At 41.5% G+C, this 107766-nt stretch overlaps 11 protein-coding genes across 17 annotated transcripts; 4 read left to right on the top strand and 7 right to left on the bottom strand.

The window, feature by feature from the left end:
* Positions 1-379: 379 nt before the first annotated feature.
* LOC139632882 (TOG array regulator of axonemal microtubules protein 1) lies at positions 380-14880 on the top strand. Of its 2 annotated transcripts, XM_071498148.1 has the most exons (24): positions 380-702; positions 1387-2444; positions 4288-4354; positions 5780-5908; positions 6078-6341; positions 6459-6733; positions 6944-7167; positions 7567-7667; positions 7751-7915; positions 8010-8075; positions 8399-8565; positions 8675-8858; positions 9202-9438; positions 9866-9989; positions 10251-10356; positions 10771-11006; positions 11155-11313; positions 11480-11606; positions 11699-11814; positions 11983-12166; positions 13149-13368; positions 13461-13547; positions 13650-13905; positions 14664-14880. In XM_071498148.1, the coding sequence occupies exons 1-23, from the start codon at positions 696-698 to the stop codon at positions 13901-13903; spliced, it is 4557 nt and encodes a 1518-aa protein (XP_071354249.1). In that variant the 5' UTR covers positions 380-695; the 3' UTR covers positions 13904-13905; positions 14664-14880. The 2 variants fall into 2 exon arrangements, with proteins under 2 accessions (XP_071354249.1, XP_071354250.1); XM_071498149.1 differs by having other exon boundaries at positions 1272-2444; positions 13650-14879.
* A 151-nt stretch (positions 14881-15031) lies between these two features.
* Positions 15032-21132, bottom strand: ccdc28b (coiled-coil domain containing 28B). Of its 2 annotated transcripts, none has more exons than XM_071498150.1 (6): positions 20905-21132; positions 19268-19580; positions 18920-19089; positions 18519-18673; positions 16791-16813; positions 15032-16658 (listed from the first exon to the last, which is right to left on the bottom strand). In XM_071498150.1, the coding sequence occupies exons 2-6, from the start codon at positions 19501-19503 to the stop codon at positions 16604-16606; spliced, it is 639 nt and encodes a 212-aa protein (XP_071354251.1). In that variant the 5' UTR covers positions 19504-19580; positions 20905-21132; the 3' UTR covers positions 15032-16603. The 2 variants fall into 2 exon arrangements, with proteins under 2 accessions (XP_071354251.1, XP_071354252.1); XM_071498151.1 differs by having other exon boundaries at positions 20921-21132.
* A 1238-nt stretch (positions 21133-22370) lies between these two features.
* tmem39b (transmembrane protein 39B) lies at positions 22371-26475 on the bottom strand. 2 transcript variants are annotated; one of them, XM_071498313.1, is made up of 9 exons: positions 26297-26475; positions 25430-25628; positions 25091-25310; positions 24807-24890; positions 24269-24423; positions 23404-23737; positions 23104-23291; positions 22887-23007; positions 22371-22744 (listed from the first exon to the last, which is right to left on the bottom strand). In XM_071498313.1, exons 2-9 carry the CDS (start codon positions 25558-25560, stop codon positions 22511-22513), a joined length of 1467 nt encoding a protein of 488 aa, XP_071354414.1. In that variant the 5' UTR covers positions 25561-25628; positions 26297-26475; the 3' UTR covers positions 22371-22510. The 2 variants fall into 2 exon arrangements, with proteins under 2 accessions (XP_071354414.1, XP_071354415.1); XM_071498314.1 differs by lacking the exon at positions 26297-26475 and adding an exon at positions 25966-26168.
* A 2827-nt stretch (positions 26476-29302) lies between these two features.
* On the bottom strand, positions 29303-35316 carry khdrbs1a (KH domain containing, RNA binding, signal transduction associated 1a). Of its 2 annotated transcripts, XR_011693663.1 has the most exons (11): positions 34940-35316; positions 34241-34368; positions 33555-33671; positions 33303-33449; positions 33027-33154; positions 32541-32808; positions 32316-32392; positions 32161-32222; positions 31582-31756; positions 29717-29778; positions 29303-29636 (listed from the first exon to the last, which is right to left on the bottom strand). XR_011693663.1 is itself a non-coding variant. In XM_071498316.1 (9 exons), the coding sequence occupies exons 1-9, from the start codon at positions 35103-35105 to the stop codon at positions 31647-31649; spliced, it is 1203 nt and encodes a 400-aa protein (XP_071354417.1). In that variant the 5' UTR covers positions 35106-35315; the 3' UTR covers positions 30489-31646. The 2 variants fall into 2 exon arrangements, 1 of the variants encoding a protein (XP_071354417.1); XM_071498316.1 differs by lacking the exons at positions 29303-29636; positions 29717-29778 and having other exon boundaries at positions 30489-31756; positions 34940-35315.
* Positions 35317-37068: 1752 nt separating this feature from the next.
* zbtb8os (zinc finger and BTB domain containing 8 opposite strand) lies at positions 37069-39404 on the bottom strand. Of its 2 annotated transcripts, XM_071498318.1 has the most exons (7): positions 39222-39404; positions 38960-38984; positions 38741-38862; positions 38557-38639; positions 38144-38196; positions 37704-37740; positions 37069-37583 (listed from the first exon to the last, which is right to left on the bottom strand). In XM_071498318.1, the coding sequence occupies exons 1-7, from the start codon at positions 39301-39303 to the stop codon at positions 37497-37499; spliced, it is 489 nt and encodes a 162-aa protein (XP_071354419.1). In that variant the 5' UTR covers positions 39304-39404; the 3' UTR covers positions 37069-37496. The 2 variants fall into 2 exon arrangements, with proteins under 2 accessions (XP_071354419.1, XP_071354420.1); XM_071498319.1 differs by lacking the exon at positions 38960-38984 and having other exon boundaries at positions 39222-39360.
* A 41-nt stretch (positions 39405-39445) lies between these two features.
* On the top strand, positions 39446-44363 carry LOC139632996 (histone-binding protein RBBP4). Its single transcript, XM_071498315.1, has 11 exons — positions 39446-39602; positions 40071-40218; positions 40299-40444; positions 40756-40929; positions 41019-41134; positions 41503-41663; positions 41762-41888; positions 42009-42086; positions 42891-43025; positions 43509-43619; positions 43753-44363. The coding sequence occupies exons 1-11, from the start codon at positions 39587-39589 to the stop codon at positions 43813-43815; spliced, it is 1275 nt and encodes a 424-aa protein (XP_071354416.1). The 5' UTR covers positions 39446-39586; the 3' UTR covers positions 43816-44363.
* LOC139632998 (syncoilin-like) lies at positions 44264-47336 on the bottom strand. Its single transcript, XM_071498317.1, has 5 exons — positions 46524-47336; positions 45729-46235; positions 44933-45343; positions 44717-44841; positions 44264-44631 (listed from the first exon to the last, which is right to left on the bottom strand). Exons 2-5 carry the CDS (start codon positions 46215-46217, stop codon positions 44586-44588), a joined length of 1071 nt encoding a protein of 356 aa, XP_071354418.1. The 5' UTR covers positions 46218-46235; positions 46524-47336; the 3' UTR covers positions 44264-44585.
* Positions 47337-47859: 523 nt separating this feature from the next.
* Positions 47860-76048, top strand: LOC139632992 (NHS-like protein 3). 2 transcript variants are annotated; one of them, XM_071498308.1, is made up of 8 exons: positions 47860-48179; positions 56782-57100; positions 69152-69295; positions 69473-69516; positions 69614-69749; positions 69936-70043; positions 70229-74122; positions 75080-76048. In XM_071498308.1, the coding sequence occupies exons 2-8, from the start codon at positions 56806-56808 to the stop codon at positions 75142-75144; spliced, it is 4686 nt and encodes a 1561-aa protein (XP_071354409.1). In that variant the 5' UTR covers positions 47860-48179; positions 56782-56805; the 3' UTR covers positions 75145-76048. The 2 variants fall into 2 exon arrangements, with proteins under 2 accessions (XP_071354409.1, XP_071354410.1); XM_071498309.1 differs by lacking the exon at positions 47860-48179 and adding an exon at positions 49162-49301.
* Positions 76049-76216: 168 nt separating this feature from the next.
* On the bottom strand, positions 76217-79210 carry LOC139632993 (zona pellucida sperm-binding protein 3-like). The gene is made up of 8 exons (XM_071498311.1): positions 78553-79210; positions 78351-78463; positions 78165-78271; positions 77904-78078; positions 77700-77814; positions 77546-77625; positions 77162-77250; positions 76217-77006 (listed from the first exon to the last, which is right to left on the bottom strand). The coding sequence occupies exons 1-8, from the start codon at positions 79039-79041 to the stop codon at positions 76300-76302; spliced, it is 1875 nt and encodes a 624-aa protein (XP_071354412.1). The 5' UTR covers positions 79042-79210; the 3' UTR covers positions 76217-76299.
* A 246-nt stretch (positions 79211-79456) lies between these two features.
* On the bottom strand, positions 79457-92330 carry LOC139632994 (sodium-dependent lysophosphatidylcholine symporter 1-B-like). Its single transcript, XM_071498312.1, has 14 exons — positions 92051-92330; positions 90220-90348; positions 89452-89576; positions 86095-86218; positions 85931-86009; positions 85693-85844; positions 85490-85580; positions 84590-84708; positions 84209-84292; positions 82746-82829; positions 82544-82656; positions 82282-82425; positions 81866-82042; positions 79457-81568 (listed from the first exon to the last, which is right to left on the bottom strand). The coding sequence occupies exons 1-14, from the start codon at positions 92282-92284 to the stop codon at positions 81514-81516; spliced, it is 1710 nt and encodes a 569-aa protein (XP_071354413.1). The 5' UTR covers positions 92285-92330; the 3' UTR covers positions 79457-81513.
* A 10940-nt stretch (positions 92331-103270) lies between these two features.
* LOC139633116 (protein L-Myc-1b-like) lies at positions 103271-106837 on the top strand. The gene is made up of 3 exons (XM_071498545.1): positions 103271-103580; positions 104093-104721; positions 105460-106837. Exons 2-3 carry the CDS (start codon positions 104178-104180, stop codon positions 106065-106067), a joined length of 1152 nt encoding a protein of 383 aa, XP_071354646.1. The 5' UTR covers positions 103271-103580; positions 104093-104177; the 3' UTR covers positions 106068-106837.
* Positions 106838-107766: the final 929 nt, after the last annotated feature.

The raw sequence follows: 107766 nt of genomic DNA, 5'->3' as shown, positions 1-107766 counted from the left end.
TCATATAATAAGTGTTATAATAGGTGTTACAAATGCCATATTATTTTATAAAACAAATCATAATGATATTTATAGTAAATGTGAAATCAGTTTGCATCCCACACAGATCCCACATCATGGATTCAGGATTGCATTATTCTAAGGCACTATATTGTTGTTTTGTTTGTTTGTTTGTTTTCTCTTAATAAAACTGTAGATGTGTGAATGGCTACTATATATATATATATATATATATATATATATATATATATATATATATATATTTGAAATCTAATGACTGAAGTATACAATGATTTTGTGTTGGTGATATGTGTGTAATATTCTCTCCTGTGAAGTGAGTCTCAGTCACTTTCCATCCCAGTCTACACTGCAGCTCTGTGATGATGATGCCGCCTGGAACTCGCGTCACCATGGAAGCGCTCAGTTTGCGACATGTATTCGCCATTTTGCTGCCTCGGTGTGTGTCTCTCCGTGTGTGTGTGTGTGTGTGTGTATGTGTGTGTGTGTGTGTGTGGGCTCCTCTCGATGTGAATACCTCTGAAGCTCCCAAACACTCAACACTCCATGTACCAGCTAAAACAACCAGTGGAAATGTCTGCATTAAGAGAACCGTAGCTCCCGCAGCATGACATGGACATTTGGACAGCGTAACATTAGATAGCCTCGTCGAGCGTCACCGAAGAGGACCAGGAGAAATGCGAGGTTTGTTTTCCTGCTGTTTTTCTAACTTTACTAGCCCAGTTCAGCCACTAACCATTAACACAAATAGCGGAGTAGCGGGTTAGCTTAGCATCGTTTAAGCAGCGTTGCAGTTAGCAAAGGTTCTACATAGCTAGCTAACTAATTAGGCTTCTTAACGGTAACGTGTAGTCACGGACTGATTGTAAGACCACTGAAGACATTACTTAATACCTAAGTAACTGACGAAGACTCCAGTCGACACACTTTATAGTATCGTGCGTTACAATGGCAGTGAATAACGTAACGTACTGCAGTAGAGGTTATCTCTTCAGTTCAGCTGATAACTACCGCGCCTCACAGCCACAAGTGGTTGTGTCTAAGCCCCCTTCAATCTACGTTGTTCACCGTGATCGATCATGATGTTGAGGAGCAATAACACACTACCATGTTATAACATGTTTATATACATTTTTACGGAGGCTGTCATCATGCATTTTGCTCCCCACTGCGTTCATGCCATTCTAAACAAATGGGGATTTAGTCACTCTTGGCCTCTCCTCTTGTTAATTTTCTCTGTTTTGCATTCACAGCTTGACAAATGGCAGAGTGGTTTTCCATCACCAACCACTCATGATGAAAGCACTAACTAAAGAGGAGGAATATTATTGTCCTCACAGGATTGTGTTTGCTTCTTTGGATTCTCAGATTTGACCGCCTCCATAAGACGATCAATAATGATACCAGGATTGATCTCCCAGGAGTTACATGAGCAACTTCTGGACCCAAAGAATTACCAGAATCGCACAAATGGCGTGGAAGAGCTCAAACACATCCTCTCAGAAATGGACATTAAGTCAGTCCCATCTGAGAGTATTGAGGACTTCATCAATTTTCTTCCCCAACTTCTGGATGACAGTAATTTTAAAGTGTTGTACAGCACCTTACAAGTTTTAAACTTACTCATTCAGAAGCTAGATACGAATACAGACAAATATTTAAAACAATTAGTCCTTGTGGCCCTCAAGGCCCTTGGGGACACTCGTACCATCACCAGAAATGAATACATGAATGTTTTTCGACAGCTGATGAAATCTGTTGCACCGCAACAAGTATTAGATCTTGTAATCTGCAACTTGAAACACAAAAATTCAAGGGTTCGGGAAGATGTCCTTAACATCATTATGGCAGCTATGCTCACTCATCCTCGGAAAGATTTCAACATCCCTAGGCTTTGCTTTGAGGTTGCACCATATCTGGCAGATAGCAAAAGGAAAGTACGCCATGCCGCCCTTGAGCTGTTTGCTGTTTTTGACCATTGCCTTGACACGGGGAAAAAGCAGCCTCTGATGAAAGCTGTGGACATGGTTGAACTCAATGAGGATGCAGAGGGTCTTATGGCAGCTGTACAGGCAAGACGAGCAAGACATGTCCTTCCAAAACTGTCCTCAGAGGGGATAGTGGAGTATGGTTTAGTGGTGCCTAAACCAGGACACCGCTCGTTGCAGTATGGTTCTGGAGCTGATCTGGACTGGGTGATGAATGGAGGGCGAATAAGCAGTGCCAGAAGCCATAGAACTGAGCCGGACTGTGACCGATTGTATGGCTATGGCAGCTTAGGCTCCCTCACCGATGACCTTCCACTTCAAAGGAGGATTGTCAGCGCGGGTAAAGGGAAAAACAAACTACCCTGGGAGATGTCGAGCTTCTCATCCACTGAGAATGACCAGCAATACTGTATGCCTAATGGAAAGTGCTCTGAACAGGTAGTGTTCTGTAAACTTGCCATAGTCTTACTTATCTCTTGTGATAATTAATCCAAGAGTTTTGCCTAATTTAGCTTTTACTAACTTTGATCATGATGGTTCTCTGTCAGGGTAAAACATGTAGCACAGAGGTATATTCAGGTATCCAGATAACAGAAGGACATTTTTGTCCTTTCAGTTGTCAGTGTTTGACACTAGTGAAGCAGCTATTGACTCAACAAGCAGTGTTCACCTTTTTTATTGAAGAGACTTCTAAAAATACTCTTTGAGATCCAAAGCAATTAGGGCTTAATCAGTCATTTGTTCACTGGCTGTACAAAGGTTTTAGGAGCACCAGAAGGTTTTTCATATTGACTCTGTAATTACTGAGCATCTCAGTGGCCAGGCAGTTACGTTGATTTGCCCCAATCAGTTAGGAAGTGCAGATGTTGCAAAGAGCATAAAAGGAGTATTTATGGGTGGTGAATTATCTGTTTCCTTCTTAGAAATTATTCATCTTAAAAAAATAGGGGGACTTCGCAATTTCTTCACTATCAGAATTTTGCCCTGTTGTTTGAAGAAGCTGAGTCACACCCAAAGGCACCAGTCCAGGGAGACTAAATATATCTTTGAGATGGCACTTTCCTCAGAGACAGTTTGGGGAAGAATAACTAAATATAGTTATATCTTCCATGATGCTTTATGGATAGAGTGCAGCAGAGAGAAGGACAGTATATCTTCCACATCTTATTATACAGTGCTGTGGTGTTCTCTTCAACCACATCTCACTGTACACACACACACATACACACACACACACACATTTCCTTATATGCTTGGTAAGAGCTTTTAGAAATTAATGAGTATCTGTTGACAGGGTAACAATAGGCTAAATTGTATCCCTGAATATGTGGCTCTACATACATACATACATACATACATACAGACATACCGAGAGGGATACGGTGAGAGGAATTGACAGGTAAACTCCAGGATCACTGATGCTATTTCTGAAATACAGTAGGTGACTCATTTCCCTGCACAATAACATTGTCGCTGCAAAGATTAGCGTCTGCTGTCTTGAAAATAAGCCTTGTGACCATCAGGGCCATCCTTGTGGGGCCACTTGTGGAACAGGTACTGCATCACATTATATCAGCATACAAACTAGAATGATTTGTTTAACATAAGCTACTATCAGCTCTGTTCTAAAAATACCCATTGGTTGTGATGAGTGGCTGTGTTTCATGAGGTATTAATTGACCATATTTGTTCTGGAAACTATCATCCAGCTTAGAGCTTCAATTTGAAAAACCTTCTGTTTACAGCAGTGTCTGTTTCCCAGCAACCTCATTACCACACAGCACACTTACTGAAGGGGGCGTCAAACATAATTGGAAATATCACAGGGTTATGCTTGTAAAACATGGCTTATTTACTGCTCTAGTGTTGATTGCAATCACACCAAGTGCTCTCTGCACTGAGTGTTGATGAGATCAGATTGTAAGCAGTGAGGCTAACCTCAGCAACACACTCTCTCAGAGGCTGGGATACATGCACCGGTGCGAAAATCTGTCCTAACCCTCTCTCTGTTTCATCTGTTTATCCTTGACCAATGTGTCACAGTTGCATGGTGACAGTAAAACTTTAATGAGAACAGCATCATATACATGGAGTTCAGATCCACCCAAAGGCCAGTGTCTCTTTTCTGAGCTGGCCATATATCTGCTACATTCCTTTGTTCAGGCCCAGTGGATGGAATTACACTGGTTCTTGTTATGTTTAAGGGCTGTTGTAGGTTAGTTATTTGAACTTCATCCTCTCTTGTTGCTATTAACAGAAATACTTTTCTGCGAATTCATAGGTGGCCAGTGAGGATTTCTTTCCCCTGTCCAGGAAGCTGAGTCCAGAGACCTACATACCCAGTTTTAGTAAGTGCAAATATTTCCTTATCACAGCATGACATTGGCATTATTTCCATATGAAATGACAAGTACTGTTGAATGGTTGTCATGGTCAACGTTGCTGAACTCAAATTAGAGCAGCTTTAAATTGGATTAGCATGCTGAGTCAGTGGAGTCACCAAGCCACATGTCACCAAAAGCCCTAAGATGAGCACAGTTGCAAGGCAGATAAGTGTCATACCTGTCTCACAACATGCCAGAAGAGACCATTATGCTAACAGTTAAGTTATCTAATTATTGTTTTATATCTGTTAATGAGATTAAGAACATGGCTGAATAGTTTGCCTTTTTCTCAAGTATTTGTTTAGAGGCCTTAATTATTGTTCTGCAAAGCTATGTTGTAAAAATCTAATGTTGAAAAAAATCTGTAATTTTACTAGTGAACAAGATAAAATTGTCAAAAACATTTACCCGAATAAACAGATTCAGACCCTGAAACATGATGAAGATTGTGAGAGAGTTGTTCAGCCCAGAGAAAGAGAATGTAATAAATATTAGAGGACCATGAGTTCTTTTAGTATGCCAACTTCTACAGAGAATCTGGTCTCGCAAATGTGTGGCATTACTGCTGTTGTAGGCTTTTGCAGGTTTATAGCAGTTCTTCAGTGTGACCAAGTTAAAGATGACCTGCCAGCAGCTATCCCATTCTCACCTCACCTCAGTTTCAGCACAAGCAGTACAAAGAAGGAAAGGCATTTTTGACTACGTAATTATCCTTGAGAAAATGTCATGCTTTAGAAACGTTTCACAAAATATGTGTCACATCAGATTTAATATTGGCTAATATCTTCGTCACCCACTGGCTATTTGATTACACTGACTACATGAGCACAAAGGGATTACCTCAACTCCAGTGCTCCTACTTTATAATTTATGTAATCTGGACACATGCTAGTGCTAATCCTAAAATGAAGATTACAGTGTATGTGTGCCTAGAATATTTGAATGCAGTGTTGTTTTCCACACCCTATAAAAGTCAGTTGTGCGCCTTGCTAAATTTTTCCACTCTTGTGTAACATTACTACGTAAATGTCCAGTTTTTGTAGCTGCAGCTGTGTTTGATCCCCTCTTCATAGCCTCTGTGTGTCTGTGCTCACAGGCACGACCAGACTTTTTTAGCTTCAGGCTGCAAAGTTCGCCAGAAGCACTTAATACTCCAGTTTAATAAGCAATGTAATCGTCAATGTTATCTTCAGTCTTCAGTTGAGGTCTGTTTTTAATTTTTTATTATTTTGTAATTGTCATCTGAACTTAAGGATGGCTCGAGAAGAAAGAACTCAAGAGGAAGAACAGAATATTAAATAATTTATTAGATAAAGTTTAGAGAGTACAGAGAACTGACCACCAGAAGTGTTTTCAATGATTCTAAATGTCTTCCCCATGATACCACAGGTTCTGCAGAGCCACAGAAGCCACAATCTTGCAGAAGGAGGGATTCCCCTGCTCGTCTCAGGAGAAGTGGAAGCCTCAACCTAGACCCTGACATCTTTAAAAACACCAACCTTGCTGACCCTGATGTTGGTAAGAAGTCATTACCTTAAATTCATTTGCTGAAGTTACATGAAGAACCCCAGTGACAATAAAAAAGTGATTTAACCTTCAGCAAAACATGAACCATATCTCCACCTGGCTACCATTCATCACACCCAGTTTTTCATGATTCCTGACATGTGAATACCCTGTCTCACAGTGGCACCCAAGGGACGCATGTTACCAAGGAACCCCAGTGTTGAACGCACATTTTCCCTCCCCTCTAACCCCTCCACATCCGGCTCCTTCCTACTGCCCTCCTACCCACTGGCTACACTCCCAGGAGGCATGCTTACTCCAACACTGTCCCGTCGCCACAGAGACCCCTCCCTGTCTATGTCCAACACCTGGCCCAACAAGAGGGAGAACAGCCCTCACCAGTGTGACACCAGCCCCTGGAGAGACACAGCAGACACAGCAAAAGGTAATCTAGTAAAAAGTCATTTGTTGATGTGTATTTGATTTGCCTGCTGAATGTTAAAATGTTGTGGCCTCTATTTTGTATCATCATTTGTTCTTTCTGCTGTCCTACCCCCTCTAGGGGACCATCTCTCTAGCAGATGCTCTCCCAGGCCTCTTCGTGCCTCACTCGTGAGTTCTTCTTCCACTTCATCATTCCGCCGGGCTCTGAGCAGCACCAGGGCAACCCTCTCTATCTCGCCAGTAGTCCCTCCAGTAGAGCACACCCAGTCTCATAATGGCCTGAGGTCCAATGCTCCAGGCAGCCCTCAGAACCAACAGCTAGAAAAGAGCCTTCATCTGGACCCTGATAGCTTCAGTGAGGGGCAAGAAGAAGATCCTCTGGACGTGCAGGAGGTCAGCAAACTGTTTTTTTCTTAGAAAGATTTAGCTAGAAATTGTGGGACACTGCAAGTTCCAACATGCACCCTCCCCATGTGGGAGTTCTTAAATAACACTCCACTATTTTGGGTACAATACCGCATGATTAAAAGCATGAGAGCTCACAAAGTTTGGCTGCATTAAAAATATTCCTTTTTCTGGTCACATTTTGTGTACTGCTCACAGATGCTGAACTCTCTGCGCTCATTGCGCAACAGCGCTGCCAAGAAGAGGGCCAAAGCGAGCATTAGCAGTCCAGATCCAGACAGCCCAGACTCTGCTGTGAGGTTAGACCTGGGTCTGGACTCACCATCACACACCTCTCCGAAGCTTACCAGCTCAGCCAGTGAAAGTGGTCTGTCCAGTCTTGGGTCAGTCGCCAACTCCAGCTCCAGTGGCATCAAAACCAGGTAAAAAAACTCACAGTTTTCTGGGTTTTATCTTTCAACTAGTTTGCGTGGTCTGATGGATATTATGTCATCATTGTGTTTGTCTTTGTGTATGTCTTTGAGTAGATGCATACTTTAAATAGAATAACTTGAGATCAGGATATAAGCCTCATACTTCTACCATAGGTTTCTCCAGTTGACTAAATGATCTGATTTGATGTTGGTTCACCTTTTTGCAGTATGATACGACTTTACTTAGCTCAAGTTCTGCCTATTGTTTCATTTTTGGCACACTTGAACTTCTCACAGACCTGGTGACAAGTGGTAAACTGGTATTTCATCTGGTGTTGCATGACAATGTGATGAGCACTGCTGAGCAGTTTCACAGCACAATTTCTCACTTGTCACATCTGTCAACAGTCCTGGAAGCTCTGCCTCTTCAGGAATGAAACCTCGCATCGCAAGAATGCCGTCTGAAAAACGGAGGTCTTCTGTGTCCATGGACTTCAGCAGCCTTCAAGGTACAGAACGGATGAAGCAGTTTTGTCTACTTTGTTACAATGAGTTGTATCTTATTGACATCTTTGGATTTTGCTTTATCAAGGATTGTCTCAGAGAAGTGATCTGTCATCTGAGGTGGGGGTTGTTGGGCAGAGAGTCACTTACTCCAACGCAACAAGCAAAACTGAGGAGGAGACAACAGGACCCTCCCCTCCGTTGGTCAAACCCGCCATTCGCGAATCAGTCAGAGGTCTCAAGCCTGCCAAAGGTCAGCCAGTAGTGCCAGTGGATTCACCCAGTAATAATACTTTGAGTGCTTAGATAATTAAGTCAATTATTAAAACATCTGCTTTAATCTTTAGGATCACAGAGCCTCAGCAGCAGGAACTCACCAGGCACAGACATGCCTGACGGAGTCTTTGGAAGAGGTCAGTCTGTAAAAGGGATAAATCATCGTTCAGTTGTTGTTCAGTTTTGGTTTTGCATTCAGCTAGTGTTTTACAACAGACTCAAGGAAAAGATGTATTTTTTTTATCAAAGTCATTTTCAAAGAAACACTACAAAATATGGTTTTTATGATCCCCCTTTTTTTTAGTAAAGCTCTTGAATAAAAACATACTATTTCCATTATGTTCACAGTTAAATTGTTTTTTAAAATTAAGTATGTGTTATTACTGACTTATTAAGAAGTTCAGACTGTTGTGTCCAAGTTTCCGGTCATTCATTAAATCACCCCCCTCATGCATCTCAGGCATGTTTGGTACTGCAGTGTCCAGCCGTCCAGGAGTCGCCTTGTCACTTGAGCAGGATGATTTAGTGGCCAAACCCTCTGCTGATCCCTCAGCTGGCATCTACAGCCATGCTGTGCTTGGCAGTCACATAGACAGTGATGACAGCCCGCGTCCAGATGAGCTTAAGGTTAGTCACGCTTAGTCCAGTGGCAAATCATAGTACACCATAGAAAGTTTCCAGTTATCAAAATACAACCTAATGTTTTTTTGTTTTTTTTTACTGATATGATGTGCAGGAGAGGGTGGAGAATGCAAGGTTCAGCAGAGATAGGACGCGACCACAACGTCTGGATCAGCAAGAGGGGCAATCTGGTCAAGGGGACGTCACACGAGACAAGATTCGCCACCGTGTCAGACAGATGCTGTCTGATTCACCTACAGAGGACAAAGCAGACAGAGACAGAGCATTAATCATCAAAGGCAAGAGAAACCTCTGGAAAACCAACAATATGTATTTCTTCATTCTTCTGAGTTTATATAGCTCATTTAGCTTTTTCTGATTTTTACTGTTGGTTACAAATAAGCCTTTTCAAGACTTTCTTAGCTTCTCACCTAAATTACCATTCTGTCGATGTTTAAAAACACCTTACATTTATTGTATTGACTTTTTAAAATATTATATCAAGCTGTCTGTCCTTATATTACATAAGTTCAGTGTAAAAAGCCAGTTTGGAGAAGTGTTTTTCATGAAATAATGCAGCACAGAATATGATTTTAGTTGTTTGCAGCCAGAGACGTGAAGTGTTGATCTTCTGTGTTGTAGATCTGCAGCTAAATGGCAGCACAGTGACTTCAACCAAAGCAGACCATCTCTCTGACGAGTCCCCTCTCAGCCCCACCAGCCCTGTCAGCCCACCAGGACCACAAAGCCCCATCAAGTGCTTAACTCCACCCCACCAGCCAAGCCCCCCCACAGTGCCCCCTAACCCTAAAAACCTCTCACGGCTTAGGAGGGCTCCTAGCCTCAGCAGAACTCGACCTTCGCTGTCAAATAGCTCAGGTTGGTGGATCCAAAAACCCAACATTTCAGCTACATGCTGCACCAAGTGTCAGCCTCGGTCATCTGCTTTATAAACCAAGGAATGTCCCTGTGTATCTTTAATTTGTTGCTCTGTGTAATCTCTCAGTTGGTCTGACACTGGCTTGCAATTTAGCACTGTTCCACTGCATTATAAATAGATGAACCAGCACTTTAACAGGTCTTTGTTTATGGAAAATGCTGGTACATTAATTAGAAAGTCAGAGCCATTAGAGCATGGGTGAATAAGATGTTTGCTTTGGTTAATGTGCCACATTGCTGTGTTTTGACAATCTACTGTTAATGCACCGTCGCCCACACACACTGCTTGTTTTCAGGGGGATAGAGATGTAACATGAAACCAAATCTGTGTGTGTGTGTGTTGTGTGGTGTCTGATGGGCCATTTAGATGAGCTGTCCCCTGGCACTATGGGCCACAAGAAAAATCTCTCAGAGCCTCCGGAGCTGTGTCCATTTTCCAAACCCGACCTGGCACTGACACAGAGCTTCAACCTGCTGAGCTCTGAGGACTGGTGAGAAACACTTGATACATCATACAGACAACTCAAAACTCAAATCTAATTTAAAACTATCCTACTTTAAATTACTATCATCCTAAATATTCTGATATTTCTGTAACAAAATCTTAAAGCTTATAGGTTTATAGCTTTTTATATTGTCCAGCCACTTTCAACACACATCATATTTGACAGCAACCAATATCTTTAAATTTGGTGAAGAAAGTCACATCTAGACGAAATATGGCTGCCAACTGTGTCTTTTCTTTAATCCAGGGAAAAGAAGATTGAGGGTCTTATGTTCCTGCGCTCTCTGGCCCACTACCACTCAGACACACTCCAGGGCAAGCTTCATGATGTCTGTCTGTCTCTCATTCAAGAGGTAGCATAAGTTGTTGGATAACACTCCCGCATCATTTTAACTTGTTTTCAACATGCTGCTTTACACCATCTGAACTAGAACTGCCTCTGTATTAGATATTAAATGTTAATATCTTATTTTGCAGATCAATTTAATTTGTCAGTGTGTCAGTAATTATATAGTGTATGTATATATGTATATATGCAATGTCTCTTCCAGTGTCACTGTATAGGACAAAAATAGCCTTATCTTGAGTTGTGGTCAAGAGAATGCAAAAAAAAAAAAAAAAAAAAGGTCACACTTTTACCCTATATATATGTATGTGTATATATATATATATATACATACATACACTCTCCCAGGACTGCCTGGTGCTTTCATAAAACTCTTTTTGTCAGATATCTTTAATATCTCTCTCTCTCTCATCTTCCTCAGGTGAAGAACCTGCGGTCAGGTGTGTCCAGGGTTGCAGTGTGCACTCTGGGTGACCTGTACACCCACATGCAGAAAGCAATGGACCAGGAGCTGGAGAGAACAGTTAAAGCTTTACTGCAGAAAGCTGGGGAGAGTAATGCCTTCATTAGGCAGGATGTTGATGCAGCACTAGATTGCATGGTGCAGCACTGCACCCCCACTCGTAGCATCAGTGCTCTACTCACTGGAGGACTCAGGTTAGTATACATGCATACACACACGCTGAGTGAATTCTGCCAAACCTAAAAATTGGAATTCTTGTGGGTGCATTTGCTCTGTTTTAAACACCGAATGATAAAAAAAAAAAAAATTTGATTGCTGAATTGATTTCCCCTCTGCTTATAGTCACCTCAATGCAGTGGTGAGAAAATGCACTGCTCAGCATCTGGCCAATCTGGTAGAGAAGGTTGGTGCTGCCCGTCTTCTCTCTGGGGGTAAAGATCTCACTGACAGAATCTTACCTGCTGTCTCCAAGCTCGCACAAGACTCCTCACAGGAAGCCAGGTACGAGAGACTTCTTGTTTTGCTAAACACGTTTCACTTCAGTTTTTACAATTCACAAAAAAATGAGAAACATCTTTTGGTATAATGCAATACAGTATAACTGAAATAAGTACTAAAGAAAGAAAAATCAGTAGTGTCTGAGTTATTACAATGGTTCAACCCACAGGTTCTTTGGGCGTCGAATGCTGCTGTTCCTTTCATCCCATCCTGACTTTGACAAGATCCTGGAGAAATGTATCCCAACCAAAGACCTGCCAACTGTCAGAGACACTGTCTTCACTCTCAAGACAAAGGTGCAGTGTTCATTCCTCTATGTGTTTATAACATCAGTGTTTTTGCTAGAGGCCACACTGCCATCTTACCTGGAGACTGTGGGTTATTTTAGGGTCTTGGTGAGATGCCCCAAGACACCCAGTCAGCCCGGGGCAGACGCTCCCTCCCAGGCAGTGGCACAGTCAGGGCCTCATCTCTCACCAGGGAGCCTCTCAACCAGACCAACAGGTGGGTGTGAATATCACCACAGCGGAGGTGCCTGTAAACACTAAAGTCAGCCTTTCAGGCAGCTGCTTTCAGAAACTGCATAATACATAAGGAAAGTAAGTTATTCATACTAATTAACTCACAGGTTTACAAAGGTAAACCATTTGATGTATTTTGTGTCATCTGCAGGGAGTCCAACAGCCATTACAGCTGTAGATCTCAGACACAAAGTATTGCAGACAAGACTGAATACATCAAGCAGATCTCAGGTCTGCTGGGTTCAAAGGACTTCAGAGAGAGGATCAAAGGAATCGACCAGCTAGTGGCTGACTGCCAGCACAACCCCAACATGGTCATCAATAGTATATTCCCGGTTAGTACAAGCATTTTTGGCTGTCTGTGTATGTCCATGACTGAGTGAGTGATGGAGTTGAGTGGTCGGACTTCTGCCATTGGCCGCAAAGTTTCTATTATGTCATCAGGGGACATTGATGCACACCCGTTTTTCAACCACTATAATTCCTCAAATAGTGACCAGGGTTTATTTACCTCAACTGCAGAAGGTAACAGAACTTTACTTAAGGCAGGCCTTTATTTCTAATTCCCTCTGTATGATATGAGTTATTACTCATACCAGTATTTTAATGTGATGCCTCCTTCTGATCTGCCCTGTTTGCCCTGTTAAAGTTACTGCATTATGTGTTAATACAAACTCAACACTTCCTGTAGCCATTTCAAATAAAAAGCCCCCTCGCGTTTCAGTGGACAGAAATGTTTTGTATTAACAGAGCTTTTATTGCTGTGCTGATGAGCTGTAGTAAGCATATTGTCTCATTTCCAGTTGCTGGCATTTATGATTTTTTTGACCAGTGCACCAATGTGGCAGCCCTCTGGGATTTCTTCTGGTGCTCCTGATGGCCAGTGCGACTATGGAACAGTCTATTGTGCAAACAACAGTAAATTCAGAAATGGACTTTGACTGTCAGTGCTCCAGTGACAATAGGCTCTTAATTTTTATGTTGACATTTTTTGGCATGCGTGGCTAAATGATGCTATCCGTGGTACTAAAAGGGGATTTAATTCTGTCATGTTAACCATTTAACCTTTTGTTGTGTATGATTGCATCCCCCATGTCTCCACATGAAGGAAGGACAAGGCACATGGTCAGATTGGGAAAAAAATTTAGATTGTTTCTCACTTTGTCTTGTTTTCAATTTTATTTAATCATTTCTCTATAAAGTACTTTGTCATAGTTTTCAGCTACCACCATTCAATTCTGTTTCATCATGAAATCATCACCAAACTCTCTCTCTTTTACGTTTTTGTTCTCCTCTCTCCGGTTCCCCTTCTGTCAGGTGTTTGATGCCTTCAAGGCCAGACTGCAGGAGTCCAACAGCAAGGTCAACCTGTATGCCCTTGAGTCACTACAGAAAATCATCCACTTGATGAAGGACAACCTGTCCCAAGTGGTCAACATCCTGGTCCCAGCAATTGTGGACAATCACCTCAACTCCAAGAACAATGCCATCTACTCTGCTGCTATTGGAGCCATTAATGCACTTATCTTAAATCTTGGTACTCACTTCAAGCATTTTTGTAGTATAAGTAAAATTTGATGTCTGATTTGAAGAATTCTATTTAATATTATACTCTTCTTGCCATGATAGATAACATACTCCTTCTCCAGCCTTTCTGCACCAAGGCTCAGTTTTTAAGTGGCAAAGCAAAGGTGGATCTTATCGAAAAGGTTGCAGGTATGTCTGTCGTGGTTACTCTGAATGCTGTAATAAGTTTTGATCTCTGTTCTCTGATTTGTTTCTGACCAATTCATGTTTCTTCTCACTTTCTATTTCCAGATCTTGTGACAGAGCTGTACCCTCGCAAACCCCAGGTGGTGGAGCAGAAAGTGCTGCCCTTGCTGTGGCACCTCCTGGGCACCTCTACACATAGCGGCACCATTCATGGCCGGGGCGGAAGCGTTAGGGGTGCTACCGCCAACCTGTGCCAAGCCCTTTACGCCCAGATGGGGTCCAGCCTGAGCGAGTGTGCTGCCTCCCAGCCTGCCAATGTCCATAAAGGTTTAAATGAGTTCCTGAGGGCCTTATCCTAAAGGTAAAGCCGAATCCAAACACAACCAAATGTTGGAAGAGAAGAACATAAACACTGACCTTACTTGAAGACAGAGATGTTCTACATTTCTTACAGTGCCTGCACTTTTATATCAATAAAGAGAAAGTCCTTAAAAATTAGGAGCTCTTAATTCTTATCTCAGTGAGATGTCCTCTGGTACAGAAGCATGGACAATGTAACATACTGACATCAGGTTCTTACACATACTCAACCTGCTCTCTTTGCACTTTGAAAAGGTAGCTCATTATCATGATAGACGTCATGAGTTTTACATTATACTTATATATCCTATGATTGTCATTGCTTTTTTTCATAATCTAAACATGTACTGTAGACAAATCAGAGACACTATTGCAGAATGTAAGATTGAAATGCACAAAAAGAAGAGGAAGAAGACAGGGACCTGAAAGGTGTATATTTTTGCTGTTTCATCAAATGTAATGTGATATTTTTATGCTGGTCTTATGTAGTTGTTTTGAAAATTTGTGAATTGAGATTAACAAGAATAATACAAAATACTTTTGTACAGCTCAAATGTGTATTTGCACAGTATTAATCGTATGCTGTATGGTACAGTTTATAATTTATCTATTGTGTAATGGTTTAAAAGTCCTGTTAATGATGTGCTGAGTTGATACCGTCTGTTTTTTTTTTTTTTTTTTGCATGACCAAATTTTACTGGCAGGATCAAAAATGTTTCTATTTTTGTTAAGGAGATATATATGTACGCTAATGCCTAGATCACAGCTGGGTTCTAACTAATGCTCCTGGATGAGGACAGCGTGAAAGGAAAAGGAGTTCAGCTTTACTCCTGTGGTTGCCTGAGAAACAGTGAAGGCCCAGATCTGATTCTGTCTCAGTAATAGTGCCAGTCTTCGAGTAGCCTTTTAATTCAACTATTGTTAAATTATATCAAACTTGTTTGTGAACAAGATCAAAGACAGATTGATATATAAATAAAGTGTTTTATTTCTGTAAAACTAACTTTCATTTGTCTCATTTGATTTTAAAGGGAGAAGGGGTAGTGGGGAATTGACCACAGTTCGATTTTCCTGTTTCTCAAGAGGAAAGAAACTTAAATTCTGACCAAGACACACAATATCACACCTTCCTTAAATTACCTTTATTCATGGGTACAGTGGCTGAATACACATGAGATTCTCTGTTGTTTTCTGTTGTTTTGACTGTGCCTGATTCATGTTGCATGTTGTGCAAAGCCAGGTTTCTGGTGAATTACCTCTCTTAATGTGTAAAATAAGAGAAGACAACTGACCGTAAAGACTCTTTGATGAACTAACCAGAATAAGAAATGTATCACATGTTCCAAGGCCTTGGAAAAGAGGTAGGCTTAGCAAGCAGTACAAAAGACTTGTTTTACATTTTTAATCACCGAATGCACCAATGCTTTGACATGCTTTGATGTTTTAGATTGAACACTAACATCACTTTAATTGGCTTGTCGTAGATTAAATATTATGGCCAAGTTACAGTGCTGCCAAGTTTGGCGTTAAACGCAATGCAAATCATAATTTCAGCCCCTAAAGCTTTAACTATGAAAGTAGCTGCCATTTTGAAATAGTACTGCAGAGATTTATGCCAGCTGCATTACTCTGTGGATGTGCGATACAACACAGTGTCACCAGAGACAAGTGAATGTCTTCCTGTGGCAGACTGGACAGACTCTGTGTAACCTACACGCTAAAAGTAGGGACATTTCAGTAGCAGGGTGGAGTAGTTTGTGCTTGGAGCAATACTGCTACTGGGCAGTATTTCATAAAAATAAAATCTAAAAGAAATCCTTAAGAAGCACTGACAAAATAGAGAGATCATCCTGCTTAAAGTAAATTATTTTAAACCATCAGTCTCAGCAAATACAGTAGACTGCACATTGGCAAAACATCATTAACTATTTTACATACAGCATAAGTTAATGAAACATACAGTTTTGAGCATTAGGTGTCCTCACATAGTCCCTTTAAAATAAGAAAGGGTCATCCAGATACTATTAAATCCAGTCTGTTTTCCAGTATTAAATGTTTTGCAAAGATATAAAAATGAGAGTGTGCATTCGGAATCATAGCAAAAGTGAAAACTCCCTTTAAACTTCAGAGCTAACCACAGTGGTGTTGTCAAGGGCCAAATACATTTGCTACTTGCTATTAAAGTATGGCTCATGTTTCTTACCTTTGTTGACAGAGACATATACCATCCAAAATATACAAAAATTAAACAGACATAACATGGAATATAACACAATATAAAGTCTTAAACCCTCACGAAATGTGCTTTTTGTAATGGAAAACAAAGAACCAACAACTACACTCACTTGGATTCAGTTATTTTTAACCAAATGATGTAACTACTAACTGAGTCCAAGCTAGTTGATGCCACAAAAATAAAAATGTTTTCTTCTCCTACAACTGGTAAGTGATCCCTCTCATCATTTCTTGTGCCATGAATGAGGGGTTTATGATTTTGGTTGAGTGTTCATTAAATGCTCGGCCGCTTTGAGTCACTGTATCGTTCCCTTGGCTTCACTGACCAAATGGAAAAAAATAGCCCCTCCTCCTGTGGATCTTTCCATTCTGTTACTAAGGCAGCTGGATCAACGCCATGGCAACCTGGACTGGTTAGATGTTGGGAGAAGATGAGTGGTCGCCATCCTCCACACCTCACTTTGTCAAGGACCAGATGTCTTGGGCATGTCCTGGTTCTCAGCCAAGTGGAGCTTTTGTCTGAATGCGAACACATTAAGGATTCACACAGAAGGACTTTGTACTGAAAACAGATTATTTAAATCCAGTGTCTGCGCCTGGAGAGCACGGTGACTGCCATAAATAAACAGATGTTTAATTAGGAAAGGATACATCGAGGTGCTGAGTTCCTCCAGCTGTGGAAACAAGTGAACAAATGGATGAGAGATTGTATTGAAAATAGAACCAGACAAAAATAGAAACTGCAGTGCACTAACCGCTAAAATTGATCACATTACATAACAGCCTGTGTGTCACATCAATATTTGAATTAAATTCCCATTGTTCAATTACAATGTTTACAAAAACAAATGGTCATCTTCCCTTAACTACACAAAGGAAAGTCACTTCACGGCCCATCTGGCACAGTTATCGACTGCTGCTACGGCGAGCAAGTATTCCTGGCAGCAGTGTCTGTAATGAGCTGAAGGCTTTTTCTCACCTCCCTCACACACAACACTGCAACTTCCCCACAGCGAGCATACCAGCCCCAGGCGTGGGTAACTAGGAGCCACACAACACACTAACAATAGAAACTCTTTCAAGGCATTCTTTGACTGCACATCACTGTTTGGGCTGGATAATATTTAATATTCGGACAAACTAGCAGCTCAGCAAAGCATTGAACAATTTAAATATGATTAAGAACAACATTCACACGCTTCGGTATACAGAATTGTATTTAGAAAAATATCAAAATTGAATGCAATCAGTGAGTAGAAAAAAGTTGGGGAAATGGGTTGTGATATGCTGATGTAAAGTGTCTGACAAACACTTCATATAGTCCATCAAACTAGTCACAATCTGGATTTCTATGCCTGCCTGAGGGTCGTTTCTAAAGATGGTTTGCTTTATTATTGACATTTAAAGGGGTACTCCAGTGATTTATTATTGCACCTTCACAAAGTTAGGGATCTCACAAGAGACAGATTTCTTTCAAGAAAAATGCTCAGGATTGAGCCAGCAGAGACCAAGATATCTTCATTTTTAGTCCCTAATCAACTTCCAAAAAAGTAGGATTCTATATTTCCTATAATGCAACTTAAAGCCTCAGCAGGTAACTTTTCTCTATATGTTTGGATGCTTTTAATTTCCAGAACTTTTATATAATAGCTTTAACCCCATTTTTCACTAGATCCTCCTTGCTTCCTAAATGGCTACTTATTTTAAATCCCACATCTCTAGATTTGTAAGTAAAATATAAAATAAAAAGTCCTATACCCAGTCTAAGATAACCCCGATAACATCATCACTGCTGTTTTTCCAAACTTTTTTGAAAACTCCTCCAGAGCAACAAGACATCAACCAACTGTAGGCTGTGTAATATTCTGCGTAAACTTTATGTACGGAGTTCCCCATTAACAGCGTTTTACTTTACAATCAAGCCAAGAGCTTCAGCCATCGTTACGTTGACAATACAAGAGGTTACAATAAGCCTTCAGAGCAGCCCGGACAATACAGTGACTCATTATGGGAAACTTCAGTAGAAGAAAAGAGTCTCCACTGGAGACAGCTCTTGACAAGTAAATGAATGAAGTTTGATGCTGAACTCAACATTTTTTCTAGACTGGTGAGTAAACAGTCGTTAATGCTAATGTTGGCTACGCATCAAAAGCAAAACTTAAAAATAGCTCTAGTCAGTCAGCACTTGACAATCTGTGAAATCTGCAGTGAAATCCGCTTCACTCTGTTTCGAGGAACTGATAACCCACCTAAACTAGAGCAGGCTTTTTCAGCAGAGAGCTATGACATTTATGTCACATGATGTTGTTTCGGTGGCTTGACAGAGACGGCACACGTACTGATCTCTTGACTCTTTGCTGGTCTGTGGTTTGTGCTTACATTACTGAGCAGGTGCTCCAGGTTGTGGTCCGAGGCACACTTCCTCTGGTCCTCTGAGAGCTCCTCCACATGGCTGTCGAGGCTGAAGTGCAATCGCGCCAGCTTCTCCTGCATCTCACGCACATGCTCCAGCTGCTCAAAGGAGCAAACCTTACCTAGAAAACGGAGGGGTTGAACCAGACAGATGTGACTTCACTACAGCACAAAGTGTGATCTCTTCTTTTTGAAGGGGGATTACAGCAAAGTCAGAGGCATTTCCATAGCAGCAGATGTTTAAAAATAGCTCCACTGCTATTTGATTTCAGTCTGATTCATGTAACAAAGGCACTTTTCAACTGGCTTTATTTTCAGGCCGTAACAGAATATTCCCTCAGTGGCCCATCTAATCAAGGTTATCTTACCGAAAGCCTGTAGTTTGCCTGAGTGGAAGTCATTGAGGAGGTTGAGAAGCCCTCCCTCCATCTCTCTCACATCAGAGACATCCGTGAGAAAGGAGTGCTGCAAGGGTGAAGACTGGACTACTTTACTGGGCCCTGCTGGCTGGGGGGCCCTGGGCTTCTCCTTGTGGGGCCTTAGAAAAAACAAAACAAAACATCACGATCACTAGCAACCTGCCTCCTCTATTTCTGCTCTTTCCCAGAGGGTCTTTAATTGTTTTGGAAAACAAATGATAGGACAAAAAAAAAAAAAAAAGCAAAATGCATTGCAGCAGGTTCTGGAGGATCTTCCTGTTACTCCTAGATACAAACCTGGTGGTCTTTGGTGGAGCTACGACGGCTGTGAACACCTCTTTGGGCTGTCCCGGTGCACCTATGGACCTCTTGTACTTGCCTCTGTTCTTGGGGGAGGGAGGCTGCGGCAGGCCGAGGGAGAAGGTGGCACTTTTGCTGGCAGGCAGGACGGAGAGTTTGCGGGGGTTGATGGGGGGAGGAGGGGGCTGCGGGAGAGACACCTTTGGGCTGCGCTTCTTGCGCTTGTCTTCCATTATTTTTTGTTTTTTAGGTGAAGCCCTCTGGGGCAAGATGAGGTGGCACTCACTGCCTGGCTGGTGCACGGGATGTCCTGCAACAACAAAGGTAGGAAGTTCAAAAGCAGCAGCCTTCCCTTCTCTAAGAAAAGGGCTCTATGGAGGACACGGACTGTGCCAAAATTAGTGCTGCCGCTCAGGATTTTCTACACTGCAGAAAAAAAGCATTTAGTGATGGCTTCATTAGCTTAACAGCATCCCTGTTTAATCTCAGGGGGATTACAGTATATCTGATAAAAAAAAAAATTTAAATCCAAATCAACAGTGGGAGTTACTACAATCTAACAAGAAGTAACAGTAAGGAAGAGTATACCACTAACCTACCTGCCTAAATGGGATTGCATTACAGTGTCATTTTCAATGAAAGCAATTTCCTGCTTTTGCTTCCCTGGTGCAAATAGTGGGAGTGAAACAGTAGCCTAGAAAAATATTTTTAGAGCAGCCTCAAAGTGGAAAGACCTTGGAGAGTGTGTGTGAAGTGAGGGAGGGCGCATGAGTGTTTTGAGTGCATTTTCAAACCCAACAAAACAAAATCAAAGAAAGCTGCTGCTGCTGCTGTCTTTGTTTTAATGCTTTACAACATGAGTGAAGTGCACAGATAGACAACTGCTCGGGCTGCTGCACAAAGATGCAGTGCAGGACTCCTTACAGCACCCTGTGGCATGTTACACAGATGCACCTAATGTACATCACTTCCAAACAAATGGCTGAATGAGAAAATCAATATGCTGCATTCTTACTGAGCCTTATCTATGGTGGATCAGTGCAGTTTAAAGCCTTTACCCCTATCTATTTACACTAAGCAACTAGAAAAATAGGAACATCTTTACAATGCAGGGTAACCCAACAAAACATCCAGTACAAAAATATTACATAAATTAAGTTCCACAAAGATGTAATAGTATTACAAGTCTTGGATTGCACTGATTTCCACCTTATTCTTATGTGTTTTGGTAGTTTTGCTGTGGGTTTTAGTGCCATATAACCCGCAGCAGCAGAGCTATTGTTTATGGCATGTCATTATGAGGCCAGGTGGCTATGTCAACGCTGTTATAACCTCTGTACAGAGCCGAAATAACGCTTCATCGCGTTACAACAAATGAAATGATGTTAAAACAACTGAACACTGCGCCAGCCTCCGCTCAAAGTAGAATCCAAAGATGGCCACTACATCCATACACAAAGCCAACTTTATACGCCTGAACCCCCCCTTTCACTTGGATCATATCAGTGCTGCAGAATATGTCATTTGGGGACAATTAGCAGTCAGTGGTCTGTTACACCACACGGTTAAATTCAGTGCGGGAGAAGACGCGCAGACCACATTCATCGGCTACGACCGACACAAATAAGACTTACCGAATCAATTACGCACCAGAGAGCAAACCGGCCGGGCGCAGCGTCGCATTTCTCCCTCCGAGGTTCAAAACGTCCAAGTACAGCCGATGTGAGGTAACCTTTATAAACCACGATGAGGTCAAATTGCCCGTTGCTGCAGTCGTGTGAATCACTGATGAAATGTAAAGCGCGGCATCGATGCGCTCGGCTCTTGCGGAGCCGTCGTCTTTATCCCTCTTAAAGGGCCAGTCCGCGCCTCGCCGGGGGGGGGGGGGGGGTCAACAGGGTGCCGTGTCCTGCTCAGCACCCATCAGCTGCTCACGGATCTCTGCTAATAACCTGCTCGTATCTCTGTTATTATAGGCGGGAGGGTTTTGTCTGTATACAGTTACTTTGTGCCTGCAGATGTTACAACCAGGCCACACGGTGACGCCAGTGTCCTGCAGCTGTCTGTCCGCATCTGTCTCACCGACATCCTGACAGATGAGTGTTGTTGATAAATAAGGGAAATCCTTTACTCCTGGTGAGTGGCTTTCCTGGTAACTTAAAGGGCCATGCCAGTGATTTTACACATAGACAGGTGTACCATTTATGGACACAGGCTGCCTGTGAAAACAGTTGTTTAAGGCCTTCTGTCAAGTTAATTTTATTTTTCTTTACTGTTATTGTACACAGTTGTATTATAATTATGTATAAGAACACCCTCCAAAGAGTCTCACAACCTAAAGGGAAGTGGAGTTTGATAAACAGAGACATTACCCAGGCAGTGGGGTTCTAATATAATATTTCCTTTTGTATAAGTCTGGTTTGCATTATGGGATTGTAAGAATCTGGATTTTTTTTGTAGACACACATTCTGTAGTGACTTTAACTCCAGGATATCTCGGTCCTCTGTTGCATGGTTTTGCACATTTACACATTGCAAAATCTGTCTCAAGCACAACCACCAGATTTATCAAAAGTGCAACACTATGGATGGAGAGAGGCCATGGGGATTGGACTTTCAGTTTGAGATAAGGGCCTGGTTTCCAGTCACTCAACTTAATTTCTTTCTTTGGATCATATGACTGACAGAGTGTAGCCTGATGGGACAGCTGTCTAATTGAGTGTTCAAGTAATAAGTTTGGTGTCTGGATGTCACCAATCCAAGCTTGAGCATTTTTTTATTCAGCTAGATGGTTTTAAAATGATAATGTGTAAATGCTATGACTTCAGTTGAATTTCAACATCTAATACTCAGTGTTAATACGATTCAGATCCTTACAGTCTGTCTTTGCCTCCATATCAATACTAAATTGTAGCAAAAACCCAACAAATATTGTTGGTCAGAGACTGTACATTTAAGATGACCAAGTTTCCAGCAGTGAAGGGTAAGTTAGTGCTACATGTCATCTGAAATTTGCACCTATTTGCTATTACAAGTTTCATTTTTGAGAAACAGAGGCCTCTTGTGGTGAGAATGGAAACATCTTTAAGAACAACAAACCTTTAAAGTAATACAAAAATATTTCTTTTTATTATGGCAGAACAGAACACAAACGTGACACAAAATGCAGTTTATAAAATACAGAGCTCTTAGGCATGTTCGTCTTGTTCCAAAGTGAATGTGACCGATAATAACTTAAGTCTAACTGACTTTCTGGTCTGATGAGCTGTTTGAGTATGAGTAGGCCTTTCCTAGGACTATTCTGTCTCTGAGAAGTTTGAAGAAGGCATAGTAGTTGCTGAAAAGAATCAGAGCCAGCGATATTGTCTGATGCCACTTTTCTGAGCATATCAGTGAGTACAGCTGGTAGAATATCATCGCACCTTCCAGGATGATGAGTATGTTGAGTATTCGTAGAGGCCTGTTGAAGAAGAACTAGAGGATAGAAAAAGACAAGATGCTGTAAGTCTGTCCAAATAGCTGCCTTTTTAAAATGCTACACATATTTTACAAAATTGACTATGTCAACACAGGCTCTCTGAAATTCCACAGGACCTTATCATTTAGGAATACTCACATAGAAGCGATAATGGGACACATCTGATGGAACTGCAACATTATAGTGGCCCATGGCCTTGTAGACATTTTTATTATGTTTGACCAGGACTCCCTGTGGCCACATGTATTCTTCTGTCCATCTGTGCAAAATGAGGTACAGGAGTGAGATGAGAACTTGACTCAACTTAAATCCAACTGGGCCTAAAGCCCAGGAATAAACTAAGTGCAATACATACATGTGCTGAAGGACGTTGGAGCAGAGCGAGGGGTCTACTTTCTGCCAGCAGCCCAGGTGAGCCGCAGCTTTGTGAAGCAGGTCACAGTATCGAGGTGGCAACAAGTGCCTCATGAGGATGACTGACGTACTGACTGACACCAGGATGAATAGTTCACAAGACCAGCGCTTGTCCACATACTGTGTACTCTGAAGGAAAATACACAGTTGGAAAGATGTTAAGACTTTGAGAAGCGTTATCAAAACATAATGAATGGTTAAATTACCCTTTGAAAAGACTCCAAGTCCAACACTTTCTCACCTTGACAAACCATACAGGTACAAAGGCCACATAGTAAGCACTGAGCATCGAGCTGACCAGCACCTCCTTCATCCTCCAGTTGAAATCCATTTTCAGGTACTCCACCTCCTTGCGGATGAGGTCTGGGGAGAGGCAGCAGGCATGTGTTGGCATGGCCTGGACACCATACAGCTGGCTGGTGTGCTGCTTCCACGTCTCCTTCAGCACAGTCAGGTAGTCCCTGCCCCGGCCCATGCTGCCCACCTCCTTGGAGCCGATGCTGGCGATGGGTGAGAGCGGACCTGCTCTCCGGAAGTCACAGTTCAGCCGAAAGAACGGAATATACATCCCAAATCTGTAGGATACAATGACTAAAATTAACTTCTGCTGGACCTGAGGCCCTCCTTGTAGATGGAATGACACCACTACAGCCAGAGTAGTATTGCCAAATCTAGATAAGGAATGAGCAATTTATATTTGTCTTATTAATTAAGAACTTAATTATTGTGTCATAATGACACAAAAATTATCTATATCCATAGCATATAATGAAAAACCTCATTTAGATTAACTTCAAATGTGGCCACCTTCACAGTCTGTCGACTGCTTGCTAAGTGATTTACTACAGCCACCCACGCTGAGCAGCATCCAAACTGCATAAGCTCTCAAGCCTGCCAGGAAATGATGGGTACATTATTCTAGCGCGATTTCAAGGTTATAAATATTTCATAAACCAAATGTTATTTGCAGTGTTTCAACTAAAGGCTTCACAACAATACTCAAAAGATAAATGCCTAGCATAAAGCACAAACAAGATTTAAATGATCACTTTCATCATGTAGCTGGTATGAATATGAGCCTCTTTGTTCTTCCTTAAGATACTTACGGGTAGCAGAGGAAGAGAAGGCTGAGTACAGAATAAGTTCTGAAGAGATAAATAAGGGAGCGGCACAAGCTCCAGCCTGTCAGCGTTAGCACAGCAAACCGAGCCATCACCAAAAAGATTGAATGAGGGAAGGAGAGTTTCCCGCTCTGTGATGCCTGGAGGAGATAAGAAGTGGGAGACAGACATACAAGCATATTGCATTATTGTATTAAACCTTTATTTGCCATAGAAAAACAATCAAAGACATACACAAGAAAGAGACAAACAGAAAATAAGCAAAAATTCATGAGCATAACTCTTCAAAAGCAAAGGGTGCAGTGTTTTCTGAGAATTTCTGAAGGTGATTAAGATTTGTAAACACAGTGCAAGACCAGTTTCACATGTTTTAGTATTTGTAGCAGCTTTGCTTTTATTGTCATATGCAGAATAACAGAAGTTGAGCTAATGTTTGTTTTCAAACTTTATAAAAAGCCACAGATCCACGTGTGGAAAAATATTTCAATCTAGAAAAGGTTGAAGTCAAAAATAGATGTCTTACCTCTTTAACAATTGCTGCAATTAACCTCCTTGCCAGTATGATGATTGTGAACACCAGCATGTTATAATCAATAAGGTGAAAATTCTGTAAATAAACATTGATTCAGGATTACTGCTCCAACTCTTCACATACATGTCACTTTAGTTTGTCAACATGAATAAGTACCCAAACACACCAGTTACAGCAAAACAAACTTCAAAAACAATAGAGAGGCCATAAACAACTAATAAAAAATGCTCCCATAATTAACATGAACGGTAAACACCTGACCACTGAGGACTCACCAGTGATGTGTGTGAGGGAGGGTGTGATGGGGGGTACCACCATACAGTCTTGTAGATGTTGACATAGTGAACAAACAGGGCAATGAGGTGGCAGAAGAAAAGATGGAGCTCAAACAGCACGTTACAATCCACAGACAACTCTGGGATCTTGCAGTGCTTCAGAGGAACCACCGTCTGAGCAGCCAGCGGGGGGCTGGACATGCATGTTCCTGACCCATTCCTGCAGACAAAACAGAAGGCTCAGAAAATCCTGAAGAAACCTTTATAAAGCATTTTTTATCATGCATGCTGCAGCCCAGACGAGTGTGTTCAGGAGCAGTGCATCCGAGCCTGACTTACCTCGTACGAGATCGCACCCCTGTGACGGGGGAACTGGTCGAGTGGTTGCCATTGCTGACCGAGCCTGGTTCATTGCTGAGTGGAGGTCTGCAGTACGTGGTACGATTTGCCCCTCTCCTTCCACCAGCCATTGCAGACACACCTACGGCTCACTTCTCTCTGCTACACGTTTAAATTTTGTGATCTCTCTCCTTTGTACCTGTTCAGAAGAAGGAGCAAAGTCAGACAGACAGAGGCAGGGAGGAACATGAAACATATTTGTTATAATACTTACAAAGTAATGGGTATAAATGATTTGTATCAATTTCTTGTATGTATGAAGTAGGATGGAATTTCCTAGCACAGCATCAGTGGTGAAATGTTATCAGTGATTGGATTTGACACAGAGCTGATAATGAAGGGAGTGGTGCAAAGACCCAAAACAAACACAACAGAAATACTTCCTTTAAATCTTTACATCTGACCACCAACGAAAACAAACAGTTCAAATGACCTGCTTCAATTCTCCGTCATAAATACACAACACAAACTTTTACCGTTAAACAACTTTGCACCAGCTGCATAGCAACCCCTAATATGGTGCAAGTTTCACGGAAGCTGGTATGACAAGCTAGCTTCTTAGCTGCACTTCCCGGGTCAAATATCGCTTAAGAGCCGCTTATATTTAAGACATGTGGCTGCAGCCGAAAACAGCGTGGGCCTATACAATGAGGGACGGACTCCAGTGTGTCCGCCGAGACCATGCTTCAATAAATACAAAGATTGAGGCCTAGGCTAGCAGTATCTCTGGCTAGCTAGCTAGCTAGCTAGCTAGCTTCCAACCAGCCTACCAACCAAACAGGCAGGACGAGAAAAATGTAAGCTTACCAGCGACAGCGTCTGTTAGATGCTGCTCTGTCGCATAGATAATGGTTCAAACGCAATAAATCTTCAGGATATTCGTTGAAATTTCACTGAAATCTGCGAAGACACTCATTGTTGATGTGAAAGTAGCCGCTGATACGTGGGGGCGCGGATATGCCTGAGACCTGTGGGAGGAGAGTCGTTTAAAGGGACATTCCGTCCCAACGCGGAAGGTAAAGGAGGGAAAGCAATGCGCTTCGATGATAAATAATACACTTACACATCTTTGTGTTTCTTTGTAATACAGCTACAGTATCATGAAGTGACTGTTTTTCCCCACACCAGAGCTGCTAAAACTGAATATACTGAGCATATTATTCTAGTTGCAGTGTACTGAAGAGTGGCTTTGGTGCAACCTGTGCACCAACTGTAGATTGTATACTTTTGAAGTTTTGTAACTCATAAAGACATTTACTGCAGGAAGGTAGTACTTCTTGCTTTGATGTTGCACAAGGTTTATTATTTTGTCAGCTGCGTCCGAGTGTCCAACTCTAACACCATCCTGCTGAGTGCTACAGGATCTTTGGACTGTAATGGGCACTGGCACCAGGCCAGTGAAAGTTTCAACCCATAAACTTAATTTTATACACATGTGTGTCTGCATGGCCTTTGCATATTGAAGAAACATTTATAAACCCTGGCAAATCCTAACCTAATCAGTGCCATAAATTCATACTGGAAAAGGTATGTGTAATCTAATATTGTTATATCTGTTTTGGGCCACGTTCAAATATTGAAATGTATCTCAAAAGTTTACCAGATAAAGGTCACCACCGATGGCCACCACTTGCAGTGCCTCCTCTTGTCCTGATCACTGGTGCTATAGTGCCCTGCCTAGGAGCCTTCAGGCCTCTTTCACTGACCCACTCCCCAAAATTCAAGCCCAGACTCAGGCACAGAATTAAATGGGGGCTAAAACTTTGAACTTGGTATCAAGACCCGCTGTCTATCTGTAATCTCCTGATAAGGATGTACAGTATATAGTGTAAAACTTGACATGGTCCGTAAACCTGTTTTTCCTGAGTGTACAAGTAGCATGTAATTGAAAACAGCATGACTGCAGGAGTTTTTCTTGGGTGGATCTCACTCTAATGCTTATTGTTGTATGTGGAAAGTGGCAGAAAAATAAGTCCAAACAAGACAAAATACAGAAATAGGAAATAGGATTTTTATGCACATATACATTATACGACAAGACTGAAGAGCAAGACTGCATAAGGCAAAGCAAGTTTATTTATATGGCACAAATACACAATACTTGCGTACTTTACAAATGAGCAAATACAAGAACATAAAAGAAAAAAAATTAAACTAAATAAAAAAAAGAGATTAAAAGGAAAAAGAGTACATTCATTTAGAGAAAGTACAGTAAATTTGATCAGTTAACAAAGGAGATCACAGAACAACTGGGTTTTAAGTGTAGACTTGAAACTAAGTATAGTTGGAGCGTCCTTGAGGTCTTTGGAGTTGAACAGCATAGCAGCTAAAAGCTGCTTCACTTTAGTTCTGACTTTAGGTATTACTAACAGATTTCTCTCCTGTGATTTGTGTGGTTCAGCAGGTTCTGGTTCTGTCCCATGTTGTGATTTACCAAATGTACTGAAATCCAGTGGAAGGACTTGAGTATCAAAGTAAATGGTCAAATCTAGCAGCTGCATTTTGTGCAAGCAAAAGCCGTTTTGCTGGTTCTCCTAGGAAGGCCTTTGAAAAGACCATGACATTTCCCTGCTGGAAATAAAAGCATGAAGTTTTTTCTAAATCATGTTTTGAAATAAGTTAAGTTTGACTATGTTTTTGACATGGCAAAAAGCTTTTTTAGTTATTGCTTTCATTTGGTTTTTAATACTGAGACTTACTTAATCTTTATCCCTGTTCAGCTGAAGAAAATTTTGAGACACCCAGCGGTTAATCTGGTCAATGCATTGACAAAGAAATGCTAAGGGTCGTTCCCAACCTATTGAAAATCTCAAAAATGTTGGTGGCCACATCTGACCCCGTAACAATATAGAGATCAGATAATGCCTCGGAGCACTTTTTATTTAAATGATAACGATCGAACATTCAGGACTGAACTGAAAGCAGGGGAAGATCTTTTTTCTTTGAAGGTGGAGAGATCACTTGTCAGTTATTTCGTCCTGTTGCTAATGAAGTATACAATGTGGTCCTGTGGCAGACCGGCAACAACATAAAAGTTAACATAAACAACAAAATAATTTTCAGTGTTTTCAAAGATAATTTCGTTTAAAACATTATTTAAATTTTCAGTAATTTATCCAAGTGAAAGCATATAAAGGCTGAATAGTGAAGACCCCAAGATTGATCCCTGGGGGCCACCACAAATCAAAGATGTACGCATTATGGTATCATTTCCGAGGGAAACAAAACAGCTTCGGCTGTTTCATTTATGATGAATTTTGCCAACAAATGGTAGATTGTATATGGACCAATAGTTGCTCAGTGTGGAAGCATCTGGATTATTCTCTTTGAGAAGGGGCTTTCTGTTTTCAGGGACTTTGGGACATTGACAATTTTAAGAACATCTGTTTCTCTGTACAGAAGCATTATGCAGTCACCTGAGGAAAACAATTATTTTGCTGTCTTAATTATATAGAAAAATAGCATGTTTTAAATGAAAACATTTTCTCCAAATTCAAGGATATTAAATCAGAAAATCAAGATATTTTTTCACTTTTAGAATTCTTAGCTAATGATCTAATTCCAAAAAATAATTTAACACAAACCTTTTTCAGAATTGTGAGATGATGTCATTTCAAAAAACCTTTTTTTTCATGAAAATCAGATTTGAGATCATTTGAATGCATTACACCTCTGTAGCTTTATCCTCAGTGTAACCTTTGCACGTTAGGTAAAAAAAACAAACAAATCATCCTGCTAATCCTAAAAGTTCACTTTCAATGTTCTGATCACATGTAAAGACATGTAAAGACTTCTTGCAAAAAAACCAAACAATTTAGATTGGAAAAAGACCTTTATTTTCAGGTTGTTGTTTTTTTTTTAAAATAAAAAATAAGACAGCTTATGTCTTCAGTATAAAAATATTGTAAATCTTGACACATTCATAAAGTTAAGTTCCACATGACCAATGATCATACAAAACATCTTCAACAAAAAAGTACTTTCTTTCGATGCTTCAGAGCAGAGCATCCTCTCTGAAGAAGAAAGCTCCCTCTTCACTTTCTTTTAAAAGCACACAAATCCCTCAAGGGATCAGTATTGATTATGAGGCGATCAGTCTCAGAGACACTGCAAGGCCTCTGCTCTTTTCCAGGGAATTTCAATGAACCTGTTGAAGACAAAACATTTGAGTCAGCTCAACAGCAAAATTCAAGGCTGACGATTATCTGCAGTTTCTTTTCAACTCACCTTAAAGGCCTGGTTAGCTGGAGTTTAATGTGTCAACTGCATCTACACAGTTCTCTGACAACCTACAAAGAGAAACAGAAATGAGACCTTGGACACACAAGTTCCTACATACATACATACAATGGACAACATACATGCAAGACTAATTTTATACTACAAGTATCATGCAACTCAAGCTGAAGGGGTTTTGTCCACCAATGGGATATTTTTACGCTTTGAGTGCAACTACTAATTTTCATTAATCTACATTCTACAGAAATAATCAAGATGGAATTGGTAAGTATTGAGTGAAATGAATGGACCATTATTGGTTTTATTTGAGCAAGAGTTGCATCACAACCATTTCTGATTGTTTTTTTACGGCTTATTTTGCTCGGAATAACTACTGATAGCATAATTTTGTACTTCAATGTTTTTGATATGTTTTGGATGACTTGAATTACTTGGATGTTTTGCACAGAAAACAAAACAAAAATCTAACAAATGAGTGTTGGGGTTAGTTTTACCTTCTTGTGGCGATCTTTAGGCTTTTAGAATCCTCTCCACTGCGATTTTTTTCTTTTATAAAAACCAGCCAGCATGACTTTGCATCAAAGTCAAGTAAGATCCCTGCAAGCTTGATTTGAAATACTGTTGAAATTCAGTTATTTCAAGTGGCTGAAGATACACTGCTCTCTTGAGAGCTTGAAGAGACTAACTAAAGGTTAATGACAATACATATTCAAGCACTATATCATTCTCAAGTCAAACATGTATTTGGCAGCACATTACCTCAAGGCATGATGAGCTTTATTTTTTTGACATCACAAGTGTCATTTAGATAAGTTTTGAAAAAACAGGAAGAGGATAAGGTCATTGGCAAAACACTGCTTTTTTGTTTTGTTTTTTTTGTTTCTTTTTTCTTTTTTCTTTTTTTTTTTTTTTTAAATCAGGCTGACGTGTATACATACAGCTTATTCGGCGTTGTTGAGAAACCACTGAGGACCACTTTCACAAACTGAAGGCATTCCTTTGGTACAACAAAGGCAAAATACCATGTTTAGATTGATTAAAAAGAAACTAGAAACTTTATTGAAACACGCACTGCAGAAAAACATTTTGGGATATATTTAGGATCCTATTTAGCCAAAGGTACACAGGCATTATGCATTTTGGAGACGGCACGACTTAAAGCATACACACTTGTCCTAAGGTTATGTACAAAATATTGAGTTGGCTGCAACTTTCCTTACACAAAGTAAGGATTGTTAACCCTTTAAGCTTAACAAGAATTTGTCTAACATCAGCGATGATTTTGCAAGACATAGCATAATATACCAATTGTCGAGAGTGGCAAAAATAGAGGCATTTCTTTGTCAAATTAATTCAATAGTGTAATACTTTTAGGAGATCCTATAACTTCATACAGCACGAGATTTGTGTTGTAGTATAAACAAATATATGATAAGACTTGTTTTTAAATCAAAGAGCTCAGGGCTGTATTTGAGTTTGCAACTTAATCTATTCTAGTTATGTGAAGTTACATTGAGGCATTATGAACCATTTTTGTCCAGTCAAGAAGGACTTTTTAAATGCAGCCTATGTAAGAGGAGTTTATCGCCACAATCACTGAAACTGAAATAACCATAAAATATCACTAAACTGTGACTCGTTCCTGGTTTATGTCACTAGGACCTTAACTGCCAACTAAGCAACTGACACAATCATTAAATAGAAACAGATAAACAATGAAAAAAAAAAACTTTCGCTCATGTTTTTCCCCTGGCACTCTATGATACATCCAACAAAAGGTCTCTACTGAGGTTAAAAAACAAAAATAATAAAATAAAGCATTAAAAAAACGCAACAAACGAGAGGGAAATTACTTTTGAAAAGTTAAGTGAGTTACAATCGGAGACAGTTGCCATAGCAACTCTCTACCAGTAGCCGTTCAGTATCTTCCATATGGATGCTCTCTATACGATCCCTTCATCTGTCTGGCTTGGGGGGCTTTGCCTCCGGCCCCTGAGTTGGACCATGAGTTGTCCCAGTCATCTTGAGCTGCAAGGATAGGAAGAAGAGAAAAAAAAAAAAATTGTTTGAGTGTGGAAGAAAGAAGGCACAATCAGGCACAGCTGTTGTATATTTGTGTGTGTGTGTGTGTACGTGTGTGTGTACATGTGTGTATATATGTATATATATATATATATATATATATATATATATATATATATATATAGTATATAATTTTTATATTCTTATCTGTTATTGACCTTTTTCTTAAGTATTTGTTACTGACAATTGCAGTTTTCTCTCTTGCACTGTCCACTTTGCAGCTTTGGGCTGCTGCAATACTGCAAATTTCCCCACTGTGGGACTAATAAAGGCTATCTTAATCTTGAAAAATGCTTAGTGTGTGTTTCATTGATTGGGCCAAAAAAAAAAAAAAAAAAAGGATGTCTTACCATAAGGCTCATATGATGAATCCTGGGCCTCACCATGTCCGTAATCATAGTATTCAGTATCCCTGAGGACAGATTTCAAACTAGTGTTAGTACATCACACCTCCAATTCAAATATAGTCAGACTGAATGGAGACCCAAAATTTATTTTGACTTACGCGGGTGCAGACTGCTGACTATAATAACTATCATATCCTTCATAGGCAGGCTCTGCATAGGATTCTTCATATGGGGGCTAGAATGAAAACAAAAATAGTTATTCAAGCGATTTCAAGTGAATCACAACAATTTTGACAAATGGAACCCACACTGCAAGAGATCACTACCATTTATTAAGCAACAATTCATGTGACATTACAAAATAAAGGATTCAAGAAACTTACATAGTCCTCATAAGCATCAGCTTTGGGCTGTGATGCTGAAGGAGGAACTTGGTGTTGCTGGTGGGACATGGCTGCGGAGGGGAGCATTCTTGGTGCTCCAGCTGCAGGGGGTCTAGAACGGGGAGCTGAGCCTCCTCTAGTAGGTGCAGATGGTAGACCACCCCTACCAGATGGTGCACCTCTAGGAGCGCTGCCCCGTCCTAATCCTCCCCGTGGAGCTCCACCACGCATTGCGCCTCGGGGGCCCCCACGTGGCATTCCTCGCCCCCTGTGGAAAGTTAGCCAGGTTGGAAAATGCGATCAAACAGAAAACGGACATAGCAAGAACAGACTAATAATGCAGTACAACTACATCCAAAAAAGTTGTATCACGTTTGAGCATTTGACTTCATGTTGCTGCATGACATTCAATGTGTTGCCACATGGTGGTACAATGGGCTGTGGCAGAAATCAGGCATTATTTTACTGTGTGACTCAAGCTCCTACCTTGGTCCTCCAGCACCAATAGGTCCACCTCTACCCCTTCCTAGGTGACCACCTCGCCCCCTGCCTGAACCATCCTGGGATCCATTCAGGAAGTGAGGATCCATGTACGGGTCATGCTCACCAGGTTCCTATGGACGAGGCAAAAACAATCAATTATGCATCATACTCCCCTGGGATAAGTAGAAAAGAAATTGCCTGCACACCTGTAAAACAAATGTTAAGAGTGCACATAATGTTTCTGTAATTGGGATGTGAGGGGTTCTTATGGACACATACTGGGATAAGGAACTTCTTGACCTCCTCCATGGCATGAGCCATGCGCAAATAGGCTTCTGGGATGGGTGCTGTCACTTCAATGAACACATGCAGCTCCATGGCCAGGTGAGCATATTTAGCTTCACCACCCTTCCTCAGCTCTTCCTCCTGACAAACACATTAAAGGCAAATGATAATTAACATACAAAACATCACTCACAGGAATAATACTGGATAACATCCTTTGACTAGGGAAGTGAGGAAACCACATACCTTATTCTTGTCCCTCATGGAACCTTTACCCAGAACCGAAATCTTTGCACCGGTGTCTTCCTGGAGTCTCTTGATTGTGCTACCCTGAGGTCCCAAAAGCTTACCAACAAAGTTGACCTGTGGGAAATATTACAGGAGAAATTGTAGCCTTACATGACTCCATTTTTATTGCTATTTCAGAGAAGAGACTACAACTAAATACTATGGAAGGCTTAAATACAGTTTGTTCCAACAAGACATCGGGTCATGACTGCAACATTCAGCACAAAAAGAAAAATCCTTTCGACTTCACCACAGTTGCAACAGCCCCCTCTTCACTCCTTGAACTGTATTTTTAGACTACTGCAAAATAATTCATGCAGAAATAAGACTTAGTAGGGCACTGCGTGCGTGACTTGACAAATCAGTGGGACAACAAAGCTAGTGGAAGAGAGTGCTTCAACATAGAGACACTGGATTTGTTGTACATGGACAACACTCCTGGGCAAATTGTGTTCACTCTTTAGGCTCCAGTACTGATGAGGAGACATGACCAAACCTCAGTTTTACATTGATGTCTAAAGTAAGAGAACCACAATGTTTCTTTCCTGTAATTTCGTTTTAAATCCCACTGGGTCCATTAAGAGACAATAAACATCAAGACAGTGGTCAAGGTCTGTATGATAAAAGACTGGGTAACTTCTTACCCTAGGGTACTGCTTGGTGGGAATGAGTACTCGCTCTTTGAGTTTCAGATTCTTGGTAGCAAACAGGTCCAGGTATGTTTCCTTCTCTGGCTCTTTCTTGGTTTCACCTTTTTGGATCCTCTCAATCTCTGCAGAAGAAAGATGTCTTTCATAATATGGCACTTTCAGCTGTACACATAGAAACGTATTGGCGGTGTAACAAAGATAAGCCACATCTGCAGTGATCCTGCAACAGCCTCTAAACAAGGCAAAACAAAGCTTAGTTATGTTGTGTCTGCACTGAAAAATCAAACCCTTGGATCACACACTCGGTATTTCTTTAGCCTTTTGAGCGGTAGACAAAATATTATTAGTTGCATTGTGCAATAAATGAGCTATAGCAATTAAGTTGCCTTGCAAACATGAGTCTGGGTCAGTGAAGTGAAATGGAGCTATCCAATGCACCCTTGTATTAACGTTAGCTATGATTAAGGACACCGATTCTTGCACACAAGATAGCCCGTCGAGTTAATTAAACAAATTTGACATCATTTTTTTTTTGGGGGGGGGGTGTTGACCCACATCGCTAACATCCACGTGTTCAGTGCGCCATTGTTCAGGCCGCTGTGCCGGCTACAACAAAAAGAAGCTAGGCCATACGCCCTGCTAACGCTAGCTAGTCCATGTTAGCCTCAACAAGTTAGCAACCGATCGCACTACCTGCAGAAATAAGTTTCATGGCGTGCGTGAACGATGAATCCAAGCTGTCTTTTTCAGCCAGGAGCTCCGGGAGGTACTTGGTGTCTTCCATTTTGATTTTCTTCTGTGCTGGGCTCGACTCTATGGCAGACTCAGGATCGCTCTTGTTAGCATTCGCTTGGCTCATAATGCACTAGCACGGCCGGGTTTAACGAACGAAGCCTTGCTAGGTTCGTTAGCTTCGCCTTGAACGAAACCGCGGTATGTAGTATATAGCGGCAAAAACGGTCACGTCACACAGCCTCCGGTTTCTTTCCGTGGAAAACCGCTCGACTCTCATCAATGGACAAAGGAGAAATGGCGCAGCTGCATTTGAGTGAGATGGGAGGAAGGAATACGGGAGGAGACTGTGACGTCACCGCCACAGAGCACCACGGTACAGGCGAAACGATGAGAAGCAACTTGGGTCTTTGCTGTTTTTAGTGTGGCGGGATTCAGTGGCAGTGAGTTGCAATCGTTCAATCCCGTTTTATCATTTAATATTATCAAGTATAAATGCAGTCATACGGTGAGACAGACAGGTCTAGACATAACCTCCTGAAAAAAAAAGACTTAAATGATCAATGAATCCAGTGAATAATTATCTTTTATTTGATCCAATCAATAGAGTCATTTAATTTATTGAGACACTGTTATAGCATCTGTAGTTTAACAATGGGCAATAAAATTACTGCATCCTGTTTGTAATTTGGCTCAGAGATATATTTGTACTTCAGTTGAAACTTATTTTCAGTGGAACAGCATTTTGTATTGGAATGCATGTTTCTTTTTTTTTCCCACCATTTGGCTAGAATTAATTACTGTCTATATTTTGCTGTGTAACCTGGAGACCAGGGTATCTAGCTGGTGTCAGCATGTGTTTATTGCATGTATTTGTTAGGTGGCAATAAATATTAGTTAAATTGTTATCCTCTACTTTTTTCTCATCATCTACGCACCCTGTCTTTAGATTACTTTCAGATGAGGTATTTATTCAGGACAGCTGTGATAAACTCAAAAATAATAATAAAAAAAAAAATCTAATCACAAGCGCAGACATGAACCTTCTCTATTATCTAGTACACAAAAGTGTTTGCTAGAATAGGCTCATCTTACATTTGATGTTTCGCTGCACAGTATTTGCTGTGATCATGCTTGTCAGGCACCATTTTTCTCCTCTGGCTTAGCCTCTGAGGTGAGAGCTCCAGCTGGCCTTGTTGATGTGGTTTGATGGGAGCCTTGACGTGAGAGCTGCGAGTTTACCTAGACCCACAGTCCATGATGACCACATGGACTGTGGTTGCAATCTGACATAACAAAACCCTGAGTTGTACACAGGATATCAGTAATGTACTCATACATAAAGGTACCAACAGAACACACATCCAGTAGAAACACGCTGACATATTAGTGGGCAGTAGGTTATTGTGAATTAATCTCTAAATGCCATTTAGATAAAACTAGATAATACGGACAGACATGGCTTGCCCTTCACAGAACCCAAATGTTCTTGTTGGACTTAATTGTCATTACAAGATAAACCAGCATCCAGACTTAAAATATAACATATTTCTAAAACAGTATGTTGCACTTTGGCCCGTGTACTCCATAAAAAAAAACCTTGCTATTCTTGTGTGTTGAATTAATGGAACTATTCTTCCTTTTAAAGTTACATATTCTCAAATTTCAATCCTTTGAGCAGGTATAGACACACACCACAAAGTCAACAATGTGTCTTTAGCTTGTGCACATCTCTGCATATTGGCTGTCCTGACTGTACAACTTATTTCAACCATAGTGTTATGAACAAGAGAACAGAGCATACTCACAGTTGTACATGCTTGTGCTTATGTGTGCAGGTTTAAATAATTTAGATAGAATGTGTGACTGTTTCTAATATGTTGCTGTGTTGGAACTCAAAGTATGTGATATGTGGGCATTATCTGTCTATGATATTTGCTAAATTATTCTTTTCTCAAAAGTCATATATTAAACTTCCTGTTTATGGCTCTGTCGCAAAGAAGGACTTAATATCCAAAAAATATTCAGAAGTGAGCTTTAGAATGTAATCTAAAGTGTCAGTGACCATTTAATCAATTGCACAAGACAAATAAACATTTGTTGATTTATTTACAATGATCAGTAAGGCATCAACACAATTTCAAATTTGAAAAAGAATTTGCAAAAGCATTTCAAGTAAAACTCGTTTGACAAAAACCATTAGATTTTTAAATAAGAGTTTTACTTTTCAATAAAGACTTTAAGGAGTTATATTATTTCCATACCATTATCCCTCATTTATATTGAAAGTTATGTGATATATGATTTCTGGAATAATGTCTCTTATTGAGATATCAGTGTCATATAATGAATCAGTAATCTGTCAGAGAGCTAGTTAGTAAACAGTCCAATGTAGAAGTAGAAAACCAGATTTTACAAGTCAGTAATCAGTGCCTTACATAAAAAGGCCACTTAAACTGGCCATGTAGATATTCCAGTTCCATCGAACCAGGAGTGTGATCCCCCTCTGGAGGTGTCGTCAGATATCAACGATGGCAAAAATCTCTGGTTTTTCTTTATCATGGACCTGCATCGCAGAATATGTGATTGCTTTCACCTCTGTTCCCTGGAATGACGACACAGGACATAATACTTAGACTAATTGCATTACAATTATGTACCTTTTATTTCCTAATTTCACATAATTCTTCTATTAATTATTAATTAACTTCCTTCACTGGCATACCTGTGGATGCTTCTCCAGGGAGAATTCTTCACCCCACCTTTAATAAACAAAAGAAAAACTAGGTTGTGAGAGCAGCTTAAGGTAACAAAAAATAAAAGTAGATGGGCCATGCAACTACAAAACTCAAACCATTCATAATTCAGTATATGCCACATTACTATACATGCTATTTATTTTATTTTTTTAAAATAAAAGCCAGAAAGCACAAGCATTTCATCTGAACCTTTTGCACATACATCCTTTCTTGATGATCTATGACATTTTGGACTCAGAGTATGAGCATGTGTTCAACAGTCACAATAAAATCCTCTACGGGTCACCCATAAAGAACTAAAATACAGATGATAAACAAAATAGCGTAAACATCTAATGTTAATGGCCTTAACAGCTGAGGAAATTTAGTCACACTTACAAACACTGCCAACTGTACCCTGACTTACCCAATGGAGCGGATCTTGAAGCGCATTCTGTCTATGTGGAGCACTTTGACCTCCTGTCAATAGAATACAAACAATACAAACAGGGAAACAAATGATTACGACATAAGGTGTTTTCATAGTCTGTGCATGAAAAACAACTAATTACATGCTTTAAAAAATGATCCACTGCAAATGCACATTTCTGGAGTCTATCCCAGCATACAGTAAATACAGGGCAGGGAAACACTAGAATAGGTTGCTAGTAGGGAAAGCACATGAACACACACAACATACCAATTAAGAATGAACAGTCTGTTATCTGTTTGACATCATGTCTTTGTACCATGGGGCATCCATGTACAAATAACAATATTGTTTGTTCTAGTGGCAGTATGTCCACCATCACACAACTAACAACTAACCAACACACTCACCCTGGGAATAAAGAAGAGATCTGCACAAAACTTGTATAACCAGTCATCGAGGAAATGGAAGAGTAGAGACTCCATGTCGTCACCTTTTGAGACGGGAAAAAAAGTAAATGTAAGAGTTTAATGACAGTACAACAGATAGAGTAGTCATGACTGAGGCTTGTGTTGAGCAGCCAGTGACTCTCACCCTCCGATTCCACTTCAACGGTATCAAGTGGTTCCACTGTCTCTGTGTCCGTCATGTAGCCAAACATGCCCATGGCACACTGCTCAAAGGCTTCTTCCAGAGAATCTCCCCAGGAGTGAATTCTGGGAGGAGTGTGTTATGTCAATGATAACCATTGAAGAACAACAAAGAAACATGAGATCTGACAAACACTTTGCCAAAATATCATAACACACTCACTGTACATCTGCTGTATGATCCAAATCTGCGAAAATCACACACATGGCGACATGATCACACAGAGCAAGTTGATTTATTGTTATTAAAGCAACAATATAGAAACAATGACACTATGTATGGCGTATGTCACTTACTTTATATAAACCGTTTCGTTTAATTAAGCATGAAGCAAGCTATGACTCGAGTTTCTATCGCTGTTTTCACAAATGAAGTACTAGTAAAGCTGAGCTGGCTGCAATATTCATAATAACTTGAGACTTACATTCATATTTCTTGTTGATTGGCGGATATTTTGACTTGACAGCTTCCTGTGCCTCAGTCAGGTCTAGCTCGCGGTCGTCCATTGTCGCTATAGGTTTGTTTAACGTCTTAAAAGATGATCAAAACTACTCTTCACCATGTCGGTGTTACGACCGGTTTACAACATGGAAATCAGGAGGAGGTTCCGGATGTAGTAATAGCAGTAATGTGATGCAGTGACGACTTCCGGTCCGCTTTGGTGAGCGCTGATTGGCCCGTCACCTTCTATGGAGTTGGCGCCATTGCAAGCCTTCGTGCTGTCTTCGGAGCGCTCTCCCCTCAAAAAATACCACTCTTTGCCAGAATTAGCGGTTTAACTGCGACGCAATGGCCGATAAAGACGGTAAGGTTGTGAATTAGACGACCGACTATGTGTGTGTGCTGTCCAGAGTGACAGAAAGTACGAGTCCGGACGGACCGGTGGCTGTTGGCGCGCCGGCCAGCATCTCCTTTCATTGTTAGAAACCAACCAGACAGCTAGCTGCTAGCTAACGTTAGCTGCAGGCAGGCTGGTCACACTGGGTTTTTAGTTTATGAGTGCAGCTTAACTCACTTTTCCACATGGATTGAGATGTCGCTTAGGATCCACTTCACAGACTGATTTAGGATTTTGTTTTTATGGAGCTAACTCTAGCTACGCGTGCTAATGTTAGCTTATCAGCAAAATAAACCCGAGTGCCTGCTAACGTTAATTTAACAGGGGGAAGACTTGGATTAACTTTAAATGCATCGCAATATCCTCTGTGTAGTCCAGGGATATTAGACGCTTAGTTTTGACCGCTTTGTGTTGCTGACAAATAATACTTTGCAGCTGCATTTGACGATGCTGTGGAGGAAAGGGTGATCAATGAGGAGTACAAGATCTGGAAGAAGAACACCCCTTTCCTCTATGACCTGGTTATGACTCACGCCCTGGAGTGGCCCAGCCTCACCGCCCAGTGGCTGCCAGATGTCACCAGGTAAGTGGTGGACTGTCTATTGCACCCTGACACATGTCAAGAGAAAGGTCTGGGTGATATATTCATGTTCCTCCCCGCAGGCCAGAGGGTAAAGACTACAGTGTGCACAGGCTGGTCCTGGGGACACACACTTCTGATGAGCAGAATCACCTTGTGATTGCCAGCGTTCAGCTCCCAAATGATGATGCCCAGTTTGATGCCTCACACTATGACAGTGAGAAAGGAGGTGAGGGATTATATGTCATATTTAATGCAAACTTTACTGTATTTCAGTGTAATAAAACTGTCATAAAGTTCTTATATCAGGATGTTGTGGCTCACAGTTCTTCTCAATGAAAGTTAAATTTTGCTGAAATCTTTAATGCTTCAGAAAATATAGGTATGTATTTTTGTTTTTGATAATATTTTAGTTAATAAAATGCACTTTACCATACTTGCATACAATACCCCATTTAACATGCTTAGTAGAACAGAATTGGTTATCATACATGTACATTTGCGACAACCATCTTCAGTATATGCTATTTCCTAATTCAGAGTTTGGAGGCTTTGGATCTGTAAGTGGAAAGATAGAGATTGAGATCAAGATCAACCATGAAGGAGAAGTGAACAGAGCCCGCTACATGCCTCAGAATCCTTGCATTATTGCCACCAAGACCCCTACCAGTGATGTGCTGGTCTTTGATTACACAAAGCACCCCTCTAAGCCTGGTAAGATTACAGCCGAAACACATTCGCTGAAGAGTTTTCAAAAATGATTCTGTACAATTGTTGTTACATTGATTTCATTGTTATTGAAGACCCCTCAGGAGAGTGCACCCCAGATCTGCGTTTGAGAGGCCACCAGAAGGAGGGCTATGGCCTCTCCTGGAACCCAAACCTCAGTGGCTGTCTTCTCAGTGCTTCTGATGACCATGTAAGCAACCTGTCATTCTCTTCTTATCTGTTCTCTTTACTACTTTGGTTAGTCGTCTTAGGACAATATTTGTATATAATATAATGTACTAATAAAATGTTAGTGGCAAATCAAACTTGAACTGCTGTTTAGTGGCAGCATTGCTCATACATGAAACATAGAATACAATAATATAATTATGCATTATTAAAGAAAAACAACAGAAACATTAAATACAACAATATTATTATATTATTATCCCCCTTACTCCAGGATAATATTGGATATCGTGACTTTTGGGCAGAACAGCATCGAGATATTACATTTTGGATATCAACCAAGTCTGTTGTTTAGTACATTTCTTTATCCACCACTGCTCTCTATTACAGACCATTTGCCTGTGGGACATCAGCACAGTGCCCAAGGAGGGTAAGATTGTGGATGCCAAGACCATCTTCACAGGCCACACTGCCGTGGTGGAGGATGTCTCTTGGCATTTGCTCCATGAGTCACTCTTTGGATCTGTGGCTGATGACCAGAAACTCATGATGTGAGCAGGTCTTATTTCGATCCCAGAATTCACTAACCGCCGTGGAGAGTGGCTGTTCAACTGTTTTAACAATGGTGCTTTTGTCTGTTTTGGCATAGCTGGGATACGCGTTCCAACAACACCTCCAAGCCCAGCCATGCAGTGGATGCCCACACCGCTGAGGTCAACTGCCTGTCCTTCAATCCCTACAGCGAGTTCATCCTAGCCACTGGCTCTGCAGATAAGGTGGGTCCACGCCCTGTGCAGCTGTTAAACATCAAGTGGCTGCACCATGATACATAATCTATTCTTATTCTCTCTGTGTAATGAGGTGAATCAGTGAAAGTGGACCACTTTTATTTTTAGACTGTAGCTCTTTGGGACCTGAGGAACCTGAAGCTAAAACTGCACTCGTTTGAGTCTCACAAAGACGAGATCTTCCAGGTAAGAAATGAATCTCTGATCAGTTACCTTCATTTAACAGAAACTTCATAGCACAGTTAATGTTTGGCTGATCTGTACGGGCTCAAATCAAATCTGTAGGGGATAAAAAAAAAAAAGATCTTGTAAACTAATGCTCACAAATAATTTCAATGTTTGTAGTTGTAAATCAACCTTTGTAAACCTGTAAAATGAATCTGCATGAGACATTGAAGTTTGTTCAGCTGTAGAAAAGATTTGTATTTGTGTGTGTGGGGGGGAGGAAGAGAGTGACAAAAGGCCCTTTGTGAACATCTGTGTACGGATACAGAGCAGAAAACTGTGTTTTAAACTCACTCAAAGCTCAGTGTTCCCAATGTGACGCTGAAGTTAAAAGTACAGATTTTGACCCTGTGTTTACATCTGAATCTGACTGGACAATGGCGGTCCAATAAGCAGCAACAAACTCAAAATCTTTTTGACCCTAATTTAAGCCCATAGATCTCGAGTTGCATTGTAAACACTGGCCAATCAATTAAAATTGAGGCTTAAATGAATGCTGCAGGCCACCAACCATATTGTGGAATGGGGCCTATTTACCGTTAAGCACACATACCTGTCTTGCCTGATCAAGCCTGATTTAATTGTTATCTGTATAATATGATTAAAATGGGGTCATTGTAAATAGACAACTGTCAAATGGCAACAGTCAGCCCACCTTTACCAGAATCATTTAGTGTTGTTGATGATGCTACTTGTGTGTAATTTAATGTTCATGAAATACTTTGTGGCAGAAATGAAACATCTGGCCCAATTTCGTCCCAACAGGTCCAGTGGTCTCCTCATAACGAAACCATCCTGGCCTCTAGCGGCACAGACAGAAGGCTCAACGTCTGGGACCTCAGTAAGATCGGAGAGGAGCAGTCTCCAGAGGATGCTGAGGACGGCCCTCCTGAGCTGCTGGTCAGTTTTATGATTGATCTGTGTGTGCGTGTGCATGTGTGTGCGTGCGTGCAAGCATTTATTTTAAAGTCCCTTACTATAGATTCCCATGTCCATTTTGATAATAAAGTAGGTCTAGGTGCGATATAAATATGTACGTAAATAAATAACGCCAAATCCTCAGAGAAACACAATCATTCAGAAACTGTGCCATAGAATGAGTCATCAGGACTTCAGTAATTAGGTGATGTCCCAACTATATAGTCACTGCCCTCAGCCATTACCCACTGACTCACTGTCCAACCCTTTTTCTTTTGTTTTAACTTTATTAACAACACAAAATGCCCTGTTCTTGCTAGAGCTCCAGAGAGAAGCAAGAGAGGAGGTGTAAAACTATACTGAGGTGTTTTTTAGTACTTAAGACCACAATATGTTCTTAGGGATATCAAAACTTCAAAAACACTAGAAAGGTGATGTAATCTGTCATGCTCTGTTTGTCTTTAGTTCATCCACGGAGGACACACAGCTAAGATCTCAGATTTCTCTTGGAACCCCAACGAGCCATGGGTCATCTGTTCTGTATCAGAGGACAACATCATGCAAGTCTGGCAGATGGTAAGAGCTTTGTTACATGACAGGGGCATCAGAGCACGTCTAAATACAAGACATAATATGAAGAGAACTTTGATATTAAAGTGCATTTATTGCAACAATCAGAACGGGTAACAGTAAATATTTTCTTCAACAGGCTGAAAACATCTACAATGACGAGGACCCAGAAGGTGCTGCAGATTCAGAGGTTCAGGCATGAGTCCACTCTCCACATCTCTTCATTTGAACTGCTTCATAAAAATGGATCACATTTCCAGTGTTGGGTGCATACGCAGTAATGTCTTTTTAAGAAAAAAAAAACATTTTTGGCAGCAGTGGTTTTGTAGAAAATTAAAGAATAAAATGCTGCGTTGTCATCATGTTGTGTGATATTTAAAATACAGTCTGTATCGGTCAGATTTTTAGATCTTTAGTTTTTCTGACTCCCAGTACTCCACTCTGGTTTGTGACGAAACCATCACAGATGAGTCCTTCATCATTCAGGTTTGCATACTGATGGTTTCATTTCTTTCTTCTTGGTTAGTTGTGCTGAAAACCATTTCTACAGAGATCCATTTTTAATAAAATTGTACATACTGTAGGGTTTCCTTTTATTTGCTTGATATTTGTAGTAGGAAATTTTCCAGATTGTGTGTCACTTGTATGTGTTTTTGTTTTTTTTTCTCTCTGCATTTTTTTTGTTTTTCTGTGCTACATCTGATCTCTTGTGTACTTAAGTATATTCATAATAAAAATATTTACATAAAATCTGTTTGCTTTGCTTTTGTAACCAGCCTGCCTGCAGCTGTCAGGTGTTAATCTGCATGTTAGATTATTTTTAGTAAATGATTTTGTAGAAGCAAATAAATGCCAAGGTTGAATTATACTGGATATGATCAGTTTTTAGCTGTTTGACAAAATGAAAATACAATGCCATGGTTCGGTCTGGTGTCAATATCCTGGTTAAGAATATCAACTTGAAATAGAAAATTAGGGCTGCTCCTCTGCAGTGGTTTCACTGGTTTCATCACAGCCTCTATAAAATAAGGAATTTGTTAGTCATCTTTTTATCCTGATGTTCAAAATCTATAATAAGTTTAACTAGATCAGAATAAACCTACCTCAGAAACGTCAGCTCCTTTAACAGGCCGTCTTTAAGATCCTCCAAATTTTTCTTAGATTTTCTTTGAACATCAAACTCCACTTCTAGTTCTCTCAGAGTCTGTTTTAACTTCTCCACAGTCTCCTGTGGTAAAGAGGAGAAAAGTCTAAGTTGGTCTAGTTTTACCACACATTCTTTATATTTATCACGTCCTGCTTGACCTGGGTCACTATACCTTGTGTTGTGTGGTGCTCTCCTCCCGCTCCCTCTCCATCAGAGAGATCCTTTGCTCCAAAGAGGACCTCTGCACCTCCAGTCTCTGTATATCCTCTCTCAGGGGCCCCAGGTGGGCCCTCAAGTCCATTGCCTGCTCCCTACTCTTTCTCAAGGCATCCTCCCCAACCTGCCGCCTCCTTAGCAGGGCCATGAGCCGAGGCTCGTACCAGCCCTCCAGCGCCCTCACGCTGTCGCTGAGCCGCCTCTGCAGCCTGACAGATGCCTGGCGGCACTGGCTGACGTCGCTCATGGCTCTGGGCCTGCAGAGCTTAGTGGCCTGGTCCCTCATGGAGTTGAGCTGGGTTTTTTGGGCTTCTTGGAGCTGGGACAACTCCTGAGTGAGATTTTGGATGTGGGCCTTGAGCTCCTCCTATGCACAGATGTAAAATAAACAAAGACAGACATCTCATACATATAGAAGATAACTAATCATCATGATTTTATTGACATTTATTTGGGATCTGTGGGAATTAAACAGTACAGTAGAAAACAATAAAACATAGCTCAATGATAATGATCATACATTTATACATTTTTCTAATTAGCCTAAATGATTGCTTAAAATGTTTACACACCGCCATTATACACAAGGTCTATGCTTATTCTTGATGTAAATTGTGAACTTTGGTATTTTATACAAGGTTCCCAGCAGGTATTATCTATTACCACCCCCAAAAACGTGATCCCAGATCCCTTCACAATGACCCACCACAGTAAACCAATGCTCCAGATGTGATGAATCCAGTGGTTCCTACCTGTGTAACAGCAGACTGAGCCACCTCGTACTCCTGTGCAGCCAGCGTCACCTGGCTCTGGATGCATTCTCTGGCTGCGGCAAACAGTTTCCTCTTCACCTGCTGCACTTCCCCATAAACAGCCATATAATCCAGCTGTGCCAGCGTGAGCAGCCTCTGTGTCTGCACCACCTTCGCTCTCAGGTGCTTCACAACTCGCAGCATGGGTTCCTGCAGAGACAGGAGCTCCCGTATCAGCTCGTCCCTCTGCTTCTCTTGACGGGATACTTGCTGGATGCATTGCTCGAAAAGCTGCCCCAGGTTGTCCATGACCGCCTGGTCTATTTGTGTTGTAGGGTGTTGTGTGCACTCATCTAGGGGAATGATTGTCTCTGTTTCAGAGTCAGTGTGGCCGCTTTCTGTGATCTCTCCAACAAACCTAAGTTCCATGGGTGAGTCCTGTGTGGATTCCATGTTTTTTTCAGCCTCTATTGATCCTTGATTGTCCATGAGCTGCCAAGAAGTAACCTAAAAGGTGAAGGTCATTAAACAAATCACCAACATCAATAGCTGATGAGATTGTGGTTTTTAAAGTCCCTCTGATCTGGTCATTCATTTCAGGCTAATTTGCATAACAGAAAAAATGTACTGTTAATGTGATCAAGTTAGCAACAGTGAAAGCTGCAAACCTTAGAATGAGTCAGCCAATAGTCACAGACGGGAAGACCTTAAAAACCAGCTCACTGCCAAAAATATCTTATACTGATCTAAGTTAACAAATAGCAACAATTCATATGAACTTATATTTCTACTCACTTTATTCAGAGGCGACAGTCCAGATAGACGGCGCAGGCAGCTGTGGGCACGGTTTGCTTTTAGCTTTAAGGACAGCTCAGCTGTGTGTCTGTCTCCAGGAAAACACAGGCACACTTTGTGCTTATTAATAACACTGGAGGCACGGGGGAAACTCTATCTAAGACTCTCATACCCCCACATGGGATCACAAACTGTGTCAGTGCTGAGGGCTGACTGGTCTACATGCTCTGGATGCATCAGCAAACACATGTCCGGACCAGCCTGGGAAAGCTATATTTACACACCTTTACTGCCTGTTTTTAGGTGCATCTGAGGGAACTATCTGAGCAATAACTTTCCTCAACTTCCTACCTGAAGACATGCTGCCTGCCGGACTACAACGCAGGCAGAGGTGGAAACATTAGCAGGCCCGTGCAGATAATATCTCCCAGTGTTGCGCTCAGCCATAAAGTTTGCATGGTTCATATACAGCGTTTGTTTATGGTGTTTTGCATGACGCCTATCAAACTCCCCACAGACAAATGGAAACAAACATAGACCAGCTGACACAAGGAAATGCAAAGAGGGATTTCATGACGGAGACAATTTGACAGATGTGAACATCTTTGAAGACAGTATGTAAAGTATGGAAACATGCCAGTTATGTATGTTACTCCAGAGGGCATCACCTGTGCCATTGTCACCCATTTAGCTAAATCTCATAGTTTATCCAAAGCCCTATGTTGTCCAAACAAAACCATGTATCTCCACGTTTCTAATTGTGAATTTCTCAGACAAATTGAAGGAGAACACATGTTCTTTCATGAGCTGGGGAGAAGTAAATACTTCTTGAGCTAAATAAACAGGATTGTTTTCATTAAGTCATGAAAAGATGATATTTTGGAGATGCGTGGTTTTCATAGGGAAAGACATGGATGCATATTGTGGATTCATTGTTGTGCGCCTTATGTTCATTGCATGGTTTTGCACTGTTTTGTTGTTTTGCAAGAATCAAACAAACAATAAAAGCACATGTATCTAAAAAATAAGGGCTCACCGATAATACAACTTGTTTTAAAATCACATTGTGATCTAGATGAATGCATTCATTATCACTCACACTGTATGTTGTGTATGTAAAACATTCACATCCACAGGTTGAGATTGTTGATTTGCAACATTTATCTTGCTGATATTACCTGTTGTGACAAAAAAAAAAAAAAAAAAAAAAATCATACCCCTCCTCTCTTGCTTAACTGTGACTTGCTGTCCCTCTTTCCCGCCACTAGATGTCCTCACAACACTGACCGCAGCCTCCTGCTCTCACCTGAGCGCCCAGCTTCCTCCTCCTCCTCCTCCTCCTCCAGGTGGGAGCTGCAGGTCGACGTTGGCGCAGCTTCTCCTCATTACCAGCCCTCGGTCCGGTGGAGCGTCCGCGGACTGAACAGCACTGCCGGCGTCGGTGTAGCTGGCATCCGCACAAACTGAGCCCCTCCGGCGGGAACAAACAAATCAAGACTCCAGTTGTTTCCTGAAGAGCTTTTCACGGAAATGCTTCACCTGAGGTTTTCCCTCGGACGGTGAAAGTTTGGAGCTGGAAAGGAAGGACGCAGCGGGGAGGCTTTTCAAATGGAGAGAGGGTGAATCAGCACATCTGGATCATTAAAGTTTCACAAGGTATGATAAAAACTTCTTTTCGTTTGCCGTTGTAGAAATACTTAAATTGCTGTTATAAGTTCCCAGTGTGGATTTTGTCAGTTCCCCCTGATAAAACTTCCCAAACTATGCATTGGAATTTGAAATAGTAGAAAATAAAGTTTAGTCTTCTTGTTGAAAGTCAAAATTAATTGGAATTAACACCAGGGTCAACAGAATCAACTTCAGAGTTGTGCAGAAAATACATTTTTAAGTGAAATTGTTGCATCGTGTTGTCTAATTAATCAACTACTCTTACTCTGATATATAAAAAGAAATATATATATATATATATATATATATATATATATATATATATATATATATATGTGGAGTCAGTTCTCATATTGAAGAAAATAGTCCCCGCATGTCTAAACGAGTGCTCTGAAGTGTAGTGTGGTGAAAATGGTTGGCAGGAGGCTGAGTATAGGCATGCATGAAAAACTAGGTGTGGGACATTTGCTTAGGCTGGCCTTGAGGGATCCTAAGCAGAGGTAATTTAAGACCTGTACTGCTCCTCTCAGCTATGGAGCTTATGACAATGAAGACTATTGTTATTTCCCGTCACTGACCCAGCAGCAAATGACTGCTTGACAGCATGGTGCACTGACACTTGGTTTAATCTATGTCAGTCAATGACAGTCTGTGTGCAGTTCATTATAGACCCTCTGCTTGTTGATTAACCTGATCCAGATAACATGAGCACCTCAGGTCTTCTCAGGGGGTCTCCCCCTCTCTGTTTGTTTTCTGCCTCTCCTGGACTTTGGACTGGAGGCAAATCCAAAACTTTTCTAGGTATGCACTGAGTGGTTGATGGGGGTTGTTTTTTTTTTTTTGTTTTTTTTTGTTTTTTTTTTTAATCTCCATGGTTTCACATTTACCTCTTGTACCCACTGGTAGGTGAGGCTGAGACAGCCATTTGTTTAGTAAGGGTGTGTCGCATACTGGTGCTCCTTCCTTAGCCAGCCTACCGTGCCAGGGCTTGTACTCATGGAGATTACAGGTGTGTTACGTGAGCACTGGAGATACAACAGAGCCTGGTACCTGTGATTCAGAGGAAGATTACGGTGGACATCAAGGAAGAGACGGGATGATAACACAGAGGTATAGTAAGAGATGAGGGACAGGACGGGAATTCACTGAAAAGACAGATCAGGTTTGTTCAACTTTGCGCTGCAGAGTTTGTTTACTGTGCTCGCTCGTGACCCAACAGTGATGAAGTGCCAACTCCCCGCAGGAAAGGGAAAAGCTGTAGGTCAAGAAAGGGCAACAGGAGGAACAATTGGTGTTGTAATGGAGTGTGTGTGTGTGTGTGCGGCATGCAGGCCTGCAGTGAGAGGAAAACTCCTGGCTGATGAGTGGGTCACACTGTTGTTGTTAATCAAAGGGATTAGCTGATGAGTAACTCATCAGTGGGTCTTCATCAACACCGTTGTAAAATTGAATCAGTGGCTGTTGTGGCAGTGGGGCGTGAAAAAGAAAAAGCATGGCCCCGTTTCATTCCTTCTAAGAGTTCACATAAGTTTTGCTCCAAACTGTGGGACGTTTTATTCCCACACTGCAATTTTCTCTGACGGCTGTCCACTCAGGCGACTGTCAGGCCGAGTGAGTTTCAGACTGAGAGCGATTTGAAGCAGCTATAGAGTTTTTGTTTTGACTGGGACAGAGAGGAGACATCGAAATGCCAGGATGTATTTTTAAACCCCAGTGTCCAGCTGTGTTTGCCTTCACTGCGAGCTGGTCACTGCTGCTGCACAACCGTTTCGTTTTTTTTTTTACCCCCGTCTGACCTGTAGGTTCAAGGGTCTTAAACTCCACAGAGGCTGCAGTCCAGACTTAGACCCCTGGCAACCCCTGGAAGTAAAGCAAACAAGACACTTTACAGAGGTCTGCCACTGTCTCTGCTGACTGCTGTCTCTGAATACTGCCAGAAAAAATTCAAATTTCCACCATTTTTTTTGTCCTATTTTTGCAAAGAAACCAAAAGTAAACAATGGAAATTAAGATAAAATGGTTTTAAATGCTAACATTCATGGATTTGACCACATTTTTCTGCAGTTGACTTCAAAATGTAGTTTAAGATACTTAGATAAGATACTTATGAAAACAAATCCCATTGTGGATTTTGTCAGTTTGCACAACTGGGAAAGTGCACATATTGGGGATTGTTCAACACTACAGTATACCAGCCCCATGTAATATTAGCTGAAGTGATCAGTACATTAATTGATCGGGTGTTCGACATAGAATTAATCAGCGACTATTTTGAGTTCCAAGTCATTTTCAAGCAAAAATACCAAACACAACCTAGTTCTATTTTCTTGGTTCTCTTTGTCTTATCAGATACTGGACTGAATATTTGGGGGTTTTTGACTGATGGTCACATAAAAAATGGGACTTGAAGACGCTCCCTTGGATTCTGGGGAATTATAATGGACATTTTTACCCCTGTTCTCTCTCATGTTTTTGACAAAATGATTCATCAATCAAGAAGATAATCTGCAGATTAATAAGTAATGAAAATGGTTGTTAGTTGCAACCCTAAACAAAAACATAGGTGGAACTGAGGCTTGTAACACACGCACACACAAACACAATATTATCAACAGAATATATTAAAAGGGTGGTTTTTTTTTTGGAAAAATTTCATAGTTTGACACATATTTATCCACACTTTCTGTACATGAAAAATCTGCCCTGTTTCCATAGAGGTACAATATTTGTAACTCCTCTCTGAAAAGCATGCTCATTAAACAATAATCTCAGCCGGTGCACACAACCACATATTATAATGTTATCTCTAAATGACTCTCATGCGCCAGCCATTATCCTTTTTTCTTTCATGGCTCGGTCTCCTAGGCCACTGTATGAGGGATGTGTGGCAGGGAGCGGGGGGCAGTGAGGGAGGGGGTGACGGGCAGAAGAGGAGGAGGAGGAGGAGGAGGAGGAGGAGGAGGAGGAGGTACATGTCGGGGGGTGAAAACAGATTTGGAGCGAAGAGTCCCTCAGTCGGTAATTATCAATCTCTTAGGAATGTTGCTGCTGCTCTTACCAGACAAGCTGCTGCATGGCTATAGCGGCCTCGCAGCACGCCAACTTGCATTACCCCGTCCACAGATCTCTGCACGGTACCACCACGTGCGCACACACACACACACACACACACACACACACACACACTTAGCGTCTCTAACCTCAGTGAGTTCAGTTACATAGCATTTTGATTTATTTGTGCCATTATTGTCCTACAGCCTTGTTGTGTGTATTTTTATCACTGTCATTACCTACATGGTATTTTTCTGAAACTTTATCCTTTCTGCACCAAACAAAGGGACCACATAATGTCAGTAAGGAATTGTCTTTGGGTCCAAGTCCCTCACCGCTGTGTGTTTATGCTGATATGTTGGTATGAAACCAAATTGTAGGAAACTTGTGGCCACCCTTCTTGAAATTAAGTTTGCATGAGCTGTTTGGTGCCATTATTTACGTGTCTTGTAATCCTCTCTGTCAATTTAAAAAGCAGTCTACTGTGAGAGAGGAGACCACTTCCTTTTAAGATGGGAAATCTTTCACTGAGGACTCAGGACTCCCACAGAGCTCTCCTAGAAAGAAGAATCTCACTCCACCGACTGTCACTGGTTTCAAACCTCATCAAGCTGTGGAATTAAGTATTTCCAGTTTATCTCAAAGTAGCCTCATCATCCATCATAGGACATTTCTTGTTCATCGAGTGTTTGCCCATGAGTGTTCAGAGTTCTAGTCCAGACAAGGCTGTTTAAGTTTGCTCTTGAGTAGCAGTGCTCTCCTTTGTTTGATAATGCCCAGAGAAGACAGCCAACGCCCTGACTGATGCCTACAGGTGCCGTGCAGTAACACCAGTTTTCACACTGCTAAACACTTGCCATTTAGTTACAGAGTCACTTTAAGTGCAGTTTAAAAAACTGTTATTGCCCAAAACTGGCTGTTACTGTAAAACCCATTCTGATGATCTCACCAAAAAACACCCCCCCCCCACCCCCCAAACGGAGATTATTAACCTTGCTAATCTGCTATTTCCTCCACATGGAGACTAACCACATTAAGCCCGACCTTAACCTCAGCTCACAGACAGCTAAGTCATGCCATGTGGAAATCCAGCAGACGTAGATATGAATGGCCTTCTGCTTAAACCGAGCCAGTCCTAATTCAAACAACGGTAGCTGCCTGTATCAGCGGCACTCCCTGTTAGGCAGTGGAGTCTGCTCCGTCAACTTCCCTATGTGACTCACTGCCTGTTCCTGGAGGACCCCCCACCCCCCCACCCCATCCCCCACGCATGTCACTGCCAGTGAAATTCACAATGTTCATATGGGCCAGAGTCGATATGGGTGTGATAATAGTTGAGATTACAATGAGTATTGTGTGAGTTCACAGGTTGAGGCTGCAAAACCCTCCAGATTCATTTTTTTTTTTTTTTTTTTTGTTTTTTAAACAAACTTTTTATGAAATGGTTGCACTTTGTCACACAATAATTCACTGGGGCGTCAGAAAAACCTTCACAAACACAGGCAACTATTTGATGTCAGTTTAGTAAATTTCACCTTAAAGGCTTTCCGTTCAAAACAAATACTGAGAATTATTTGCGATTCTGCTTTAACACACAGATCTGTTTAGGGTGTGTACACTTGAGTCATTTGGATTTAAAGTAGTTTTCAGAAACTTGCTTTCCCTCTTTCTTTTACACACCAGTTTGTCAAAGAAAGGTACAGTAGAGCCCACTGTATTTGGACCTGGCTTTGTACAGTAACCTATGCTACTGTGATTTGCTTTAGGCAAGACAGGTGTCAGTGCTGTGCGTTGCTTTAACCCTGCTGACCCGCCTGCGTAAAAGGGGGAAGGAGACCCAGATTTTCACTGGAATTTATGTCCTGAAGCTCCTCAACATCTGCTACTGTCTGCGGTACATCATCAATAAATGTTGTTCCCAGATACGCTGAGTCTAGCAGTCTATTTCATGACAGCGTGTAAACTATTATCAGCTCCAGTTGACTTTATGCTGAAGTGTACACACTGCTGTCAATGTCAGATAATCAGTCACTGCTGCAGGTATTGACACACTGCGTTGAGGTTTGCTGCATTAGAGCGGTTCCTCCTGTCCAATGCGATGGCCTGACGTCTTTTGTAAAGCATAAGTAAACAGCATGTTGGAACACATGCCTGCTCTGGCAGGACTGGGGCTGGGCCTGAAAACCGCAGTGAGTTTAGTGTGTGAGAGAGAGGCAGAGAGAAAGAGGGCGAGAGACCATACAACTTTTTTGTTTGCAAGTCGGATAAAGGCAGATGACTCCATCTTGATCTTTATGATAATAAAGTCGTTTTGTAGGCGTTGCTGGTGGAAGTTTTGGAGTCAGGTTTTGTGGCACAAATACTTACAGATTTTTCTTTTTCTGCCTGTAGTTTGTGTATCAACTTTTATGAATTGAGGGGTGTGGTTAGGGGTTAAGTAATGACTGTGACAATGAAGCAGTGTTGTAATTAAGATGTAAGTGCACTAGCTTTGAAAAGAGATCGTGGGTTCAAAGCTTATTTACAAGAGGGAGGATTGAGACAGTAACGGTTTACCTAAATAAACCAAAGAGATGAGACGTTTTCTTTATACAAATCATAAAATAAAAAGGGGAAAAAATAGTCATGGAGCGGTGAGGATCTTAAAAGACACTCCACCGCTCGCGTCACCTCATTAAATTTGTTTGCAAAACTGAAAATTGCAGGTTGTTTAGCGTATCCGTGGCAACGCTGGCATGAGTCAACTCCTTGTGCCTGGAATAGATAGACAGTGGTCCGCTGGGTGGTCCTCTGCCGCATCCCACAGTTCTTAGCATTACTCTGGCCCCTCTGTGATGGACATAATATGAGGAGCTGTTGCACTTCCAGCTTAAAGCCTGTGGTCTATAAGTGAGTGAACCAGCCCCTCCTCCAGAGAGAGGCGTCTGATTATTGGCGACTGTAGCCAATTCAGATGCATGGATCTTAGTCATGGCCAAATGACTGTAATTTGGAGCAGGAGAAACACAGGGCTGAGTGCAGGAAGAGGAGATGGATGCTCTGTCTTGTTATTGGCCTTTCACTACAACTCACACCTTATGGTCTACTCCATACACGCCATGCCACTTCAGATGTACTGCAGTGAATAGCAAGTTCAGCTTAGCTACATTACGATAACAAACTACTTCAATGTATAAAGTAAAAAAAAAAAACATTCAAGTACTTTAAGTACTCAGCTGAAGCCTCTCATATGGGGCTGCATACTTGTGACATGAGCCTCTCCTTCAGGGCAGACCAGAACCAGATTTATCAATGTGCCAGCAGCATGGCTCCAGGGATGGCCCTGTCATGGCAAATATTCATGGTGCCCAGAAAATAGATCTTAATAACTTGTTTGTGACTTTTCCTCTGGGAATCGAGTGCAACTGTTGTGTCATGACGTCTGCTTTCATGATGCCTGTAATGTTCAGTTTACGTTTAAGCACTGAGGTCATAGTGATGGTGTTGTACTGGACTGTGTTATCGAGAGGTGTTTCTAATAGAAAGAAATCGAAACACCTCTCAATATAATGCAGTCCAGTACAACAGCACCTTTAACTATGACCTCAATAATAAATATATAATGGGATTTACACATTTTGGAGAATTTAACTTGAACATGACAAGCTTCTAAAGATAGATGCTGTAGCAGGGCTGTTGTATTGGGTTGCATTCAACTGTACAGGTATATCTAATAAAGTGGCCAACAGTGAGATCCTGACTGATAAAAGGTTCATTTAGAACCAATATATATTATGTAAAGCATCTGGCTTTAAATTTTCCGCGATATACATCCAAACCGAAGTCCTTTAACTTCTCATCACGACTCCCCCTCAACATTACACATTGACAGAGTCACATTGGTAATCCTCAGAGGACATGACATAGGATTCTGTGGTTTAGTGTCACGTCTCGTCCTGGGGCAGGAAAGTACTCCAAGAGACTGTGTTACTCACAAGTTGCTTGCGCTAAAATTTGTCTGCACTTTTTTTTGTGTGTATGACCATGAAGCGATGTAGCAGCCAAAAACTTTTCATGAACCCTCTCAACAGCAAATCACACAGGTATTCATAATTCCCTCACTCTGAGTCCACTCCCACCTTCCCTCAGTCTTTGTCTGCTTATTTACAAGCCCTGACTCCTGTCATCTCAAGAGCTCGTTCCTACTTTTAGCCTGTGATTTTGAGATAAGTATCTAATAAAGTACGCAGCTGGAAGAAGCCCAGTGTAAGCCACAGATCCCCAGGAGTAAGGCTGGGAAATCTGCCTCAAAGTAGAGGAGTTTAGCGAGGTGAAGGGTTGAGGAAGGAGGGTGAGGGAAGGCGATGAGCTCATTGTGCAGAGAATGACCAAAAAAAAAAAAAAAAAAAAAAAAAAAGTTCAAGGAAGACAATGAAACAGAAACTGCACTGAGACTTGTGTTCGTTAAAAAACGTCTCAGTGCGCATTGGTGACTGTTTATTTTTCTGCTCTTTTGCTCGTCCTAGTGTGCTGTTTTGCCTGTGTGTGTGTGAGTGCATGAGCCTACGGGTGCGGCTTTGTGAATTATGACTCCATGTTATGGAATGAAGGGAGCGGTGCCAGATCTTTCTTTGCAGAACTGTGAAGTTAGGTTTAGAGGCAGGAGGGGGTCTGTGTAGGCTGAGCATGTGGGCCGAATGAGCAGTGCCCACGGAGACGCACAAACAAATACAAACAGATATATGCGCGCGCACACACACACACACACACACCAGCTGGGCTGCTCCAAAGAATAATGCTGTATTGATTAGTAGTACAACTGTATTCATCAGCTTTTAATGAATCATATTGTAAGTTTTATACACTTTACATCACTGCCAAGCATTCTCCAAAACACAGAGTATGTTTTGGTTTGGTTTAAACTTTTATTACCACTTTTATTACCAGTTACCAGTGAAAAAGACCTTGCTGAGACATGAAACATGTTTGGCACAGGTAATCTCTCATCACGAAGGTTTTGTGGTAAATGGAAGAACCGACATCTACTACGTCATCTGTGCAAAAGCATGAGAATAATGACCTCTGTTGATGGGAAATCAAAGCTTGAAGGCAGACAGTAATCAGAGAGAGTCATTGTTGTAAGCTTTTTTTTTTTTTTTAATTTTCAATTTTGGTTTCTTAGCAGCAGCCAACTCTCAAATATTGGATGTTATGATTTCCATGAACAAAACAGCAAGGTTGGTTTTCATAACTGCTCCTGCTTACAGTTTCACAATGACAGGGTAACTTTGGCATGTAATGAAAATAGAGTTGTCAATTTTATCTAATATTTAAAGTTCTCTGTGATGGTCTACCTAAAGGAAGTATCCAGTCTCTGTAAGTTGCTCTACTGGCATTAATAAAATCCAGAGGGAGCAAGAAGTCAATGAAAAATCTCGTATGGTCCTTTAATTCTTACCTCTCCTTGAGTGCCAGCACATGTGGTGCTTGGATGATGATGACTAAAATTTGATTTCTGCCTGAACCTCTGTTCTCTTTTCCTTCTCTGCTTTTTGTTCAGGACGTAGCTCCAGTGTGAGGTGGTATGTCAAACCGTGACTCCCTGGGGTTCGGGGACCTGCTTCCCCAGGATGTGGTTCAGGTTTTTGCCCAGGACAAGCACAGCAAAAGGGGCCGCAAGAAGCGCAGGCATTCCCTTGGCCGGGCTCTGGGCTGGCTGAAGGGCAGGAAGAGGAAGAATCTTGGCGCTAATGGGCAAAATCTGAGTCTAGGTCCTGCCTTTGACTTGGCCTTGGATGTGCACCCTGCTGGGCATCAAGGGAGCAACAAGGGAGGGCAGAAGTCAGGAAGACAGACGCATCCACACGGAAACAGTCACGGTAAGAGTCCACAGGATGCCGCACTGCAGTTTCAACCTATCTTTTATAAGTGAGTTTGCATTTTGTCAGTTGTGCTGTGGTGTAGTTGACAGTACACTAGACATGACATCTTCTCTACTGTAAAAGAATGATCTGGAAAGTGAACTGATTTCCTAAAAGTTAATGTTTATGAACTTTATACGTTCCTATCAACAGGTGTGAATGTTTTAGCCCATTGATTATGTGTGAATGCTGAGGCATTCACATATATTGTTATTCAAATCTTTTCAGTTCAACATTTTTTTCAACTACTTCATGCCATTCTGCCTTCACTTTAGACTATCTGCTTTTAATCTTCTGCTACTGAAATCCAAACCTTCAGGATTTTGCTTCAACAATTCAAGTTTTTTTTTTTTTTTTCAACCATTTCATGCATTCCAGCCTGCAGCTGACAATATTTGTTTCTAATCTTCAGCTATTGCTTTTTTTCTACTTCAGCATTGCTTCAAAGATTGCTTCAGCTTCTTTAGCATTGCTTCAGCTAACTCATTCAGCTCTCAGCATTCACACAGCATTTTCTGCAGGAAATGCAATTTCTAGTTACAGTTTGACAATATTTTAGTTTAAAAAAAGCATCTTTTTTTTGAAAACCATGGAGAATTTAGGTGAACCAACTCACCAGAAACAAAGACATTATAAGTTACTTTTTGTCACTCTTTATGGAATAAAACATTATTCTGCCGGGAAAAAGAGCAGAGGCACTCTTTGACACAGCAAATGACGAATATGTAATTGAATGTGGCTATTGTTTACACTTCAGTCGACTAACTAAATTGATCTCAAGTTGAGATGCTTCAAGATTTAGCTAGCTCACTGCCTCACCTAAACAATTTTCTCAGGGAGTTTTACTTAATACCACCCAGGGAGGTTTCACCATAGCATGAGAATCATCTTGCAGAGACTTGGTAGCTCGTCCATTTTAATGTTTGCCTTCAGATTTTTGCCAGATTTACATTGCTCTTGTGTGGGAATGCAATTGCAAGCACCATTGTTGCGTGTTCAAACTGGGTTGACAAAATTTACATTATCCTCTTCATGGCATCTGTATTTACTCCTATAAAGTAACTTAATGATGGAGGGCTGAGAGAACATTAAATCACAAATCATTTTGATATGCGATCAAAACATTGGCTTGTTTCAGCCCATTGGAAGTGTTTTAAAATCACAGTTAATTAAATACATTTTGGTCTTTGTTGGATAAAACAACAAATGTATAGGAAAAAAAACTATGTTTTTATGAACCAAATAAATAATTTACACCTTAATCTATAGTGAAAATTATCATGAATTGTCACTCACAAAATGCAACTAAGCAGCTGCTTTTTTGCTTATGCTTGCAATTGTAGTGCCATATACATTTGACAGACACACACACACAAACACACACACACACAACATACAAGCAACAAATGATATATATTGTGACGAATCCCCATGCCAGTTAATTAAGGTTTGCACTGACATGAAAGAAACCAACAGGTGCCTGTAGGGAAGGATGTTGATCTAGAAACCTGCAATATATTTGTCGATAAGATGAAGTATATTAAAGCTGAGTGAAGCCATTTATCATCGCTCAACAGTAAGCTTTTTGTGAGTGCGTTAAATATATTTCTTGAGAGAGCAGTTCAGTAACATGACATCCAAGATGAGCTGGGATAAGGTGCTGGGAACTGGTTGAATATCCTGCTCATCGCCTCCCAGGCATGCGTGTTTGTTCACTGGAGAGATGTTTGAACAGACTGACTTCCTACTCGCCTTCTGACCTTCAGCTCTCTTTTGTTTGCTGTGAAAAATCTCTGTCTGTCCTGTTCTGTGATACCGCCACTTACTTACCTGGTCATCAGGTTACACAGAGGGTGAAGTGCTGCAACTACACACGGGACACGCATGAAGTGGATGGTGTGTTTCATATTTGACATACATCCACCCAGTTAACAACTTAAGTAAAACCCACAGTCACACACAAAGTGAATGTGCACAAACATATTCACACACTCCCAAGAAAATTGCAGCAACGCACTGACTTTTCCCAGAGCTGTGCTCAGCAGATCTTGTTGGAGCTTGCACATGTACACTCATATGTCAGCATGCTGCACCATAGCAGCCTTGCCATCTCCTTGTGAACTCAGTTTTTTTTTTTTTTTTAGTGTAAACTGTACTTACTTCAGTTTTATATCCTCATTAATCACAACTTGATACAGTCAGCCCCGAAACACAAGACACACAAACTGTTTACTGTGTTTTACTGAGTTGGGCTTTGCAAAGACACAAAAGCACCAGCAGTGTTTGGGTAGGTCTGCTTGATGTACGGTTGTCTGGCAGTGCTTGTGCAGTCTTGGCTAATTGCTTTACAGACAGAGGAGGCTCCGCCTGTTTCTTGTGCTGTGTCTTCTCGTGGTGGAAGCCCAGACCTTGTAGTTCGGCGGGAATGGTGTTAGGGGATTTCCATTCAGTCTCACAGTCAAACTACAGCCACAACAGAAGATGAATATGTATAAACATGCTTTTAGTCAAATCGGTGGCTTTGGTAGACGATGAATGCATAGACAAATGCGTCAGTGTGCATATACTAGACAACATTACACAATCTTTGCACTGTATTATGCTACTTATGGTTGGCTACAGCAGCAGTATGAAGCAAAGAGTTTTGTAAGAGAAAACAAACTGTGAAGAGAGATAAGGTAATTCTCCTCTGCCAAGGTCGGCTCAGAGGCTACCCTCCACACTGAATTTCTTTTTTAAACAAAAACACAGGTCAACCTTTAAACAGCCAGAATGAATATTCTTACAAATGGCATAACAATTACCCAAAGGTAAAGGCCTTGATGAAACAGAAACATATCACCACATAGGCGGAGCTGTCGACTATGAACTGCAGTTTATCCAACAGGTATTAGCATGTGCTGCTATTGAGCCCCCAGCAGTTAATGCATTGTGTATGACATGCAGATAGTTGATGCTGGCAACGGCCACAGCAAACTCCTCGCCAGATGCTTCCTCTGATTAGAGCTCAGCAATTCCCAAAATGCATCCAGAGGAGGTTTATTGCAGGAGCAATGCAACACACTTGGCCATAAGATTGAATACCTCCAAGCTGAGCCCGTGATGATGATCTGTGTTGACGCCAGAGGGGCCTCCTGCCCGCTAAATGCCTGGTATGGCAGGCACAGTGCCAGTTAATTAAAAGCTATGCCAGGACCGTTACAGTCAGGGGGAACAAGGGGTTCTGTTTTTCCTGACCCCTCTGCTCTGTTCCTCATCGCACACTGAGACATGGGTACCCATAGAGGATCAAACAGAGTGAGAGTATGAGGCTGGTATACTGCGCTGTGGCAATTTCTAACTTTGAGACACACAGTCCATCAAAATTAAAACGCATCACTCAACTCTTCTCCAGTACACCAGGCTTTAATTTGTTCTCTGCTCTCCAAGTTTGATGTCAACAAAGAACAGTGGGCTAATGTTAAGTGCTAGCTTACAGTGCATCTCTCTCCAGTCCGTCTTGCTAACCTAGCCGGGCAGCGCGTCTGTTGGCGCATCTCCATCTTGCTTACCAACAACCTCAGGGCTGCGTTCTGTGCTACTGATGCATTATTAGGACAACGCTGTGCAGCAGGAGGTGGTGCTGTGTTTTGCTATCAGAATGGTGAAAAAAATAAAATAAAATTAACAAAGGAAGACAGACTGGTCGGTCAGGAGCTCGGACGGTGGCTTCACGTGACGGAGGACCAGCACAGTCTCCGGTCTGGAGCTGGTTTGGGATGAGGTGGGCAGAAGTGCAACACATTAGTGGGAACTTCTGCAACAGTGCTGGGAGGAACTTTCCCAAAAATGTTTCATCCCCAATGTCACAAGTGTGTTTTGGCTGCTGGATGAGTGAAAGATTTTGATTAAATTTAGGATGTCCATAATTCCTGTTTTGAAAAATCTTAAGTAATAATTGGATTCCCTGTCAGGGTGAGCATCAAAACCCTGTATTTATACCCTGTTTTATCTTATCCTTTGCTCTTGCGGGAATGTGTTTTTGTAAACAATGCCCCTGGAGTTTGACCTGAGAGGGAACAGCATAGTAGCAGGTTTTGGAGTGATAAACTTTGGCCTCCTGAACTTTTCATCGCAATGGACCCGTTAACTCTGCATTGTGTTCTGTGATAACCTGGACAGTGTTTCATCTTGAGCCAGAAGGCAGAGGTTATCTGTCTTTTCATTTTCATTCACTTCCATTTGCCTAATTCCTTACACTGTTAGCGTGAGTCCTTGCATTACCTGTCTGACAGTGATTTATGTCCCTGTCGTGCTGTCAGTTTACTCGATCCTTGTGTAAGAATACACAACAGGCCTCTCTTATGCAATTGTAGCCTCTCAGATCCTGTCTTACTTTCATGATGGGCTTTGAGAAAAATTCCCTTGATCAATTAAAATGAAAATAAGGTCTGATTAGGTCATACAGTCCTGCCACTGTATACTCAGAAGGTCACCTGTTCACTTTAAACACTCCCTGAGAGATTCCTCACATTCCTGAGCTTTATAAAGTTATTTCTTTGTGGAAGCTAGAAATAGGGAGCTCTTTGTGTGTGAGAGTGTATGTTTGGCTTGCATGCCAGGTTTAGATCACATGAGCCATTTTATTTAACCTCCTTTGTCGAATATTCAGTTGTAGACACTGCTTAAGTGAAGCAGGACTGTTAAGCCTGGGTGTATTTATCTGTTGCTTTACTGTATTTCTCTGTCAGTTTATCATGTAATATAAAGCTCTGTCAGTGAAAGGTGCTATGTGGAGCATTTTAACTCTGATAAACCGTTGCCACATCAGTTTTGATAACGGCTGTATAATAGATTTGCAGCTTTAAGGGGTTCATCATGAGGTTAGTTTTTGTATGAACTTGTCCAGATTGTATTAAAGTCACGAGGTGAGATAGCATTGTAGGATAAATCAGGAAGCAAGTGTGTTTTTTAAAAAAAAAAAAAGAAAAAAGAAAAAGAAAAAAAGACGGATGGAAAAATAACTTGCACCACATGGTTCATTTTAGGGAAGTGAAAGAAAAACAATTGGAACATCACCATGGAGGCAACAAGCATCCTTATTAGAGGCCAAAGACAATAGCAACCTTTGTCCAATTAATAGAAAAATTATATTGCCGATAAAAATCGGCTTTAATATTTTTTTCAACATTGTAGTTTTGTGTATTTGTGGGACATAGTATGTCTTATTGTGTTGCGATGATGCCACAATAACAATGAAGAGCAGAAGAACAGGTTTGAGAAAACTGACATGTGATAGAGTTTCACTTTCTTCTCCTCATGGCAGAAAGTCATCAACTGCCTTTTTATAGTGTCACCTCAGGGAGATATGTCCCTTTGATAGAAGCTGTCATTATTCAGTTGTCATGTGAAAATCACTTGTTTTTTCTTGTATGAATTAAAACAGCGGGGATGTGGAGCGAGGATGAGGTCAGTTTTCAGTGTACTTTTGAGGAAAAAGGGAACACACTGTCGCTTTAAATATAAAATATCTGAAAATTGAGGTCAGGCTGAAAACAACTCTCACAAGCATGTACACAGCAAAAACGCAAGCACACACTGTGCTCACGTGTTATATAGTGTATGGGTAAGAATCAAGCTGATGCTGACGTTGTGGGAATATCTGTAGTTAAAGACTTGAATACCTGTATACTAAACAGTTACACAAATGCTTATTTATAATTATAGGGTTTTATGGGCATTTACCAGGATTCTATTTCAAAAGGTGAATTGTCACCACACCCATATGACAGAGGGGATCATATTTAGGTCGCTCAAATGGTAAAAGAGGTTTAGTAAGTGCCAGTTTGCCCTCTAGTCCCATCTGAATATTGTGCTCCAGTTTCATTTCATCAAGTTGCTTTTATTCTTTTCAATCCTTTAATGTTTGGTGTCCGTGTCACCAAACCTAACAGCGCAGCCAAAAGCAACAGTCTTTTTTTCTAATTTATTGTTTCATTGTGAAGATATGCAGATGCATTGCTCTAACTGCACGGGGTATTGTCACGGAGAGGAAAATGTTTGTCGACACACTTGTGGCAAGTCCATAGAGAGATGGATAAATATGTGCCTGGAAAGTTTTGTGAGTCACCACCAGTCATGACTTTAAAGAACTGTAAAGATTAAAAACGCATGGTGCAGTTACTGAAGACAGCTTTGTTGGTTTTACCTCACGAGTAAGTCGAGTTTAATCAAGGTGTGCACAGTGTTGGTTAGTGCAGCTTTCACACACATGAGAACACGCTGTTCCATCAGGACCTGTTCTTGGACTGGAGCTGGGCTAAACCTGGGCTCTGCTTGTATATGATAGCGTTGCCCAGTGTACATCAGCACAACCTGGTGTTTTAGTGTCCCGAGGCGTTAGAGCGGCTTACCATTGAATTAATTCTTAGGACATATAATTATGTACTGTGAGGCTGTACTGAGGCACAGAGGTGCTCTCAGCTAAATTTCTTGACGTTAGCATGCTGATAAGCACACATTAACAGTGTCAACATGAGCTTTAGCAGGTTTATCAAGGACACTATCAATATAGTTTAGTGTGTTAACATTTGCTAATATGCAATAAACACAAAGTTCAGATGAGAATGCAAGTAATGTCATTAGTTTTCTAATATTTGCATATACCATGAGTGTCTGTATAAGATTTCATGGCAATTCATCCAGAAGTTGTCGACATGTCTCAGTCTGGATCAAAGTGGTGGACTGAAAAATCGACAGGAGATTTTGAGATCTACGCCACTAGCTAGCATAGCTAAAAATGGTGTAGCAGTTTGGCTTTAATCTGCCCAAATTATCCAGAAACAAATGGATCTGATTTTCTTTTTCTTCAATTTTGACTCACACTTATCAGCTTGCTAAGAATTACACCCGAGCTACGCCCGGTCCATTATTAGTGTGGCTGCTCACACTGCTACAAACATCAATGCTGAGCTCTTTTCTTACTTGTAACTGTTTTATTGTCTGTAATCACATTTTGTAGGAGCCTGTAACAAAGCTGTGCTTACATTAAACAGCCTGATAGTTTAAATTCTCCTGTCCTGTTTTTAAGGGGATTTGATTTGTTGTTTATATCAATCAAGATACCTCATTGCTATGAAAGTGGCACAGAGTTTGAGAGTTTGCTCATTCTTGACTTTTAAACTGTGATAGATAAAGACAGTGGGGAGGTTGAGGACGTAAACTGATGCTGTGATATCAACCATGGTGCAAAATGTGATGAGCTGCAAGATTATGATAAGGGCTATGCATCTGTGTGCACTGAGGGTCTGTTTTTGGAGGTATCTGATACATGCTGATTTGCTGGCACGCAGATTGTATTGTCTGACAGTGAATTGGAGTGTATCCCTGTGTGCCAGACGATGCAGGTATCTCTGTTACCTGGATTGTTGTCATTGTCACACCACACGGCTTCCTTCCCTCCTTTGGGCTGTTTATGTTTAATTCATTGAAAAGCAAGAGCAGGAAAACAGTGAGTGGAGCTTGGACCAGGATGAATTTGTCCAGACTGTACATACTTGCTTTTAGAGAAACAGTGAGCCCTCAGCCCTTTCCCACTGTCATCACAGTGCGTTCAGTTGGGTTTGTGCTGATTAGAGAGGCTTAAGCACCTGGCAGACAGCTCCCTCAGAGCGGGAGAGAATGTCTCTGCATGGCTGTCAGCCTGGCGGTGCAAAACAAGAGAGAGGGGCAAGTTAGGGCAGGGACGCGAGGTGTGTGTGGGGTATTTGGATCTGTTTGATTCCCATGAAGCAGGAAGAGTCACATCACATGTCAGTTTATGTGTGTGTGGGGTTCTGTCTAAAGCAGTGGTCTCGAATTGATGCTTTGTACAATAAATTTTAACTCGACTGTCTAAACTCTGAGCAACTCATCTCTCTCTCTCTCTCTCTCTCTCTCTCTCTCTCTCTCTCTCTCTCTCTCTCTCTCTCTCTCTCTCTCTCTCTCTCTCTCTCTCTCTCTCTCTCTCTCTCTCTCTCTCTCTCTCTCTCTCTCTCTCTCTCTCTCTCTCAATGCCACCAGATATTGTATTCCTGGAGAACAGCAACTTCACAAAAACAATCAGTCGTCCAGCAATTTTAAAACTGTCTGTGCTCTAAGTCTAAGTCTTTCTGCTATGTTTAGAAGAGGGCATTTTTAGTGTCAGGCAGAGCCATAGCTACTGCTCAGGACTGTGAGGTCACAGCGACCTGCAGGGAGGTTTACATTCTACAAATAAAATGAAGTAACATGTGGGTATTTTAGAGGCTGACACCAGTACTTCTAGACTGAATAGAGTAAAATCTGTTGCTCTTTTAGCCCCCCAAGAAATTAGATTTTACTACTTCCCCAGCAAAATTTTCAAACACAACATAAATAAAATTTAGATAAATTATAATTGAACAGTTAACTGAATAAATAAAATATGAAAAATCCAAACAGAACATTTTAGATACTTGGGCCACAACTTAGGTTGTGGAATTAGTCGCAGCTCAATAAATGTTAAAAAATAATAGCCAGTTTTTATACTGTGATTTTGTACCCTTGTTAGAAAAACGAGTAATTACCCCCAAAATTAAAAAAATGATAATGTCTGAGTGAATAATGTTTCTTGTTGTGTGGCTCTAGCCCCTGGGCAGGTGGTGTGAGACCCCTGCCCTACAATCTCCACAACATCATTAGTTAACAAATTCAGTGACAGCGTTCTTGCCAAGTGGTTAAAAAAGCTCAAAGGACTGCTCTCATAAATCCCCAGTACTTTTTTTTTTGTGCTCTTTTTACAATCAGAAATCACTTCACATAGCAGCGTTGCTCATCTAAAATCAGTAGGCGTAGCTACAAATGAAAAAGTATTGCATATCACGAATACTACACTGCTGTAGTTTGTTTACTGTTGTTGGTGATGCAACATACTTCCTCAGCCCCTTCAGCCTCTGTTTACTGCCAGAGAATCTACATTTTACCAAAACAAACTTGCCAACAGATGTTTGCTCATTTAAAATGTTCTACTTTAAATCCACCATTATTTACATATTATTTACATGTCATAAAATTTCATCATAATTCCCCCCTCCAGCAATTTTTTTTTTTTTACATATTGTTTTTCCTCTCTGGAGGCTGAAGACTGCAACTTATAAACTGGATAAACTGGTCATGCAGTATCACATCCATTAGATTTAGTGTGTTTATCCAAATCCGAGATGTAAACATCAGTTTGGGGTTCATACATAATCGCAAGCAGCCTGTTAATACCGTCCATACAATCCAGCAGTGACAGATGGTGTCTTTAATATGTCAGTGATTAATATGGACACAATTACAATGTGATCACAGAACCAGTGATAATATGAGGCCCTTATTAACGTGCAGGCCTCCCTAGTCAAGTGTGTACTGTCATGGTAACTAAATAAGTGTCCTAAAGTGACTTTCATATCAACTTTCTGTTTACATCAGTAGGCTGAAGCATCCGCTTTAGTAGTGAGTTGTATTCAAACAGTGATCTGTTTCTTCTTGTTACTGTGTACTGGTAACACATGTGATTCATTTATTTTCTTTGCTTTGTAAACTGCTTTTGTCTGACTCGCTCGGTAGGATCACAACCATGGGAATGTTTTCCATTTGTTCAGATGTCACACATTCCATGTCATGTCTGCTCAGCACACCAGGAAGTGAACAAACCGCTTAGCTGCAGATTAGTTTGAGGTGTCCTCAATGGAAATTAAAAAGAAAAAAAAGGATGAGGAATTTATCTCAACAGCAGAAATTTGACTCTTTTTTTTTTGTTGTTGGTTCGTTGTTGTTTGCTGCTTCTCCAGACCAGAAAATTCATCTTGATTAACTGAGGAGTTTAAGATCTACTGTCATTGTCTTTGTTCTTGCTGCACAGTAACAATGTTAATGTAGTGTTGCTGGAAACAATAGGGAACATTTTCACATGTGTGACCATGTGAATTGGAGTTGCAGGCCCCTTTTTAAAAATGTCTCAAATCTTGTTTTGGGACTAGATTATTTCAGTTCACTTACTCCCCCTTGTGGCAGAACAGTAAAGTTATATGTCTCTTAATAAAAGTCTGAGGAAGTGTATAAATTTGCTGTTTCTAGAGATCTATGTTGAATAAGTGTAAAATCTAACAAAGCAGTGTATTGTTATTTACTGACACAGCTGAAGCTGTGCGGGAGCCACTCGTGACGCCTTCATACCTCAAATCCCTGACAACAGCTTTCTCTTTCCTTCCAGTGTTTACATGCATGATCTCAGTTTGATCTGCGCCCTTACTGACCAATCCAGAGCGAGCATGCCTGCAGATGGGGAGCAACAGTGGGGATGCTGGGTGTCTTGATCAGCAGTGACGGGGGGGGGGGGTTCAGAGGGAAAGCGAGAGAGGGATGGCAGGAATTAGGCAGCTGAGGATTAGTGTCTGAGCTCTGATTGTCTATTGGCTGTAGAGATCGTCTCTGCTCTGTCCTGAACTGACAATAACAACTTCATCAAAAACAAGCAAGATCATCATCCTGTCTGCAGCTTTTGAGGATGATTTTTGAACTGACAGACTGTGGTCTACACCTTTTAGATACATTTTTTGTTCTTCTTTCTTTTATATAAATTGGACATAGTTTTGGTGTACTTTTACCTGATATAAAGGAGATCATGGTGGTGCTTCTGACTAATAGCTCCAGTACTAATATCTACTGCTTTCCAACAATCTTCAAGAAGAAAGGTGAGTGAAAGCATCACATGCCATTTGTTTTTAAGTTTGAGACAACAGACCTGATTGGTTTATGACTCAAGCCAGTTGCTCATGCTCTGTTGAAATTTCTTTTCTGCTGTTCAAGTATTACCGCGTGAGGGTGGATCGACTGGCTCGCCTAAGACAGGCAATAAAGTAATTAAAGCGTGGTCATTCCCTGAAGTTGCAGACCATAAAAACCACTGTCTGTGTATAATGTTTACTCTGCTGATACATAATGTGCTGTGATTCATAGTCCCACTTTAGTTTTTGATGCTTGCCAGGAAAACAAGTAATTCAAATTTTGCTTATTTATAGATAATTGATTATTGGGATTCTCTAAAACCAGAGCACCTGTAATGCTGTTACAGAAGAGACAGTGGTAACAATTAGTAACAGTCACTGAGCACATGGCTGTCAGGGCTAATTTCAGCATGGTCTTACAGCGACGGTGCGGACAGTAGAGTACAGTAGGTGGCTAAATGTAGAGTAGAGAGCTGTCACCATTACATAAAAGTGTCTTAGCAGGTTGTTAGCCCAGTGATCCCAGACTGCGCCCTGGAAGCATGGGGGCACCGCATGTATTACAGAGCTGCATCACATGCCAGGTGGTCAGCATATGTAAAGCTACTGTAACATTTGCTGTGCAACTTGAAATTCTTATTAGATTTTATCTGAAATGCAAAAATGTCAGTAAGCCATACAGAGTTTTGCACTTTCTAAGTAAAGTAATAGCATCAAAACCAGCAACTTAACTTGATTTTGTGTGACAGTAAGTCATTAGAGGAGGTTTTTCAGGGTTTTGGAGTTCATATGACTATAATTTGCGTCTCAAAGCAAATTGTTGCTTTTTTGGATGGTGTCCATGGTTCATGACATGGCATTTCAGGTATTTTATAACTACTTAATGAAAGATTGAACTGATGATAGCAATTTAATTAGTGTCCTTTTCACTGTCAAATTAAATGGTACTTAAGCTAGAAAAAAATGGTGTAATACCAAGCATATGTTGCTGGCAGTAGATTTTTGATTTGATAATCCTCTCTTAAAAGTCATCGTCAGAGTCACTTGAGTTTAATCCTGCATGAGTGGAACTGGAGTTCAGCCTCTTTAAATTTGCACTCACACTCTCAAACATATTTACCGTTCTAGTGCTTAAATGTCCCTGACAGACACCTGACTGCTCTCGTCCTGCCCATATGGACCCCTTCTGTTCTGCTGTTACAGTAACACGGAGCTTTGAGTTGATCCAGGCTGATCCCCTCTCCCTTCTCTGTACTTCAAGGTCTCCCAAAGCGAGATGATGATGACAAGACCCCAGCACCTCCACTGCTCCAGGAGAATGTGTTCATTGAGGCCAGCAGGCCAAAGTACCTGGAGGACCTTCACAGCGAGGCCCTGGAGGCACTGAAAATGGTGCAGCAGGAAGGTACAATGCACTCTAGTGATATGCTCTTTACACTTCAGGACTAAATTAGAGGTGTCCCATGCCAACATGTTGATAATTGTCTACATATTGCTCAAGAGGGTGTGTACCAAGAGATATATAAACACTGTTTTGAATGTCATTTTATATCTACAGAGGTAAATGTTCCTCTCCTTGCAGATACCAATAATGGAGTGGAGTACCAGGATAATGAAAGCACAATTGTAAGTGACACATCACACCAAGAATTGTTGTTTTTTTACATACACTGAAAATTCTTTCCACAGTTCTTGTTTAAGTGATTTTTTTTCCTTTTGCCAGTCGTCAATGACAATCCAAACAGACGGGGAGGGTGGAGGTTTTATGACAGACAGCACCATTCCTGACACATCCTCTGTCGTCTCTGTACAATCATCTGTGTCCACTAGATCGACCCGCTCTGGACTCACCAGGCAAGGTAACGTTACCATAATCCACAACTCCTCTTGGTCATTACTCAACATATAGTTATGCACACACACAAAGTTACATGAAATTATTTAACTTTTAATGGGTGATTTGTACAGATTGGATTCAGTTTAAATTGGATTTGTTTTAAGGATCAAAGAATCAAGTTTTTCTCTTTTCTCTTATGCTTCCCCAGGATCAACATTTAGGCCCTTGAACTCTGGAAAGAGGTCAGAAAAAGCAAAAAGGAGAAGACACAGGAAGACTGTTGCGGGTATCCCACAGCATGTTCAGAGAGAGCTCGGTACGTAACTAGTATTTGAAATGTATTACTTATTAAAGACATCTGTGTGTGAATTACTCTGTAAATTGTATGTGCTGTGTTTACCAATTTCATGGTATTGTTGATACTATGTTATGTTTAGAAAAAATAGAAAGATTTATTTGCATGCCGAACTTGTGCTTATTAGTCCTCCTGTCTTCTATCAGGGTTGGACAGAGTGGGCTGGACAGTGACTCAGAAGTTAGATGAGGAAGAATTTTATAATGGTGAGACTGACGACAGTCCCACCACTGATGGCCCACAGCAGGCAGCAGAATCACAAAAAGGAGCTAATGCCAACCTTCAGGACAAGAAGGTTATCCAGCCCCTTAACAAAGACCAAGTTGAGCAGCTCAATGCTACCCATGCTGGTCATAGGGACGACCTCGCCTTGTTGAACCGCCTGGGTTCTGACTTGTCAGGTGGACAGAGGCCCCGGTCCCTGGCTGTTCCATGGATGACCACTGCCAACAGCCTCCAGCAGGAGCCACCCAGCCCGGTTATGTCCATGTCACCCCAGGCTGCTTACATGTCCAAAATAATTCCCAATGCTGTGTTGCCACCGTCCATCGAGGTGGTAGAAATCAGCCGTGGACGGAGTCGCAGCAGCCTCCGCACTGTCAGCAAGAGCAGCCTGCTGCTCTCCAGCCCAGCCCCCTCCCGTGCTTCCTCTAGAGCCTCTTCAACCAGAACCATTTCCTCTAGAGCCTCCACCATCACCTCCGCCTACCACCGCAACCCCCCCAATCTGTCCGACAGCTCTTGTTGGAGCAACTCTGAGTCCTCAGAGACCTTAGTGTCTGACTCCTCAACCATCTCCAGCAGCAGCACCCCCAGGCAGAATAGGTCAGAGAATGGAGATATTTCTGCTAAGGAGGACAAAGTCAGCATTCACTCCTCTATCAGCAAGGCTTCCAAATGCACCTCCAACGGCAAGCTCATAGGTAAAGTAGATGCAGTTAAGAAAGAGGGACAGTTTGTGCGTAGCCTCTCTGTCATGAAGCCCAAAAGGGCTCCTCCTCCTCCAAGCCGCTCCTACTCCCTCCACAATAGGATGAAGCGACGATCACGTGATCTCGCGGAGGTTAAGGTAATTTCAGGGGAATCTTCTCTCCATAGTATCAGTGCCTCAGGTGAGGAAAATGAAAAAAACAAATTGAGATCTTCACCCGTCACCTCTAGAATCATAGACAGCCCTGGCTACAATGCTGACACCAGTTCTCTGGATGACTCTACAGGCTCTGTGTTATTCAGTCCCACAAAATCCCAGGCACATAAGGCAAAAGAAGCTGCAAAGGTTCAGCAAAAAGGTTCCAGAGATACCTCACAAGAGAAGCAGGAACTACTTCAGGAGAATAAGCTAAGCAAAGTAATCTCCCCGTCCAGTGGCTACTCTAGCCAAGATGCCACATCCCCACAATTTTCTAAACAGCATCATGGCTCATCTCCAAGTCACAAGAGAGGCATCTTAGCAAAGCTTCAAAGGTTATTTCCTGGCTCCAGTTCTGCTGGTTCAGCTCCATCCTCTCTCACACAGCCAGAGACTCCTGAAAACACTAAATCCACTGCGGATTCTAAACCTGACTCAGTCGACGCAACCAGTGTCAGCCCCACTGTAAGGACCTTGAGAGACCTCTTCAACATCCCTCCCCCACCTAAAGTCCATGCACCTCCACCCCCTCCTCCAGAGGTATGGGCTCACAGCAAACGTACCTTTGAATTGCTGCTGGGACCCCCTGCACCTGATAATGTTTATGCCATCATAAAGAAGAATCCAAAGGACAGGAGACAACAGAGGCAGCCCCCCTCTGCATCTCCAGAGGGCTCTGTGAAGAGCTTGGTGGTTGAAAGAAAACACAAGAATCCAGCTGTAACAGTGGAGTCTATAAATGGATCCCTACATGTACTGGAGAGAAAGGAAGTTCAGGATGGTTTGAATGCAGAGATGTATAAAGAGAAGAATGAAAGACTGGCTCAGAATGTAGATTTGAAAGAAAATAGTACAGTGACAGAAAAAGATGAGAAAGTAAGAGTAAGTGATATATTGAATGGGATGTTAGTGAAGGCTGTAGAGAAACGTGAAGAACGGCTGGCAGCCATGAGAGGAGAAGAAGTCAAGAAGACATTCACACAAGTTACAGAGGTAGAGACCCACACTGATACCTTACCTGCCATTTCATCAGTACGCATTCCTCCATCCCCATCTCCTCCAGTGTTGAACCAGCCTCTTGCCAAACAGACCACAGAAGCTGCTTCTGTTACATCAGTACGAGCTGTTGTATCCCCGGAGTCATCCTGGCCCCCACCACCTCCACCAATGGCACAAGCGGGTGCCAGTGGGCCTGATGAGATAGATTTTCCCCTTCCGCCTCCCCCATTGTTTGGTGAGGTGCCACCAGAGAGGTCCATTCCTGGTGGTAACTCCTCTTGTGCAACTACATCTGTCGTATCAGTGGTGACAACAGTGACCAAAGAAGCTGAACTTCAGAAGTCCAGTTCATCCCAGGGGATTGCACCTCCACCACTGAATATCCCTCCTCCCCCATCCTACACAGCTCCCCCTCCACCACTTGAAGCAGTCTCCCCTCCTACAGTTAAAAAGGTCTTTCCACCACCAAAAGAAGTCTTTTTACCACCACCTACAGAGTTCTCTCCACCACCTCCACCTAAAGAGGTTTCTCCACCACCTGTAGAGGTTTCCCTTGTGAGGCTCGAACAGTCCCCTCCTCCTCCGGTTCAAGAAGTCCCCTCTACCCTTGTTAAAGATGTCTCCCCTCCACTGGTAATTAAGGTCTCCCCTCTGCCTCCTGAAGAGATCGCCGCTCCATCTGCTGAAGAGGTTGCTCTGTCTTCATCTCAAGAAGATACCTCTCAGTCTTCTGTAGGAGCAGCACTTGTCAGCAAGCTCGATCCACCACAAAGTATTCCACCTCCACCACCCATTCCATCACAACCCCAGTTATCAGAGCAGGATATTCAGCTTCCTCAAGAGAATGTCCTGTCCGAATCAAACAGTATTCTCACTCCCCCTCAGAGTATTCCACCCCCACCTTTTATAGAGCTTCTGCACCAACCTCAGGTTGCACCCCCGAACATTGATGGTCCAACAACCCACGAGGCCTCACCTTTGCCATCATCTGAAGTTTCAATCCCACCAGCTCCTGAAACTTCTCCACCAGAAAAGGCTCAAGAACCTGCTCCCCCTCCACCTGTAAACATTCCTTTACCTCCACCTCTACCTGTGCAGGGTCTTACCAGCATTAGGCACCAGCCTAGTCAAGCAAGCACAGAAAACCAAAGCCAAGAGCCAACTCCTGCCCATGTTGTACAGGAGGAACCCATTACCATTGTCACCCCCTCGCTCCTGCAGATGGTTAAGTTGCGGTCCATCAACAGCAGTCCTGAGCCCCCTACAGCTCAAGAGCAACCACAGTCTGAGGTCACAATGAGGAAACAACAGCCCAGCGATCAGGTCCCAACCTCATCAGCCAGTGGAGAAGCCCCTCAAAAGCCCATCAGAAGGTCCCTAATAATGACATCCCCCACACCCACTTCTCCACCTGTTACCTCAGTTACCTCACAAACAGCTCTGCCCAAGTCCCAGTCTTTGGTGGCTCCATCTGCATCTTCATCCACAGTCACCTCCCCTATGAAAAAGTCTCCTCCTGCCATGACTGCTTCTCCTTCCATGAACCTACAGGAGGCTATCCGCCTGAGGACAGCAGCCAGATCAAAAGAGAGCCCTGCATCTCGCCTCAGCCTGCACTCACCTACATCGCCGATAGACCTCCATAAGTCCCCCTCTAGCACAGCAAGCTTTATCTTCTCCAAGAGCAACAAAAAGGTGGTGATTGAGACCAAGCCGGCACTGGAGGCCAAGGCAAGTGTACAGAATAACCTTGAGGTTTCCTCTGTAACAAAGGTGGTGAGTGAAGCAGAGTCAGTGAAGAAGGTGCCACCACCTGTAGCAAAGAAACCCAAATCGAAGGCTAAAGAGAGTGAGACCAGTGAAGAAACAGAGCAAACTGCAGGACAGGAAGCACAAGAAGAGAGTATCCAGGGTAAGAAATTATCCTCTATGATGTATCAGACTTAGACTTTAATGATGTAATGAGTGTGAACCAAAGTCTACAGCAATGATAGCAGCTGTGAAGTTGTAGGTATACACTTAGGCACACTAACAATGCTAACATGCTGATATTTTGGCTGCATTCATTTATTATTTTTTAGACTGTAATTAGAAGCAAACTGAGTCAGAAAAAACATTCATGTCAGCCTCCAAACTGCAATTGTGAGTCTGAATTTCTGACAGCAATTATATCTTCCACTTTGTGAAGTGTCAACTGACCATTTACAAAATTGATAAAAAAAAAAAAATCATTGGTGACAGTAACATCTAAACAAAATCAAATAGTATCTCTAATCGAAAAGATCAGGTAATTTAGAAAGAGCTATAGACCATATGGTTATATATGGTTTCAAGTAACAGACTGCTTCAAATACCGAACAGCAAAAGTTGGTAATTTAGGCTATTTAAATTATGTGTCTACAAGGGTAGTAGTGGGGTTAACCATCTTGGAAAATTGTTGGAACGCTCCCGAGTTAAATTAACGGGACGTTTTCCTGTTGTTTCCATTCTGCGAAAATTGCATGAATACAGCTTCAGCGAGCGTAAGCTTAGCTTATTAGCATGCTATCATTTGCTAATTAGACCTAAATACAAAGTACAGCCGAGGCTGATGGGAATGCAATCAGTTTTGTACATATTTGATCAGGAAACAAAGTTCTGGACATATTAAGACATGAAAACTTAGGGGATCAGTGAGGTGATTACTGTGGATCAAGGATTGAATGAATGGATGACTTTACAGTATTTCAAGGCGATCCAGCCAATAGTTGAGATAATTCAGTGTGAGCCAATGAGGTGGACTAAACAACCAACAATGCTATAGTTAGAGCTATCCCACTAGCTTTCCGCACCCAATTAAACTAATTGTGCCTTCATCCTCCAATGTCAGATGCTGCAGAGAAGACAAATGGGACAGCAGGTACTGTTGAAGGAGAAGAGACATCATCGACATGATTGTATAGACTGAAGGAGCCCAGGAAGGACTTAACCCATAACGCTGAATTCACTGCAAGTTGGTCTGTGTGTGAGAGAGACAAGAAATTGGATTTGGACAGATGACATGCTTATTTCAAAAATTACATTTTGAAACATTCAAAGGATTTTCTATGGTGTGGGTCTTAAAGTACACATTTTGCTTTTTAATAAGAATAAATATTTTTCTTTCTCTGCTAGAGGGCACTCTGAGTTTTACTATTGCAGGAGATGGGAATATACTGCCCTCTAGTGTCGAACAATGATTGTACCACTTATGTCCTGCTGATTCAGAGTTTGTAGTCAGTACTCATAACAATGGGACTTTTGGGCGCTCATCTGTAAATATAGCAATATTTTGTACATTTAACATATCCAGTAATAATGGATCTGTGCTTTAAAATTCTGTTCTGTATTTTTTTCCCCAAAGAGTTTCCTCACCAATTATATTTGTTAAAAAAATATTAATTATCTTAAGTTATTTTTCCTGTCATGGTCAGAGGAGAGTCTGTGCAGTCAGAATGTTGCGTTAAACCCTAATATCAGGATATCAATCAATCTTGCTTACTTGTATAGTTCGTAATATCATATTCAAATCTATATTTTTCTCAAAAAATCCCACTTCATTTTATTATGATTAAAAGCTATCCATGTGCATGACCACTGATTCACAAAAAGACATTAAAGGAAAAACTTGGACATGGAAAAGAATACTGGAATCAATATTTTGGAACATATTTTCTGCTGCTTTTAGTTACTGATAATGGAGTTAATATGGCTCAAACAGTGGGATATTTCTGTGTTGAACTATAATATATTACAGACATTGTAATGTAGTAAATGATCATTTATAATGGAAAGAATAAAGATTTATGGACAAATGAAATCTGACTGAGGAGGATCCTTTTTCATGGGAGATTGCTGTCCAACATTGGCATGCATTTTCTTAGTGTTTTAGTAGTATGTAGTTTGGACTCAATAACAATTACATTCATTAATTTTATAAAGAAAATGGTGTCTTAGTCTCATGCAAATTATGATTAAAGACAGTTCATCAGTTGCATTTTCATGTTTATTTTTATTGAAATGAAATGTACTAAGAAGAGTTAGAACAGTCTCAGATTCATTGATCTAATACTACCTCCATGTGAAATACCAAGTCATTTCCCTGTCATCTGCTACATCTGCCAGACCGCCATCATTCTTCCACTTCACCTCATAGGCTCTTGTCCTCTCATCCTCCTCACCTCTATCTGTATACTTCCTGTTTTCTTCCTCTCCTTTAGAGTCCAGTGGCTGCACCTCTCTCTGTAGGCTGACTCTTAGTTGCTCCAGCTGTGCCCAGTGACGGAGCACTTCATCCTCCTTCCAATTCAAATCGATCGCCTGCTGTGCGTCAGAGATCTCGTCTTCTCTCCCCTCAGATCTTTCTTCAACCTCTAAAAAATCCTCTGTTCCGTACCCTGAGCCATCTACTCCAAACTCATTCGAATCCTTTACTTCAGCCTCTTTGCTCTCCTCCACTAAAACACCGTGCCTGAAAACTAATTTCTCTACCTCTCTGTCATCTGTCATCTCTTCGAGGATAACTCTGCTTTCTGCTTCATCTTCTTCAAGCTCCTCTTCCATGTAGCCTTCTTCTTCTTCATAATCATCATCATCATACTTTACTACATCTGCACTTTGCCTCAGAGACTCCTGACTGTGCAGCTCATCAAAGCCACGACTCACTGTGGCTTTGCCTTCTCTACTAATGCTGACCAGGGAGGGACTGGCTGGTAGAAAACCATCTTCTGCTGTGTATGGCTGATCAGAGACTAGCAGTGACATGCTGCTGGCAGAGCCTTGAAAAAAAATTAGAAATGTCAAATGTCATTTTTAATGTTTGAGTTGTCTGGTAAAAGATAACACTGTATAACACTGCAAGGTAAAGCAGCTCCAAGCAACAAATCCAAGTAGAAATGGGTGCTTAAATCTTTGCTTAAAAATGGTCACAGACCTTCCATCATGGCCCTCCGGGATTTAGAGGTCACACACTGTGAATCACAGCATTCACATATGGAGTCATCACCAGTGAGGGCCCTCCACCTAGCACAGCAGAGGCACAAAATATGCTCAGTCCACTTGAAAACAGTGAAAAGTTAGTCCTGGTGAGGGAAATTCTTGTATTCTTGTAAACATGTAATTTGTAATATAATATGTAGAAATATTATATCATTTGTATATTATTCATCTTTCTTAAGTATCTGTTATTGCAGTTTCTTTGAAGCTTTCTTTTCTCTGCACTTCGTCTTTGCTGCTGTAACACTGAATTTCCCCACTGTGGGACTAATAAAGGCTACCTTATCTTAGCTTAGCTTAAAAGCATAGCATCAATGCTCACCTGTTCCCTCTGTAGCTGCAAGACTTGTGTGCAGGACTTGGTTCCTCTGATGTGACAGACAGTTTGCAGTGAATGCTGATCTGAAATGGAGACAGGGTGAAGCCTCAATTGCAACTGCGTGAATTCAGAAAAATCACAGCTTCTTCACTCTCACCTCAGAGTCAGGGTCAGCAGTAAACTGGAAGGCCTTTAGGGAGAATCGCAGGGTCTTGTCTGTCCGATGGATGAACTGAGAAGCTCCTGGGTCTCTCTTGCTGTCCAGCATGCAGCTATGGATGACACCGACAGGACACTGGTCCCAGTTAAATGCAAATCAGGACAAGGGCAAAAACCAAAACATTTGAAATACCTTACATACCCAAAATTGCTTATGATGGCGTATTTGAGAGGTGATTGAGAGCCAGCGGATGGTGTTGCATAGCAGGTACTGATGTACAGTTTTCCTCTGGAGGAGAGATGCGGAGCAGAGACCTGGAAGTTTACTGTCTGTCCAAGCTGGTACACCTGGGACTTGGCTGGTATGCTCCATGAATCTAACAATGATTTAAAGGGTATTACACTACATGACACCAATTAACTTGATATTTATCCAAGTCTGGTGACACGTCTTTACGCCTACCATCCATCAACTCGATCTGGAAGTCACTGGGACGCCCTTTCAGCCTTTTACGCACAACAGCAGTTTGCCAGGTGGGTTTCACAGCCAGTTGGTACACATGATGGTTCCTGGGCAGATTTTGCAGGATGTTAGAAAGTAGGCTCTTACACACAAGATGTTGAAAATAGCAAAGAGACCAAGTCAAACCTCTGATAGCGACATTCAATGTCTATATCCATCCGGTGCGGCCTGCTTGATAACCGTTTTGGCGAAGGCTCATAATGGAGCACGAATTTGTAGAACAGGTAACCCTGGGGCGCCTGTCATAAGGAGCCACAGCTGTGATTTCAAGATTAAAGACGCAGGTTTTCCACAGTCTGGAAGCAAATGACACTCATGAGCATCTTACCTCACGCACAGCGTCACACGCCGTCAGAGGATACGTGAAGAGGAGGTCACCGTATGGCCTGAGAGCCCCGTTGCTTTTGCAGCTGCTGCCCAATTTCAGCTCCTCTGCATCTGCGCCCAGACCGTAGAAAGCCGGTTTGACCCGCACGACAAAGTCAGACGTGGAGCAGGTTACAGAGACGTCTGGGAGGTGAGCAAAGTCCGACTGGATCTTCGCCTGGGGCTTTGCTGGACGCACGGAGCGAGGTGTTCCGGGTGTGGGAGCAGGGGAGGCGCTCTGAGAGCTGAGCCGAGACAACGGAGCAGGTGATCTCTGCGGGGATTTTCTGTCGCCTGCTGTTGCCAGTTTAATTGGATTGGATTTTGGAGTACCCAGGTTGAAAACCTTTTTCCTTCTAGCAAATTGAGTTTCATAAGTGTCCGCTGCAGAGCTGAGGAGGCCGAGCGATAAAACATTCCACAAAATATAGAGATGCCACTTTGTTTTCATCGCAGCAGACTGCTGTCCTTCTACCTCTGCCTTTCAATCTGCGCGTAAAGCCCCGCTCACTCACGGCTGGAAGTAATCAGCGCAGGATAAATTGGCTTCCTGTTGCCAAACAGCCGAAGTTATGCTTCTTTAGTTTATTTACTTGTCTCCAAAAGGAACCAGTGGCTTTCCTTGGCTAAACATGACTTTTGTTAAGCATTTTCTTGATTCAAATCAGTGTTCATTTAAAACTGTGAAAGGGTTCAACCCTAATGTTTTATATTAAAATGAATTTAAAAAAAAAAAGGCTAAATGATAAAATAATAATAAAATACCAACTTGCATAGATGTAATACTATAAAGCCTATAGCCTATACTAGAATAGCTGGCAAACAAAGTTTATCCAGCTATCCACTGAAACTAGTAAATAATATACACATAAAAAGCTGAGGTGGAACCAACACTTTTTTTCCACAAACTTTATTTAGACTTAAAATTACAAATTTACAGCACATCACGTTTTTTCTTTTCTGATTTATATATTGCTCATTAAAGTCAGACTTAGAAAAAAGTATTTACAATTTATACATACAGCAGCATATAAACACCAAGGACAGATGTAACACGCCTCCCTCAGCTCATTTAGTGCAACTTCAAAGGTCTAAAAAAAGGAAAACTATGCAGGAATATATTAAGATTTAGATTTGAAATCCTTCTGACTTAATCATTTATCCAGTGAGGGTCTGAGATCATTTGAAGTTAAATCAAGTGGTTGAAAGTGATGACACATCTCCTGGACATAACAGATCCTTGTAATAGAAACTCTGGGGTTGTGCTGCTGTTTTTGAGTCACAATACTGTGAAGGCAGATGGTTTAATCACATTATGGCAACTTGTGATGAAAAATCAAATGTTTTCCACAGGACTTTAAAATCACCCGGCCACATATCCATCAATAACAATTTGCTGTTAATAAATTATTATACACATGTGCTTTCATAAGAAAAAATCTAATCCCTTAGTTTAAATAAATAGTTAAATAAAGCATTTTTCTTCCCTTGGGAAGTGAGAACGTGCTAAATGAAATGACTTCATAGTGGAGTTGACTTCGCTGTAAGATCACATTCTAAAACATTAAACCTGATGGAGATAGGCTATAATGTTAAAGCACATAAAGTGTGATGGGAAACCCTTTTCAGTAGCAAAAAGAAAAATAAACCCAACAATCTGAATAACAGGTTCAACAGAAAATCTCATTGCAAGTAATTATACAAGATGTGCTTGTAAGGCAGTGATTCACATAATCTACATTCACTACATCATATCACGAGGTGCCTTTTCCCCTTCAAAAGATTCAAGTACAATTTTTTGCCTTGATGAAATGATATCTAGAAGCAACACCACCCACAGGAGAGTAGAAATTGGAAAAAAAAAAGTAGCTCCGTACAACTTCAATTAGTGGAATAGTGTTGGTACGCCATTTATGAATATGGGCTGATACTATATGTGTCCTTCAGAGCACTCTCTGAATGGAAAGTTAGAGCTGATCTCAGACGTGGTAAACATCAAAGGTAACATCGCACTCAAGTCTGCACGAGTGAAGGTCCAATCTTGTAAACTAGCAAATAAATACTTCGTAAACAATACCACAAATCACAAGCAGTGTCCCAATTCCAACCTTTTCTAACCTGGCTTTAAGGATGTAGTGCAGTCACACTGGAGGTGTGATAAAGAGGAATTAGAAGAGTACCACTGTTCCACAATGCAATGCACAAAAGAAATGAAGGTACTGCTTACAACTAGTCGAGATAGATAACTAAAGGACCATCTCAATAAACAATAAAGAGATACATCTTTGGAAAAATAGTTTCATTTCTCTTTGTTGAGGAAAACTCAACCAAGATGAAATGACTACAGCTCCCATGAGCCATTCGATTGGTGAATGCTGACAGAAAATGTGTCTTATCTTCGTTAAAGTGATGAGGTGATCACATTTCACTGTCCAGTTCAGTGGTAAAGACCCTTTTAGGTTAAAATGTGAACAGATGCCAGTATCGTGTTTCAGCTAAACAAGGAAAAAAACCTGCAGAAAGGTATAGGAGGAAAAGAAAAAGTATTTTGAGAAGTGAAAGCAACAAGGACAGAAGTTAATCTCGGACTTTGACTCTACACTAACTGACAAACAATACACTGGAGATTTGTATCCTGTGTATGTTTCTCAATTGTCATAAATGCTGTTTAATTGGGACACAGCTGGAGATAAAGGACAACAGAAAATACTTGGAATCACACGTAAGGTGAAACTGGTTTGCCACTAGGGGGCGACGTAAACCTGTGTGATCCACTGGAGGGAGACGTTCATTGCTGATGATGTTTGGGCAGCAGCGGTGTCTGCGGTCCCTTCTCTGTTACTACAGATAGTTGGTGGTCATGTCCCTTGGCCGCCTGTGTAAACTTGTAAACCAGCGGTGGTGGTTGGCTCGTCCTCCGCCGCTACACGTTGCTCCCAAGTGCTGAAGTTTCTGACTCGGAATCTGTTTCAGAGTCCCTGTTTAAAGAGCGGGAGAACAGCCAAGAGTCACACACAAAGGATTTGGCTTGTGCAGACATGGTGCATGATACATGCAAACGACAGGGCAAAGTTTATTTGAGTATTTCATTTGAATTTAGGTCAGCTATACAGACAGGAGCTGAATTTAGCATTTCACTGGTTTGTTTACTGGGGTCATACATGAGTCCTGCAGGACAACAATAGCACCCACCCTTGTTCAGTTACCCTGGGTAATCAATACATTTCTGTGTTAAGTGTGCGAGTGCCTGTGTGTGCAATTCACTTCACACTTACAGGATTTCCTGCAGCAGTTTCTGGTTGCCTTGCCTCCTTTCTTCATCAATAGGGTAGGTCTTCAATATCAACAGTCCCACAATAATAAGACACACAGGCACAGGAGACACCAGCACCTTCAGGGTTAAACTGACTGCCTCGGGTTGTGAGCAGCTCCCAGTCTTATAGTCGGCAAATCTGTGAAAAAATGCAGAAAGAGGGAGAGAAGTTGAGCTGATTTGAGTACAGTCTGGCAAGAAGGGTATTTAGAGGATTATGTGATTGTTGGCCACATGACCACTGGACTGATGAGCTGTAGTGTGGAGCTAATCTCATATAGTGTAAAGAGATCACAGCTGTGCAGACATTAGCTGAGCGCTGATAAAGTTTTAAGGATGAAACCGCAATCGTACAAAAGAATGGATCAATAAACTTACTTTAAACTGAGGGTAGAGATACCAAGGGATATCCCAGAGGCAAACTTGATGAAGAACACATAGAACGAGTAGAAGAGGGCTTCATGACCATGGATGTCCGGGTTCTTAACCTTGAAGTCATCCACTACATCAGGAAGCATTGACCTGAATGGACAAACACAACATTTTAGAAGGAAAGACAAGTCACAAGCAACACAAATCTACTAGTGATACATCTGTATCTGGAACTAGAGACGGATTCTGTTAACAAACTTGTGCTTACCACGGCAGGAGGAAAGCTGCTGCCACGCTCACACCTGCAGCCACTGACACCAAGTAAGAAATGATCAGGTTGCTCTTGATGCAGACGATTAGGATCATGAAGGGTATTGCCCACTGCAGAAAGAGTGTGAGCAATTCTGTAACAACTCATCCTCTTTAGATGAATTCCTTTGTCGTGCCAAAAACAAGCATCTTTCACTTACTGAGACACCGAAGTAAACTGCCTTCTTCTTCCCGAACCGGGTCAAAAACCACTGCCACCACGGGATGGTGAGAGTTCCTGATAGCTGGAAAAAACGAGACACTGAATGATCAGTATTATTGCTCCATTAAATATTATTTCATACAGACAGGCTGTATATTTAGGGCTACCAGCAGCACTAAGAAAAAGCCTTTGCCACAGGATAGAGACATTCAATTCTTAAAGCTATATCAATTTTGTTGCCTTTTGATTTAAATTTAATTGAAACAATGTGAGTGTACTCCCACATACATTTTGTATGTAGGAGAAACCTAAACCTGGAATCAAGGAAAAGATTCCAACTACCAGGCACAATAAAGGCTGAGGGCATGTATTTTGGATGATGTGGAGGTTTTTGCAAGCTGTCACCATACTACATATAACTTTAAATTCTGCTGGATTTTAAGAGTAGAAAAAGAAAGTTGATAAGACAACGACCAGGGACTAAAATCAACTTTTAGTTTCTAAATTTAGGTCTTTGCCTGAGACACGTCATATATAACCATGTTTTCATGTGGTTGCAAGAAAATGAAGAATGAAGAGGCTACATCCAATTAAGGGGCCTGATTTCTATTCTTATCTAATCTATTCTTATCCATCTAAAAAAAAAAAAGCTGAATGTAGGACTTGCATTATTATAAGACCTAAATATATCTAAAATCCTGGCTGCAGCTGTGAGCCCTAATATTAATCAGAATCAATCAAACCTCTAAGGACTGTGGGAAATGTGGGAACCAGGAAGAATAAAGTGCCCACTGGAGGAGGAGGTCAAGGGACAAGGCTACAATATGCTTTGTGGGGGTCGTGACTTAACCCGGACAACCTTTGGCCTCTTGGCCACACTTGGTCAACCAGTGTTAAATGACCACACAAGAGCAAGACTGTCACTGAAAACTCAGCAGCCTAAACATCAACTGTGGGGAAATATTTCCATTCTGCCCTTCTACTCCCACCTCTCCAAATATGATACATGGCGCTGAAAAATGTCTCCACTCCTAATCAGTGGGAAAGAACAGAGCAAAGGGAGAATGGAAAAGAGGGCGCGACCAATGGTTGCAGTTCCCATGGTGGCAATGAGGGATCGCCTGGGCAACAAAAGCTCCACTGTGTGCCCGTCTCTCCCTTCATCTCCTGCTAACCCGAGTGAATGTGTGGCTGGGAGACAGGTTCCCAGGAGCCCAAACAACACCTCCTCTCACCCTGAAAATCTGCCCTTTCAGCCCCGGTGCCATGTCTCTCCTCGTGCGAGGAACAGCTTCAGAGTAACAGCTGAAAACCTCACAAACACAGAGTTTGATCTGTACCACAAGGACAGCCAAACAGGGTTTTCTGCTGCAGACTGTTCTGATGTCCTCCAAATCTCATACTGATTAGGGCTTTTACAAGGAGGTAAAGAGTCCTTGAGTGTAAAGTGGAAACACTCACCATGATGACCAGGAGAATATTCTGGAAGTCCTTCCTGTGTCCAAGAGCATAGGTGATGAAAAGGGCAAAGTTTCCCTCCAGTAGCTATAAAAAGATTTGAAGAAGTGTCATCTTTAAGCAAATTACAGCTATAGATAAAGGGATAGTCCAACATTTTGGAATATATGCTTATTTGCTTCCTTTCTAGGCTAGCTGTTTCCAGTCCTCGAGTTCAGTTTCTTATTTACCCTAAAGACATGAGTGGTATCACCCCTTTCAGCAAGAAAAGCAAATAATGGATTCCCCAAAATATTGAATTATTCCTTTCAATGAAACTTCTTTAAATTAATTCAAAATGATCCCTACATCCAGTACATGACAGATGATGAAAGACAGCATTACCATGAAGGCCAGAGAGGTGAAGAGGAAGCCGATGACCAGTTTGACGTATGGTGTGTGACTCATCACCAACCACAGGCCCTGACGGAAGGTAAGGGGGACTGATTTTTTATGTCCGCTCTCTAAAATACATCATGGAAGAGAAGAGAACAAAGATAAGCTGGCTGAAAATCTCTGTTGTAAGAAATCTGATGCACAATATGAGATAATCTTCTTGTATTTGTCTAATTTGTATCTTGCAGACTTTTAGCACCTGCTAGAATGTGGCCACCACATTTTTTCCTCCTGATAATTTTTTTTTGAACAATGAGAATGATGAGGACGCCAAATATTTCCCAAGAACATCTGATACAGACTGATACAAACTTTAAATCATGAAAAAAAATCATGGTTTTGCACCACGCAAGTCTCAAAATTTATCTATGCATTCCTGAGTGAAGTCCATGTCCTAAACTTTGCATTTCAAGTGCTAATGTCATTGTACAGACATTGGTACATTTAATGACATGTTAGAATCTTTAATGGATTCATAGTTAATCAAAACCTTTTATTGTTCAAAAGCTAAATGATCAGACGCGTCTTGGTGTATTCATGACAATTTCCAGCATTTGTATTGTATGTATGTATGCATCAGAGCCATACATTTTGCATGTCCCTGCAGAGCTGGTCTGCACACAGCCAAACACACCTTTCTCCTGCAGCCCATGCAACCTGATTTTTTTGTCGATTCTAAGTATTTGAGGTGTCAGGAAAATGTAGACTTGATTCCTCTACACAATTTTCTCTACAATGAATTTTAATCTTTGTGCATGAGGTTGATATGAAATCGTCAAAAAGCATTAGTAAATTGTTCCACATTGGCATTGGCCTAATGACAACTTTTGTTATCTCATGGATTCATACCTTTTTGCTCCTTCACACCCAAAGACACGACTACAGCACAGAGGACATAGATGATGGAGATGACCCCAGAAGCAATCAAGTAAGCTTGTTTCTGAAGACAGAAAAGGCGATATTAGCTAACTAACACTCATGTAGATGCTGTAACAAATGGTTGTACATTTCATCATTTATCTGACATAATGCAAAGGAGTCAAAACTCTCACCGTCTCCGCCAGGGAAGTACTGGACGTGCTGTTTCTGGAGGAGTTTGTGCTGTTGGACACATCAGGCTCAGCGGCACAATCTGAGGTGCCACCCACAATCTGTCCCTGGATTGCAGTGCCCAGCACTGTGCCCAGCACCTCCACCATCATACCTGAAAGCAACGCAGGAGTGGAGCGTCAGAGCATGAACAACAACAGACATGTAAAGCCTTTGGATCACACCGGAGGGCTGACGTACGATAGGCAGTGGCAGAGTCCCTCTCCTTTTGGTCGCTGCTGATGAACATGGTGAGGGCTGAATATGGCACATGGAAGCACTGTAAACATACACAAACACACAGTTAGACAAGGGAGCAAAGATAAAGAACAAAGCACTGAGCAGTGTCAACATGAAATACTAACCGTCTGCATTGACTGGAAGAGGCAGTAAAATATCAGGTACCAGACGACCTTCCCTTGCTCAAAAGGAGGCACGTACCAGATTAGAAAATAAGTCACCACTGCAAACGGAGTAGAGAAAAGGATCCTGGGAAGAAAAGGGGTAGAAGACTGTTTAGGGAGACAAAACCAAGCAAAGATATTGCTTCTCATGTGAGTTTCATTCTGTGCTGTTTGGTTTGAAACAAAAAGCGTTGGGCCTTCTATTTCGCGCTGTTAAAGAGTGTGTTTATTGCATTCTGCCAACTGTACTTTAACCCCCACTTTTTATTCTCCTGCAGTCACTTCTTTTCTACTCTCTCCCTCTCTCTTTGTGAATAATAATCCTCCTAATCCTGCCTTGCTGGAGCTCGTGTGTGGAGAAAGGGCTCAGTCTGGGCTGCAGAGGGAAATGAGGGTGGGCTGACCCAACGACGAAGCTGCTTTGGCCCACCTCACTCTCACCCCCCAGTCAGTTTCAGTGGCGTTTTCCCCAGCTTTGTATGCCCTCCAGCTGACCTCAGTGCCAGGGCTTGTTCAAAGATGCTGGTGCCACTTGAGAAACTTGTTTTTAAACAGACCACAGTCCAGCTGAATCACCCAGTGAAGATGAGAAAATCTTTTACAAAAGATATTTTTGTGCCAACAGGAAACCCCATGTCTCTTGTTGGCAACACTAAGTCAATTATTCAGTAAGTCTATTAACAGAAATTAAATCAGCAAACCTTTTGATACATGATTCATAGTTTAAGTAATTTTCAAGTAAAAATGTCAAATATTCTCTGGTTCCAGCTTATCGGTTGTAAGGATCTACAGCTTTTCTTTATATTATATGACAGTAAACTGAAAACTTTGAATTTTAGAGTGCCAGTCAAACAAAAGATGCAATTTAAATCTGTCATCCAGGCCTCTGAGGAACATTTTGAAAGACCAAACAATTGATTAAAACGTAGCTAAAAGATTAATTGATAATGAAGAGAGTGCATTAGTTTCAGCCTTAAAGTTAAGAGCTACACTTTTTGAATTTTTTTTCCTCCATTTTTTTGGATTTGAGGTGTCATACAGAGAGATAAATGCTTACTCACCCTGAGAGCCATAACACTAAACACAGAGAGACGTGTCTTTATTCTGGGTGGCGCATCTGCACTCGCATGTGCACATGGTAATATGCAAACTCCCCCCTCCCCCATTCTGGTGTGGCACATGTGGGAAATAAGCAAGAAAACGCCTCCTGATTTTGTCTAATGTCTGAGCAAATTAGGTTAATGAGAGCTAATTTATCTGGAAATAGAGGCCAGGTTGTGACTGCTTCATGGCTGACTAAACACAGGCCACAGTGCTGAGGTCACTAAGGCACAGGAAATGACCTTGAGGTACATACAATAAATTACATTAAGTGCACAGATAACAAAAACTGCTAATATCTTAATGTAAAATGTAGCACAAATAGAAAGGACAAGTGAGGGCATAAAAAGACATCTGCGGGTTCTAATCTGACTGATGGTTGTTTTACTTTGAGCTCAGAAACCAACACGGGCCACAGAGGATCATGTACATGTTGCCTTTTTTAACAATGACCTCCAGTATTTCAACCAAGCTCTTGACCCAAGGTAACCTCTCTCCATTTCCCACACACACACACACACACACACACACACACACACACACACACACACACACACACACACACACACACACACACACACACAGAGACACACCCCTCATTCACTTGAAGCTGATGGTGTGGTGTAGCCTTGACCAATCACAGCAGTAGTCGGTAAATTTCCCCTCCCCCAAACCACAACGCGCTACACTCATGCACAGCCGGCATCTCTGACTCAAATACCCACGATGCTCAAGATATCATTGTGACATCATGTTAGAGAAAAGGCTTAGGTTATTGAACCACACATTCTCATAACACTGCCACATTTCACATTCTCCTGCCTTTCTCACAAATACATATGTAAAAATGAAGCTGCACGTATTTTACTCTAAGAGCAGAATGTCAAGGTCATCAACAAACCGACCTCTATGAAATCAACTGTCAGCATTACATAGCCACAGTATATTGGTTGTGTCAATTTGGCTGCAGAAGTCATTTTATGCTCTTAAGCAGAGGATTTGAATTTAACAGTCTGCAATTTTCCTTGTTCAGTGTTGAGCTTTATAATGCTTAAAGTAAAAATATATTAAAACATATATCTAGCCGTTCAAGAAGCTGAGGCCAATCCCAGCAGACATTTGACAAGAGGTAGGGATTCCCTTGACAAGGCTTGCACATGTACAGTAGACAAACACAATCACGCATATATGGCAACAAAAAAACATAAAATTTTTTTTATAGAAGCAGATTTTGATTTACTGCTTATACCAAGTTATGCTTGATACTTTATCTTTAATATCTATCTAATGGAGAATTTTTCATTAATGTGACTATAAACTTGGTTTATCAGGTATTTCATGCACCAGATTAGCCAAAACCTGACGTTCTCATCTGCTTATTGTGTCTATATCAGATAGAATAGCACATTTTGTGTATATTGTCAATGCCTACACATACACATAAAGGAAATTAAAGGCAGCCTGTGGAGTGAGGGCCAACATGCAAAAGCGCTTAAGTGACATGATGCACCAAAATAAATATGACAAACAGTAATGTTAACAATGCATCAACTTATCAACAATCTAAATATTTAATGTGGAAAGAAATGCTCTAGACATGTTTGTTATGCCTCAAGGATACAAACAGTACAGTTTGATGAGTAACACTGAATGTTTCCTTTGCTTACAAGAAAACGCCACAGGGCACATTTAAAGTTTGCTCTCGGCACACATGGCTGAATTTATGAGTCCCTCATGGGCCTATTTATCTATGTGCTTAACAGCTGGTCTAGCTGTTTAATCTAAGTTTTCACAGAGACAATTCTCTTAAAAAAGTAAACCACAGGTGCCCTGACTAAAAGTTAAAGCAATTGGTAGAAACTGCCACAAATCTACATCCATAAACAGGTGACAGGCAAAATCAAAGTAACGAGTGCAAATAATTTGTCTACTTTTACCGTCTTTCACCACTTTTAGCATGCGTCCTAAGGACTCTACATGCACGGTTTCATACAGACTGCATTCTTGCACTTGTTCTCCCTCAGTAGCTGCTTCAACCTTGTTGCCATGGTTACTGCTAATGGCACGTGTGCTGCTTTTTGTCAGTACATTTGCCTCATACTTTTCATGCCGCTAAATATGCTATGTACGCATTTTCAGTATTTCCTTCATAATGTCCACTTTGCTTTGTGAACCTGTCCTGAAATGCATTTGCTGCTATAAGATTCAGACACCCACCAGGGCATCATACGGCCGATGCTGGTCCATCTACTCCGGCTCACCAGGAAACCCACTGTTGGGTCTGTGACGGCGTCCCATGCCCGGCCCACAAACAGGATGATGGAGGCATTGAAGGGATCCAGCTAGAGGGAAGAAATGGAAAAAAGAGTGAAGCATGAAACCAAAACAAAGAGCCAATACTACCTCATATGGCACTGCTGAATAGATGCAGTGAACAGTTCAAAAGAGTCATGACATCAATGAGGTTATGAAGACATTTTGAGGCTGTGTAACTGCTTAGAGTACGGCAGCTTGTTAAAGAACAAAGTGGCATTCAAAGCTACTCTAATGATCTCATTCCTTGAGCTCAATGGCCTTTACTGAAGGCCCTACTGTGTACAGTGGAAAAGTCTAATTTGCTAATTGAGTAACAAAGCAAAGCAGCAGGGGTCCAGGTTAACGTGCTTGACCAACCACCGCAGGATGAAGACTGTTTAACTGATCCGAGGCTGAGAAGTGTGAACACAAGCTACGGCCTTAAAGATAATCAGTGTGAGTAGCTACTGCAAAGATATAAAAATACAAAGAAAAGGGAATGAGTTGTCCAACTTGTGTGATATGAGGGGCGTTTCATTTGCCACTTTAGGTATTCCTTCAACTTTTTCCAGTTGTACAAAATGAATTTTCACTTAATAAGTCAAAGAAAAATTGTGTTTTCATAGCAAAACAAATGAAGCAGCGTAGTGTGATTTGAGTTTTGTAAAGCTCCCCTTTTTTGTAGCTCACCTGAGCCACATCCAGCAGGTAGATCTGGAGGAAGAAGCCCAGAGCGCTGCCTGTGATCTGGTAAGGAGCCCCACCGATGGCATAGCATATTTTGCTGCACACAGACAGACGGCTTCTCTGTTCCCTTGTCTGGAAGAGAATAAGAGGGGACGACACAGGAGATGTGTTATCCAGTTAGTTTGAGTTTATAATAGTTTGTGCATCTGACTGCAAACAATGAAATGCCCATCTTCTCAGAGGAGATATGAATCAAGATGAAGTGATGTGGGCAGTGGTGTGTAACATGATCATTATCTGCATTTCTATTCTGCACTCTGGAGTTCATTTAAACCCTGTTTTCTGCTTCAACTACCCTCATCCATTCCTGTGTCCATAACTTTTGGGAAACTGATGGTGTGTTAATCAACCTGTGACTGTGAGGGACGGAGATTGGCTAATTTACCTCACCCCACTGCTCAGTACCTCAGATTAGAGACAGATTAGAGTGACGATGCAGTGTGCGCCTGTGCTCCAGTGAGAAAGTGATGTGAAACTATGAGGTTACTGTAGTTCACTCACACTCCCACTACATCACAGAGACTCCAGTGCAGCTATTGGCTCTAGCAATAGGATGTTGGAGGTAGTATGACATTTCATGCTGAGTAGCCAACACTCAGCAGCCACAGCCAATCACCTGTTATAGTTTGATGATGTCAGCAAGGGAGGGCTTATAGATCTGAATTCACATCCGCCACAGACACAAAAGCGGCATCACCTCATGATAGAAATTGCTGCCCCCTCACAAATCGGGAGTGAATAGTTCTGTCACGTTTGTCGGCATACCAAGGACACACTGGCAAATTATCATGCGGAGCTAAGAATAAAAACTGAAGCTAAAGAAAGGATTGCAGCCTGCAGGCAACATTTAATAACAGACATCATTGGTGTCTGAATGATGAATGAGAGATATTTAGGGCTGTAACTTTCATCATGAAGCATTTTGTCTATGTCTAAATGTCAATAAGCAGTGAAAAATGCCTAATATGATTTCCCAAAGCACAAGGAGGCACATATTTATCAATTCAAAACCAAATACATTCAATCAACTATCATACATGAAAAGACAGAGGAAAGCTCCAGATACTCACATTAGAGAAGCTGAAACTAGTAAATGTTTGGCATTTTTGCTTGAATCATTACTGAAATGATTAATCAGTTATCAAAACAGCTGCAGATTCATTAATAAAACACAATGCCGTCACACCTTATCATAAAAACCTCGTAATTATCCGGAGGCTATAAGACACACACAGCTGTTAATTTCAGTCGTTTTAGGCTTCTGGACTTTTAATAAAAACACGCAAGTCTGTGTTCAATCACTCTCAGAGGTTGGCTTTGAATATTTTAGCATTACAAACGTCCTTGATGAATATAGACTTAATTTTAGTCCCACAAACCAAAGGATTCCTGAATCGTGCATCAAGCAGCGGCACCGCTTCACGTTTCCGCAGCACATCTGTCGGTATTAAACACAGCTGCGGCTGTCGAGACCGTGCGGTGCGCCGGGAGTCAGAAACGATGAGCGTAATTATGAAATGGTCCCTTTAAAACCGGTTGTCTCGGTCGACCTCACGAACAGCTGCCGACGACAGGCGGACAAACCGGGTGAAATTCAAATCCCGAAGACAAAGTCTGGGGAGGGTTTGAGGGTTTGAGATGCTAAAAGGAAGTGCGACTCATCAAACGTTCAAACTAGGCGCCCTTTGGCGCTCCTGAGTGAGGAAGAGCCAAACAGACAGCCGCTTCAATTTATGTAAGACCAGAAATAAAACCCACATGTCCCAGGACTTACCTTTGCTGTCTTGGCTTCTGCGTTTAAAGGTTTCACGGAGAGTAAACTCGCAGCGTACTGCTCGGCGCCCTCTCCTCTCGCCATGGCGGTAATAGTGATTAAAAGTAATGAGTTTCTCTTTGCCGGTTTCCTGATGTGTTTCAGCGTCGGACGGAGAAAACGCTCTCCACAGAGCCGCAGTGTGGGCTCAGGGCTGGGTGTGTGTGTGCGGCTCCGGCTCCACGCTGCTGTCATTCATTCATTCACTGTGTGACGTCACAACGCGCTGCAGGAAACACCGGCCTCCCACAGCCGGCGCGTGTGAGGCCACGGGTGAAGAGCAGGGCCTGAGCAGATGCACCGCAGAGCTTCATTCTCACTTTGCCATTTAGAATTATTTCCCACAGATTTTATACAAACACGTCTGTTGTTCTTTTTTTTTTTTTTTACACCAAGTAAATGACTTTACACCACATTGTACTTTGTAAAGTAAATAACTTTACAATTAGACCTTCAACGCAACAGTAGGTTAAACAGTGAGGCAAAGTCATGTTAGCAACGGATGAAAGTATAATCTCTTGACACACCCAACTCTCTAAGATGACTCCACTTAAATGTTGGCTTTTATTGTCTAGTTCACAGAGGGCAGACATAGTCGAGGATGACCTCTAACCCCAACCAGGTGTCTCTTATGCTGCTTAACCTGACCCCAGACTTACTCTAAGCAGTTATCTACTATTCCCAAGCTTTGCGACCTGACAGTGAACCCATCAAGGGGCAACCCTCCTCAGCTGAAAAATGAAGCTACCACTGAAGTGCCAAAAGCTGCAGTTCCTCGAAGGGCCGCTTGAAGCTGGCTCCAAAAGCGAGGTAATCACAGAGGTCAATCAAATGTAAAATGTTATTTCTGCTGCCCAGCTTCACAGCAGAAATAAATATGTGCACATGGTACAATTTCTTATTTCATAACAAGTCTAGGAGGGGTGAGTTTTATATAACTCGGCCATTTAAATTTGATTAACTCATAGAATTATTATTGAAATTAAAAAAAAAGAAAAATCTCTTCTATCTGGTTCACTCATGTTATGAGAGAATAGACTCAGATTTTCACCATATGGCAGAATGAAATGTGAGCATCAAAACATCACTGCCTTAACTGGATATCAGTAGTAGTCATGAGTGAAAGTGTAAAGGCTGGGCCATGTGGTGAGTCCTCTCTTGCTTAAACCATTTCAGAATATCTCGATAAGTTGGACAGTATATTAAGACTAGTGACGTGGGGAGAGATAGCTGCTCTATTCTTGACAGTCAATATGTCCAAACTGGGAGCTTCTCTGAAACCAGATGTCACCTGTTTGCTCTCACTTTCGCCTCCTCCATGCTCAAAAAGTAATTGTATCATTGCATTTTATATCCTGACAGTATGCAGTAAAACAGCGTTGTTCCTTTTCAGTACCAGATATAAACTAGCGAATGTAAGTAGGTTAAGTAGGAATTCAGTCTTAAAGCTGCACAATGTTTTAATACCACAGCCTTGAAAAGAACTGTGTTTGACGTCTAACTTATAACTTTTTATTGACACCTTTATTTTCCTTGTCGGTAAAATGTGATGATGGAGCATTTTCACACTGTCACTATCATTTAGCTTGTACACTGAACCTTGTGTATATTTTTCTTTACCATCTTATTTGTTTATGGCCTCCTTTCCAAATATGTGTCATTGTTCTTCTCACTACAAAATCTAAATACCCACAAACATATAACCTTTTAACTGTTTCCTTGGAAATAGTTAGAACCTGCATTTCCTTACCTTAAATCTGACATCTCTTTTTCCACCTCTGTCATTTAACAGCACTGCTAATCAGAAGTTGAAATGCAATGCTGCCTCTTGGCTGAGGCGCTGTGCTGCTTCTCTTCCAAAGAAGAAGAAGACCTAACTTGAAATCATGCCACCACAGTTTTCGCAGTTTCTATTCATGACTTGTAAAACTTCACTTCAGGATGAAAGTGCTTTGAAGACGCATGATACTGTATGACAGTGAAAACGAAAAAAGTGGCTCTGACTAATTCAAACATGCTCTGTTTAAAAAAAAGATGACAGTGAGTCCAAAAGAGATGTGTGTGAAGTTCATGACATTTCATAAAACTAATGATAAAAACATCTGTTGCCCATCTGAGTCACTATTGGACTGGACTCATCCTAGAAAGACATCCTTTTCTAAAGACATGTAGAAAAGAATCGTCTCTTTTAAGTTACAGCTACTGTAGGTCTACTTATGTCACCCTCATTTACATTGACCCAGCTAGAGTGAAACAAAGCCTACATGGTTGTGGGGTTGTTGGGGTTGTTTGGGGAACTTAGCTGGTCTTATGACATACAATAACCTAAAGCATCTTAATCCTGCAGATTTATTTCCAGCGGAAGGAGCCACACATGGTTGCTGCACTTTATGTAAATGAGTACTTAGGACTGATACACTTACACTTGCATTTTGATCAAAGTTAGCTTTTGTTTTGATTGAATTAAAGTGTAATAGCCTGTAGAATAATTTTCAATCCTGTTTATATTAGAAAAAAAGAGTTAGTTAAAAGGTAATTAAAGTTTACATATGTGTTCTTAAATCATTTTAAATTTAATTTATTTTTTTTATCTAATGAGCAAAACTCCCCATTCACAGCCAGTATTAGCGATCAGGTGCTGGTTGGTTGCAAGAACAACTAAAATGATCAATCAAACTTGACCACCGCACACTGAGGTGACTTCACCGTGTTTTTTGTTGAGAGTGAACAACGTATCCCACCTGTGGCTTCCTCAGGCTCACTCAGCAGAATCACAAGAACGCTCACAGGTGCGATAAATTCACACACATAGGTTACATGACCAATCATCATCGTCTTCATCCTGTTACTTTGAAATTTCTTCAAAAGTTGAACATATTTTTTAAAAGCAAATGTTTTCCAAAACACATGACAACAACATTACACTTTATCAAAAATCACAACATTATTCACATTACTTAGATATACAAAAGTTACACTCTCTTCCACAATATTAACGACAATAAAGGAACTAACCACTGTATACACAACTGACTGCATGAGAAAAGTCAAATTTCTTAATAGAGGTAGACTATGGGTCCTACAGCTGTCCCTCTATATCTAACTCTACTTAATGTTTTCAGTAGCCCTCACATATATATTGAAACTCCTTGGTCATGTCTGACTGAGCCAAAAAGTCACTTGATCTATTTTAAACCGTTATGTGCCTTTTTTGAATTAATCACTTTGCTAGCATAGCTAGATTCATATTTATAGATAATCATGGTGTATGATTACAGTATAAACAAAAATGGTCTAAGTGACTTGGGGAAAACCCCTCCACCAGGGTAGTGGCTGCAGTGACTGAAGATGTTTTTAGATATGCAAAAATAGGACAGGATTTTAATGTGGGCTTTTTTTCCCACTTAATTTGTCAGCAAATTGTAAATGGATATTGCTGTGTAATGGACATTACTGTGCCTTCATCTGGTCTTCTCGTGGAGGTCATCCCTTGATGACCTCTATGAAAGACTTGTGCCAGGTGAGGAAAGGGTGCAGGGGAAGCTGAATCCAGAAGGTTTGTATGGGATGATGTCGCCATCCCAGAGTGGTGTCACTTTTCCTTCCATCTTACTCTCCATTCCTCACAGAGGTATTAATGTCCCTTAATGCCCCTCTTGGACACAATGAATGCTGCATGTCTGGACATACAGTATCAGAAGATGATTGCCAGGAGGGATCTCTGCTGTTTTGCAAAAGAGGACAGAAATGAACATGTGGCCAAATGCAAAAGACAGGGTTGACTAGCACTGTTGTATTTGCATGTCTGCAGCTATCCTATATGTGTGTTTATACATAATGAATATAGTGTAGTTGTGTATTGCGTTGCTGAAAGTACTTTAGTTTATATTAGTTTCATTTGTGAATTACTCTATACAGTTATGACAGAAAGCATATTGAAGCATTTCTAATTAATTTCTGTAACATACACTGTAAGGCCATAGAGAAATGTCATTCTTTTTGTTGTAATGGAATCTTGCTTTATGCCAAATGAATACAGTAAATACATGAATAATACATACTTCAAAGACAATAATGATCCACATTGTAATGTCAGCTGTTGTTAGTGTTTTTTAGGTCAGTGTGGAACGTGAGACAAAGTTGTCTTGTTGAGAAACAAATGTGAGCGGACTGCATAAGTTAACAATTATAAACACCTGTAACATGTAATCACCACTGTCATGTCGCAGGTGCTCAGTAGGAGCTAATTTTAACTTCTTTCGATAACACAATTTTCAGGCCAGTTCATACTGGGGTGAGGTATTTAGTGTAGTACTGCTTTCCAGCTGGTTTGTTTGGGGACCTGAATGTAGCATGTGTGTGTGTGTGTTCTGTGCTCTGAAACAGACCTGTGAGCAGGGTTACATGTTCATCTTTTTGCCCTAAGCATTGTTTCCTCAAACTCTAGTCATTTTGAGGAAGGTCTCTTTTTTTGCCCTAACCACAATACACAGTTTCCTCAAAATCTTTTAAAACCTTTTTGAGGAAGGTTGTGACTCACACACACACACACACACACACACACACACACACACACACACACACACATGCTAACACACACACACACACACACACACACACACACACACACACTTGCCTAACCAGGTCTAACCCAAACAGCTATTTAAAACTTTTTATGTGTGTTAGGCCACCACACTGAAGCTGCCAGAACAGCTTTGACACTCCTTGGCATTGATTCTGTAAGTCTCTGAACTCTACTGGACACTGTTCTTCCAAAAGATATTCCCTCATTTGGTGAGCACTGTCTAACACATCAGTCCAAAATCTCCCATAGGTGTTGACCCCTTGTGCCCTTTAGATGGAGACATTGTTGACCTCTTTCTCCACTAATTTTTCAGGTTTTTCCTGTATCTGCATCTGTTCTTGTTAAGTAGTTAGTTACACAGAATTATCAAGTATCAAAAAAGTTAAATGCTCAAGTAAAGTACAAGTACCACTAAACTGAACTGAAGCGCAGCACTTGAGTAAGTGTGCATTGTTGCCACCACTGGTGGCTAAAGAAAATGTGAACTATCTGAAATCTGAACCTTACAGGTAAAAACTTTTATTGTGCCGCCATCTAGTGGACATCACTGTAACATCACAACATGCTGTTCTGTAGGCATTTCACAAAACTGTAAAAATTTCTGAGACTTTTTGATTAGATTCAAAAAACATTCACCTATAAGTGTTTAGTTTTAAGCACAAGATGAGCTTGAATTGAATGTGTTTCCTCTGATACTGAGACTGTCAGAGGAAAACCTACTGTATATTACATATATTACATATATATATGTGTGTTTGTGTGTGTGTATATATATATATACACACACACACACACACACACACACACACATTTAAAAATATTTTCTTTTTTCAAAATAATGCAACACAAGCAGTAACATTTAAGATATTTGCTATTTACAATGAATAAATAAATAATTATTCTTCTAGTTTAATAACATCATTAGTTTTTATTCCAGGATGTCTTCATGCTTTCTGAGGTTAAGTTGTTCCAACTATTTTGTCTTGTGACCTTTTAAAGTGACACAATATCCATTTGTGAAGGTTGCATATGTCTATGTCTGCTGTTCTGGCAGCAGGTCAGCCAAGGGATGCTTCCTTTATAGATTATGTCATTTTAGTAATTTTTAGACCCCCGAGGAAGTAAACCTATCCAGTATTCCACAATAAAAAAGGGCAAGATTAAAGATAAGTCAGAAAAAATGAACAAAATTTGCACAACAGAATTTGTTTCTCTTTTATCTTGTTAATCTTCTTGCAAACACCTCAGACTCTCAGGGTTGGTTTACTTTATTTCAGCAGAATAAACCTCTGCATCATTTGCAGAGTTCCTCTGTATCAATGCTGCTTTCCAGGGACTGTGCATTCATCAAAAACAAACAAATCATTGTAAAACAGATTGGAGTTTACATTTGAAAACTTGTGAACTAGCTTGTGCCTTTGTACATCCGCCATCAGGCTACTTTGAAACAAAACATTTTTCCCAGATGATGTGGACCCCACCTCAAAAAAGCTTTTGCTCTTGTGTGGCCATTAGGACAATATGGTGGTGGAGCCCATTTAAACAGCCCTCTCAGATATAAAATATAAATTTTTGCGTGATCTCTGCTGCTGTGTCATGAGACTCTTTTCATTACTCATTGAATCTGATTTTACCCTGTTTTTTTTAAACAGGCCATTTCAGTGGTTCAGTGTAACTAAATACATTCACTCAAAACCTCTACCTAAGTACAATTTTATATTAATAATGATAAATATTTATTATTATTTCATTTAATTCCACTTTGTAGGGGGGATCAGAAATGTGGAGAGTTGGAACACGAGTGAGGAAAAACATAATTTTTAGGCCAGAAAGTAAATTTTTTGTGCAAGAATATATTTTGTTTAGATTTTACACTATTGCAGGTAAACTCATATGATTCAGTTTAAATTGTAGCTTCTCAGGCAAAATGTGATGCATGTGATGTGAGTCCAACCACTATTTTAATACAGCTATCTAAACAATGGCTGACAAGGATGGGGTAGGTTGTAACAAATCTTTGAAAGTGTAACAACCATCCTTCTACATACAACTAAGAACACTGTCTTCATTGTAATAATTTTCCTGAATGTCTTGGCAGTGGAAAACAAAGACTGACAGAGGTGTTCTTGCCAGTGCTCTGAAAAAAGGATCTAATGAGGTCACAAAGAAGGGCAAGTCTGTCAGATTAGCTGCTAAGGCGCATGGCATCTGCAATGAAACACTGAGCAGATACAGCAAATCACTGCATAAGCTGAGAGACCGGGTTCCAGTGATCTTCCCTGTGTAGGTTACCAGAACAGCAACAGCATTTTCTCTGAGGCACTGGAGGAAATGTTGGCTTACTATTTGCCTCCCTGGAACAATGTAGCAGCTGTTCCCTAGGATTTGTGAGAAATGGTGTTGGATGTATGGACTGTACTCAGCCGGGGACATGGTTTTAATAACTACCAAGTAGAATAGCAATGTGACATTGATTCACCTCACACACAAAATGCCAGGCAGATATAATAACACTCAGGGGCCATTTTTCTAAGAGGACTCTGACTTTTGATACTTGATGTAGATTTAGCTTTTTTACCTGTTCCCTATTTTATTTAGCCTTTAATTTGTTATATATAGAGTTGTTTGTGACATTTCGCTGCTTCAGACAGTAGCTGAGGTATTAACACTTTCTCTACCACTGGGCAATTCTGCAGTAACATGAGAGTAAAAGGATCAGTTCTCTCAATTATTTACACAGAGCAAACACCAGGTGGCAGCTCAACTCAGTTCATGTGTGCTGCATTGAGGCAGTGGTTGCCTTCAGTAGTCAGTCCAAGGATGTGTCTCTTTGTGATTGAGATGTTGTAATTAAGTTAGTGTTTGACAGAAAGGATGCACTTTTTCTAACGTGTATGAAGCACGTTCCCGACATGTTATTCTCTGTTTTCTTTGATTTGCACTGACTGCAACAATGTTATGTAAATTTCACACTTTCATCAGGAAACATTGCAGCAGTGTGAGAAACCAGTGTATTTATGGCATGAGCATATGCTTTATTAATCATGACCTCAGATGTGGAGGTGTCATTTGAATATCCACAGCAATAATTTATAATTTTAACGCTAGGGTCAGGAACTCAGGCTGTAATCACACCTAATAATCTTTTCATCAGTTCAACACTTTGCTGAGGAATAAATGAAAAACAAATGATAAGATCAACAGTAAAAGCCAAATTGAACGCATGCATTGACAGATATAGCTCTTTGCAATGTGAAAGTTGTTAGCAGGAAAAGCTATCACCCCGCTGGTCACTCTCATGGTATTTTCAGGGGTGTCAGAATATGGTGTTTTACATCCCCAGGGAGCGATAACACTTGTGTGAATTATTTATGTCGCCTTTCTCATCTGCATGGCTTTTCTCTGAGTGCCCGGTTGACTGGTCCCATTTTTAAACCTGCTACAAATTGTATATATACCTTTTTTTTTGACAGGAGGAGAAGGTCAGAGGTCAGGTTGAGGGGGTTCCTGTGTCACGGAGGTCGTGGGGAAAAGGAGGACACCCCCTTGTATAGATATTCTACAGACAGTCCCCCCAAAAACCATCCAAATTCCTCCACTGCATTGTGCCTGATGTTCTTCAGGCAGCTGAGTGGGTGTTGTAGACTACATGAGGACTCTGCTGAGGTGGATCCCACCCTTTTTACCACCCACACATATGCTACTAGAACAATAAAGGACAATGGAGAGTACTCGAAGTTAAGATGGGAGATGACTTGGGGAGCTGGCTATTGTTGGTGTTAAGCATTGTTACCCCAACAATGTCCCTACTGAGGAAAAGATCTCCCAGTTTTAAAGAAGGGACAGAAGAGAAGAGAAGACATGGGCCTCATCTGAATTGTATGGGACCAGTGTTTTTTCTTTCTTCCTTTTGGCCAGGATGAAATATTCCCAACATAGCAGATTGAGGGTTGGTCCACTGTGTAATTATGGGATGTGAAGTTACAGGATCTAAAGGCTGTGATCATTGCTCTGTTGGTGAAAGGATACCAAAATCCCATTGGTGAAGCTTAAACTTAGCTGAAACATCTCTCTTTTTTGAAAATGTCCAACTTATTTTAGATTCAGAACATAAGTTGATATCATAAGGTTTTGCAGATGTGTTCCTTTTCATTTTTTCTTTATTTAGCCTGGTAAAAGTCTCACTGAATTCAAACCTCTTTTACAAGAGAGATCTGGCAAAGAACACATCATTAATCTGAACAACAGTCCTAGTTTGTCTGAGTTACAAGTAATTATAGACTTGTAACCATCTGTGGAAAATAACAGAGTTACCAAAACAGTCAAGTCTAATTGTATATGTACAATTTAATGGTAATGAGGCAAGCTCCATCTGCTGAGGAATTTCTTGTGATATGACCAAATGCTCCAAAACAGCCACTATATGGTTTTTGTAGTGAGACTGAAGGGTCAACAACCGTTTCCAAGGCCAAGAATGAATTTTAAATCTCAACATTTAAACCAACATGGATTCGAGGTGCTTGAAGTGCTAAGAAAAAGGGAAATTTAAACACTTACAATTCCCTGGCAACTGGGCAGAGTCCATATGCTGAGGAAGATCTTTTGATATGATCAAAAGCTCCAGATACTCCAGCTACTGAATAGACTTTGTGGTGAGACTGCTTTATCAAATTTGATTTTCAAGTCCTAAACAAGTTATTTTGCATCTCGGCTGGTGTGTGTGCTTTTCTCTCCTGCTCCCACAATGTCAGGCTGCAGTTGGATTGATATTAAAGCTTGATCCCCTGCACACTTTTTAAAAAGCCATAAGTCAACTATTTTCTGAAATTTTGTAAGGTCTTGAGCCTCCTTGACACGACTTCTTCACCTCTGTCTGGTACAATATTAAATAAATCATTTGGCTGCCTTTAGTGCACTTAAACCATATACCAGAACTGAAGAGGCCACCACGCAGTTGGGGGCATGTGTTTGACCTCAGACCAGTCGCTGACAACAGATGTCCATCACTAATCAGTGTCTTTAACTCGTCCTGAATATGACCAGAGATGCCGGAGGTTTTGTCTCGTCCCCCGAGATGTTTAATCAAGGAGAAGAAGCGCACGCTACGGACCAAACCGATCAATGTGTCGCAGAGGAGGAGGTGAAGGACAGGGGTGTTGTATGATTTTGACCTGGCGTTGTCTGGTCATGAGATGTTGGTGAACTTTGACCCCTTGCTTGCCAGTGAGCATAAAGAATCTGCTCATGCCAGACAATACATCTGCAAATCATGTCTCTACTTAATCATCGGCTGGTTCAATATGGTTCTATCATGGTTAGTGTTTGAATAATTGAATGTTTCAGGTCATTGAGTGCACATGGGTTTTACAGGATGCTGCTGTGGCCTGTAAACAACAATTTAAGACCAAATGCAGTAGTGTTTGTTCAGTGTGTTTGCTGCTGAAGAGCCACTCTCTCACTGTAAAGACGATTACTCATTTCACCGCCACCTGCAGAATAAATCTCAAGTGTGTGCGTGCTCACTGTGTTCCTTTGTGTGAAAATGCAGGTTATCCAAACATCCAGCACGCACTCCACCCTTCATTGTGGGAATGTTTTGCAGCTTGGAATAGAGTACACCTTTTAGCTACTGTATATACACCTTGTAACAGGATGCTGAATATGGAAATGAAGGACTGTCCACGCTGAATTCCTCTCTTTTGTAATACAAATGACGAGTCTTGCTGCTGCAAATCAACAAATGGACAACTTGTCACGGGTCAGTTGTCTTCATGAAGTTTTTCCACGTCTGCTTTGTCGTCTTTTTTGAGATAAATTCAGACATCACTAGCTTTCAGTCAAAAATCTGAATTAAATTAATCGAAAAGCCTGAGTTATACAGAATGAATTTGTTGGTGTTGGGTGGTGGACGCAGACTTCTTCAGGACGTCTGAAATCTGCCAGTTTTAACAGGATTAGGTGAAAAGAGGATGTTTTCCATCAAGGTTGAGACATATCAGATTTACCTCAGGATGTAGATCACAGTCTCTCAACGCAGCCAGAGACAGAATCTAAGTGCATTGTGGACTTGATCTTCAGTGCATTATGTTGTTACAATGAAACATGAATTAGGTACAGTGTGTGATTCATGGTAATTATGCTGGGATGCAGTGGTAGAAGATGTCTTATCTAATTAATGAGACATAATTTATGTTTAAGTTGATACTAAGTTGATCTCTGTGTGTAAAATCTTCATTTACAGAGAGCAAGCTCCAATGGTGTCAAGTATAACGTGGTGGAGTAGAAATAGAAAGCATACATCCTAATGGTAATACCCAACCAAAGTGAGATACCTAAACATTTTACCTACACGCTATAGATGACTTGAGTAAATCAGTGATTTGTAACAAAAATACATTTTCTCCTTCTTCTTCCACCGGTACTGAGCAACAGATATAATACTGAAGATAAAATACAGGCTATGTCAATTATTGTGACCATAATTGGTGTTGTAGACGGGGCGGGGCTGCGCGCCCCCCTCCCTCCCCCGCCTGCGATGCAAACGGAGGGGCTTACCCGGATCGACCGCTGCAGATATTTCCGAGGCTCCTCCCTACACTTTTTTATCGCCTTATAACAGGATATCGCACTGGCGCGAAAAACGCACTGTGTGGCTCCCTGTTACACATTGTGGGGCGGATCTAGTGCCTGTTGTCCGAGCCCCGGCGTTTTGTTTTTTTTTTCCCAGCCTTTTGTTTTTTAAAACTGAACTAAAACATAAGTGCAACGCCGCATCTTTGTATCCAGTCCCAGCTCGGACTGCTGTGTTATCCGTCTGATCCCGGGGAACCGTGGACACTTTGCTCTTTGGCCGCTCGGGGCTTGTCGGTGCCCTAAATTTCGCAGTGGGATTTTGCGGAGAAGCCGGTGAGTAGTTTTACTCGGGTGAAAGTGCCCGTTAAAGTTTCGGGTGCGGAAATGCGAGGTCTGTCTTTGAGATTGAGCCCCCGCTGAGACTGCATGAGTCTACTTTTCTTGCTTTTTCGCCGGATCAGCGCAGCACAGTGGAACAAAGCGCAGCCTACATTCCAGGAAATGCAGCCTGATATATGAGACTTTCACCCGATATAGCATCGAGAAACAAACTCTGCAGTCACCTCATGTGCTCTCCTTTCCATTCAGAACTTGCTGTGAATTATAGTTGACGCCTATATATATAAGTATATTATGTAATAACCTTGTGCGCCTGGACTTCACTGCATAGAGAGCTTCCGCAAGATGCAATCAATTATTAATGTGGTCTCATTTGTAGAAAGTAGGCTGTTAGAGGGATGTGATATCCTAATAGCTCTTGGTGGATACTTGAAATGCGATCATTCATCTGATGGGAGCGACTTTGAAAAAGGATCACTGCTAATCACTGTGATATTTCCCCTCAGGTTTTGCAGGACGTTCTTCAGGGGCGACTGGTGTCATTCGATCATTTCTGGGAATAAGCTCTAGAGGATTTTATTAGCTGGAAATATGGAGTTCGACTGTTATCAGCACTATTTCTTCGATGATTTCGACACCGAGGAGGATTTTTACAAGTCAACCGCACCAAGCGAGGACATATGGAAAAAGTTCGAGCTGCTGCCCACCCCTCCCATGTCTCCCACCCGGACTCTCAGCGGTGCTGCCCTGCACCTTTCCCCGGGAGACAAGCTGAACTGGCTGTCCAAGGTGCTGGGTCAGGACGAGGAGTGCGAGGGTCAGTTCATCCCCGATACGGAGGAGCTGTTCGGCAACCTTAGCTCCATCATCATCCAGGACTGCATGTGGAGTAGTTTCTCCGCCAGTAAGCAGCTGGAGAAGGTCAATGGGAGGATGTCAGCTGCGGCGCAGACCGGTGCCTCCCCGCTGGCTCAGATCTCCGTGAGACCGAGCAAAGCGCAGTGCGTCTCGCCCGCCGGCCCACTCGCCGCGTCGGCGACAGACTGCGTCGACCCCGCGGCTGTTCTCACCTTCCCGGCAAGCAGCTGCAGGAAGCCGGCGTCGTCTGGCTCCGAGTCTCGCTCCGATTCCTCTGGTAAGGGAGCAGTCATGCTCTAAATTGCCCCACCCTGCCCCTGCCTCAGGATTATATTGCCCTCTAACAATGCGTAATTTGGAAAGCTGGGCTGCTGTTGCATAACTGTGGTCTGTGGTGCAGCGGGGTTATCCAGCGCAATACAGGCAGTCATCTATAAAAGCTGTGTTTTCACTCTCCCTTTGACAATGTGCCACATGCTCGCTCTGAATACGCATGCAGTCTTTTAAAAACCGCGCCCTCGTCACTTTTGCTTGACTTTCCTCCTTTCAATATCTTCCACTGGCACTGCATTACAATCTGAGTGCGGTAGAGGGGCGGGGTGACCCAGTCCTGGTGATTTATTACTACTACACACACAGCGACAGACCGTGAGAGCAACTCTTTCACATTTCCCAAATTAGGGAAAGCCCCCTGCTAGCAGATCTCCTCATTTAAATTGTTGATGAACGCTCAATGACAAAAGCGTGAATTCCTGCATGCTTTGGCATGGATGACCACTGCTGTTAACACCTCAGCCCCTGCCCTGCCCTCCTCTGATAGAGGAACAGTGATCTGCCTGCGTGGTTAAGGAATGCACTTCCTTATAGTCAGTTTAGTTAAAGTTTGATTGAGCTCCACTGTGTTCTTAGGCAGGCATGTGACGCTATCAAGTATTTTGTAAAGGGTGCCATTGTAAAAAAATCTTAGTAGCAAACCTTGTGTGTGTTGCTGAATTATTTTTCTATGTGATGACAGATGATGAAGAGGAAATCGATGTGGTTACTGTGGAGAGCAAGCAGAACCGGATGCGGCTGGTGAATGTCAGAAAACCAGTCACCATCACAGTCCGGGCCGACCCCTGCCCCAAGCGCTTCCACATGTCTGTCCACCGGCAGCAGCACAATTACGCCGCCCGATCCCCAGACAGCGAGCCAGAACCTGAGGATGATGAAGAAGACGAGGAGGAGGAGGAGGAGGAGGAGGAGTATGAGGAAGAGCCTCAAAGCAAGCGTGCCTGCACAGCATCCAGTCAGCATCTAGGCTCTTCGGCTCGCGTCTCCCAGCCTGCCTCCCCCTCAGAGACTCCCCAAAACTCAGACACAGAGGACACTGACCGCAGACGGAACCACAACTTCCTAGAGAGGAAGAGGAGGAACGACCTCCGGTCTCGTTTCCTGGCCTTGCGGGATCAGATCCCTGGCCTGGAGTCGGCCAAAACTCCAAAGGTGGCCATCCTGACCCAGGCAACAGAGTACCTCATGGAGCTTCACACCAGGGAGAAACGGCAGCTCCAGGAGAAGAAGCGGCTCAAATCCAGACAGCAGCAGCTTCTCCGCAGATTATCTGAACTGAAGCGCTCTTGAGACTCAAAACAAGTGTGCTTTTGAAATGAACTGCCTCATTCACAGTCAAGAACTTTGCTCTCAAGTTACCTGTCACTTTCTAAAAGCTACAGTTTTTATATAACCACATGCCTCATGTAAATAGCCGTGAAATAAATTCTGTGTGGGATACATTAATATTGCTGTGGGCTTCCGATGAGTTGACTGTGCTGGCCTGTGAACCTGTTAATGGGGAGGAGCAGTTAGATCCCTGTGTGCTGTGTTTTTTTAAATTTTTTTTCTTTGCACAGTGTTTTAGTTTTGAACACGGCGGGTAAATGAATTGACTTTTATAGCTATGACCAAGATATTTCCTGGTATGCTGTGATGAAACAGCCTGTTTGTTAATAGTTTACCAGTGTGATAGCGAATCTATGTAGCCTTCCGGATGTGTGTGGAAGTTGGCTGAGAGGTCTTCATTGCACACTTAAAATGGAGTGAAGTGTGAGTGTCTTTCTGTGTACATAAGGGTGCATAAGTACATAAGTTTGTATGACTGACTGATGTACAAATTGTTCTGTAAATAATAGCTTATCGCTCCTGTTGGAGGAGACAAAATCAAGAGTTGTCATCGGGTATTGCTCCTCTGTATGATGTGCCACCAGGCACAGAGGAGCTTCTATTTTGTTAAGAAAATAGGAAAATGGACCAAAAAAAAAAAAAAAAAGTAGCACTGCTGTACTTTATATTCACATGTCACTTTGTGATTTTAATGCTTCTCCTGATTTTGGTTGATTTCTCTTTTTTTTTTTTTTTTTTTTTTTTAAAAAGCATGCTAACGTCAACAGCAACATTAAATTTTTATACCATGTTTGCATACAAACCTGACGTCATGGTGTTTTATTCAAATGTTACACAATGCTATACACAAGGTATTGTATTCCTCTATAAAAATGAATCTCACAACATCTTGACCTTGCCATTTCAAAATCACCCCCCAACTTCCATTAGTTTCTATGGCAACCCCTAAGAAAACTTAAACCAAAGTGAAACCTTGATTCAAGCGTTATAGTCAGAAGTGATAATTGACACAGATTTTTATCATGCATTGCGACTGTAGGAAATGTGTACCACATGCTGCTGTGGTAGTGTCTCTCCAGAAGCTCAACCTCCTATCACACACAAATCAGCTGTAAATGAGGGCAGATCATTACAAAAATGAGCCAACTGCTTAATGTTGCCGCTCTGAGTCACTTTGTGCTGTGTGTCAAATATACGCGCACGTCTTGCGCACCAGCTGCTGGTCTGCAGAAGGTTAGACTGAGCTTGTCCTTGAGACTTGCCCTTGACGAGAGTGTGTGTGATACCGTCGTGGATCCTCCCCTCTGCAGTGGCTGCTGCATGCTGGGCACCTGATGTGCTCTGAAGTAGGTTACACACACACACACACACACACACACACACACACACACACACACACACACTATCAGTATCTTTAGAACAGTCCCCTGGGTTTGGAGACAGAGGTTGTGTGAACTGCTACTTGAATCCAGTGCAGCTATTCACACAGGTATGCAGTCAGAGAGCAGCACTGCGTCATGCAAGTGGCTGTAAAATGGCTTGTAAATGGAAAAAGTGAAAATCTCTCTGTGATTTTTACATTAGTGTTCAAGACTACTCTCTTTTCCTCATTCATGAGGCTTGTATTTGTTGTGTGACAGGCCTTTTACCACCCTTTATT

The sequence above is a fragment of the Trachinotus anak genome, unplaced genomic scaffold (assembly GCF_046630095.1).
Source record: "Trachinotus anak isolate AG129_WGS33_773 ecotype Australia unplaced genomic scaffold, CSIRO_AGI_Tana_v1 ptg000015l, whole genome shotgun sequence".
In the NCBI taxonomy this organism is placed as follows: Eukaryota; Metazoa; Chordata; class Actinopteri; order Carangiformes; family Carangidae; genus Trachinotus; species Trachinotus anak.
This window is presented reverse-complemented; position numbering and strand designations above follow the sequence as displayed.

Excerpts from the sequence above, each read along its gene's own strand:
- LOC139632882 (XM_071498148.1), top strand. Across the intron at positions 6,342-6,458 it reads CACAGCAGACACAGCAAAAG|GGGACCATCTCTCTAGCAGA; the intron begins GTAATCTAGTAA and ends TACCCCCTCTAG. Across the intron at positions 8,859-9,201 it reads CAGAGCATTAATCATCAAAG|ATCTGCAGCTAAATGGCAGC; the intron begins GCAAGAGAAACC and ends TCTGTGTTGTAG.
- ccdc28b (XM_071498150.1), bottom strand. The coding sequence starts at position 19,503 with ATGGAAGACAAGCGCAAGAAGCGCAGCCCAAAGGTGTCTCTCCCGCAG. Across the intron at positions 18,674-18,919 it reads AGGCAAACTACAGGCTTTCG|GTAAGGTTTGCTCCTTTGAG; the intron begins GTAAGATAACCT and ends TCCGTTTTCTAG. Across the intron at positions 16,659-16,790 it reads GAGGAACTCAGCACCTCGAT|ACAAAAGCTCCACTTGGCTG; the intron begins GTATCCTTTCCT and ends GTTCGCATTCAG.
- tmem39b (XM_071498313.1), bottom strand. The coding sequence starts at position 25,560 with ATGGCTGGTGGAAGGAGAGGGGCAAATCGTACCACGTACTGCAGACCT. Across the intron at positions 24,891-25,090 it reads CTCCCTCACACACATCACTG|AATTTTCACCTTATTGATTA; the intron begins GTGAGTCCTCAG and ends GTTTATTTACAG. Across the intron at positions 23,292-23,403 it reads TACCTGTATGGTTTGTCAAG|AGTACACAGTATGTGGACAA; the intron begins GTGAGAAAGTGT and ends ATTTTCCTTCAG.
- khdrbs1a (XM_071498316.1), bottom strand. The coding sequence starts at position 35,105 with ATGAGCCAAGCGAATGCTAACAAGAGCGATCCTGAGTCTGCCATAGAG. Across the intron at positions 32,809-33,026 it reads ATTGGTGCTGGAGGACCAAG|GGGGCGAGGAATGCCACGTG; the intron begins GTAGGAGCTTGA and ends AACTTTCCACAG. Across the intron at positions 32,393-32,540 it reads CTGATGCTTATGAGGACTAT|CCCCCATATGAAGAATCCTA; the intron begins GTAAGTTTCTTG and ends TTTTCATTCTAG.
- zbtb8os (XM_071498318.1), bottom strand. The coding sequence starts at position 39,303 with ATGGACGACCGCGAGCTAGACCTGACTGAGGCACAGGAAGCTGTCAAG. Across the intron at positions 38,197-38,556 it reads ATCTCTTCTTTATTCCCAGG|GAGGTCAAAGTGCTCCACAT; the intron begins GTGAGTGTGTTG and ends TTCTATTGACAG. Across the intron at positions 37,584-37,703 it reads CCCTGGAGAAGCATCCACAG|GGAACAGAGGTGAAAGCAAT; the intron begins GTATGCCAGTGA and ends TCGTCATTCCAG.
- LOC139632996 (XM_071498315.1), top strand. Across the intron at positions 40,930-41,018 it reads AAAGCACCCCTCTAAGCCTG|ACCCCTCAGGAGAGTGCACC; the intron begins GTAAGATTACAG and ends TTGTTATTGAAG. Across the intron at positions 42,087-42,890 it reads ACAAAGACGAGATCTTCCAG|GTCCAGTGGTCTCCTCATAA; the intron begins GTAAGAAATGAA and ends TCGTCCCAACAG.
- LOC139632998 (XM_071498317.1), bottom strand. The coding sequence starts at position 46,217 with ATGGACAATCAAGGATCAATAGAGGCTGAAAAAAACATGGAATCCACA. Across the intron at positions 45,344-45,728 it reads CTCAGTCTGCTGTTACACAG|GAGGAGCTCAAGGCCCACAT; the intron begins GTAGGAACCACT and ends ATCTGTGCATAG. Across the intron at positions 44,632-44,716 it reads AAGGAGCTGACGTTTCTGAG|AGGCTGTGATGAAACCAGTG; the intron begins GTAGGTTTATTC and ends CTTATTTTATAG.
- LOC139632992 (XM_071498308.1), top strand. The coding sequence starts at position 56,806 with ATGTCAAACCGTGACTCCCTGGGGTTCGGGGACCTGCTTCCCCAGGAT. Across the intron at positions 57,101-69,151 it reads TCCACACGGAAACAGTCACG|GTCTCCCAAAGCGAGATGAT; the intron begins GTAAGAGTCCAC and ends CTGTACTTCAAG. Across the intron at positions 69,517-69,613 it reads AGGATAATGAAAGCACAATT|TCGTCAATGACAATCCAAAC; the intron begins GTAAGTGACACA and ends TCCTTTTGCCAG.
- LOC139632993 (XM_071498311.1), bottom strand. The coding sequence starts at position 79,041 with ATGAAAACAAAGTGGCATCTCTATATTTTGTGGAATGTTTTATCGCTC. Across the intron at positions 78,079-78,164 it reads CCAGATCGAGTTGATGGATG|ATTCATGGAGCATACCAGCC; the intron begins GTAGGCGTAAAG and ends AATCATTGTTAG. Across the intron at positions 77,815-77,903 it reads GCCATCATAAGCAATTTTGG|CTGCATGCTGGACAGCAAGA; the intron begins GTATGTAAGGTA and ends TGTCATCCATAG.
- LOC139632994 (XM_071498312.1), bottom strand. The coding sequence starts at position 92,284 with ATGACAGCAGCGTGGAGCCGGAGCCGCACACACACACCCAGCCCTGAG. Across the intron at positions 85,581-85,692 it reads GTACTTCCCTGGCGGAGACG|AAACAAGCTTACTTGATTGC; the intron begins GTGAGAGTTTTG and ends TTCTGTCTTCAG. Across the intron at positions 81,569-81,865 it reads AAACTGCTGCAGGAAATCCT|GGACTCTGAAACAGATTCCG; the intron begins GTAAGTGTGAAG and ends CTCTTTAAACAG.
- LOC139633116 (XM_071498545.1), top strand. The coding sequence starts at position 104,178 with ATGGAGTTCGACTGTTATCAGCACTATTTCTTCGATGATTTCGACACC. Across the intron at positions 104,722-105,459 it reads GTCTCGCTCCGATTCCTCTG|ATGATGAAGAGGAAATCGAT; the intron begins GTAAGGGAGCAG and ends ATGTGATGACAG.